This window comes from Elephas maximus, chromosome X (assembly GCF_024166365.1).
Source record: "Elephas maximus indicus isolate mEleMax1 chromosome X, mEleMax1 primary haplotype, whole genome shotgun sequence".
Taxonomy (NCBI): domain Eukaryota; kingdom Metazoa; phylum Chordata; class Mammalia; order Proboscidea; family Elephantidae; genus Elephas; species Elephas maximus.
Window position 1 is genome coordinate 147793768 of NC_064846.1, and position 144179 is coordinate 147937946.

Genomic DNA, 144179 nt, shown 5'->3' on the forward strand with positions numbered 1-144179 from the left:
AATTTAAAATATGAAGAAACCTTAAAAATCATGTGGGACTCTATCAAGAGAAATAAGCTACAAGTGATTGGAGTACCAGAACAGGGAGGGATAACAGAAAATACAGAGAGAATTGGTGAAGATTTGTTGGCAGAAAACTTCCCTGATATTGTGAAAGATGAGAAGATAGCTATCCAAGATGCTCATCGAACTCCACATAAGGTAGATTTGAAAAGAAAGTCACCAAGACATATTATAATCAAACTTTCTAAAACCAGAGATAAAGAGAGAATTATAAGAGCAGCAAGGGATAAATGAAAAGTCACCTACAAAGGAGAGCCAGTAAGAATAAGCTCGGACAACTCGGCAGAAACCATGTAGGCAAGAAGGCAATGGGATGACATATTTAAAAAATTGAAGGAAAAAAAGTGCCTACCAGGAATCATATATCCAGCAAAACTGTCTCTAAAATGTGAAGATGAAATTAAGACATTTCCAGATAAACACAAGTTTAGGCAATTCATAAAAACCAAAGCAAAACTACAAGAAATACTAAAGGGAGTTCTTTGGTTAGAAAATCAATAATATCAGATATTAACCCAAGACTAGAACACTGGGCAGAGCAACCAGAAGTCAACCCAGATAGGGAAATCCAAAAATAAAGCAAGATTATATATATATATATATATAAAAACTCAAAACAGGGTAACAGTGAAGTTATTATATAAAAGAAGACAACCTTAGAATAATAAAGAGGGACTAAGAAATGTAATCACACACCTTCCATATGGAGATGAACATACGGCAATACAAAGAAATGAAAGTTAGGTTTAAATTTAGAAAAAGAAAAATAGGGGTAAATAATAAGGTAACCACAAAGGAGACAAATTATCCTACTCATCAAAATAAAATACAAGAAAAAAATAGAGACTCAGCAGAAACAAAATCAACAACAACAAATATGAAGAAAGGACAATATATAATCTATTCAGCACATAAAATTAAGTGGGAAAAAGAAACTGTCAACAACACACCAAAAAAGACATCAAAATGATTGCACTAAATTCATACCCATCCATAATTACCCTGAATGTAAATAGACTAAATGCACCAATAAAGAGACAGAGAGTGGCAGAATGGATAAAAAAACAAGATCCATCTATATGCTGCCTACAAGAGACACACCTTAGACTTAGAGACAAAAACAAACTAAAACTCAAAGGATGGAAAAAATATATCAAGCAAACAACAATCAAAAGGAGCAGGAGTGGCAATATTAATTTCTGACAAAAAAAGACATCAAAATGAGAGCACTAAGTTCATACCTATCCAAAATTACCCTGAATGTAAATGGACTAAATGCACCAATAAAGAGACAGAGAGTGGCTGAATGGATTAAAAAACATGATCCGTCTATATGCTGACTACAAGAGACACACCTTAGACAAAAACTCAAGGGATGCAAAAAAAATATATCAAGCAAACAACAATCAAAAAAGAGCAGGAGTGGCAATGTTTAATTTCTGACAATATAGACTTTAAAGTTAAATCCACAACAAAGGATAAAGAAGGACACTATATAATGATTAAAGGGACAATAGACCAGGAGGATATAACCATATTAAATGTTTATGCACCCAATGACAGGGCTGCAGGATACATAAAACAAACTCTATGAGCATTTAAAAGTGAGATAGACAGCTCCACAATTATAGTAGGAGACTTCAACACACCACTTTTGGTGAAGGACAGAACGTCCAGAAAGGAGTTCAATAAAGACACACAAGATCTAACTAAATGCCACAATCAACCAACTTGACGTCATAGACATATACAGAACACTCCACCCAAGAGCAGCCAAGTATAGTTTTCTAACACATGTGGATCATAGAAAAACGGTGGCTAGACAGACCTTTAAAGATAAAAAAAGGAGATTTGCATTTGCTTTACTGCCTCAGTAAAGGTGATATCAAAATAGGGATGTTCTTGGAAATATTAAAGACATCCGCAACATTTAGTTGGGATCACAAGATAGAGGTGGGTAAACATAAATGTTGGTCAGTTCTTGGTTTCCTTTATTCCATTCGGTAAAAGTAAAACATGCATGTGCCTGGATTTGTTCAGATTATTCAAAGGTGTTGTAGAAAATAAATCGTGATGATTGCACTTCTTGTTCCCTGGCTCTTATTTTCCCCAAAGAGTAGTTAAAATTGAGCATCTTCCCTTTGGAAGTCTTCATGTTAGTTCTGGGGCCCTTTAAGCAAAGGTGTCGAAGCCCGTGTATAGATTTTAGAGTCTAATATGAAATAAGGAGGAGGTTGAGATACTCTCCAAGACCTCAGGACTAGTAGAAAAGGAGTGAGCACTTCAGGATTCCCTCTAGTGTAAATGTCTTGAGGGAGGGCATTTTGGGGCCTTGGGAAACTTTGATCTCTCAGTGTGCGCTGGGGGAATTTTAAGTTAGGAAACATAGGGTAGGGAAGGGTAGGTGGTGAGAAGAGCAGGTAGGGGTGAGGCTGGGGGTGGGGGTGAGTCCAGATGAGGCTAGAGGAGGGGTACGCAGAGTCAGATACTCCCATCGTGTGTCTCAGCGTGGAAGGGCTGCGCCTGGAATGGAAACCAGCTCTTTACACTGCCTCTGGGATTGGGGGTAAACCAGAGAGAAATATCCCCTGGGGCAAGACTGGAAGATGTCCTGTGTTCTTGTCCCAGTGCTCTGGACAACAAGTACTGACTGTGTGTGTTACGCACATTATTTCCAGGGTTTCTGAGAAATAGGGAGATATTCCATGTAAGGAAGCCAGTGTTAGTAGCTTTTTGTCTTTGTTTGGGGGATCCAGAGGCCATGCCATTGAAAGGACAGTAGAATGAGGTTGTCTTGAGTGTCATTTGGCAAACACCAAGTGAAGACTGGGCTTTTGGCTGTGGTGATGAAAACTGGGGTGACATAGACGGAAGGGCATTTGGGAGGGGAAATTGTTGGTTCTTGACAGTACTTCTAAGAGCTTTGTGTGGCATTCACCTGGGACAGTCTACCCACATGCACATTAAAAATATACTCCCTAATATGGATTGAATTTACCCGCCATGTCACCCCGAAACAGGTGCTGTTAATAATGACCCAATTCTAACCATGATTATAATGCCATTTGGTAATACGTGTTGTTACGTTAAAGAGAGGGGGTTGTAAGGAGTGTCTTGAGTCAACCCAACACCTTCTCCAGGGGAGAAAGATATGACAGTCAGCTTCTGTAAAGATTTACAGCCTTGGAAACTCTATGGGGCAGTTTCTGCTCTGTCCTGTTGCATCCCTGTGAGTCAGAATCTTCTGGACAACAGTGGTTTTGTTTGTTTGTTTTCTGGGGGGTGTCTTAAGTTCGATCACTTGAAATATAAAGGAGGTGACCGAGCAAGCAAGTAATCACAAGTGGGGAATGGTAGTTGCCATGCCACATGAGACCTCCAAGGAAACAAGAAACAGAAGTTGAAGAAGGACAAGGACCTTCCCCCATAGCAAACAAAGAGCTAAAGCTTTCCCCTAGAGCCAACACCTGAATTCAGATTTCTAGGCTCCTAAACTGTGAGAAAATTCTATTTTTTAAAGCCTTCCCCTTGTGGTATATCTGTTATAACAGCACTGTTATGACACTCCCTAATGAGTGATAAAATGCTTTGACCTTGACTACTAACATAAATGTTGGCAGTGCAGACCCATCCAGTGGCACTGCAGAAGAAAGACCTGGCAATGTGTTTCCTTAAAATTGATAGCCAAGGAAACCCTATAGGGCAGTTGTACATGAGGTTGCATTTGGTTGGAATTGACTTGACGGCAAGAAGTTATTGAAAAATATTACTTAGTTCTTCTTTCTAAGTAGTATTTCTTCTCATTTGGTTTTCTTTGTCTTAGAGCACTGCGTATTCTTACAAGCCCTGGAGAAAACAAAACAAAAAATTTTCAGGTGGGTGGTTGGTATTGTGTGGTGTCAAAATAATCATAGTAATAAGTGCCATTCTTTAAAGACCAGATATGCACAGTCAGTTTGCCAGGTGCTTCTCTCATGCCTTGCACACAATGCACCCGCCCTAGAAGACAGGGTCATCAATCCCACTTCACAGAAGAAGAACCTGGAGCTCAGAGTGTTTGGTAACGTGTTTGAGTTTGTAAGTCTAGTACATGCTAGATTAGACCCCTGGTTTGAATGTGTCTGGAGCCCACACTGTTCCACCACTCTTCCCAGCCAGAGGCTTACCTTATGTCTCTTAATTCACTATTCTTCTCTCCACTACAAAATGTTTCTCAGGTAAGAAAATGAATAATGCTGAGCCCAGAGCATTGAGTTGAACTGTATAGCCAGAGCTATGTGAATACTAAAATAAGTGAGATGTATGAATAAGGAAAAGAAAAATATTCAGTGACAATACAATTATTGACATATACAAGGCAGATAACCTGAAAAGATTTGAGGCTCATAAAATCATTTTGGAGAGCCTCTGCCTGTGGAAAGTATATCTACCAGAACCAATGTCACATGAGCTTCTGTGTGTGGCTGAAGGAGAGGAGGATGAGATCAGCCCCTTTTTCTGACAGCCCACCACCTGTGTTGGACTTCCTGTCTTTGGCTGTAGGTTTCCCATTCATGCCACTCCTCACTCTTGGGCAGGGAACCAATCTCTGCAAGATTTCCAATAGCAAATTTGCTCGAGTTTTCAAGGATGTGGCATTTCTCAGGGAGGCTTTAATCAAAGAGGAGCCAAGAAGAGGACTCCAGTGAACGAAAACAGACAAGAAAAACACACCAGAATTTAGGGATCACACAAAGAGCTGCATTGCTTGCTCTCAGACCTAGAGAGCCCCAGGTAGTGCCCTCATTTATTCTTCAGGTGTCTCAGAGACCTGAGACATTGGCCTAAGGACACCCTCCAAGTCAGTAAAGCAAGGACACTCAGCCTCTGATAGATATCTAAGAGATGACCCTGAATGAAGATGATGGGCATCCCTTCGAGAAGAGTCATGTCCCCTGTTGTCCTGGTGTTGCAGTTGACCCTGAGAGAGCTTGAAGAGTCCTGGCTGGATATGACTTATCCTGATTTCCAAATCAGAGGTCCCAGGTCAGTGAAGAACTTGATATGAGGGGAGCAGCCTGGGATTCAGTAGGGATTGGATTTCAGGACTGGTCAGGTTCAAGATGAAGACTGTGAATGAGGAAGGAGGGAACCAGCCAACGAAGATGGAGGAGTTCTCACAAAATGCTCCCTGCTGTTGGCCCTGGGAGGCCAAGGGCAGAGTTGTCAGGATGAGGAGTCCCCTCAATTCTGCCTGGAGGGTATCAGGTCTTGTGGGCATACCCCAGTTCCATGGATGGAGGAGACTCAGGCCCTCAAAGGAGGCAAGGTGAGGACCCTGAGTGTTATGAGTGGGAACCCCATCAACAAAAGGAGCAGAAGAGAGTATTGCCTCTGTTCTTAGTCCTAGGGAAGCCTCTGGGAGAGCTCTCTGACAGAGGTACTCATCCTTTCTTCCTGAGTAGTGTCAGGCAGGAAGGGTCCGGTCTAAAGGGGCGGCCCCAGTTCTGCAGAAGTAGGAGTCTTGTCCCTACCTGCAGTTAGGTGTGGACCCTGAGTGTTTATGGGGCGACCTGCGGCCTAAAAAGGATCTGCCAGGCGCAGTTAAACAGCCTGCAATCCTGTGAGGCCCGAGGAAAGGGCATTGTGCGGTACACCCTGATCTGCCCCTCTAGGGTCTCAGCATGGTGAGAATCTTCTTCTGAGGCTGTGAGTTAGGTCTCCCTATGCCGGACTCCCAGGCTCTGATAGGTATCAAGGTGAGGACCCTGCATGAGCCCTAAGGGAGCACTCACTCCAGAACCCTGGAGTCCCAAGGATCCTGCCCTTGCTGTCGGCCCTCGGAGGCCCCTCTGCCCCAGTAGGAGGGTCTTGATCCTTGGAGGCCCTGGGTACAGCCTTGTACAGATGCGACGTCTACTGGCTTCCATGTAGGAAGTCCTGGGAAGGTGCAGATTCTGATTTGGGAGGTTTTGAGCTCTCCTCAACAGAGGAGGATGGAGTCTCAGGGCTGATCAGGAGTCAAGGTGAGGACCCTGAATGTGGACTGTGCTGAACAATTAATCCCGGAAAAGCGGGGTCCTAAGAGCACCGCCCGTACTGTTGGCCCTCGGAGCCCCCCCTAACGACCTTGGCCCTCGGAGGCCCCGGTATATCCTTGGCCGGATGTGACAGGCGGGCATGCACTGACTTCCCTCTAGGAAGTGCCCGGAACGTGAGGCCTCTGGTCTGAGGGCGTTGAGATTTTAATCATCGGAGGAGGGTAGAGTCTCAGGACTGATCAGAAGTCAAGGTGAGGACCGAGAATGTGGACTGTGGTGACCAATTAACCCCGGAAAATCGCACCGCCCTACTGTTGGCCCTCGGAGCCCCCCCACTTACGGCCTTGGCCCTCGGAGGCCCTCCCCCATAGCCTTGGCCGGAAGTGACGGGTGGGCATGCGCCGACTTCCATCTAGGAAGTGCCGGGAAAGCGAGGCCTCTGGTCTGTCCGGGTAGATACTTCAATCATCGGAGGAGGGTGGAGTCTAGGGACTGGTCAGGAGTCCAGGTGAGGACCTTGAATGTGGACTAAGGGGACACCTAACGCAGAACAGAGGAGGTCCCACAAAGTCCCGCCCCCACCGCCAGCCTCAAGACCACCAGGCTGACTTCGGCCTGTAAAGTCTAAGGATGGGCGGGCCTTGGTCCAAGAAAGCACCCGAGTTCCGAAGAGGGAGGAGACCTAGACCCGAACTGCAGGCGAGGCGAGGACCCTTAGTGCTAATGAGGAGGCTTCTCCTTAAAAGAGGGGCCGGCCACAGCTCAACCTTGCTTTCAGCTCTTGGAGCCCCCGGGCAGGGGTAGCCAGATGTGCAGCACCCTGACTCCCCTCTAGGGAGGTGAGGGCCTTGGTCTGAGGCATAAATCCCACCCGTGTTTTCAGGTGGACTCAAGTTAGTAGAGGGAGAAATACCAGGTCTTACCTGAAAGCAATGTCAGAAGCCTGAGTGAGGAATGAAGGGGTCACCAAATTGAGAACTCTGGGGGTAGGTGACCCCGCTGCACTGGCGAGACCTAGGACTCCCAAAACAGCCTGTAAAGGGTATGGGTCACTCTGACTTCCAACTCTGGGATCTCAGGAAGGTGTGGTCTTTGATCTGAGAGGTGTGGCCTCAGGTCAGTAGAGGGTGGGATCTCAGGAAGGTGTGGTCTTTGATCTGAGAGGTGTGGCCTCAGGTCACAAGAATGGTGCAGAGTCAAGGGGAAGACATGACTGAAGTACTAGGGACCAATCGACCCAAAATGGCAAGGGCTGCACTGAACCCTGCTAATGCCATGAGCTCTGGGAGCCCAGGACAAATCCAACAAGCTCAGGTGACCCTTGACTCCCTCCTGGAGGGTCTCAGGGAAGTGAGGGCCTATGTTCAAGCCCCAATTCAGCAGAGAGAAGAATCCCAGAACCTGGTGGACGTCAAGGTAAAAATCCTTCAGGAGGAAAGATGGGATTAACCCCCCACCAGACAAGAAGACAGGAGGCTGTATAACATCCCCCCTCTCCTATTGGACCGGGGAAGCCAAGGTCAGAGATAATCACACTGCGGTGCCCCTCGTTTTTTCCTGAGGGTGGGTCATCTCAATGCCATGAAGTCCTTGGAGTAATGGGGAGGCCTACTCAGCAGAGGCAGGATACTGGGTCCCTGAGAGGAATCAAGGTGAGGACACCGAGTTATGAGATGACTCCCCCCAGAAATAAGGGGATCCATAAAGCCCCACCCCTTCTTTCAAACCTAGGGACCTGATATGCTGACTTAGTGAGTTGCAGTTACTTTTTTCAGGGCATCTCAGGGGGGTAAGGGATCTTGTCAAAGTGGGTAACCAGGGTGAGGAACCTGGTGGAGGACTGAGGCTTTTAAGGAACCCCAGACAAAACGGGCCCCACTGTGCTGTCATCACTGAGACACCCTGCCAGGAGTGGTGACAGAGCTACACCTTCAGTTCCTCCTTGTAGGTTCCAGAGGGATTTGAGGTTCAGGGTAGCAGAGGGGAGTGGCCCTGGCCATGCCAGCATTTGATATGATGGCCCTGAAGGCAAACTGAGAAGACCCCCAACTAACCCAGTACAAAGCCCCTGCTGTCACCCCTGTAAGCCCCATGCAGGGCCGGCAATCTACAACCTAATCCTTCCTCTAATTTTCGTTACAGGGTCCTGACCAGGACAGTAGGACCTTGTGGGGTCCTAGAGCAGTGCTCCCAAAGAAACCTGGAAGGCAGCCTTTGTTAAAGCCAAGGAGGCATCTCTCTGCTGCAGGGGTGCACACCCTCTCCGCCGCTTCTGAAAAATCAGCCATTGGAAACCCTGTGGAGCACAGTTGTTCTCTGCCACACAAGGGGTCTCCATGAGTTGGAATCAACGCAACAGTAACTGGTAAGGTTGTGAGCTGCCTTTGTTTCTGTTAAGGGCCTCATTCCCCTCTTATACCTATCACTGCATCTCTCCTTTTCGTTTCAGAGGAAGAGACATCCAGGAACCTTTCTGGCTCCTGAAATTTCTTCGTCTTATGAACTCATCTTTCCTTTCAGAAATCTATGTTGCGTTCTTCATCAGAAGCTTTCTCTTTTCACTAAATATGCTCAGATATCATGAGATGTATCTGGTGCATTTTTTACACCTGTGCATAAATGGCCACACTGATTACCCTCTCTGTTGTCCAAGCCTTGGGAAGTCCCTTCCCATAGTGACTCTGGGCTTGACCATAATGCTTGGTTTACTCAATGAGATAATAGCAAACATGATGCAAGTATAGCCTTAAGAATAGATGTGACATTGGGGTTTGCCTTCTCTTAGTTTTCTTGCGATACCTTGTGACCACCACCATGTGAACAAACACGAGCTAGCCTGTGGATGGTGAGAGCTAAATGGCCTAGATACCTCCTTTGCCCTTGCCAACAGAAAGACAGGCAGCCAAGCAAGAGACATGTGAGTGAGCCGTGGACCATCAGTTGACCGCAAACTCAGGAGTGAACCCAGACAACACTACATGGTGCAGAGATGTGCCGTCCCAACTGAAAACACAGACTCATGAACAAATTAATGGCTTTTTTTTTTTTATAATTTTTATTGTGCTTTAAGTGAAAGTTTACAAATCAAGTCAGTCTCTCACACAAAAACCCATATACACCTTGCTACACACTCCCAATTACTCTCCCCCTAATGAGGCAGCCTGCTCTCTCCTTCCGCTCTCTCTTTTTCTATCCATTTCACCAGCTTCTAACCCCCTCCAACCTCTCATCTCCCCTCCAGGCAGGAGATGCCAGCATAGGCTCAAGTGTCCACCTGATCCAAAAAGCTCACTTTTCACCAGCATCCCTCTCCAACCCATTGTCCAGTCCAATCCATGTCTGAAGAGTTGGCTTCAGGAATGGTTCCTGTCCTGGGCCAACAGAAGGTCTGGGGGCCATGACCACCAGTGTCCTTCTAGTCTCAGTCAGACCATTAAGTCTGGTCTTTTTATGAGAATCTGGGGTCTGCATCCCACTGCTCTCCTGCTCCCTCAGGGGTTCTCTGTTGTGTTCCCTGTCAGGGCAGTCATCGGTTGTAGCCGGACACCATTTAGTTCTTCTGGTCTCAGGATGATGTAGTCTCTGGTTCATGTAGCCCTTTCTGTCTCTTGGGCTCGTGATTACCTTGTGTCCTTGGTGTTCTTCATTCTCCTTTGATCCAGGTGGGTTGAGACCATTTGATGCATCTTAGATGGCTGCTTGCTAGCGTTTAAGACCTCAGACAAATGGCTGTTGTTTCGAGCCACTAAATTTTGGCATGGTTTCTCATATAATATAAATCTTAACTATATAACCTTGGTAGCTGCTGCTTAATCTTCTTCCATTCATTGCCAAATCTTTTATTTCCTAAGAAATACTAACTTACCTGACACATATTTTTATATTTAACTATCTGATAGGGACTGTGCTAACAAATAATGCATAGAATAATAACCAATACCAGACATGGGAACTACCCTTATGGAACAAAGAAAGTGATGATAGCTAAAGTTAATGAGTGTTTTCTAGCTGCCATTTACCATGTTAATCTTTTAGCATACATTAATTCATACACCAACCCTACTATTGACCCCATTTTACTGATGGATAAATGGAGGCTCAGAGAATGTTAAGATATTTGCTTTAAGTTACAGTAAGTGATGGACTTCAGATTTTTCTCCCGCGATTGTTCTCTGAACCATTACACTTTAGCTTCAGAACAGATATAAAGAAACCTAGGAATTGAGCCTTAGCTCTGACAGTAACTTCCACATCAATGAAGAGAATGCAGATCTCCTTTCGTTATCCTTAAGGGTCTGTCTAGCTACACTTTTACTATGATCCAAAATAAAAAATCTTTAACCTGAGTGCAGTTCCTTTCTATTTATACTTTGCTTACTATCTTCTTCATTAGTATCTGCCCTTTTCTATGGGGAAACTAAATTCTTTTTTTTTAGTAGTACTTTAGATGAAGGCTTACAGAGCAAACAAGTTTCTTATTAAATAATTAATACACATATTGTTTTGTGACATTAGTTGCCATCACCCACGATATGTTAACACTGTCCCATTCTCAACCTTCGTTTCCTTATTATCAGCTTTCCTGTCCTCTCCTGCCTTCTTGTCCTCACCTCTGGGTTGGTGTGTGCATTTAGACTCATTTTGCTTTAGGGGGCTTCTATTTTTTTTTTTTTTAATCTTTGGCTGAACCTCATGAGTGACTTTAGTAATGAGCTATACGGGTGTACGGGGACCATACTCTCAGGATTTCTCCAGTCTCTGTCATACACTAAGACTGGACTTTATTTTTTTTTCTGAGCTAGAATTTTGTTCTACATTTTCCTATATCTCTGTCCAGGAACCTCTATTGTGATCCCTGTCAGAGCAGTCGGTGGCGGTAGCCGGGCTCCACTTAGTTGTTCTGGACTCAGTCTGATAGAGGCTGTGGTAGTTGTGGTCCATTAGTCCTTTCCCTGGTGTCTTTGGTTTTCGTGATTCTCCCTTGCTCCAGATGGGGTCAGAACAATTGAGAGTCTTCAATGGATGCTCACAAACTTTTAAGATCCAAGACACTACTCACCAAAGTAGAATGTAGAACATTTTCTTTATAAATTATGTTATGCCACTTGAGCTAGATGTTCCCCACGACCAAGGTGCCTGTAGCCATCAGCCCAGTATTTGGTCTATTAGGGAGTTTGGATGTGTCTGTGGAGCTTCCATTATGTTGCCTTGGAAAAGTTGTGCTGCCTTTCCCAGTATTGTGTACTGTCTCAACCTTCACCAAAGTGACCACTAAAAAAAAAAAAAAAAAAAAAAACTAAAACCAAACCCATTGCTGTTGAGTTAATTCCGACTCACAGTAACCTTTTAGGACAGAGAAGAACTGCTCCATAGAGTCTCCAAGGAGCACTTGGTGGATTCCAAATGTAGACCTTTCGGTTTGTAGCCGTAGTAGCACTTAACCAAAGCACCACCAGGGTTTTCAAGTTACCAATAGGATAAAAAAACTGTTAAGAGTTGTTATCTTTGGGGAATAGGACATTCTTTACATATAAAAAAGTTTTAATTGTTTCAATTTTGTGTCATGTACATGTGTTAATTTTTCAACAACATTTTAGACCAAAGTTGAAAGTAATATCTTTTGAAATTAAACCGACTTTTAAGGCATAATATTGGAATCGATGATTCTGTTATGGTAACTGTCCTTTTGAAAATGAAAACTGAGAAAAGGTAATTGCATCTAAGGCTGTCTGTCTCTACGTGACGTCAACCCAACCAGGAGTGAATACTTGGGGAGGAAAGTTTTGGTGGTACCAGTCAATCCAGGGTAGCTAGAGAAGAAAGGCTTGGCGCTCTATTTCCCAAAAAATCACTCATTGAAAACTCTATGGAGCACAGTTCTACCCTGACACACATGGGATTGCCAAGAGTTGTAATCAACTTGACAGAAGGAGGTTTGGTTTGGTTTTGGATAGACCTCAGGGTCACACTGAGATGATCTAGAATTTGTGGAGAATCAGCAAGAAGGCTTACTCAAAAATGACCTCTTCTGGTGCCTGTTATGTTGAATGTATTTTAAAATGCTTTCCAGGCTTGGAGTCTTCTCAAATCACATAAACATGAAGGCAATGTTTGCACCTCTGGTGGAATGTGGCCTAGGGTAGATGTCTTAGGGAGCACCCAAAAGAATAGACAGAAGCTGAAAGGAAACTAGCAAGATGACCAGGACATGAGTCTTCAGTTAATAAGGGAGGTTGTTGTGAACTGGGAGTCCCTGGGTGGTACAAATGGTTAACACGATACATTGGGCTGCTAATCAGAAGTGTGGAAGTTCTAGTCCAACCAGAGGTACCTCGGAAGAAAGGCCTGGCAACCCACATCCGAAAAAGCAACCACTGTAAGCCCTATGGAGCAGAGTTGTTCTCTGGCACACATGGGGTCGCCATGGGTTGGAAGCAACTGAACAGGAACTGGTAAGGTTGTGAACTGCCTTCATTTCTCTTGGCAGCCACATCTCCCAGTTATGCCCATCACTTCATCTCTGCTTTTGGTTTCAGAGGAAGATACATCCAGCAACCCTTCTGGCTCCTGGAAATTCTTGGTCCTATTAACTCGTCTTCCCTTTAAGATGTTTATGTTGCTTTCCTCATCAGCACCCTTCCCTTTGCAGTAAATATGCAGGAATATGCTGAGATGTATCTGGCGCATTTTTTTCACCTTTGCGTAAATGGCCATGCTGATTACCCTCCTTATTGTCCAAGCCTTGGCACGTCCCTTCCTCTGCTGTCCCTGGGCTTGGCCATAGTGCTTGCTTTGCTCAGTGGGATAATAGCAAACGTGACACAAGTAGGACTTGGAGATACCCTGTGACCACCGCCATGAGGACAAACGCAGGATAGCCTGGTGGATGGTGACAGGTAAATGGCTTAGAATTTTGGCATGGTTTCTTATATAAGAGAAATCTTTGCTTACCTATTCACTCTTCTAGCTTCTGCTTTTATTATTTTCTTCTGTTTATTGCCAAATCTTTTTTTTTCCTGCCAAATATTAACTCATCTAACACGTAATTACATAAGCAATACTGTGTGATAGGGACTCTGCTAACTAATAATGCATACAGTAGTGAGAACAGACATGGAAACTATCTTTGTGGAACAAAGAAAATGATGATAGATGAAATTTACTGAGTGTTTTCTGTGTACCATCTCCCATGTTAGTCTTTTAGCGTATGTTAGTCCATACACCAACTCTATTATAGACCCCATTTTACAGATGCAAAAATGGGGGTTCAGTGAACGTGAAGATATTTGCTTTATGTCACAGTAGGTGATAGAATTCATACCTTTCTCTAGCACTTGGAATCCGGACCATTACACTTTAAGAACAAATATAAAGAGGCCTAGGAATTGAGTCTTAGTTGTGACGGTAACTTCCGCATCAGCGAAGAGAATGCAGATCTCCTCTCTTTATCTTTAAGGGTCTGTCTAGCTACCCTTTTACTAGGATCCGAACTAAAAAGTCTTTAACCCGAGTCCAGTTCCTCGCCACTTGTACTTTGCTTGGTATCTTGTCCATTAGTATCTGTCTTCCTCTATCAGGAAACTAAATTTTTTATTTTAATTTTTTTGTTGTACGTTAGCTAAAGGCGTACAGAGCGAACTAGTTTCTTGTTGAACAATACAGATATTGCTCTGTGACATTGGTTGCTAACCCCACGACATGTCAACACAGTCCCCTTCTCCACCTTGGGTTCCCCGTTACCGTCTTCCCTGTCTCCTCTTTTGTTCTCGTCCTCGCCCCTGGGGTGGTGTGCTCATTTAGACTTCTTTTGCTCTATGAGCCTGCCTAATCTTTGGCTGAAGGGTAAACCTCAGTAGTGAAGTCAGCACTGAGGTATAATAGTGTCCGGAGCCATACTCGCAGAGTTTCTTCACTCTCTGTTACATAGGAAGTTTGGTTTTATTTATTTTTTTTTTGGTGAGTTAGAATTTTGTGCTTTTTTTTTTTTTTAATTTTTACACCTCTGTCCAGGACTCTGTATTATTGCTCCCCGTCCGAGTAGTGAGTTTTGGTAGCTTGGCACCATCTGGTTGTACTGGACTGAGTCTGGTGGAGGCTGTGTAGTTATGGTCCATTAGTCCTTTGGACTAATCTGGGCCTTGTATCTTTGGTGTCTTCGTTCTCCCTTGCTCCAGATGGGGTGGAAGCAGTGCAGTATCTTAGAAGGCCGCTCACAAGCTTTTAAGATCCAAGACGCTACTCACCAAAGTAGAATGTAGAACATTTTCTTTATAAACTATGTTATGCCACTTGAGCTAGATGTTCCCCAAGATCAAGGTGCCTGTAGCCCTCAGCCCAGTCATTTGGTCTATTAGGGAGTTTGGATGTGTCTGTGGAGCTTCCATTATGTTGCCTTGGAAAAGTTGTGCTGCCTTTCCCAGTATTGTGTACTGTCTCAACCTTCACCAAAGTGACCACTAAAAAAAAAAAAAAAAAACAACTAAAACCAAACCCATTGCTGTTGAGTTAATTCCGACTCACAGTAACCGTATAGGACAGAGAAGAACTGCTCCATAGAGTCTCCAAGGAGCACTTGGTGGATTCCAAATGTAGACCTTTCGGTTCGTGGCCGTAGTAGCACTTAACCAAAGCACCACCAGGGTTTTCAAGTTACCAATAGGATAAAAAGACTGTTAAGAGTTGTTATCTTTGGGGAATAGGACATTCTTTCCATATAAAAAAGTTTTAATTATTTCAATTTTGTGTCATATACATGTGTTAGTTTTCCAACAAAATTTTAGACCAAAGTTGAAAGTAATATCTTTTGGAATTCAACAGACTTTTAAGACATAATATTGGAATCGATGATTCTGTTATGGTAACTGTCCTTTTGAAAATGAAAACTGAGAAAAGGTAATTGCATGTAAGGCTGTCTGTCTCTACGTGACGTCAACCCAACCAGGAGTGAATACGTGGGGAGGAAAGTTTTGGTGGTTCCAGTCAATCCAGGGTAGCTAGAGAAGAAAGGCCTGGCGTTCTATTTCCCAAAAACTCACTCATTGAAAACTCTATGGAGCACAGTTCTACCCTGACACGCGTGGGATTGCCAAGAGTTGTAATCAACTTGACAGAAAGAGGTTTGGTTTGGTTTTGGATAGACCTCAGGGTCACACTGAGATGATCTAGAATTTGTGGAGAATCAGCAAGAAGGCTTACTCAAAGATGACCTCTTCTGGTGCCTGTTATGTTGAATGTATTTTAAAATGCTTTCCAGGCTTGGAGTCTTCTCAAATCACATAAACATGAAGGCGATGTTTGCACCTCTGGTGGAATGTGGCCTAGGGTAGATGTCTTAGGGAGCACCCAAAAGAATAGACAGAAGCTGAAAGGAAACTAGCAAGATGACCAGGACATGAGTCCTCAGTTAATAAGGGAGGTTGTTGTGAACTGGGAGTCCCTGGGTGGTACAAATGGTTAACACGTTACATTGGGCTGCTAATCAGAAGTGTGGAAGTTCTAGTCCAACCAGAGGTACCTCGGAAGAAAGGCCTGGCAATCCACATCCGAAAAAGCAACCACTGTAAGCCCTATGGAGCAGAGTTGTTCTCTGGCACGCATGGGGTCGCCATGGGTTGGAAGCAACTGAACAGGAACTGGTAAGGTTGTGAACTGCCTTCACTTCTCTTGGCAGCCACATCTCCCAGTTATGCCCATCACTTCATCTCTGCTTTTGGTTTCAGAGGAAGATACATCCAGCAACCCTTCTGGCTCCTGGAAATTCTTGGTCCTATTAACTCGTCTTCCCTTTAAGATGTTTATGTTGCTTTCCTCATCAGCACCCTTCCCTTTGCAGTAAATATGCAGGAATATCCTGAGATGTATCTGGCGCATTTTTTTCACCTTTGCGTAAATGGCCATGCTGATTACCCTCCTTATTGTCCAAGCCTTGGCACGTCCCTTCCTCTGCTGTCCCTGGGCTTGGCCGTAGTGCTTGCTTTGCTCAGTGGGATAATAGCAAACGTGACACAAGTAGGACTTGGAGATACCCTGTGACCACCGCCATGAGGACAAACGCAGGATAGCCTGGTGGATGGTGACAGGTAAATGGCTTAGAATTTTGGCATGGTTTCTTATATAAGAGAAATCTTTGCTTACCTATTCACTCTTCTAGCTACTGCTTTTATTATTTTCTTCTGTTTATTGCCAAATCTTTTTTTTTCCTGCCAAATATTAACTCATCTAACACGTAATTACATAAGCAATACTGTGTGATAGGGACTGTGCTAGCTAATAATGCATACAGTAGTGAGAACAGACATGGAAACTATCTTTGTGGAACAAAGAAAATGATGATAGATGAAATTTACTGAGTGTTTTCTGTGTACCATCTCCCATGTTAGTCTTTTAGCGTATGTTAGTCCATACACCAACTCTATTATAGACCCCATTTTACAGATGCAAAAATGGAGGTTCAGTGAACGTGAAGATATTTGCTTTATGTCACAGTAGGTGATAGAATTCATACCTTTCTCTAGCACTTGGAATCCGGACCATTATACTTTAAGAACAAATATAAAGAGGCCTAGGAATTGAGTCTTAGTTGTGACGGTAACTTCCGCATCAGTGAAGAGAATGCAGATCTCCTCTCTTTATCTTTAAGGGTCTGTCTAGCTACCCTTTTACTAGGATCCGAACTAAAAAGTCTTTAACCCGAGTCCAGTTCCTCGCCACTTGTACTTTGCTTGGTATCTTGTCCATTAGTATCTGTCTTCCTCTATCAGGAAACTAAATATTTTATTTTAATTTTTTTGTTGTACATTAGCTAAAGGTGTACAGAGCAAACTAGTTTCTTGTTGAACAATACAGATACTGCTCTGTGACATTGGTTGCCAACCCCACGACATGTCAACACAGTCCCCTTCTCCACCTTGGGTTCTCCCTTACCGTCTTTCCTGTCTTCTCTTTTGTTCTCGTCCTCGCCCCTGGGGTGGTGTGCTCATTTAGACTTCTTTTGCTCTATGAGCCTGCCTAATCTTTGGCTGAAGGGTAAACCTCAGTAGTGAAGTCAGCACTGAGGTATAATAGTGTCCGGAGCCATACTCACAGAGTTTCTTCACTCTCTGTTACATAGGAAGTTTGGTTTTATTTATTTTTTTTTTGGTGAGTTAGAATTTTGTGCTTTTTTTTTTTTTTAATTTTTACACCTCTGTCCAGGACTCTGTATTATTGCTCCCCGTCCGAGTAGTGAGTTTTGGTAGCTTGGCACCATCTGGTTGTACTGGACTGAGTCTGGTGGAGGCTGTGTAGTTATGGTCCATTAGTCCTTTGGACTAATCTGGGCCTTGTATCTTTGGTGTCTTCGTTCTCCCTTGCTCCAGATGGGGTGGAAGCAGTGCCGTATCTTAGAAGGCCGCTCACAAGCTTTTAAGATCCAAGACGCTACTCACCAAAGTAGAATGTAGAACATTTTCTTTATAAACTGTGTTATGCCACTTGAGCTAGATGTTCCCCAAGATCAAGGTGCCTGTAGCCCTCAGCCCAGTCATTTGGTCTGTTAGGGAGTTTGGATGTGTCTGTGGAGCTTCCATTATGTTGCCTTGGAAAAGTTGTGCTGCCTTTCCCAGTATTGTGTACTGTCTCAACCTTCACCAAAGTGACCACTAAAAAAAAAAAAAAAAAACAACTAAAACCAAACCCATTGCTGTTGAGTTAATTCCGACTCACAGTAACCGTATAGGACAGAGAAGAACTGCTCCATAGAGTCTCCAAGGAGCACTTGGTGGATTCCAAATGTAGACCTTTCGGTTCGTGGCCGTAGTAGCACTTAACCAAAGCACCACCAGGGTTTTCAAGTTACCAATAGGATAAAAAGACTGTTAAGAGTTGTTATCTTTGGGGAATAGGACATTCTTTCCATATAAAAAAGTTTTAATTATTTCAATTTTGTGTCATATACATGTGTTAGTTTTCCAACAAAATTTTAGACCAAAGTTGAAAGTAATATCTTTTGGAATTCAACAGACTTTTAAGACATAATATTGGAATCGATGATTCTGTTATGGTAACTGTCCTTTTTAAAATGAAAACTGAGAAAAGGTAATTGCATGTAAGGCTGTCTGTCTCTACGTGACGTCAACCCAACCAGGAGTGAATACGTGGGGAGGAAAGTTTTGGTGGTTCCAGTCAATCCAGGGTAGCTAGAGAAGAAAGGCCTGGCGTTCTATTTCCCAAAAACTCACTCATTGAAAACTCTATGGAGCACAGTTCTACCCTGACACGCGTGGGATTGCCAAGAGTTGTAATCAACTTGACAGAAAGAGGTTTGGTTTGGTTTTGGATAGACCTCAGGGTCACACTGAGATGATCTAGAATTTGTGGAGAATCAGCAAGAAGGCTTACTCAAAGATGACCTCTTCTGGTGCCTGTTATGTTGAATGTATTTTAAAATGCTTTCCAGGCTTGGAGTCTTCTCAAATCACATAAACATGAAGGCGATGTTTGCACCTCTGGTGGAATGTGGCCTAGGGTAGATGTCTTAGGGAGCACCCAAAAGAATAGACAGAAGCTGAAAGGAAACTAGCAAGATGACCAGGACATGAGTCCTCAGTTAATAAGGGAGGTTGTTGTGAACTGGGAGTCCCTGGGTGGTACAAATGGTTAACACGTTACATTGGGCTGCTAATCAGAAGTGTGGAAGTTCTAGTCCAACCAGAGGTACCTCGGAAGAAAGGCCTGGCAATCCACATCCGAAAAAGCAACCACTGTAAGCCCTATGGAGCAGAGTTGTTCTCTGGCACGCATGGGGTCGCCATGGGTTGGAAGCAACTGAACAGGAACTGGTAAGGTTGTGAACTGCCTTCACTTCTCTTGGCAGCCACATCTCCCAGTTATGCCCATCACTTCATCTCTGCTTTTGGTTTCAGAGGAAGATACATCCAGCAACCCTTCTGGCTCCTGGAAATTCTTGGTCCTATTAACTCGTCTTCCCTTTAAGATGTTTATGTTGCTTTCCTCATCAGCACCCTTCCCTTTGCAGTAAATATGCAGGAATATCCTGAGATGTATCTGGCGCATTTTTTTCACCTTTGCGTAAATGGCCATGCTGATTACCCTCCTTATTGTCCAAGCCTTGGCACGTCCCTTCCTCTGCTGTCCCTGGGCTTGGCCGTAGTGCTTGCTTTGCTCAGTGGGATAATAGCAAACGTGACACAAGTAGGACTTGGAGATACCCTGTGACCACCGCCATGAGGACAAACGCAGGATAGCCTGGTGGATGGTGACAGGTAAATGGCTTAGAATTTTGGCATGGTTTCTTATATAAGAGAAATCTTTGCTTACCTATTCACTCTTCTAGCTACTGCTTTTATTATTTTCTTCTGTTTATTGCCAAATCTTTTTTTTTCCTGACAAATATTAACTCATCTAACACGTAATTACATAAGCAATACTGTGTGATAGGGACTGTGCTAGCTAATAATGCATACAGTAGTGAGAACAGACATGGAAACTATCTTTGTGGAACAAAGAAAATGATGATAGATGAAATTTACTGAGTGTTTTCTGTGTACCATCTCCCATGTTAGTCTTTTAGCGTATGTTAGTCCATACACCAACTCTATTATAGACCCCATTTTACAGATGCAAAAATGGAGGTTCAGTGAACGTGAAGATATTTGCTTTATGTCACAGTAGGTGATAGAATTCATACCTTTCTCTAGCACTTGGAATCCGGACCATTATACTTTAAGAACAAATATAAAGAGGCCTAGGAATTGAGTCTTAGTTGTGACGGTAACTTCCGCATCAGTGAAGAGAATGCAGATCTCCTCTCTTTATCTTTAAGGGTCTGTCTAGCTACCCTTTTACTAGGATCCGAACTAAAAAGTCTTTAACCCGAGTCCAGTTCCTCGCCACTTGTACTTTGCTTGGTATCTTGTCCATTAGTATCTGTCTTCCTCTATCAGGAAACTAAATTTTTTATTTTAATTTTTTTGTTGTACATTAGCTAAAGGTGTACAGAGCGAACTAGTTTCTTGTTGAACAATACAGATATTGCTCTGTGACATTGGTTGCCAACCCCACGACATGTCAACACAGTCCCCTTCTCCACCTTGGGTTCTCCCTTACCGTCTTTCCTGTCTTCTCTTTTGTTCTCGTCCTCGCCCCTGGGGTGGTGTGCTCATTTAGACTTCTTTTGCTCTATGAGCCTGCCTAATCTTTGGCTGAAGGGTAAACCTCAGTAGTGAAGTCAGCACTGAGGTATAATAGTGTCCGGAGCCATACTCGCAGAGTTTCTTCACTCTCTGTTACATAGGAAGTTTGGTTTTATTTATTTTTTTTTTGGTGAGTTAGAATTTTGTGCTTTTTTTTTTTTTTAATTTTTACACCTCTGTCCAGGACTCTGTATTATTGCTCCCCGTCCGAGTAGTGAGTTTTGGTAGCTTGGCACCATCTGGTTGTACTGGACTGAGTCTGGTGGAGGCTGTGTAGTTATGGTCCATTAGTCCTTTGGACTAATCTGGGCCTTGTATCTTTGGTGTCTTCGTTCTCCCTTGCTCCAGATGGGGTGGAAGCAGTGCAGTATCTTAGAAGGCCGCTCACAAGCTTTTAAGATCCAAGACGCTACTCACCAAAGTAGAATGTAGAACATTTTCTTTATAAACTATGTTATGCCACTTGAGCTAGATGTTCCCCAAGATCAAGGTGCCTGTAGCCCTCAGCCCAGTCATTTGGTCTATTAGGGAGTTTGGATGTGTCTGTGGAGCTTCCATTATGTTGCCTTGGAAAAGTTGTGCTGCCTTTCCCAGTATTGTGTACTGTCTCAACCTTCACCAAAGTGACCACTAAAAAAAAAAAAAAAAAACAACTAAAACCAAACCCATTGCTGTTGAGTTAATTCCGACTCACAGTAACCGTATAGGACAGAGAAGAACTGCTCCATAGAGTCTCCAAGGAGCACTTGGTGGATTCCAAATGTAGACCTTTCGGTTCGTGGCCGTAGTAGCACTTAACCAAAGCACCACCAGGGTTTTCAAGTTACCAATAGGACAAAAAGACTGTTAAGAGTTGTTATCTTTGGGGAATAGGACATTCTTTCCATATAAAAAAGTTTTAATTATTTCAATTTTGTGTCATATACATGTGTTAGTTTTCCAACAAAATTTTAGACCAAAGTTGAAAGTAATATCTTTTGGAATTCAACAGACTTTTAAGACATAATATTGGAATCGATGATTCTGTTATGGTAACTGTCCTTTTGAAAATGAAAACTGAGAAAAGGTAATTGCATGTAAGGCTGTCTGTCTCTACGTGACGTCAACCCAACCAGGAGTGAATACGTGGGGAGGAAAGTTTTGGTGGTTCCAGTCAATCCAGGGTAGCTAGAGAAGAAAGGCCTGGCGTTCTATTTCCCAAAAACTCACTCATTGAAAACTCTATGGAGCACAGTTCTACCCTGACACGCGTGGGATTGCCAAGAGTTGTAATCAACTTGACAGAAAGAGGTTTGGTTTGGTTTTGGATAGACCTCAGGGTCACACTGAGATGATCTAGAATTTGTGGAGAATCAGCAAGAAGGCTTACTCAAAGATGACCTCTTCTGGTGCCTGTTATGTTGAATGTATTTTAAAATGCTTTCCAGGCTTGGAGTCTTCTCAAATCACATAAACATGAAGGCGATGTTTGCACCTCTGGTGGAATGTGGCCTAGGGTAGATGTCTTAGGGAGCACCCAAAAGAATAGACAGAAGCTGAAAGGAAACTAGCAAGATGACCAGGACATGAGTCCTCAGTTAATAAGGGAGGTTGTTGTGAACTGGGAGTCCCTGGGTGGTACAAATGGTTAACACGTTACATTGGGCTGCTAATCAGAAGTGTGGAAGTTCTAGTCCAACCAGAGGTACCTCGGAAGAAAGGCCTGGCAATCCACATCCGAAAAAGCAACCACTGTAAGCCCTATGGAGCAGAGTTGTTCTCTGGCACGCATGGGGTCGCCATGGGTTGGAAGCAACTGAACAGGAACTGGTAAGGTTGTGAACTGCCTTCACTTCTCTTGGCAGCCACATCTCCCAGTTATGCCCATCACTTCATCTCTGCTTTTGGTTTCAGAGGAAGATACATCCAGCAACCCTTCTGGCTCCTGGAAATTCTTGGTCCTATTAACTCGTCTTCCCTTTAAGATGTTTATGTTGCTTTCCTCATCAGCACCCTTCCCTTTGCAGTAAATATGCAGGAATATCCTGAGATGTATCTGGCGCATTTTTTTCACCTTTGCGTAAATGGCCATGCTGATTACCCTCCTTATTGTCCAAGCCTTGGCACGTCCCTTCCTCTGCTGTCCCTGGGCTTGGCCGTAGTGCTTGCTTTGCTCAGTGGGATAATAGCAAACGTGACACAAGTAGGACTTGGAGATACCCTGTGACCACCGCCATGAGGACAAACGCAGGATAGCCTGGTGGATGGTGACAGGTAAATGGCTTAGAATTTTGGCATGGTTTCTTATATAAGAGAAATCTTTGCTTACCTATTCACTCTTCTAGCTACTGCTTTTATTATTTTCTTCTGTTTATTGCCAAATCTTTTTTTTTCCTGCCAAATATTAACTCATCTAACACGTAATTACATAAGCAATACTGTGTGATAGGGACTGTGCTAGCTAATAATGCATACAGTAGTGAGAACAGACATGGAAACTATCTTTGTGGAACAAAGAAAATGATGATAGATGAAATTTACTGAGTGTTTTCTGTGTACCATCTCCCATGTTAGTCTTTTAGCGTATGTTAGTCCATACACCAACTCTATTATAGACCCCATTTTACAGATGCAAAAATGGAGGTTCAGTGAACGTGAAGATATTTGCTTTATGTCACAGTAGGTGATAGAATTCATACCTTTCTCTAGCACTTGGAATCCGGACCATTATACTTTAAGAACAAATATAAAGAGGCCTAGGAATTGAGTCTTAGTTGTGACGGTAACTTCCGCATCAGTGAAGAGAATGCAGATCTCCTCTCTTTATCTTTAAGGGTCTGTCTAGCTACCCTTTTACTAGGATCCGAACTAAAAAGTCTTTAACCCGAGTCCAGTTCCTCGCCACTTGTACTTTGCTTGGTATCTTGTCCATTAGTATCTGTCTTCCTCTATCAGGAAACTAAATATTTTATTTTAATTTTTTTGTTGTACATTAGCTAAAGGTGTACAGAGCGAACTAGTTTCTTGTTGAACAATACAGATATTGCTCTGTGACATTGGTTGCCAACCCCACGACATGTCAACACAGTCCCCTTCTCCACCTTGGGTTCTCCCTTACCGTCTTTCCTGTCTTCTCTTTTGTTCTCGTCCTCGCCCCTGGGGTGGTGTGCTCATTTAGACTTCTTTTGCTCTATGAGCCTGCCTAATCTTTGGCTGAAGGGTAAACCTCAGTAGTGAAGTCAGCACTGAGGTATAATAGTGTCCGGAGCCATACTCGCAGAGTTTCTTCACTCTCTGTTACATAGGAAGTTTGGTTTTATTTATTTTTTTTTTGGTGAGTTAGAATTTTGTGCTTTTTTTTTTTTTTAATTTTTACACCTCTGTCCAGGACTCTGTATTATTGCTCCCCGTCCGAGTAGTGAGTTTTGGTAGCTTGGCACCATCTGGTTGTACTGGACTGAGTCTGGTGGAGGCTGTGTAGTTATGGTCCATTAGTCCTTTGGACTAATCTGGGCCTTGTATCTTTGGTGTCTTCGTTCTCCCTTGCTCCAGATGGGGTGGAAGCAGTGCCGTATCTTAGAAGGCCGCTCACAAGCTTTTAAGATCCAAGACGCTACTCACCAAAGTAGAATGTAGAACATTTTCTTTATAAACTATGTTATGCCACTTGAGCTAGATGTTCCCCAAGATCAAGGTGCCTGTAGCCCTCAGCCCAGTCATTTGGTCTATTAGGGAGTTTGGATGTGTCTGTGGAGCTTCCATTATGTTGCCTTGGAAAAGTTGTGCTGCCTTTCCCAGTATTGTGTACTGTCTCAACCTTCACCAAAGTGACCACTAAAAAAAAAAAAAAAAAACAACTAAAACCAAACCCATTGCTGTTGAGTTAATTCCGACTCACAGTAACCGTATAGGACAGAGAAGAACTGCTCCATAGAGTCTCCAAGGAGCACTTGGTGGATTCCAAATGTAGACCTTTCGGTTCGTGGCCGTAGTAGCACTTAACCAAAGCACCACCAGGGTTTTCAAGTTACCAATAGGACAAAAAGACTGTTAAGAGTTGTTATCTTTGGGGAATAGGACATTCTTTCCATATAAAAAAGTTTTAATTATTTCAATTTTGTGTCATATACATGTGTTAGTTTTCCAACAAAATTTTAGACCAAAGTTGAAAGTAATATCTTTTGGAATTCAACAGACTTTTAAGACATAATATTGGAATCGATGATTCTGTTATGGTAACTGTCCTTTTGAAAATGAAAACTGAGAAAAGGTAATTGCATGTAAGGCTGTCTGTCTCTACGTGACGTCAACCCAACCAGGAGTGAATACGTGGGGAGGAAAGTTTTGGTGGTTCCAGTCAATCCAGGGTAGCTAGAGAAGAAAGGCCTGGCGTTCTATTTCCCAAAAACTCACTCATTGAAAACTCTATGGAGCACAGTTCTACCCTGACACGCGTGGGATTGCCAAGAGTTGTAATCAACTTGACAGAAAGAGGTTTGGTTTGGTTTTGGATAGACCTCAGGGTCACACTGAGATGATCTAGAATTTGTGGAGAATCAGCAAGAAGGCTTACTCAAAGATGACCTCTTCTGGTGCCTGTTATGTTGAATGTATTTTAAAATGCTTTCCAGGCTTGGAGTCTTCTCAAATCACATAAACATGAAGGCGATGTTTGCACCTCTGGTGGAATGTGGCCTAGGGTAGATGTCTTAGGGAGCACCCAAAAGAATAGACAGAAGCTGAAAGGAAACTAGCAAGATGACCAGGACATGAGTCCTCAGTTAATAAGGGAGGTTGTTGTGAACTGGGAGTCCCTGGGTGGTACAAATGGTTAACACGTTACATTGGGCTGCTAATCAGAAGTGTGGAAGTTCTAGTCCAACCAGAGGTACCTCGGAAGAAAGGCCTGGCAATCCACATCCGAAAAAGCAACCACTGTAAGCCCTATGGAGCAGAGTTGTTCTCTGGCACGCATGGGGTCGCCATGGGTTGGAAGCAACTGAACAGGAACTGGTAAGGTTGTGAACTGCCTTCACTTCTCTTGGCAGCCACATCTCCCAGTTATGCCCATCACTTCATCTCTGCTTTTGGTTTCAGAGGAAGATACATCCAGCAACCCTTCTGGCTCCTGGAAATTCTTGGTCCTATTAACTCGTCTTCCCTTTAAGATGTTTATGTTGCTTTCCTCATCAGCACCCTTCCCTTTGCAGTAAATATGCAGGAATATCCTGAGATGTATCTGGCGCATTTTTTTCACCTTTGCGTAAATGGCCATGCTGATTACCCTCCTTATTGTCCAAGCCTTGGCACGTCCCTTCCTCTGCTGTCCCTGGGCTTGGCCGTAGTGCTTGCTTTGCTCAGTGGGATAATAGCAAACGTGACACAAGTAGGACTTGGAGATACCCTGTGACCACCGCCATGAGGACAAACGCAGGATAGCCTGGTGGATGGTGACAGGTAAATGGCTTAGAATTTTGGCATGGTTTCTTATATAAGAGAAATCTTTGCTTACCTATTCACTCTTCTAGCTACTGCTTTTATTATTTTCTTCTGTTTATTGCCAAATCTTTTTTTTTCCTGCCAAATATTAACTCATCTAACACGTAATTACATAAGCAATACTGTGTGATAGGGACTCTGCTAGCTAATAATGCATACAGTAGTGAGAACAGACATGGAAACTATCTTTGTGGAACAAAGAAAATGATGATAGATGAAATTTACTGAGTGTTTTCTGTGTACCATCTCCCATGTTAGTCTTTTAGCGTATGTTAGTCCATACACCAACTCTATTATAGACCCCATTTTACAGATGCAAAAATGGAGGTTCAGTGAACGTGAAGATATTTGCTTTATGTCACAGTAGGTGATAGAATTCATACCTTTCTCTAGCACTTGGAATCCGGACCATTATACTTTAAGAACAAATATAAAGAGGCCTAGGAATTGAGTCTTAGTTGTGACGGTAACTTCCGCATCAGTGAAGAGAATGCAGATCTCCTCTCTTTATCTTTAAGGGTCTGTCTAGCTACCCTTTTACTAGGATCCGAACTAAAAAGTCTTTAACCCGAGTCCAGTTCCTCGCCACTTGTACTTTGCTTGGTATCTTGTCCATTAGTATCTGTCTTCCTCTATCAGGAAACTAAATTTTTTATTTTAATTTTTTTGTTGTACATTAGCTAAAGGTGTACAGAGCAAACTAGTTTCTTGTTGAACAATACAGATACTGCTCTGTGACATTGGTTGCCAACCCCACGACATGTCAACACAGTCCCCTTCTCCACCTTGGGTTCTCCCTTACCGTCTTTCCTGTCTTCTCTTTTGTTCTCGTCCTCGCCCCTGGGGTGGTGTGCTCATTTAGACTTCTTTTGCTCTATGAGCCTGCCTAATCTTTGGCTGAAGGGTAAACCTCAGTAGTGAAGTCAGCACTGAGGTATAATAGTGTCCGGAGCCATACTCACAGAGTTTCTTCACTCTCTGTTACATAGGAAGTTTGGTTTTATTTATTTTTTTTTTGGTGAGTTAGAATTTTGTGCTTTTTTTTTTTTTAATTTTTACACCTCTGTCCAGGACTCTGTATTATTGCTCCCCGTCCGAGTAGTGAGTTTTGGTAGCTTGGCACCATCTGGTTGTACTGGACTGAGTCTGGTGGAGGCTGTGTAGTTATGGTCCATTAGTCCTTTGGACTAATCTGGGCCTTGTATCTTTGGTGTCTTCGTTCTCCCTTGCTCCAGATGGGGTGGAAGCAGTGCCGTATCTTAGAAGGCCGCTCACAAGCTTTTAAGATCCAAGACGCTACTCACCAAAGTAGAATGTAGAACATTTTCTTTATAAACTGTGTTATGCCACTTGAGCTAGATGTTCCCCAAGATCAAGGTGCCTGTAGCCCTCAGCCCAGTCATTTGGTCTGTTAGGGAGTTTGGATGTGTCTGTGGAGCTTCCATTATGTTGCCTTGGAAAAGTTGTGCTGCCTTTCCCAGTATTGTGTACTGTCTCAACCTTCACCAAAGTGACCACTAAAAAAAAAAAAAAAAAACAACTAAAACCAAACCCATTGCTGTTGAGTTAATTCCGACTCACAGTAACCGTATAGGACAGAGAAGAACTGCTCCATAGAGTCTCCAAGGAGCACTTGGTGGATTCCAAATGTAGACCTTTCGGTTCGTGGCCGTAGTAGCACTTAACCAAAGCACCACCAGGGTTTTCAAGTTACCAATAGGATAAAAAGACTGTTAAGAGTTGTTATCTTTGGGGAATAGGACATTCTTTCCATATAAAAAAGTTTTAATTATTTCAATTTTGTGTCATATACATGTGTTAGTTTTCCAACAAAATTTTAGACCAAAGTTGAAAGTAATATCTTTTGGAATTCAACAGACTTTTAAGACATAATATTGGAATCGATGATTCTGTTATGGTAACTGTCCTTTTGAAAATGAAAACTGAGAAAAGGTAATTGCATGTAAGGCTGTCTGTCTCTACGTGACGTCAACCCAACCAGGAGTGAATACGTGGGGAGGAAAGTTTTGGTGGTTCCAGTCAATCCAGGGTAGCTAGAGAAGAAAGGCCTGGCGTTCTATTTCCCAAAAACTCACTCATTGAAAACTCTATGGAGCACAGTTCTACCCTGACACGCGTGGGATTGCCAAGAGTTGTAATCAACTTGACAGAAAGAGGTTTGGTTTGGTTTTGGATAGACCTCAGGGTCACACTGAGATGATCTAGAATTTGTGGAGAATCAGCAAGAAGGCTTACTCAAAGATGACCTCTTCTGGTGCCTGTTATGTTGAATGTATTTTAAAATGCTTTCCAGGCTTGGAGTCTTCTCAAATCACATAAACATGAAGGCGATGTTTGCACCTCTGGTGGAATGTGGCCTAGGGTAGATGTCTTAGGGAGCACCCAAAAGAATAGACAGAAGCTGAAAGGAAACTAGCAAGATGACCAGGACATGAGTCCTCAGTTAATAAGGGAGGTTGTTGTGAACTGGGAGTCCCTGGGTGGTACAAATGGTTAACACGTTACATTGGGCTGCTAATCAGAAGTGTGGAAGTTCTAGTCCAACCAGAGGTACCTCGGAAGAAAGGCCTGGCAATCCACATCCGAAAAAGCAACCACTGTAAGCCCTATGGAGCAGAGTTGTTCTCTGGCACGCATGGGGTCGCCATGGGTTGGAAGCAACTGAACAGGAACTGGTAAGGTTGTGAACTGCCTTCACTTCTCTTGGCAGCCACATCTCCCAGTTATGCCCATCACTTCATCTCTGCTTTTGGTTTCAGAGGAAGATACATCCAGCAACCCTTCTGGCTCCTGGAAATTCTTGGTCCTATTAACTCGTCTTCCCTTTAAGATGTTTATGTTGCTTTCCTCATCAGCACCCTTCCCTTTGCAGTAAATATGCAGGAATATCCTGAGATGTATCTGGCGCATTTTTTTCACCTTTGCGTAAATGGCCATGCTGATTACCCTCCTTATTGTCCAAGCCTTGGCACGTCCCTTCCTCTGCTGTCCCTGGGCTTGGCCGTAGTGCTTGCTTTGCTCAGTGGGATAATAGCAAACGTGACACAAGTAGGACTTGGAGATACCCTGTGACCACCGCCATGAGGACAAACGCAGGATAGCCTGGTGGATGGTGACAGGTAAATGGCTTAGAATTTTGGCATGGTTTCTTATATAAGAGAAATCTTTGCTTACCTATTCACTCTTCTAGCTACTGCTTTTATTATTTTCTTCTGTTTATTGCCAAATCTTTTTTTTTCCTGCCAAATATTAACTCATCTAACACGTAATTACATAAGCAATACTGTGTGATAGGGACTCTGCTAGCTAATAATGCATACAGTAGTGAGAACAGACATGGAAACTATCTTTGTGGAACAAAGAAAATGATGATAGATGAAATTTACTGAGTGTTTTCTGTGTACCATCTCCCATGTTAGTCTTTTAGCGTATGTTAGTCCATACACCAACTCTATTATAGACCCCATTTTACAGATGCAAAAATGGAGGTTCAGTGAACGTGAAGATATTTGCTTTATGTCACAGTAGGTGATAGAATTCATACCTTTCTCTAGCACTTGGAATCCGGACCATTATACTTTAAGAACAAATATAAAGAGGCCTAGGAATTGAGTCTTAGTTGTGACGGTAACTTCCGCATCAGTGAAGAGAATGCAGATCTCCTCTCTTTATCTTTAAGGGTCTGTCTAGCTACCCTTTTACTAGGATCCGAACTAAAAAGTCTTTAACCCGAGTCCAGTTCCTCGCCACTTGTACTTTGCTTGGTATCTTGTCCATTAGTATCTGTCTTCCTCTATCAGGAAACTAAATTTTTTATTTTAATTTTTTTGTTGTACATTAGCTAAAGGTGTACAGAGCGAACTAGTTTCTTGTTGAACAATACAGATACTGCTCTGTGACATTGGTTGCCAACCCCACGACATGTCAACACAGTCCCCTTCTCCACCTTGGGTTCTCCCTTACCGTCTTTCCTGTCTTCTCTTTTGTTCTCGTCCTCGCCCCTGGGGTGGTGTGCTCATTTAGACTTCTTTTGCTCTATGAGCCTGCCTAATCTTTGGCTGAAGGGTAAACCTCAGTAGTGAAGTCAGCACTGAGGTATAATAGTGTCCGGAGCCATACTCGCAGAGTTTCTTCACTCTCTGTTACATAGGAAGTTTGGTTTTATTTATTTATTTTTTGGTGAGTTAGAATTTTGTGCTTTTTTTTTTTTTTAATTTTTACACCTCTGTCCAGGACTCTGTATTATTGCTCCCCGTCCGAGTAGTGAGTTTTGGTAGCTTGGCACCATCTGGTTGTACTGGACTGAGTCTGGTGGAGGCTGTGTAGTTATGGTCCATTAGTCCTTTGGACTAATCTGGGCCTTGTATCTTTGGTGTCTTCGTTCTCCCTTGCTCCAGATGGGGTGGAAGCAGTGCAGTATCTTAGAAGGCCGCTCACAAGCTTTTAAGATCCAAGACGCTACTCACCAAAGTAGAATGTAGAACATTTTCTTTATAAACTATGTTATGCCACTTGAGCTAGATGTTCCCCAAGATCAAGGTGCCTGTAGCCCTCAGCCCAGTCATTTGGTCTATTAGGGAGTTTGGATGTGTCTGTGGAGCTTCCATTATGTTGCCTTGGAAAAGTTGTGCTGCCTTTCCCAGTATTGTGTACTGTCTCAACCTTCACCAAAGTGACCACTAAAAAAAAAAAAAAAAACAACTAAAACCAAACCCATTGCTGTTGAGTTAATTCCGACTCACAGTAACCGTATAGGACAGAGAAGAACTGCTCCATAGAGTCTCCAAGGAGCACTTGGTGGATTCCAAATGTAGACCTTTCGGTTCGTGGCCGTAGTAGCACTTAACCAAAGCACCACCAGGGTTTTCAAGTTACCAATAGGACAAAAAGACTGTTAAGAGTTGTTATCTTTGGGGAATAGGACATTCTTTCCATATAAAAAAGTTTTAATTATTTCAATTTTGTGTCATATACATGTGTTAGTTTTCCAACAAAATTTTAGACCAAAGTTGAAAGTAATATCTTTTGGAATTCAACAGACTTTTAAGACATAATATTGGAATCGATGATTCTGTTATGGTAACTGTCCTTTTGAAAATGAAAACTGAGAAAAGGTAATTGCATGTAAGGCTGTCTGTCTCTACGTGACGTCAACCCAACCAGGAGTGAATACGTGGGGAGGAAAGTTTTGGTGGTTCCAGTCAATCCAGGGTAGCTAGAGAAGAAAGGCCTGGCGTTCTATTTCCCAAAAACTCACTCATTGAAAACTCTATGGAGCACAGTTCTACCCTGACACGCGTGGGATTGCCAAGAGTTGTAATCAACTTGACAGAAAGAGGTTTGGTTTGGTTTTGGATAGACCTCAGGGTCACACTGAGATGATCTAGAATTTGTGGAGAATCAGCAAGAAGGCTTACTCAAAGATGACCTCTTCTGGTGCCTGTTATGTTGAATGTATTTTAAAATGCTTTCCAGGCTTGGAGTCTTCTCAAATCACATAAACATGAAGGCGATGTTTGCACCTCTGGTGGAATGTGGCCTAGGGTAGATGTCTTAGGGAGCACCCAAAAGAATAGACAGAAGCTGAAAGGAAACTAGCAAGATGACCAGGACATGAGTCCTCAGTTAATAAGGGAGGTTGTTGTGAACTGGGAGTCCCTGGGTGGTACAAATGGTTAACACGTTACATTGGGCTGCTAATCAGAAGTGTGGAAGTTCTAGTCCAACCAGAGGTACCTCGGAAGAAAGGCCTGGCAATCCACATCCGAAAAAGCAACCACTGTAAGCCCTATGGAGCAGAGTTGTTCTCTGGCACGCATGGGGTCGCCATGGGTTGGAAGCAACTGAACAGGAACTGGTAAGGTTGTGAACTGCCTTCACTTCTCTTGGCAGCCACATCTCCCAGTTATGCCCATCACTTCATCTCTGCTTTTGGTTTCAGAGGAAGATACATCCAGCAACCCTTCTGGCTCCTGGAAATTCTTGGTCCTATTAACTCGTCTTCCCTTTAAGATGTTTATGTTGCTTTCCTCATCAGCACCCTTCCCTTTGCAGTAAATATGCAGGAATATCCTGAGATGTATCTGGCGCATTTTTTTCACCTTTGCGTAAATGGCCATGCTGATTACCCTCCTTATTGTCCAAGCCTTGGCACGTCCCTTCCTCTGCTGTCCCTGGGCTTGGCCGTAGTGCTTGCTTTGCTCAGTGGGATAATAGCAAACGTGACACAAGTAGGACTTGGAGATACCCTGTGACCACCGCCATGAGGACAAACGCAGGATAGCCTGGTGGATGGTGACAGGTAAATGGCTTAGAATTTTGGCATGGTTTCTTATATAAGAGAAATCTTTGCTTACCTATTCACTCTTCTAGCTACTGCTTTTATTATTTTCTTCTGTTTATTGCCAAATCTTTTTTTTTCCTGCCAAATATTAACTCATCTAACACGTAATTACATAAGCAATACTGTGTGATAGGGACTCTGCTAGCTAATAATGCATACAGTAGTGAGAACAGACATGGAAACTATCTTTGTGGAACAAAGAAAATGATGATAGATGAAATTTACTGAGTGTTTTCTGTGTACCATCTCCCATGTTAGTCTTTTAGCGTATGTTAGTCCATACACCAACTCTATTATAGACCCCATTTTACAGATGCAAAAATGGAGGTTCAGTGAACGTGAAGATATTTGCTTTATGTCACAGTAGGTGATAGAATTCATACCTTTCTCTAGCACTTGGAATCCGGACCATTATACTTTAAGAACAAATATAAAGAGGCCTAGGAATTGAGTCTTAGTTGTGACGGTAACTTCCGCATCAGTGAAGAGAATGCAGATCTCCTCTCTTTATCTTTAAGGGTCTGTCTAGCTACCCTTTTACTAGGATCCGAACTAAAAAGTCTTTAACCCGAGTCCAGTTCCTCGCCACTTGTACTTTGCTTGGTATCTTGTCCATTAGTATCTGTCTTCCTCTATCAGGAAACTAAATATTTTATTTTAATTTTTTTGTTGTACATTAGCTAAAGGTGTACAGAGCAAACTAGTTTCTTGTTGAACAATACAGATACTGCTCTGTGACATTGGTTGCCAACCCCACGACATGTCAACACAGTCCCCTTCTCCACCTTGGGTTCTCCCTTACCGTCTTTCCTGTCTTCTCTTTTGTTCTCGTCCTCGCCCCTGGGGTGGTGTGCTCATTTAGACTTCTTTTGCTCTATGAGCCTGCCTAATCTTTGGCTGAAGGGTAAACCTCAGTAGTGAAGTCAGCACTGAGGTATAATAGTGTCCGGAGCCATACTCACAGAGTTTCTTCACTCTCTGTTACATAGGAAGTTTGGTTTTATTTATTTTTTTTTTGGTGAGTTAGAATTTTGTGCTTTTTTTTTTTTTTAATTTTTACACCTCTGTCCAGGACTCTGTATTATTGCTCCCCGTCCGAGTAGTGAGTTTTGGTAGCTTGGCACCATCTGGTTGTACTGGACTGAGTCTGGTGGAGGCTGTGTAGTTATGGTCCATTAGTCCTTTGGACTAATCTGGGCCTTGTATCTTTGGTGTCTTCGTTCTCCCTTGCTCCAGATGGGGTGGAAGCAGTGCCGTATCTTAGAAGGCTGCTCACAAGCTTTTAAGATCCAAGACGCTACTCACCAAAGTAGAATGTAGAACATTTTCTTTATAAACTGTGTTATGCCACTTGAGCTAGATGTTCCCCAAGATCAAGGTGCCTGTAGCCCTCAGCCCAGTCATTTGGTCTGTTAGGGAGTTTGGATGTGTCTGTGGAGCTTCCATTATGTTGCCTTGGAAAAGTTGTGCTGCCTTTCCCAGTATTGTGTACTGTCTCAACCTTCACCAAAGTGACCACTAAAAAAAAAAAAAAAAAACAACTAAAACCAAACCCATTGCTGTTGAGTTAATTCCGACTCACAGTAACCGTATAGGACAGAGAAGAACTGCTCCATAGAGTCTCCAAGGAGCACTTGGTGGATTCCAAATGTAGACCTTTCGGTTCGTGGCCGTAGTAGCACTTAACCAAAGCACCACCAGGGTTTTCAAGTTACCAATAGGATAAAAAGACTGTTAAGAGTTGTTATCTTTGGGGAATAGGACATTCTTTCCATATAAAAAAGTTTTAATTATTTCAATTTTGTGTCATATACATGTGTTAGTTTTCCAACAAAATTTTAGACCAAAGTTGAAAGTAATATCTTTTGGAATTCAACAGACTTTTAAGACATAATATTGGAATCGATGATTCTGTTATGGTAACTGTCCTTTTGAAAATGAAAACTGAGAAAAGGTAATTGCATGTAAGGCTGTCTGTCTCTACGTGACGTCAACCCAACCAGGAGTGAATACGTGGGGAGGAAAGTTTTGGTGGTTCCAGTCAATCCAGGGTAGCTAGAGAAGAAAGGCCTGGCGTTCTATTTCCCAAAAACTCACTCATTGAAAACTCTATGGAGCACAGTTCTACCCTGACACGCGTGGGATTGCCAAGAGTTGTAATCAACTTGACAGAAAGAGGTTTGGTTTGGTTTTGGATAGACCTCAGGGTCACACTGAGATGATCTAGAATTTGTGGAGAATCAGCAAGAAGGCTTACTCAAAGATGACCTCTTCTGGTGCCTGTTATGTTGAATGTATTTTAAAATGCTTTCCAGGCTTGGAGTCTTCTCAAATCACATAAACATGAAGGCGATGTTTGCACCTCTGGTGGAATGTGGCCTAGGGTAGATGTCTTAGGGAGCACCCAAAAGAATAGACAGAAGCTGAAAGGAAACTAGCAAGATGACCAGGACATGAGTCCTCAGTTAATAAGGGAGGTTGTTGTGAACTGGGAGTCCCTGGGTGGTACAAATGGTTAACACGTTACATTGGGCTGCTAATCAGAAGTGTGGAAGTTCTAGTCCAACCAGAGGTACCTCGGAAGAAAGGCCTGGCAATCCACATCCGAAAAAGCAACCACTGTAAGCCCTATGGAGCAGAGTTGTTCTCTGGCACGCATGGGGTCGCCATGGGTTGGAAGCAACTGAACAGGAACTGGTAAGGTTGTGAACTGCCTTCACTTCTCTTGGCAGCCACATCTCCCAGTTATGCCCATCACTTCATCTCTGCTTTTGGTTTCAGAGGAAGATACATCCAGCAACCCTTCTGGCTCCTGGAAATTCTTGGTCCTATTAACTCGTCTTCCCTTTAAGATGTTTATGTTGCTTTCCTCATCAGCACCCTTCCCTTTGCAGTCAATATGCAGGAATATCCTGAGATGTATCTGGCGCATTTTTTTCACCTTTGCGTAAATGGCCATGCTGATTACCCTCCTTATTGTCCAAGCCTTGGCACGTCCCTTCCTCTGCTGTCCCTGGGCTTGGCCGTAGTGCTTGCTTTGCTCAGTGGGATAATAGCAAACGTGACACAAGTAGGACTTGGAGATACCCTGTGACCACCGCCATGAGGACAAACGCAGGATAGCCTGGTGGATGGTGACAGGTAAATGGCTTAGAATTTTGGCATGGTTTCTTATATAAGAGAAATCTTTGCTTACCTATTCACTCTTCTAGCTACTGCTTTTATTATTTTCTTCTGTTTATTGCCAAATCTTTTTTTTTCCTGCCAAATATTAACTCATCTAACACGTAATTACATAAGCAATACTGTGTGATAGGGACTGTGCTAGCTAATAATGCATACAGTAGTGAGAACAGACATGGAAACTATCTTTGTGGAACAAAGAAAATGATGATAGATGAAATTTACTGAGTGTTTTCTGTGTACCATCTCCCATGTTAGTCTTTTAGCGTATGTTAGTCCATACACCAACTCTATTATAGACCCCATTTTACAGATGCAAAAATGGAGGTTCAGTGAACGTGAAGATATTTGCTTTATGTCACAGTAGGTGATAGAATTCATACCTTTCTCTAGCACTTGGAATCCGGACCATTATACTTTAAGAACAAATATAAAGAGGCCTAGGAATTGAGTCTTAGTTGTGACGGTAACTTCCGCATCAGTGAAGAGAATGCAGATCTCCTCTCTTTATCTTTAAGGGTCTGTCTAGCTACCCTTTTACTAGGATCCGAACTAAAAAGTCTTTAACCCGAGTCCAGTTCCTCGCCACTTGTACTTTGCTTGGTATCTTGTCCATTAGTATCTGTCTTCCTCTATCAGGAAACTAAATTTTTTATTTTAATTTTTTTGTTGTACATTAGCTAAAGGTGTACAGAGCGAACTAGTTTCTTGTTGAACAATACAGATACTGCTCTGTGACATTGGTTGCCAACCCCACGACATGTCAACACAGTCCCCTTCTCCACCTTGGGTTCTCCCTTACCGTCTTTCCTGTCTTCTCTTTTGTTCTCGTCCTCGCCCCTGGGGTGGTGTGCTCATTTAGACTTCTTTTGCTCTATGAGCCTGCCTAATCTTTGGCTGAAGGGTAAACCTCAGTAGTGAAGTCAGCACTGAGGTATAATAGTGTCCGGAGCCATACTCACAGAGTTTCTTCACTCTCTGTTACATAGGAAGTTTGGTTTTATTTATTTTTTTTTTGGTGAGTTAGAATTTTGTGCTTTTTTTTTTTTTAATTTTTACACCTCTGTCCAGGACTCTGTATTATTGCTCCCCGTCCGAGTAGTGAGTTTTGGTAGCTTGGCACCATCTGGTTGTACTGGACTGAGTCTGGTGGAGGCTGTGTAGTTATGGTCCATTAGTCCTTTGGACTAATCTGGGCCTTGTATCTTTGGTGTCTTCGTTCTCCCTTGCTCCAGATGGGGTGGAAGCAGTGCCGTATCTTAGAAGGCCGCTCACAAGCTTTTAAGATCCAAGACGCTACTCACCAAAGTAGAATGTAGAACATTTTCTTTATAAACTGTGTTATGCCACTTGAGCTAGATGTTCCCCAAGATCAAGGTGCCTGTAGCCCTCAGCCCAGTCATTTGGTCTGTTAGGGAGTTTGGATGTGTCTGTGGAGCTTCCATTATGTTGCCTTGGAAAAGTTGTGCTGCCTTTCCCAGTATTGTGTACTGTCTCAACCTTCACCAAAGTGACCACTAAAAAAAAAAAAAAAAAACAACTAAAACCAAACCCATTGCTGTTGAGTTAATTCCGACTCACAGTAACCGTATAGGACAGAGAAGAACTGCTCCATAGAGTCTCCAAGGAGCACTTGGTGGATTCCAAATGTAGACCTTTCGGTTCGTGGCCGTAGTAGCACTTAACCAAAGCACCACCAGGGTTTTCAAGTTACCAATAGGATAAAAAGACTGTTAAGAGTTGTTATCTTTGGGGAATAGGACATTCTTTCCATATAAAAAAGTTTTAATTATTTCAATTTTGTGTCATATACATGTGTTAGTTTTCCAACAAAATTTTAGACCAAAGTTGAAAGTAATATCTTTTGGAATTCAACAGACTTTTAAGACATAATATTGGAATCGATGATTCTGTTATGGTAACTGTCCTTTTGAAAATGAAAACTGAGAAAAGGTAATTGCATGTAAGGCTGTCTGTCTCTACGTGACGTCAACCCAACCAGGAGTGAATACGTGGGGAGGAAAGTTTTGGTGGTTCCAGTCAATCCAGGGTAGCTAGAGAAGAAAGGCCTGGCGTTCTATTTCCCAAAAACTCACTCATTGAAAACTCTATGGAGCACAGTTCTACCCTGACACGCGTGGGATTGCCAAGAGTTGTAATCAACTTGACAGAAAGAGGTTTGGTTTGGTTTTGGATAGACCTCAGGGTCACACTGAGATGATCTAGAATTTGTGGAGAATCAGCAAGAAGGCTTACTCAAAGATGACCTCTTCTGGTGCCTGTTATGTTGAATGTATTTTAAAATGCTTTCCAGGCTTGGAGTCTTCTCAAATCACATAAACATGAAGGCGATGTTTGCACCTCTGGTGGAATGTGGCCTAGGGTAGATGTCTTAGGGAGCACCCAAAAGAATAGACAGAAGCTGAAAGGAAACTAGCAAGATGACCAGGACATGAGTCCTCAGTTAATAAGGGAGGTTGTTGTGAACTGGGAGTCCCTGGGTGGTACAAATGGTTAACACGTTACATTGGGCTGCTAATCAGAAGTGTGGAAGTTCTAGTCCAACCAGAGGTACCTCGGAAGAAAGGCCTGGCAATCCACATCCGAAAAAGCAACCACTGTAAGCCCTATGGAGCAGAGTTGTTCTCTGGCACGCATGGGGTCGCCATGGGTTGGAAGCAACTGAACAGGAACTGGTAAGGTTGTGAACTGCCTTCACTTCTCTTGGCAGCCACATCTCCCAGTTATGCCCATCACTTCATCTCTGCTTTTGGTTTCAGAGGAAGATACATCCAGCAACCCTTCTGGCTCCTGGAAATTCTTGGTCCTATTAACTCGTCTTCCCTTTAAGATGTTTATGTTGCTTTCCTCATCAGCACCCTTCCCTTTGCAGTAAATATGCAGGAATATCCTGAGATGTATCTGGCGCATTTTTTTCACCTTTGCGTAAATGGCCATGCTGATTACCCTCCTTATTGTCCAAGCCTTGGCACGTCCCTTCCTCTGCTGTCCCTGGGCTTGGCCGTAGTGCTTGCTTTGCTCAGTGGGATAATAGCAAACGTGACACAAGTAGGACTTGGAGATACCCTGTGACCACCGCCATGAGGACAAACGCAGGATAGCCTGGTGGATGGTGACAGGTAAATGGCTTAGAATTTTGGCATGGTTTCTTATATAAGAGAAATCTTTGCTTACCTATTCACTCTTCTAGCTACTGCTTTTATTATTTTCTTCTGTTTATTGCCAAATCTTTTTTTTTCCTGCCAAATATTAACTCATCTAACACGTAATTACATAAGCAATACTGTGTGATAGGGACTCTGCTAGCTAATAATGCATACAGTAGTGAGAACAGACATGGAAACTATCTTTGTGGAACAAAGAAAATGATGATAGATGAAATTTACTGAGTGTTTTCTGTGTACCATCTCCCATGTTAGTCTTTTAGCGTATGTTAGTCCATACACCAACTCTATTATAGACCCCATTTTACAGATGCAAAAATGGAGGTTCAGTGAACGTGAAGATATTTGCTTTATGTCACAGTAGGTGATAGAATTCATACCTTTCTCTAGCACTTGGAATCCGGACCATTATACTTTAAGAACAAATATAAAGAGGCCTAGGAATTGAGTCTTAGTTGTGACGGTAACTTCCGCATCAGTGAAGAGAATGCAGATCTCCTCTCTTTATCTTTAAGGGTCTGTCTAGCTACCCTTTTACTAGGATCCGAACTAAAAAGTCTTTAACCCGAGTCCAGTTCCTCGCCACTTGTACTTTGCTTGGTATCTTGTCCATTAGTATCTGTCTTCCTCTATCAGGAAACTAAATTTTTTATTTTAATTTTTTTGTTGTACATTAGCTAAAGGTGTACAGAGCGAACTAGTTTCTTGTTGAACAATACAGATACTGCTCTGTGACATTGGTTGCCAACCCCACGACATGTCAACACAGTCCCCTTCTCCACCTTGGGTTCTCCCTTACCGTCTTTCCTGTCTTCTCTTTTGTTCTCGTCCTCGCCCCTGGGGTGGTGTGCTCATTTAGACTTCTTTTGCTCTATGAGCCTGCCTAATCTTTGGCTGAAGGGTAAACCTCAGTAGTGAAGTCAGCACTGAGGTATAATAGTGTCCGGAGCCATACTCGCAGAGTTTCTTCACTCTCTGTTACATAGGAAGTTTGGTTTTATTTATTTATTTTTTGGTGAGTTAGAATTTTGTGCTTTTTTTTTTTTTTAATTTTTACACCTCTGTCCAGGACTCTGTATTATTGCTCCCCGTCCGAGTAGTGAGTTTTGGTAGCTTGGCACCATCTGGTTGTACTGGACTGAGTCTGGTGGAGGCTGTGTAGTTATGGTCCATTAGTCCTTTGGACTAATCTGGGCCTTGTATCTTTGGTGTCTTCGTTCTCCCTTGCTCCAGATGGGGTGGAAGCAGTGCAGTATCTTAGAAGGCCGCTCACAAGCTTTTAAGATCCAAGACGCTACTCACCAAAGTAGAATGTAGAACATTTTCTTTATAAACTATGTTATGCCACTTGAGCTAGATGTTCCCCAAGATCAAGGTGCCTGTAGCCCTCAGCCCAGTCATTTGGTCTATTAGGGAGTTTGGATGTGTCTGTGGAGCTTCCATTATGTTGCCTTGGAAAAGTTGTGCTGCCTTTCCCAGTATTGTGTACTGTCTCAACCTTCACCAAAGTGACCACTAAAAAAAAAAAAAAAAACAACTAAAACCAAACCCATTGCTGTTGAGTTAATTCCGACTCACAGTAACCGTATAGGACAGAGAAGAACTGCTCCATAGAGTCTCCAAGGAGCACTTGGTGGATTCCAAATGTAGACCTTTCGGTTCGTGGCCGTAGTAGCACTTAACCAAAGCACCACCAGGGTTTTCAAGTTACCAATAGGACAAAAAGACTGTTAAGAGTTGTTATCTTTGGGGAATAGGACATTCTTTCCATATAAAAAAGTTTTAATTATTTCAATTTTGTGTCATATACATGTGTTAGTTTTCCAACAAAATTTTAGACCAAAGTTGAAAGTAATATCTTTTGGAATTCAACAGACTTTTAAGACATAATATTGGAATCGATGATTCTGTTATGGTAACTGTCCTTTTGAAAATGAAAACTGAGAAAAGGTAATTGCATGTAAGGCTGTCTGTCTCTACGTGACGTCAACCCAACCAGGAGTGAATACGTGGGGAGGAAAGTTTTGGTGGTTCCAGTCAATCCAGGGTAGCTAGAGAAGAAAGGCCTGGCGTTCTATTTCCCAAAAACTCACTCATTGAAAACTCTATGGAGCACAGTTCTACCCTGACACGCGTGGGATTGCCAAGAGTTGTAATCAACTTGACAGAAAGAGGTTTGGTTTGGTTTTGGATAGACCTCAGGGTCACACTGAGATGATCTAGAATTTGTGGAGAATCAGCAAGAAGGCTTACTCAAAGATGACCTCTTCTGGTGCCTGTTATGTTGAATGTATTTTAAAATGCTTTCCAGGCTTGGAGTCTTCTCAAATCACATAAACATGAAGGCGATGTTTGCACCTCTGGTGGAATGTGGCCTAGGGTAGATGTCTTAGGGAGCACCCAAAAGAATAGACAGAAGCTGAAAGGAAACTAGCAAGATGACCAGGACATGAGTCCTCAGTTAATAAGGGAGGTTGTTGTGAACTGGGAGTCCCTGGGTGGTACAAATGGTTAACACGTTACATTGGGCTGCTAATCAGAAGTGTGGAAGTTCTAGTCCAACCAGAGGTACCTCGGAAGAAAGGCCTGGCAATCCACATCCGAAAAAGCAACCACTGTAAGCCCTATGGAGCAGAGTTGTTCTCTGGCACGCATGGGGTCGCCATGGGTTGGAAGCAACTGAACAGGAACTGGTAAGGTTGTGAACTGCCTTCACTTCTCTTGGCAGCCACATCTCCCAGTTATGCCCATCACTTCATCTCTGCTTTTGGTTTCAGAGGAAGATACATCCAGCAACCCTTCTGGCTCCTGGAAATTCTTGGTCCTATTAACTCGTCTTCCCTTTAAGATGTTTATGTTGCTTTCCTCATCAGCACCCTTCCCTTTGCAGTAAATATGCAGGAATATCCTGAGATGTATCTGGCGCATTTTTTTCACCTTTGCGTAAATGGCCATGCTGATTACCCTCCTTATTGTCCAAGCCTTGGCACGTCCCTTCCTCTGCTGTCCCTGGGCTTGGCCGTAGTGCTTGCTTTGCTCAGTGGGATAATAGCAAACGTGACACAAGTAGGACTTGGAGATACCCTGTGACCACCGCCATGAGGACAAACGCAGGATAGCCTGGTGGATGGTGACAGGTAAATGGCTTAGAATTTTGGCATGGTTTCTTATATAAGAGAAATCTTTGCTTACCTATTCACTCTTCTAGCTACTGCTTTTATTATTTTCTTCTGTTTATTGCCAAATCTTTTTTTTTCCTGCCAAATATTAACTCATCTAACACGTAATTACATAAGCAATACTGTGTGATAGGGACTCTGCTACCTAATAATGCATACAGTAGTGAGAACAGACATGGAAACTATCTTTGTGGAACAAAGAAAATGATGATAGATGAAATTTACTGAGTGTTTTCTGTGTACCATCTCCCATGTTAGTCTTTTAGCGTATGTTAGTCCATACACCAACTCTATTATAGACCCCATTTTACAGATGCAAAAATGGAGGTTCAGTGAACGTGAAGATATTTGCTTTATGTCACAGTAGGTGATAGAATTCATACCTTTCTCTAGCACTTGGAATCCGGACCATTATACTTTAAGAACAAATATAAAGAGGCCTAGGAATTGAGTCTTAGTTGTGACGGTAACTTCCGCATCAGTGAAGAGAATGCAGATCTCCTCTCTTTATCTTTAAGGGTCTGTCTAGCTACCCTTTTACTAGGATCCGAACTAAAAAGTCTTTAACCCGAGTCCAGTTCCTCGCCACTTGTACTTTGCTTGGTATCTTGTCCATTAGTATCTGTCTTCCTCTATCAGGAAACTAAATATTTTATTTTAATTTTTTTGTTGTACATTAGCTAAAGGTGTACAGAGCAAACTAGTTTCTTGTTGAACAATACAGATACTGCTCTGTGACATTGGTTGCCAACCCCACGACATGTCAACACAGTCCCCTTCTCCACCTTGGGTTCTCCCTTACCGTCTTTCCTGTCTTCTCTTTTGTTCTCGTCCTCGCCCCTGGGGTGGTGTGCTCATTTAGACTTCTTTTGCTCTATGAGCCTGCCTAATCTTTGGCTGAAGGGTAAACCTCAGTAGTGAAGTCAGCACTGAGGTATAATAGTGTCCGGAGCCATACTCACAGAGTTTCTTCACTCTCTGTTACATAGGAAGTTTGGTTTTATTTATTTTTTTTTTGGTGAGTTAGAATTTTGTGCTTTTTTTTTTTTTTAATTTTTACACCTCTGTCCAGGACTCTGTATTATTGCTCCCCGTCCGAGTAGTGAGTTTTGGTAGCTTGGCACCATCTGGTTGTACTGGACTGAGTCTGGTGGAGGCTGTGTAGTTATGGTCCATTAGTCCTTTGGACTAATCTGGGCCTTGTATCTTTGGTGTCTTCGTTCTCCCTTGCTCCAGATGGGGTGGAAGCAGTGCCGTATCTTAGAAGGCTGCTCACAAGCTTTTAAGATCCAAGACGCTACTCACCAAAGTAGAATGTAGAACATTTTCTTTATAAACTGTGTTATGCCACTTGAGCTAGATGTTCCCCAAGATCAAGGTGCCTGTAGCCCTCAGCCCAGTCATTTGGTCTGTTAGGGAGTTTGGATGTGTCTGTGGAGCTTCCATTATGTTGCCTTGGAAAAGTTGTGCTGCCTTTCCCAGTATTGTGTACTGTCTCAACCTTCACCAAAGTGACCACTAAAAAAAAAAAAAAAAAACAACTAAAACCAAACCCATTGCTGTTGAGTTAATTCCGACTCACAGTAACCGTATAGGACAGAGAAGAACTGCTCCATAGAGTCTCCAAGGAGCACTTGGTGGATTCCAAATGTAGACCTTTCGGTTCGTGGCCGTAGTAGCACTTAACCAAAGCACCACCAGGGTTTTCAAGTTACCAATAGGATAAAAAGACTGTTAAGAGTTGTTATCTTTGGGGAATAGGACATTCTTTCCATATAAAAAAGTTTTAATTATTTCAATTTTGTGTCATATACATGTGTTAGTTTTCCAACAAAATTTTAGACCAAAGTTGAAAGTAATATCTTTTGGAATTCAACAGACTTTTAAGACATAATATTGGAATCGATGATTCTGTTATGGTAACTGTCCTTTTGAAAATGAAAACTGAGAAAAGGTAATTGCATGTAAGGCTGTCTGTCTCTACGTGACGTCAACCCAACCAGGAGTGAATACGTGGGGAGGAAAGTTTTGGTGGTTCCAGTCAATCCAGGGTAGCTAGAGAAGAAAGGCCTGGCGTTCTATTTCCCAAAAACTCACTCATTGAAAACTCTATGGAGCACAGTTCTACCCTGACACGCGTGGGATTGCCAAGAGTTGTAATCAACTTGACAGAAAGAGGTTTGGTTTGGTTTTGGATAGACCTCAGGGTCACACTGAGATGATCTAGAATTTGTGGAGAATCAGCAAGAAGGCTTACTCAAAGATGACCTCTTCTGGTGCCTGTTATGTTGAATGTATTTTAAAATGCTTTCCAGGCTTGGAGTCTTCTCAAATCACATAAACATGAAGGCGATGTTTGCACCTCTGGTGGAATGTGGCCTAGGGTAGATGTCTTAGGGAGCACCCAAAAGAATAGACAGAAGCTGAAAGGAAACTAGCAAGATGACCAGGACATGAGTCCTCAGTTAATAAGGGAGGTTGTTGTGAACTGGGAGTCCCTGGGTGGTACAAATGGTTAACACGTTACATTGGGCTGCTAATCAGAAGTGTGGAAGTTCTAGTCCAACCAGAGGTACCTCGGAAGAAAGGCCTGGCAATCCACATCCGAAAAAGCAACCACTGTAAGCCCTATGGAGCAGAGTTGTTCTCTGGCACGCATGGGGTCGCCATGGGTTGGAAGCAACTGAACAGGAACTGGTAAGGTTGTGAACTGCCTTCACTTCTCTTGGCAGCCACATCTCCCAGTTATGCCCATCACTTCATCTCTGCTTTTGGTTTCAGAGGAAGATACATCCAGCAACCCTTCTGGCTCCTGGAAATTCTTGGTCCTATTAACTCGTCTTCCCTTTAAGATGTTTATGTTGCTTTCCTCATCAGCACCCTTCCCTTTGCAGTCAATATGCAGGAATATCCTGAGATGTATCTGGCGCATTTTTTTCACCTTTGCGTAAATGGCCATGCTGATTACCCTCCTTATTGTCCAAGCCTTGGCACGTCCCTTCCTCTGCTGTCCCTGGGCTTGGCCGTAGTGCTTGCTTTGCTCAGTGGGATAATAGCAAACGTGACACAAGTAGGACTTGGAGATACCCTGTGACCACCGCCATGAGGACAAACGCAGGATAGCCTGGTGGATGGTGACAGGTAAATGGCTTAGAATTTTGGCATGGTTTCTTATATAAGAGAAATCTTTGCTTACCTATTCACTCTTCTAGCTACTGCTTTTATTATTTTCTTCTGTTTATTGCCAAATCTTTTTTTTTCCTGCCAAATATTAACTCATCTAACACGTAATTACATAAGCAATACTGTGTGATAGGGACTGTGCTAGCTAATAATGCATACAGTAGTGAGAACAGACATGGAAACTATCTTTGTGGAACAAAGAAAATGATGATAGATGAAATTTACTGAGTGTTTTCTGTGTACCATCTCCCATGTTAGTCTTTTAGCGTATGTTAGTCCATACACCAACTCTATTATAGACCCCATTTTACAGATGCAAAAATGGAGGTTCAGTGAACGTGAAGATATTTGCTTTATGTCACAGTAGGTGATAGAATTCATACCTTTCTCTAGCACTTGGAATCCGGACCATTATACTTTAAGAACAAATATAAAGAGGCCTAGGAATTGAGTCTTAGTTGTGACGGTAACTTCCGCATCAGTGAAGAGAATGCAGATCTCCTCTCTTTATCTTTAAGGGTCTGTCTAGCTACCCTTTTACTAGGATCCGAACTAAAAAGTCTTTAACCCGAGTCCAGTTCCTCGCCACTTGTACTTTGCTTGGTATCTTGTCCATTAGTATCTGTCTTCCTCTATCAGGAAACTAAATTTTTTATTTTAATTTTTTTGTTGTACATTAGCTAAAGGTGTACAGAGCGAACTAGTTTCTTGTTGAACAATACAGATATTGCTCTGTGACATTGGTTGCCAACCCCACGACATGTCAACACAGTCCCCTTCTCCACCTTGGGTTCTCCCTTACCGTCTTTCCTGTCTTCTCTTTTGTTCTCGTCCTCGCCCCTGGGGTGGTGTGCTCATTTAGACTTCTTTTGCTCTATGAGCCTGCCTAATCTTTGGCTGAAGGGTAAACCTCAGTAGTGAAGTCAGCACTGAGGTATAATAGTGTCCGGAGCCATACTCGCAGAGTTTCTTCACTCTCTGTTACATAGGAAGTTTGGTTTTATTTATTTATTTTTTGGTGAGTTAGAATTTTGTGCTTTTTTTTTTTTTTAATTTTTACACCTCTGTCCAGGACTCTGTATTATTGCTCCCCGTCCGAGTAGTGAGTTTTGGTAGCTTGGCACCATCTGGTTGTACTGGACTGAGTCTGGTGGAGGCTGTGTAGTTATGGTCCATTAGTCCTTTGGACTAATCTGGGCCTTGTATCTTTGGTGTCTTCGTTCTCCCTTGCTCCAGATGGGGTGGAAGCAGTGCAGTATCTTAGAAGGCCGCTCACAAGCTTTTAAGATCCAAGACGCTACTCACCAAAGTAGAATGTAGAACATTTTCTTTATAAACTATGTTATGCCACTTGAGCTAGATGTTCCCCAAGATCAAGGTGCCTGTAGCCCTCAGCCCAGTCATTTGGTCTATTAGGGAGTTTGGATGTGTCTGTGGAGCTTCCATTATGTTGCCTTGGAAAAGTTGTGCTGCCTTTCCCAGTATTGTGTACTGTCTCAACCTTCACCAAAGTGACCACTAAAAAAAAAAAAAAAAAACAACTAAAACCAAACCCATTGCTGTTGAGTTAATTCCGACTCACAGTAACCGTATAGGACAGAGAAGAACTGCTCCATAGAGTCTCCAAGGAGCACTTGGTGGATTCCAAATGTAGACCTTTCGGTTCGTGGCCGTAGTAGCACTTAACCAAAGCACCACCAGGGTTTTCAAGTTACCAATAGGACAAAAAGACTGTTAAGAGTTGTTATCTTTGGGGAATAGGACATTCTTTCCATATAAAAAAGTTTTAATTATTTCAATTTTGTGTCATATACATGTGTTAGTTTTCCAACAAAATTTTAGACCAAAGTTGAAAGTAATATCTTTTGGAATTCAACAGACTTTTAAGACATAATATTGGAATCGATGATTCTGTTATGGTAACTGTCCTTTTGAAAATGAAAACTGAGAAAAGGTAATTGCATGTAAGGCTGTCTGTCTCTACGTGACGTCAACCCAACCAGGAGTGAATACGTGGGGAGGAAAGTTTTGGTGGTTCCAGTCAATCCAGGGTAGCTAGAGAAGAAAGGCCTGGCGTTCTATTTCCCAAAAACTCACTCATTGAAAACTCTATGGAGCACAGTTCTACCCTGACACGCGTGGGATTGCCAAGAGTTGTAATCAACTTGACAGAAAGAGGTTTGGTTTGGTTTTGGATAGACCTCAGGGTCACACTGAGATGATCTAGAATTTGTGGAGAATCAGCAAGAAGGCTTACTCAAAGATGACCTCTTCTGGTGCCTGTTATGTTGAATGTATTTTAAAATGCTTTCCAGGCTTGGAGTCTTCTCAAATCACATAAACATGAAGGCGATGTTTGCACCTCTGGTGGAATGTGGCCTAGGGTAGATGTCTTAGGGAGCACCCAAAAGAATAGACAGAAGCTGAAAGGAAACTAGCAAGATGACCAGGACATGAGTCCTCAGTTAATAAGGGAGGTTGTTGTGAACTGGGAGTCCCTGGGTGGTACAAATGGTTAACACGTTACATTGGGCTGCTAATCAGAAGTGTGGAAGTTCTAGTCCAACCAGAGGTACCTCGGAAGAAAGGCCTGGCAATCCACATCCGAAAAAGCAACCACTGTAAGCCCTATGGAGCAGAGTTGTTCTCTGGCACGCATGGGGTCGCCATGGGTTGGAAGCAACTGAACAGGAACTGGTAAGGTTGTGAACTGCCTTCACTTCTCTTGGCAGCCACATCTCCCAGTTATGCCCATCACTTCATCTCTGCTTTTGGTTTCAGAGGAAGATACATCCAGCAACCCTTCTGGCTCCTGGAAATTCTTGGTCCTATTAACTCGTCTTCCCTTTAAGATGTTTATGTTGCTTTCCTCATCAGCACCCTTCCCTTTGCAGTAAATATGCAGGAATATCCTGAGATGTATCTGGCGCATTTTTTTCACCTTTGCGTAAATGGCCATGCTGATTACCCTCCTTATTGTCCAAGCCTTGGCACGTCCCTTCCTCTGCTGTCCCTGGGCTTGGCCGTAGTGCTTGCTTTGCTCAGTGGGATAATAGCAAACGTGACACAAGTAGGACTTGGAGATACCCTGTGACCACCGCCATGAGGACAAACGCAGGATAGCCTGGTGGATGGTGACAGGTAAATGGCTTAGAATTTTGGCATGGTTTCTTATATAAGAGAAATCTTTGCTTACCTATTCACTCTTCTAGCTACTGCTTTTATTATTTTCTTCTGTTTATTGCCAAATCTTTTTTTTTCCTGCCAAATATTAACTCATCTAACACGTAATTACATAAGCAATACTGTGTGATAGGGACTGTGCTAGCTAATAATGCATACAGTAGTGAGAACAGACATGGAAACTATCTTTGTGGAACAAAGAAAATGATGATAGATGAAATTTACTGAGTGTTTTCTGTGTACCATCTCCCATGTTAGTCTTTTAGCGTATGTTAGTCCATACACCAACTCTATTATAGACCCCATTTTACAGATGCAAAAATGGAGGTTCAGTGAACGTGAAGATATTTGCTTTATGTCACAGTAGGTGATAGAATTCATACCTTTCTCTAGCACTTGGAATCCGGACCATTATACTTTAAGAACAAATATAAAGAGGCCTAGGAATTGAGTCTTAGTTGTGACGGTAACTTCCGCATCAGTGAAGAGAATGCAGATCTCCTCTCTTTATCTTTAAGGGTCTGTCTAGCTACCCTTTTACTAGGATCCGAACTAAAAAGTCTTTAACCCGAGTCCAGTTCCTCGCCACTTGTACTTTGCTTGGTATCTTGTCCATTAGTATCTGTCTTCCTCTATCAGGAAACTAAATATTTTATTTTAATTTTTTTGTTGTACATTAGCTAAAGGTGTACAGAGCAAACTAGTTTCTTGTTGAACAATACAGATACTGCTCTGTGACATTGGTTGCCAACCCCACGACATGTCAACACAGTCCCCTTCTCCACCTTGGGTTCTCCCTTACCGTCTTTCCTGTCTTCTCTTTTGTTCTCGTCCTCGCCCCTGGGGTGGTGTGCTCATTTAGACTTCTTTTGCTCTATGAGCCTGCCTAATCTTTGGCTGAAGGGTAAACCTCAGTAGTGAAGTCAGCACTGAGGTATAATAGTGTCCGGAGCCATACTCACAGAGTTTCTTCACTCTCTGTTACATAGGAAGTTTGGTTTTATTTATTTTTTTTTTGGTGAGTTAGAATTTTGTGCTTTTTTTTTTTTTTAATTTTTACACCTCTGTCCAGGACTCTGTATTATTGCTCCCCGTCCGAGTAGTGAGTTTTGGTAGCTTGGCACCATCTGGTTGTACTGGACTGAGTCTGGTGGAGGCTGTGTAGTTATGGTCCATTAGTCCTTTGGACTAATCTGGGCCTTGTATCTTTGGTGTCTTCGTTCTCCCTTGCTCCAGATGGGGTGGAAGCAGTGCCGTATCTTAGAAGGCTGCTCACAAGCTTTTAAGATCCAAGACGCTACTCACCAAAGTAGAATGTAGAACATTTTCTTTATAAACTGTGTTATGCCACTTGAGCTAGATGTTCCCCAAGATCAAGGTGCCTGTAGCCCTCAGCCCAGTCATTTGGTCTGTTAGGGAGTTTGGATGTGTCTGTGGAGCTTCCATTATGTTGCCTTGGAAAAGTTGTGCTGCCTTTCCCAGTATTGTGTACTGTCTCAACCTTCACCAAAGTGACCACTAAAAAAAAAAAAAAAAAACAACTAAAACCAAACCCATTGCTGTTGAGTTAATTCCGACTCACAGTAACCGTATAGGACAGAGAAGAACTGCTCCATAGAGTCTCCAAGGAGCACTTGGTGGATTCCAAATGTAGACCTTTCGGTTCGTGGCCGTAGTAGCACTTAACCAAAGCACCACCAGGGTTTTCAAGTTACCAATAGGATAAAAAGACTGTTAAGAGTTGTTATCTTTGGGGAATAGGACATTCTTTCCATATAAAAAAGTTTTAATTATTTCAATTTTGTGTCATATACATGTGTTAGTTTTCCAACAAAATTTTAGACCAAAGTTGAAAGTAATATCTTTTGGAATTCAACAGACTTTTAAGACATAATATTGGAATCGATGATTCTGTTATGGTAACTGTCCTTTTGAAAATGAAAACTGAGAAAAGGTAATTGCATGTAAGGCTGTCTGTCTCTACGTGACGTCAACCCAACCAGGAGTGAATACGTGGGGAGGAAAGTTTTGGTGGTTCCAGTCAATCCAGGGTAGCTAGAGAAGAAAGGCCTGGCGTTCTATTTCCCAAAAACTCACTCATTGAAAACTCTATGGAGCACAGTTCTACCCTGACACGCGTGGGATTGCCAAGAGTTGTAATCAACTTGACAGAAAGAGGTTTGGTTTGGTTTTGGATAGACCTCAGGGTCACACTGAGATGATCTAGAATTTGTGGAGAATCAGCAAGAAGGCTTACTCAAAGATGACCTCTTCTGGTGCCTGTTATGTTGAATGTATTTTAAAATGCTTTCCAGGCTTGGAGTCTTCTCAAATCACATAAACATGAAGGCGATGTTTGCACCTCTGGTGGAATGTGGCCTAGGGTAGATGTCTTAGGGAGCACCCAAAAGAATAGACAGAAGCTGAAAGGAAACTAGCAAGATGACCAGGACATGAGTCCTCAGTTAATAAGGGAGGTTGTTGTGAACTGGGAGTCCCTGGGTGGTACAAATGGTTAACACGTTACATTGGGCTGCTAATCAGAAGTGTGGAAGTTCTAGTCCAACCAGAGGTACCTCGGAAGAAAGGCCTGGCAATCCACATCCGAAAAAGCAACCACTGTAAGCCCTATGGAGCAGAGTTGTTCTCTGGCACGCATGGGGTCGCCATGGGTTGGAAGCAACTGAACAGGAACTGGTAAGGTTGTGAACTGCCTTCACTTCTCTTGGCAGCCACATCTCCCAGTTATGCCCATCACTTCATCTCTGCTTTTGGTTTCAGAGGAAGATACATCCAGCAACCCTTCTGGCTCCTGGAAATTCTTGGTCCTATTAACTCGTCTTCCCTTTAAGATGTTTATGTTGCTTTCCTCATCAGCACCCTTCCCTTTGCAGTAAATATGCAGGAATATCCTGAGATGTATCTGGCGCATTTTTTTCACCTTTGCGTAAATGGCCATGCTGATTACCCTCCTTATTGTCCAAGCCTTGGCACGTCCCTTCCTCTGCTGTCCCTGGGCTTGGCCGTAGTGCTTGCTTTGCTCAGTGGGATAATAGCAAACGTGACACAAGTAGGACTTGGAGATACCCTGTGACCACCGCCATGAGGACAAACGCAGGATAGCCTGGTGGATGGTGACAGGTAAATGGCTTAGAATTTTGGCATGGTTTCTTATATAAGAGAAATCTTTGCTTACCTATTCACTCTTCTAGCTACTGCTTTTATTATTTTCTTCTGTTTATTGCCAAATCTTTTTTTTTCCTGCCAAATATTAACTCATCTAACACGTAATTACATAAGCAATACTGTGTGATAGGGACTGTGCTAGCTAATAATGCATACAGTAGTGAGAACAGACATGGAAACTATCTTTGTGGAACAAAGAAAATGATGATAGATGAAATTTACTGAGTGTTTTCTGTGTACCATCTCCCATGTTAGTCTTTTAGCGTATGTTAGTCCATACACCAACTCTATTATAGACCCCATTTTACAGATGCAAAAATGGAGGTTCAGTGAACGTGAAGATATTTGCTTTATGTCACAGTAGGTGATAGAATTCATACCTTTCTCTAGCACTTGGAATCCGGACCATTATACTTTAAGAACAAATATAAAGAGGCCTAGGAATTGAGTCTTAGTTGTGACGGTAACTTCCGCATCAGTGAAGAGAATGCAGATCTCCTCTCTTTATCTTTAAGGGTCTGTCTAGCTACCCTTTTACTAGGATCCGAACTAAAAAGTCTTTAACCCGAGTCCAGTTCCTCGCCACTTGTACTTTGCTTGGTATCTTGTCCATTAGTATCTGTCTTCCTCTATCAGGAAACTAAATTTTTTATTTTAATTTTTTTGTTGTACATTAGCTAAAGGTGTACAGAGCGAACTAGTTTCTTGTTGAACAATACAGATACTGCTCTGTGACATTGGTTGCCAACCCCACGACATGTCAACACAGTCCCCTTCTCCACCTTGGGTTCTCCCTTACCGTCTTTCCTGTCTTCTCTTTTGTTCTCGTCCTCGCCCCTGGGGTGGTGTGCTCATTTAGACTTCTTTTGCTCTATGAGCCTGCCTAATCTTTGGCTGAAGGGTAAACCTCAGTAGTGAAGTCAGCACTGAGGTATAATAGTGTCCGGAGCCATACTCGCAGAGTTTCTTCACTCTCTGTTACATAGGAAGTTTGGTTTTATTTATTTATTTTTTGGTGAGTTAGAATTTTGTGCTTTTTTTTTTTTTTAATTTTTACACCTCTGTCCAGGACTCTGTATTATTGCTCCCCGTCCGAGTAGTGAGTTTTGGTAGCTTGGCACCATCTGGTTGTACTGGACTGAGTCTGGTGGAGGCTGTGTAGTTATGGTCCATTAGTCCTTTGGACTAATCTGGGCCTTGTATCTTTGGTGTCTTCGTTCTCCCTTGCTCCAGATGGGGTGGAAGCAGTGCAGTATCTTAGAAGGCCGCTCACAAGCTTTTAAGATCCAAGACGCTACTCACCAAAGTAGAATGTAGAACATTTTCTTTATAAACTATGTTATGCCACTTGAGCTAGATGTTCCCCAAGATCAAGGTGCCTGTAGCCCTCAGCCCAGTCATTTGGTCTATTAGGGAGTTTGGATGTGTCTGTGGAGCTTCCATTATGTTGCCTTGGAAAAGTTGTGCTGCCTTTCCCAGTATTGTGTACTGTCTCAACCTTCACCAAAGTGACCACTAAAAAAAAAAAAAAAAAACAACTAAAACCAAACCCATTGCTGTTGAGTTAATTCCGACTCACAGTAACCGTATAGGACAGAGAAGAACTGCTCCATAGAGTCTCCAAGGAGCACTTGGTGGATTCCAAATGTAGACCTTTCGGTTCGTGGCCGTAGTAGCACTTAACCAAAGCACCACCAGGGTTTTCAAGTTACCAATAGGACAAAAAGACTGTTAAGAGTTGTTATCTTTGGGGAATAGGACATTCTTTCCATATAAAAAAGTTTTAATTATTTCAATTTTGTGTCATATACATGTGTTAGTTTTCCAACAAAATTTTAGACCAAAGTTGAAAGTAATATCTTTTGGAATTCAACAGACTTTTAAGACATAATATTGGAATCGATGATTCTGTTATGGTAACTGTCCTTTTGAAAATGAAAACTGAGAAAAGGTAATTGCATGTAAGGCTGTCTGTCTCTACGTGACGTCAACCCAACCAGGAGTGAATACGTGGGGAGGAAAGTTTTGGTGGTTCCAGTCAATCCAGGGTAGCTAGAGAAGAAAGGCCTGGCGTTCTATTTCCCAAAAACTCACTCATTGAAAACTCTATGGAGCACAGTTCTACCCTGACACGCGTGGGATTGCCAAGAGTTGTAATCAACTTGACAGAAAGAGGTTTGGTTTGGTTTTGGATAGACCTCAGGGTCACACTGAGATGATCTAGAATTTGTGGAGAATCAGCAAGAAGGCTTACTCAAAGATGACCTCTTCTGGTGCCTGTTATGTTGAATGTATTTTAAAATGCTTTCCAGGCTTGGAGTCTTCTCAAATCACATAAACATGAAGGCGATGTTTGCACCTCTGGTGGAATGTGGCCTAGGGTAGATGTCTTAGGGAGCACCCAAAAGAATAGACAGAAGCTGAAAGGAAACTAGCAAGATGACCAGGACATGAGTCCTCAGTTAATAAGGGAGGTTGTTGTGAACTGGGAGTCCCTGGGTGGTACAAATGGTTAACACGTTACATTGGGCTGCTAATCAGAAGTGTGGAAGTTCTAGTCCAACCAGAGGTACCTCGGAAGAAAGGCCTGGCAATCCACATCCGAAAAAGCAACCACTGTAAGCCCTATGGAGCAGAGTTGTTCTCTGGCACGCATGGGGTCGCCATGGGTTGGAAGCAACTGAACAGGAACTGGTAAGGTTGTGAACTGCCTTCACTTCTCTTGGCAGCCACATCTCCCAGTTATGCCCATCACTTCATCTCTGCTTTTGGTTTCAGAGGAAGATACATCCAGCAACCCTTCTGGCTCCTGGAAATTCTTGGTCCTATTAACTCGTCTTCCCTTTAAGATGTTTATGTTGCTTTCCTCATCAGCACCCTTCCCTTTGCAGTAAATATGCAGGAATATCCTGAGATGTATCTGGCGCATTTTTTTCACCTTTGCGTAAATGGCCATGCTGATTACCCTCCTTATTGTCCAAGCCTTGGCACGTCCCTTCCTCTGCTGTCCCTGGGCTTGGCCGTAGTGCTTGCTTTGCTCAGTGGGATAATAGCAAACGTGACACAAGTAGGACTTGGAGATACCCTGTGACCACCGCCATGAGGACAAACGCAGGATAGCCTGGTGGATGGTGACAGGTAAATGGCTTAGAATTTTGGCATGGTTTCTTATATAAGAGAAATCTTTGCTTACCTATTCACTCTTCTAGCTACTGCTTTTATTATTTTCTTCTGTTTATTGCCAAATCTTTTTTTTTCCTGCCAAATATTAACTCATCTAACACGTAATTACATAAGCAATACTGTGTGATAGGGACTGTGCTAGCTAATAATGCATACAGTAGTGAGAACAGACATGGAAACTATCTTTGTGGAACAAAGAAAATGATGATAGATGAAATTTACTGAGTGTTTTCTGTGTACCATCTCCCATGTTAGTCTTTTAGCGTATGTTAGTCCATACACCAACTCTATTATAGACCCCATTTTACAGATGCAAAAATGGAGGTTCAGTGAACGTGAAGATATTTGCTTTATGTCACAGTAGGTGATAGAATTCATACCTTTCTCTAGCACTTGGAATCCGGACCATTATACTTTAAGAACAAATATAAAGAGGCCTAGGAATTGAGTCTTAGTTGTGACGGTAACTTCCGCATCAGTGAAGAGAATGCAGATCTCCTCTCTTTATCTTTAAGGGTCTGTCTAGCTACCCTTTTACTAGGATCCGAACTAAAAAGTCTTTAACCCGAGTCCAGTTCCTCGCCACTTGTACTTTGCTTGGTATCTTGTCCATTAGTATCTGTCTTCCTCTATCAGGAAACTAAATATTTTATTTTAATTTTTTTGTTGTACATTAGCTAAAGGTGTACAGAGCAAACTAGTTTCTTGTTGAACAATACAGATACTGCTCTGTGACATTGGTTGCCAACCCCACGACATGTCAACACAGTCCCCTTCTCCACCTTGGGTTCTCCCTTACCGTCTTTCCTGTCTTCTCTTTTGTTCTCGTCCTCGCCCCTGGGGTGGTGTGCTCATTTAGACTTCTTTTGCTCTATGAGCCTGCCTAATCTTTGGCTGAAGGGTAAACCTCAGTAGTGAAGTCAGCACTGAGGTATAATAGTGTCCGGAGCCATACTCACAGAGTTTCTTCACTCTCTGTTACATAGGAAGTTTGGTTTTATTTATTTTTTTTTTGGTGAGTTAGAATTTTGTGCTTTTTTTTTTTTTTAATTTTTACACCTCTGTCCAGGACTCTGTATTATTGCTCCCCGTCCGAGTAGTGAGTTTTGGTAGCTTGGCACCATCTGGTTGTACTGGACTGAGTCTGGTGGAGGCTGTGTAGTTATGGTCCATTAGTCCTTTGGACTAATCTGGGCCTTGTATCTTTGGTGTCTTCGTTCTCCCTTGCTCCAGATGGGGTGGAAGCAGTGCCGTATCTTAGAAGGCTGCTCACAAGCTTTTAAGATCCAAGACGCTACTCACCAAAGTAGAATGTAGAACATTTTCTTTATAAACTGTGTTATGCCACTTGAGCTAGATGTTCCCCAAGATCAAGGTGCCTGTAGCCCTCAGCCCAGTCATTTGGTCTGTTAGGGAGTTTGGATGTGTCTGTGGAGCTTCCATTATGTTGCCTTGGAAAAGTTGTGCTGCCTTTCCCAGTATTGTGTACTGTCTCAACCTTCACCAAAGTGACCACTAAAAAAAAAAAAAAAAAACAACTAAAACCAAACCCATTGCTGTTGAGTTAATTCCGACTCACAGTAACCGTATAGGACAGAGAAGAACTGCTCCATAGAGTCTCCAAGGAGCACTTGGTGGATTCCAAATGTAGACCTTTCGGTTCGTGGCCGTAGTAGCACTTAACCAAAGCACCACCAGGGTTTTCAAGTTACCAATAGGATAAAAAGACTGTTAAGAGTTGTTATCTTTGGGGAATAGGACATTCTTTCCATATAAAAAAGTTTTAATTATTTCAATTTTGTGTCATATACATGTGTTAGTTTTCCAACAAAATTTTAGACCAAAGTTGAAAGTAATATCTTTTGGAATTCAACAGACTTTTAAGACATAATATTGGAATCGATGATTCTGTTATGGTAACTGTCCTTTTGAAAATGAAAACTGAGAAAAGGTAATTGCATGTAAGGCTGTCTGTCTCTACGTGACGTCAACCCAACCAGGAGTGAATACGTGGGGAGGAAAGTTTTGGTGGTTCCAGTCAATCCAGGGTAGCTAGAGAAGAAAGGCCTGGCGTTCTATTTCCCAAAAACTCACTCATTGAAAACTCTATGGAGCACAGTTCTACCCTGACACGCGTGGGATTGCCAAGAGTTGTAATCAACTTGACAGAAAGAGGTTTGGTTTGGTTTTGGATAGACCTCAGGGTCACACTGAGATGATCTAGAATTTGTGGAGAATCAGCAAGAAGGCTTACTCAAAGATGACCTCTTCTGGTGCCTGTTATGTTGAATGTATTTTAAAATGCTTTCCAGGCTTGGAGTCTTCTCAAATCACATAAACATGAAGGCGATGTTTGCACCTCTGGTGGAATGTGGCCTAGGGTAGATGTCTTAGGGAGCACCCAAAAGAATAGACAGAAGCTGAAAGGAAACTAGCAAGATGACCAGGACATGAGTCCTCAGTTAATAAGGGAGGTTGTTGTGAACTGGGAGTCCCTGGGTGGTACAAATGGTTAACACGTTACATTGGGCTGCTAATCAGAAGTGTGGAAGTTCTAGTCCAACCAGAGGTACCTCGGAAGAAAGGCCTGGCAATCCACATCCGAAAAAGCAACCACTGTAAGCCCTATGGAGCAGAGTTGTTCTCTGGCACGCATGGGGTCGCCATGGGTTGGAAGCAACTGAACAGGAACTGGTAAGGTTGTGAACTGCCTTCACTTCTCTTGGCAGCCACATCTCCCAGTTATGCCCATCACTTCATCTCTGCTTTTGGTTTCAGAGGAAGATACATCCAGCAACCCTTCTGGCTCCTGGAAATTCTTGGTCCTATTAACTCGTCTTCCCTTTAAGATGTTTATGTTGCTTTCCTCATCAGCACCCTTCCCTTTGCAGTAAATATGCAGGAATATCCTGAGATGTATCTGGCGCATTTTTTTCACCTTTGCGTAAATGGCCATGCTGATTACCCTCCTTATTGTCCAAGCCTTGGCACGTCCCTTCCTCTGCTGTCCCTGGGCTTGGCCGTAGTGCTTGCTTTGCTCAGTGGGATAATAGCAAACGTGACACAAGTAGGACTTGGAGATACCCTGTGACCACCGCCATGAGGACAAACGCAGGATAGCCTGGTGGATGGTGACAGGTAAATGGCTTAGAATTTTGGCATGGTTTCTTATATAAGAGAAATCTTTGCTTACCTATTCACTCTTCTAGCTACTGCTTTTATTATTTTCTTCTGTTTATTGCCAAATCTTTTTTTTTCCTGCCAAATATTAACTCATCTAACACGTAATTACATAAGCAATACTGTGTGATAGGGACTGTGCTAGCTAATAATGCATACAGTAGTGAGAACAGACATGGAAACTATCTTTGTGGAACAAAGAAAATGATGATAGATGAAATTTACTGAGTGTTTTCTGTGTACCATCTCCCATGTTAGTCTTTTAGCGTATGTTAGTCCATACACCAACTCTATTATAGACCCCATTTTACAGATGCAAAAATGGAGGTTCAGTGAACGTGAAGATATTTGCTTTATGTCACAGTAGGTGATAGAATTCATACCTTTCTCTAGCACTTGGAATCCGGACCATTATACTTTAAGAACAAATATAAAGAGGCCTAGGAATTGAGTCTTAGTTGTGACGGTAACTTCCGCATCAGTGAAGAGAATGCAGATCTCCTCTCTTTATCTTTAAGGGTCTGTCTAGCTACCCTTTTACTAGGATCCGAACTAAAAAGTCTTTAACCCGAGTCCAGTTCCTCGCCACTTGTACTTTGCTTGGTATCTTGTCCATTAGTATCTGTCTTCCTCTATCAGGAAACTAAATTTTTTATTTTAATTTTTTTGTTGTACATTAGCTAAAGGTGTACAGAGCGAACTAGTTTCTTGTTGAACAATACAGATACTGCTCTGTGACATTGGTTGCCAACCCCACGACATGTCAACACAGTCCCCTTCTCCACCTTGGGTTCTCCCTTACCGTCTTTCCTGTCTTCTCTTTTGTTCTCGTCCTCGCCCCTGGGGTGGTGTGCTCATTTAGACTTCTTTTGCTCTATGAGCCTGCCTAATCTTTGGCTGAAGGGTAAACCTCAGTAGTGAAGTCAGCACTGAGGTATAATAGTGTCCGGAGCCATACTCGCAGAGTTTCTTCACTCTCTGTTACATAGGAAGTTTGGTTTTATTTATTTATTTTTTGGTGAGTTAGAATTTTGTGCTTTTTTTTTTTTTTAATTTTTACACCTCTGTCCAGGACTCTGTATTATTGCTCCCCGTCCGAGTAGTGAGTTTTGGTAGCTTGGCACCATCTGGTTGTACTGGACTGAGTCTGGTGGAGGCTGTGTAGTTATGGTCCATTAGTCCTTTGGACTAATCTGGGCCTTGTATCTTTGGTGTCTTCGTTCTCCCTTGCTCCAGATGGGGTGGAAGCAGTGCAGTATCTTAGAAGGCCGCTCACAAGCTTTTAAGATCCAAGACGCTACTCACCAAAGTAGAATGTAGAACATTTTCTTTATAAACTATGTTATGCCACTTGAGCTAGATGTTCCCCAAGATCAAGGTGCCTGTAGCCCTCAGCCCAGTCATTTGGTCTATTAGGGAGTTTGGATGTGTCTGTGGAGCTTCCATTATGTTGCCTTGGAAAAGTTGTGCTGCCTTTCCCAGTATTGTGTACTGTCTCAACCTTCACCAAAGTGACCACTAAAAAAAAAAAAAAAAAACAACTAAAACCAAACCCATTGCTGTTGAGTTAATTCCGACTCACAGTAACCGTATAGGACAGAGAAGAACTGCTCCATAGAGTCTCCAAGGAGCACTTGGTGGATTCCAAATGTAGACCTTTCGGTTCGTGGCCGTAGTAGCACTTAACCAAAGCACCACCAGGGTTTTCAAGTTACCAATAGGATAAAAAGACTGTTAAGAGTTGTTATCTTTGGGGAATAGGACATTCTTTCCATATAAAAAAGTTTTAATTATTTCAATTTTGTGTCATATACATGTGTTAGTTTTCCAACAAAATTTTAGACCAAAGTTGAAAGTAATATCTTTTGGAATTCAACAGACTTTTAAGACATAATATTGGAATCGATGATTCTGTTATGGTAACTGTCCTTTTGAAAATGAAAACTGAGAAAAGGTAATTGCATGTAAGGCTGTCTGTCTCTACGTGACGTCAACCCAACCAGGAGTGAATACGTGGGGAGGAAAGTTTTGGTGGTTCCAGTCAATCCAGGGTAGCTAGAGAAGAAAGGCCTGGCGTTCTATTTCCCAAAAACTCACTCATTGAAAACTCTATGGAGCACAGTTCTACCCTGACACGCGTGGGATTGCCAAGAGTTGTAATCAACTTGACAGAAAGAGGTTTGGTTTGGTTTTGGATAGACCTCAGGGTCACACTGAGATGATCTAGAATTTGTGGAGAATCAGCAAGAAGGCTTACTCAAAGATGACCTCTTCTGGTGCCTGTTATGTTGAATGTATTTTAAAATGCTTTCCAGGCTTGGAGTCTTCTCAAATCACATAAACATGAAGGCGATGTTTGCACCTCTGGTGGAATGTGGCCTAGGGTAGATGTCTTAGGGAGCACCCAAAAGAATAGACAGAAGCTGAAAGGAAACTAGCAAGATGACCAGGACATGAGTCCTCAGTTAATAAGGGAGGTTGTTGTGAACTGGGAGTCCCTGGGTGGTACAAATGGTTAACACGTTACATTGGGCTGCTAATCAGAAGTGTGGAAGTTCTAGTCCAACCAGAGGTACCTCGGAAGAAAGGCCTGGCAATCCACATCCGAAAAAGCAACCACTGTAAGCCCTATGGAGCAGAGTTGTTCTCTGGCACGCATGGGGTCGCCATGGGTTGGAAGCAACTGAACAGGAACTGGTAAGGTTGTGAACTGCCTTCACTTCTCTTGGCAGCCACATCTCCCAGTTATGCCCATCACTTCATCTCTGCTTTTGGTTTCAGAGGAAGATACATCCAGCAACCCTTCTGGCTCCTGGAAATTCTTGGTCCTATTAACTCGTCTTCCCTTTAAGATGTTTATGTTGCTTTCCTCATCAGCACCCTTCCCTTTGCAGTAAATATGCAGGAATATCCTGAGATGTATCTGGCGCATTTTTTTCACCTTTGCGTAAATGGCCATGCTGATTACCCTCCTTATTGTCCAAGCCTTGGCACGTCCCTTCCTCTGCTGTCCCTGGGCTTGGCCGTAGTGCTTGCTTTGCTCAGTGGGATAATAGCAAACGTGACACAAGTAGGACTTGGAGATACCCTGTGACCACCGCCATGAGGACAAACGCAGGATAGCCTGGTGGATGGTGACAGGTAAATGGCTTAGAATTTTGGCATGGTTTCTTATATAAGAGAAATCTTTGCTTACCTATTCACTCTTCTAGCTACTGCTTTTATTATTTTCTTCTGTTTATTGCCAAATCTTTTTTTTTCCTGCCAAATATTAACTCATCTAACACGTAATTACATAAGCAATACTGTGTGATAGGGACTCTGCTACCTAATAATGCATACAGTAGTGAGAACAGACATGGAAACTATCTTTGTGGAACAAAGAAAATGATGATAGATGAAATTTACTGAGTGTTTTCTGTGTACCATCTCCCATGTTAGTCTTTTAGCGTATGTTAGTCCATACACCAACTCTATTATAGACCCCATTTTACAGATGCAAAAATGGAGGTTCAGTGAACGTGAAGATATTTGCTTTATGTCACAGTAGGTGATAGAATTCATACCTTTCTCTAGCACTTGGAATCCGGACCATTATACTTTAAGAACAAATATAAAGAGGCCTAGGAATTGAGTCTTAGTTGTGACGGTAACTTCCGCATCAGTGAAGAGAATGCAGATCTCCTCTCTTTATCTTTAAGGGTCTGTCTAGCTACCCTTTTACTAGGATCCGAACTAAAAAGTCTTTAACCCGAGTCCAGTTCCTCGCCACTTGTACTTTGCTTGGTATCTTGTCCATTAGTATCTGTCTTCCTCTATCAGGAAACTAAATATTTTATTTTAATTTTTTTGTTGTACATTAGCTAAAGGTGTACAGAGCAAACTAGTTTCTTGTTGAACAATACAGATACTGCTCTGTGACATTGGTTGCCAACCCCACGACATGTCAACACAGTCCCCTTCTCCACCTTGGGTTCTCCCTTACCGTCTTTCCTGTCTTCTCTTTTGTTCTCGTCCTCGCCCCTGGGGTGGTGTGCTCATTTAGACTTCTTTTGCTCTATGAGCCTGCCTAATCTTTGGCTGAAGGGTAAACCTCAGTAGTGAAGTCAGCACTGAGGTATAATAGTGTCCGGAGCCATACTCACAGAGTTTCTTCACTCTCTGTTACATAGGAAGTTTGGTTTTATTTATTTTTTTTTTGGTGAGTTAGAATTTTGTGCTTTTTTTTTTTTTTAATTTTTACACCTCTGTCCAGGACTCTGTATTATTGCTCCCCGTCCGAGTAGTGAGTTTTGGTAGCTTGGCACCATCTGGTTGTACTGGACTGAGTCTGGTGGAGGCTGTGTAGTTATGGTCCATTAGTCCTTTGGACTAATCTGGGCCTTGTATCTTTGGTGTCTTCGTTCTCCCTTGCTCCAGATGGGGTGGAAGCAGTGCCGTATCTTAGAAGGCTGCTCACAAGCTTTTAAGATCCAAGACGCTACTCACCAAAGTAGAATGTAGAACATTTTCTTTATAAACTGTGTTATGCCACTTGAGCTAGATGTTCCCCAAGATCAAGGTGCCTGTAGCCCTCAGCCCAGTCATTTGGTCTGTTAGGGAGTTTGGATGTGTCTGTGGAGCTTCCATTATGTTGCCTTGGAAAAGTTGTGCTGCCTTTCCCAGTATTGTGTACTGTCTCAACCTTCACCAAAGTGACCACTAAAAAAAAAAAAAAAAAACAACTAAAACCAAACCCATTGCTGTTGAGTTAATTCCGACTCACAGTAACCGTATAGGACAGAGAAGAACTGCTCCATAGAGTCTCCAAGGAGCACTTGGTGGATTCCAAATGTAGACCTTTCGGTTCGTGGCCGTAGTAGCACTTAACCAAAGCACCACCAGGGTTTTCAAGTTACCAATAGGATAAAAAGACTGTTAAGAGTTGTTATCTTTGGGGAATAGGACATTCTTTCCATATAAAAAAGTTTTAATTATTTCAATTTTGTGTCATATACATGTGTTAGTTTTCCAACAAAATTTTAGACCAAAGTTGAAAGTAATATCTTTTGGAATTCAACAGACTTTTAAGACATAATATTGGAATCGATGATTCTGTTATGGTAACTGTCCTTTTGAAAATGAAAACTGAGAAAAGGTAATTGCATGTAAGGCTGTCTGTCTCTACGTGACGTCAACCCAACCAGGAGTGAATACGTGGGGAGGAAAGTTTTGGTGGTTCCAGTCAATCCAGGGTAGCTAGAGAAGAAAGGCCTGGCGTTCTATTTCCCAAAAACTCACTCATTGAAAACTCTATGGAGCACAGTTCTACCCTGACACGCGTGGGATTGCCAAGAGTTGTAATCAACTTGACAGAAAGAGGTTTGGTTTGGTTTTGGATAGACCTCAGGGTCACACTGAGATGATCTAGAATTTGTGGAGAATCAGCAAGAAGGCTTACTCAAAGATGACCTCTTCTGGTGCCTGTTATGTTGAATGTATTTTAAAATGCTTTCCAGGCTTGGAGTCTTCTCAAATCACATAAACATGAAGGCGATGTTTGCACCTCTGGTGGAATGTGGCCTAGGGTAGATGTCTTAGGGAGCACCCAAAAGAATAGACAGAAGCTGAAAGGAAACTAGCAAGATGACCAGGACATGAGTCCTCAGTTAATAAGGGAGGTTGTTGTGAACTGGGAGTCCCTGGGTGGTACAAATGGTTAACACGTTACATTGGGCTGCTAATCAGAAGTGTGGAAGTTCTAGTCCAACCAGAGGTACCTCGGAAGAAAGGCCTGGCAATCCACATCCGAAAAAGCAACCACTGTAAGCCCTATGGAGCAGAGTTGTTCTCTGGCACGCATGGGGTCGCCATGGGTTGGAAGCAACTGAACAGGAACTGGTAAGGTTGTGAACTGCCTTCACTTCTCTTGGCAGCCACATCTCCCAGTTATGCCCATCACTTCATCTCTGCTTTTGGTTTCAGAGGAAGATACATCCAGCAACCCTTCTGGCTCCTGGAAATTCTTGGTCCTATTAACTCGTCTTCCCTTTAAGATGTTTATGTTGCTTTCCTCATCAGCACCCTTCCCTTTGCAGTCAATATGCAGGAATATCCTGAGATGTATCTGGCGCATTTTTTTCACCTTTGCGTAAATGGCCATGCTGATTACCCTCCTTATTGTCCAAGCCTTGGCACGTCCCTTCCTCTGCTGTCCCTGGGCTTGGCCGTAGTGCTTGCTTTGCTCAGTGGGATAATAGCAAACGTGACACAAGTAGGACTTGGAGATACCCTGTGACCACCGCCATGAGGACAAACGCAGGATAGCCTGGTGGATGGTGACAGGTAAATGGCTTAGAATTTTGGCATGGTTTCTTATATAAGAGAAATCTTTGCTTACCTATTCACTCTTCTAGCTACTGCTTTTATTATTTTCTTCTGTTTATTGCCAAATCTTTTTTTTTCCTGCCAAATATTAACTCATCTAACACGTAATTACATAAGCAATACTGTGTGATAGGGACTGTGCTAGCTAATAATGCATACAGTAGTGAGAACAGACATGGAAACTATCTTTGTGGAACAAAGAAAATGATGATAGATGAAATTTACTGAGTGTTTTCTGTGTACCATCTCCCATGTTAGTCTTTTAGCGTATGTTAGTCCATACACCAACTCTATTATAGACCCCATTTTACAGATGCAAAAATGGAGGTTCAGTGAACGTGAAGATATTTGCTTTATGTCACAGTAGGTGATAGAATTCATACCTTTCTCTAGCACTTGGAATCCGGACCATTATACTTTAAGAACAAATATAAAGAGGCCTAGGAATTGAGTCTTAGTTGTGACGGTAACTTCCGCATCAGTGAAGAGAATGCAGATCTCCTCTCTTTATCTTTAAGGGTCTGTCTAGCTACCCTTTTACTAGGATCCGAACTAAAAAGTCTTTAACCCGAGTCCAGTTCCTCGCCACTTGTACTTTGCTTGGTATCTTGTCCATTAGTATCTGTCTTCCTCTATCAGGAAACTAAATTTTTTATTTTAATTTTTTTGTTGTACATTAGCTAAAGGTGTACAGAGCGAACTAGTTTCTTGTTGAACAATACAGATATTGCTCTGTGACATTGGTTGCCAACCCCACGACATGTCAACACAGTCCCCTTCTCCACCTTGGGTTCTCCCTTACCGTCTTTCCTGTCTTCTCTTTTGTTCTCGTCCTCGCCCCTGGGGTGGTGTGCTCATTTAGACTTCTTTTGCTCTATGAGCCTGCCTAATCTTTGGCTGAAGGGTAAACCTCAGTAGTGAAGTCAGCACTGAGGTATAATAGTGTCCGGAGCCATACTCGCAGAGTTTCTTCACTCTCTGTTACATAGGAAGTTTGGTTTTATTTATTTTTTTTTTGGTGAGTTAGAATTTTGTGCTTTTTTTTTTTTTTAATTTTTACACCTCTGTCCAGGACTCTGTATTATTGCTCCCCGTCCGAGTAGTGAGTTTTGGTAGCTTGGCACCATCTGGTTGTACTGGACTGAGTCTGGTGGAGGCTGTGTAGTTATGGTCCATTAGTCCTTTGGACTAATCTGGGCCTTGTATCTTTGGTGTCTTCGTTCTCCCTTGCTCCAGATGGGGTGGAAGCAGTGCAGTATCTTAGAAGGCCGCTCACAAGCTTTTAAGATCCAAGACGCTACTCACCAAAGTAGAATGTAGAACATTTTCTTTATAAACTATGTTATGCCACTTGAGCTAGATGTTCCCCAAGATCAAGGTGCCTGTAGCCCTCAGCCCAGTCATTTGGTCTATTAGGGAGTTTGGATGTGTCTGTGGAGCTTCCATTATGTTGCCTTGGAAAAGTTGTGCTGCCTTTCCCAGTATTGTGTACTGTCTCAACCTTCACCAAAGTGACCACTAAAAAAAAAAAAAAAAAACAACTAAAACCAAACCCATTGCTGTTGAGTTAATTCCGACTCACAGTAACCGTATAGGACAGAGAAGAACTGCTCCATAGAGTCTCCAAGGAGCACTTGGTGGATTCCAAATGTAGACCTTTCGGTTCGTGGCCGTAGTAGCACTTAACCAAAGCACCACCAGGGTTTTCAAGTTACCAATAGGACAAAAAGACTGTTAAGAGTTGTTATCTTTGGGGAATAGGACATTCTTTCCATATAAAAAAGTTTTAATTATTTCAATTTTGTGTCATATACATGTGTTAGTTTTCCAACAAAATTTTAGACCAAAGTTGAAAGTAATATCTTTTGGAATTCAACAGACTTTTAAGACATAATATTGGAATCGATGATTCTGTTATGGTAACTGTCCTTTTGAAAATGAAAACTGAGAAAAGGTAATTGCATGTAAGGCTGTCTGTCTCTACGTGACGTCAACCCAACCAGGAGTGAATACGTGGGGAGGAAAGTTTTGGTGGTTCCAGTCAATCCAGGGTAGCTAGAGAAGAAAGGCCTGGCGTTCTATTTCCCAAAAACTCACTCATTGAAAACTCTATGGAGCACAGTTCTACCCTGACACGCGTGGGATTGCCAAGAGTTGTAATCAACTTGACAGAAAGAGGTTTGGTTTGGTTTTGGATAGACCTCAGGGTCACACTGAGATGATCTAGAATTTGTGGAGAATCAGCAAGAAGGCTTACTCAAAGATGACCTCTTCTGGTGCCTGTTATGTTGAATGTATTTTAAAATGCTTTCCAGGCTTGGAGTCTTCTCAAATCACATAAACATGAAGGCGATGTTTGCACCTCTGGTGGAATGTGGCCTAGGGTAGATGTCTTAGGGAGCACCCAAAAGAATAGACAGAAGCTGAAAGGAAACTAGCAAGATGACCAGGACATGAGTCCTCAGTTAATAAGGGAGGTTGTTGTGAACTGGGAGTCCCTGGGTGGTACAAATGGTTAACACGTTACATTGGGCTGCTAATCAGAAGTGTGGAAGTTCTAGTCCAACCAGAGGTACCTCGGAAGAAAGGCCTGGCAATCCACATCCGAAAAAGCAACCACTGTAAGCCCTATGGAGCAGAGTTGTTCTCTGGCACGCATGGGGTCGCCATGGGTTGGAAGCAACTGAACAGGAACTGGTAAGGTTGTGAACTGCCTTCACTTCTCTTGGCAGCCACATCTCCCAGTTATGCCCATCACTTCATCTCTGCTTTTGGTTTCAGAGGAAGATACATCCAGCAACCCTTCTGGCTCCTGGAAATTCTTGGTCCTATTAACTCGTCTTCCCTTTAAGATGTTTATGTTGCTTTCCTCATCAGCACCCTTCCCTTTGCAGTAAATATGCAGGAATATCCTGAGATGTATCTGGCGCATTTTTTTCACCTTTGCGTAAATGGCCATGCTGATTACCCTCCTTATTGTCCAAGCCTTGGCACGTCCCTTCCTCTGCTGTCCCTGGGCTTGGCCGTAGTGCTTGCTTTGCTCAGTGGGATAATAGCAAACGTGACACAAGTAGGACTTGGAGATACCCTGTGACCACCGCCATGAGGACAAACGCAGGATAGCCTGGTGGATGGTGACAGGTAAATGGCTTAGAATTTTGGCATGGTTTCTTATATAAGAGAAATCTTTGCTTACCTATTCACTCTTCTAGCTACTGCTTTTATTATTTTCTTCTGTTTATTGCCAAATCTTTTTTTTTCCTGCCAAATATTAACTCATCTAACACGTAATTACATAAGCAATACTGTGTGATAGGGACTGTGCTAGCTAATAATGCATACAGTAGTGAGAACAGACATGGAAACTATCTTTGTGGAACAAAGAAAATGATGATAGATGAAATTTACTGAGTGTTTTCTGTGTACCATCTCCCATGTTAGTCTTTTAGCGTATGTTAGTCCATACACCAACTCTATTATAGACCCCATTTTACAGATGCAAAAATGGAGGTTCAGTGAACGTGAAGATATTTGCTTTATGTCACAGTAGGTGATAGAATTCATACCTTTCTCTAGCACTTGGAATCCGGACCATTATACTTTAAGAACAAATATAAAGAGGCCTAGGAATTGAGTCTTAGTTGTGACGGTAACTTCCGCATCAGTGAAGAGAATGCAGATCTCCTCTCTTTATCTTTAAGGGTCTGTCTAGCTACCCTTTTACTAGGATCCGAACTAAAAAGTCTTTAACCCGAGTCCAGTTCCTCGCCACTTGTACTTTGCTTGGTATCTTGTCCATTAGTATCTGTCTTCCTCTATCAGGAAACTAAATATTTTATTTTAATTTTTTTGTTGTACATTAGCTAAAGGTGTACAGAGCAAACTAGTTTCTTGTTGAACAATACAGATACTGCTCTGTGACATTGGTTGCCAACCCCACGACATGTCAACACAGTCCCCTTCTCCACCTTGGGTTCTCCCTTACCGTCTTTCCTGTCTTCTCTTTTGTTCTCGTCCTCGCCCCTGGGGTGGTGTGCTCATTTAGACTTCTTTTGCTCTATGAGCCTGCCTAATCTTTGGCTGAAGGGTAAACCTCAGTAGTGAAGTCAGCACTGAGGTATAATAGTGTCCGGAGCCATACTCACAGAGTTTCTTCACTCTCTGTTACATAGGAAGTTTGGTTTTATTTATTTTTTTTTTGGTGAGTTAGAATTTTGTGCTTTTTTTTTTTTTTAATTTTTACACCTCTGTCCAGGACTCTGTATTATTGCTCCCCGTCCGAGTAGTGAGTTTTGGTAGCTTGGCACCATCTGGTTGTACTGGACTGAGTCTGGTGGAGGCTGTGTAGTTATGGTCCATTAGTCCTTTGGACTAATCTGGGCCTTGTATCTTTGGTGTCTTCGTTCTCCCTTGCTCCAGATGGGGTGGAAGCAGTGCCGTATCTTAGAAGGCTGCTCACAAGCTTTTAAGATCCAAGACGCTACTCACCAAAGTAGAATGTAGAACATTTTCTTTATAAACTGTGTTATGCCACTTGAGCTAGATGTTCCCCAAGATCAAGGTGCCTGTAGCCCTCAGCCCAGTCATTTGGTCTGTTAGGGAGTTTGGATGTGTCTGTGGAGCTTCCATTATGTTGCCTTGGAAAAGTTGTGCTGCCTTTCCCAGTATTGTGTACTGTCTCAACCTTCACCAAAGTGACCACTAAAAAAAAAAAAAAAAAACAACTAAAACCAAACCCATTGCTGTTGAGTTAATTCCGACTCACAGTAACCGTATAGGACAGAGAAGAACTGCTCCATAGAGTCTCCAAGGAGCACTTGGTGGATTCCAAATGTAGACCTTTCGGTTCGTGGCCGTAGTAGCACTTAACCAAAGCACCACCAGGGTTTTCAAGTTACCAATAGGATAAAAAGACTGTTAAGAGTTGTTATCTTTGGGGAATAGGACATTCTTTCCATATAAAAAAGTTTTAATTATTTCAATTTTGTGTCATATACATGTGTTAGTTTTCCAACAAAATTTTAGACCAAAGTTGAAAGTAATATCTTTTGGAATTCAACAGACTTTTAAGACATAATATTGGAATCGATGATTCTGTTATGGTAACTGTCCTTTTGAAAATGAAAACTGAGAAAAGGTAATTGCATGTAAGGCTGTCTGTCTCTACGTGACGTCAACCCAACCAGGAGTGAATACGTGGGGAGGAAAGTTTTGGTGGTTCCAGTCAATCCAGGGTAGCTAGAGAAGAAAGGCCTGGCGTTCTATTTCCCAAAAACTCACTCATTGAAAACTCTATGGAGCACAGTTCTACCCTGACACGCGTGGGATTGCCAAGAGTTGTAATCAACTTGACAGAAAGAGGTTTGGTTTGGTTTTGGATAGACCTCAGGGTCACACTGAGATGATCTAGAATTTGTGGAGAATCAGCAAGAAGGCTTACTCAAAGATGACCTCTTCTGGTGCCTGTTATGTTGAATGTATTTTAAAATGCTTTCCAGGCTTGGAGTCTTCTCAAATCACATAAACATGAAGGCGATGTTTGCACCTCTGGTGGAATGTGGCCTAGGGTAGATGTCTTAGGGAGCACCCAAAAGAATAGACAGAAGCTGAAAGGAAACTAGCAAGATGACCAGGACATGAGTCCTCAGTTAATAAGGGAGGTTGTTGTGAACTGGGAGTCCCTGGGTGGTACAAATGGTTAACACGTTACATTGGGCTGCTAATCAGAAGTGTGGAAGTTCTAGTCCAACCAGAGGTACCTCGGAAGAAAGGCCTGGCAATCCACATCCGAAAAAGCAACCACTGTAAGCCCTATGGAGCAGAGTTGTTCTCTGGCACGCATGGGGTCGCCATGGGTTGGAAGCAACTGAACAGGAACTGGTAAGGTTGTGAACTGCCTTCACTTCTCTTGGCAGCCACATCTCCCAGTTATGCCCATCACTTCATCTCTGCTTTTGGTTTCAGAGGAAGATACATCCAGCAACCCTTCTGGCTCCTGGAAATTCTTGGTCCTATTAACTCGTCTTCCCTTTAAGATGTTTATGTTGCTTTCCTCATCAGCACCCTTCCCTTTGCAGTAAATATGCAGGAATATCCTGAGATGTATCTGGCGCATTTTTTTCACCTTTGCGTAAATGGCCATGCTGATTACCCTCCTTATTGTCCAAGCCTTGGCACGTCCCTTCCTCTGCTGTCCCTGGGCTTGGCCGTAGTGCTTGCTTTGCTCAGTGGGATAATAGCAAACGTGACACAAGTAGGACTTGGAGATACCCTGTGACCACCGCCATGAGGACAAACGCAGGATAGCCTGGTGGATGGTGACAGGTAAATGGCTTAGAATTTTGGCATGGTTTCTTATATAAGAGAAATCTTTGCTTACCTATTCACTCTTCTAGCTACTGCTTTTATTATTTTCTTCTGTTTATTGCCAAATCTTTTTTTTTCCTGCCAAATATTAACTCATCTAACACGTAATTACATAAGCAATACTGTGTGATAGGGACTCTGCTAGCTAATAATGCATACAGTAGTGAGAACAGACATGGAAACTATCTTTGTGGAACAAAGAAAATGATGATAGATGAAATTTACTGAGTGTTTTCTGTGTACCATCTCCCATGTTAGTCTTTTAGCGTATGTTAGTCCATACACCAACTCTATTATAGACCCCATTTTACAGATGCAAAAATGGAGGTTCAGTGAACGTGAAGATATTTGCTTTATGTCACAGTAGGTGATAGAATTCATACCTTTCTCTAGCACTTGGAATCCGGACCATTATACTTTAAGAACAAATATAAAGAGGCCTAGGAATTGAGTCTTAGTTGTGACGGTAACTTCCGCATCAGTGAAGAGAATGCAGATCTCCTCTCTTTATCTTTAAGGGTCTGTCTAGCTACCCTTTTACTAGGATCCGAACTAAAAAGTCTTTAACCCGAGTCCAGTTCCTCGCCACTTGTACTTTGCTTGGTATCTTGTCCATTAGTATCTGTCTTCCTCTATCAGGAAACTAAATTTTTTATTTTAATTTTTTTGTTGTACATTAGCTAAAGGTGTACAGAGCGAACTAGTTTCTTGTTGAACAATACAGATACTGCTCTGTGACATTGGTTGCCAACCCCACGACATGTCAACACAGTCCCCTTCTCCACCTTGGGTTCTCCCTTACCGTCTTTCCTGTCTTCTCTTTTGTTCTCGTCCTCGCCCCTGGGGTGGTGTGCTCATTTAGACTTCTTTTGCTCTATGAGCCTGCCTAATCTTTGGCTGAAGGGTAAACCTCAGTAGTGAAGTCAGCACTGAGGTATAATAGTGTCCGGAGCCATACTCGCAGAGTTTCTTCACTCTCTGTTACATAGGAAGTTTGGTTTTATTTATTTATTTTTTGGTGAGTTAGAATTTTGTGCTTTTTTTTTTTTTTAATTTTTACACCTCTGTCCAGGACTCTGTATTATTGCTCCCCGTCCGAGTAGTGAGTTTTGGTAGCTTGGCACCATCTGGTTGTACTGGACTGAGTCTGGTGGAGGCTGTGTAGTTATGGTCCATTAGTCCTTTGGACTAATCTGGGCCTTGTATCTTTGGTGTCTTCGTTCTCCCTTGCTCCAGATGGGGTGGAAGCAGTGCAGTATCTTAGAAGGCCGCTCACAAGCTTTTAAGATCCAAGACGCTACTCACCAAAGTAGAATGTAGAACATTTTCTTTATAAACTATGTTATGCCACTTGAGCTAGATGTTCCCCAAGATCAAGGTGCCTGTAGCCCTCAGCCCAGTCATTTGGTCTATTAGGGAGTTTGGATGTGTCTGTGGAGCTTCCATTATGTTGCCTTGGAAAAGTTGTGCTGCCTTTCCCAGTATTGTGTACTGTCTCAACCTTCACCAAAGTGACCACTAAAAAAAAAAAAAAAAAACAACTAAAACCAAACCCATTGCTGTTGAGTTAATTCCGACTCACAGTAACCGTATAGGACAGAGAAGAACTGCTCCATAGAGTCTCCAAGGAGCACTTGGTGGATTCCAAATGTAGACCTTTCGGTTCATGGCCGTAGTAGCACTTAACCAAAGCACCACCAGGGTTTTCAAGTTACCAATAGGATAAAAAGACTGTTAAGAGTTGTTATCTTTGGGGAATAGGACATTCTTTCCATATAAAAAAGTTTTAATTATTTCAATTTTGTGTCATATACATGTGTTAGTTTTCCAACAAAATTTTAGACCAAAGTTGAAAGTAATATCTTTTGGAATTCAACAGACTTTTAAGACATAATATTGGAATCGATGATTCTGTTATGGTAACTGTCCTTTTGAAAATGAAAACTGAGAAAAGGTAATTGCATGTAAGGCTGTCTGTCTCTACGTGACGTCAACCCAACCAGGAGTGAATACGTGGGGAGGAAAGTTTTGGTGGTTCCAGTCAATCCAGGGTAGCTAGAGAAGAAAGGCCTGGCGTTCTATTTCCCAAAAACTCACTCATTGAAAACTCTATGGAGCACAGTTCTACCCTGACACGCGTGGGATTGCCAAGAGTTGTAATCAACTTGACAGAAAGAGGTTTGGTTTGGTTTTGGATAGACCTCAGGGTCACACTGAGATGATCTAGAATTTGTGGAGAATCAGCAAGAAGGCTTACTCAAAGATGACCTCTTCTGGTGCCTGTTATGTTGAATGTATTTTAAAATGCTTTCCAGGCTTGGAGTCTTCTCAAATCACATAAACATGAAGGCGATGTTTGCACCTCTGGTGGAATGTGGCCTAGGGTAGATGTCTTAGGGAGCACCCAAAAGAATAGACAGAAGCTGAAAGGAAACTAGCAAGATGACCAGGACATGAGTCCTCAGTTAATAAGGGAGGTTGTTGTGAACTGGGAGTCCCTGGGTGGTACAAATGGTTAACACGTTACATTGGGCTGCTAATCAGAAGTGTGGAAGTTCTAGTCCAACCAGAGGTACCTCGGAAGAAAGGCCTGGCAATCCACATCCGAAAAAGCAACCACTGTAAGCCCTATGGAGCAGAGTTGTTCTCTGGCACGCATGGGGTCGCCATGGGTTGGAAGCAACTGAACAGGAACTGGTAAGGTTGTGAACTGCCTTCACTTCTCTTGGCAGCCACATCTCCCAGTTATGCCCATCACTTCATCTCTGCTTTTGGTTTCAGAGGAAGATACATCCAGCAACCCTTCTGGCTCCTGGAAATTCTTGGTCCTATTAACTCGTCTTCCCTTTAAGATGTTTATGTTGCTTTCCTCATCAGCACCCTTCCCTTTGCAGTAAATATGCAGGAATATCCTGAGATGTATCTGGCGCATTTTTTTCACCTTTGCGTAAATGGCCATGCTGATTACCCTCCTTATTGTCCAAGCCTTGGCACGTCCCTTCCTCTGCTGTCCCTGGGCTTGGCCGTAGTGCTTGCTTTGCTCAGTGGGATAATAGCAAACGTGACACAAGTAGGACTTGGAGATACCCTGTGACCACCGCCATGAGGACAAACGCAGGATAGCCTGGTGGATGGTGACAGGTAAATGGCTTAGAATTTTGGCATGGTTTCTTATATAAGAGAAATCTTTGCTTACCTATTCACTCTTCTAGCTACTGCTTTTATTATTTTCTTCTGTTTATTGCCAAATCTTTTTTTTTCCTGCCAAATATTAACTCATCTAACACGTAATTACATAAGCAATACTGTGTGATAGGGACTGTGCTAGCTAATAATGCATACAGTAGTGAGAACAGACATGGAAACTATCTTTGTGGAACAAAGAAAATGATGATAGATGAAATTTACTGAGTGTTTTCTGTGTACCATCTCCCATGTTAGTCTTTTAGCGTATGTTAGTCCATACACCAACTCTATTATAGACCCCATTTTACAGATGCAAAAATGGAGGTTCAGTGAACGTGAAGATATTTGCTTTATGTCACAGTAGGTGATAGAATTCATACCTTTCTCTAGCACTTGGAATCCGGACCATTATACTTTAAGAACAAATATAAAGAGGCCTAGGAATTGAGTCTTAGTTGTGACGGTAACTTCCGCATCAGTGAAGAGAATGCAGATCTCCTCTCTTTATCTTTAAGGGTCTGTCTAGCTACCCTTTTACTAGGATCCGAACTAAAAAGTCTTTAACCCGAGTCCAGTTCCTCGCCACTTGTACTTTGCTTGGTATCTTGTCCATTAGTATCTGTCTTCCTCTATCAGGAAACTAAATATTTTATTTTAATTTTTTTGTTGTACATTAGCTAAAGGTGTACAGAGCAAACTAGTTTCTTGTTGAACAATACAGATACTGCTCTGTGACATTGGTTGCCAACCCCACGACATGTCAACACAGTCCCCTTCTCCACCTTGGGTTCTCCCTTACCGTCTTTCCTGTCTTCTCTTTTGTTCTCGTCCTCGCCCCTGGGGTGGTGTGCTCATTTAGACTTCTTTTGCTCTATGAGCCTGCCTAATCTTTGGCTGAAGGGTAAACCTCAGTAGTGAAGTCAGCACTGAGGTATAATAGTGTCCGGAGCCATACTCACAGAGTTTCTTCACTCTCTGTTACATAGGAAGTTTGGTTTTATTTATTTTTTTTTTGGTGAGTTAGAATTTTGTGCTTTTTTTTTTTTTTAATTTTTACACCTCTGTCCAGGACTCTGTATTATTGCTCCCCGTCCGAGTAGTGAGTTTTGGTAGCTTGGCACCATCTGGTTGTACTGGACTGAGTCTGGTGGAGGCTGTGTAGTTATGGTCCATTAGTCCTTTGGACTAATCTGGGCCTTGTATCTTTGGTGTCTTCGTTCTCCCTTGCTCCAGATGGGGTGGAAGCAGTGCCGTATCTTAGAAGGCCGCTCACAAGCTTTTAAGATCCAAGACGCTACTCACCAAAGTAGAATGTAGAACATTTTCTTTATAAACTGTGTTATGCCACTTGAGCTAGATGTTCCCCAAGATCAAGGTGCCTGTAGCCCTCAGCCCAGTCATTTGGTCTGTTAGGGAGTTTGGATGTGTCTGTGGAGCTTCCATTATGTTGCCTTGGAAAAGTTGTGCTGCCTTTCCCAGTATTGTGTACTGTCTCAACCTTCACCAAAGTGACCACTAAAAAAAAAAAAAAAAAACAACTAAAACCAAACCCATTGCTGTTGAGTTAATTCCGACTCACAGTAACCGTATAGGACAGAGAAGAACTGCTCCATAGAGTCTCCAAGGAGCCCTTGGTGGATTCCAAATGTAGACCTTTCGGTTCGTGGCCGTAGTAGCACTTAACCAAAGCACCACCAGGGTTTTCAAGTTACCAATAGGATAAAAAGACTGTTAAGAGTTGTTATCTTTGGGGAATAGGACATTCTTTCCATATAAAAAAGTTTTAATTATTTCAATTTTGTGTCATATACATGTGTTAGTTTTCCAACAAAATTTTAGACCAAAGTTGAAAGTAATATCTTTTGGAATTCAACAGACTTTTAAGACATAATATTGGAATCGATGATTCTGTTATGGTAACTGTCCTTTTGAAAATGAAAACTGAGAAAAGGTAATTGCATGTAAGGCTGTCTGTCTCTACGTGACGTCAACCCAACCAGGAGTGAATACGTGGGGAGGAAAGTTTTGGTGGTTCCAGTCAATCCAGGGTAGCTAGAGAAGAAAGGCCTGGCGTTCTATTTCCCAAAAACTCACTCATTGAAAACTCTATGGAGCACAGTTCTACCCTGACACGCGTGGGATTGCCAAGAGTTGTAATCAACTTGACAGAAAGAGGTTTGGTTTGGTTTTGGATAGACCTCAGGGTCACACTGAGATGATCTAGAATTTGTGGAGAATCAGCAAGAAGGCTTACTCAAAGATGACCTCTTCTGGTGCCTGTTATGTTGAATGTATTTTAAAATGCTTTCCAGGCTTGGAGTCTTCTCAAATCACATAAACATGAAGGCGATGTTTGCACCTCTGGTGGAATGTGGCCTAGGGTAGATGTCTTAGGGAGCACCCAAAAGAATAGACAGAAGCTGAAAGGAAACTAGCAAGATGACCAGGACATGAGTCCTCAGTTAATAAGGGAGGTTGTTGTGAACTGGGAGTCCCTGGGTGGTACAAATGGTTAACACGTTACATTGGGCTGCTAATCAGAAGTGTGGAAGTTCTAGTCCAACCAGAGGTACCTCGGAAGAAAGGCCTGGCAATCCACATCCGAAAAAGCAACCACTGTAAGCCCTATGGAGCAGAGTTGTTCTCTGGCACGCATGGGGTCGCCATGGGTTGGAAGCAACTGAACAGGAACTGGTAAGGTTGTGAACTGCCTTCACTTCTCTTGGCAGCCACATCTCCCAGTTATGCCCATCACTTCATCTCTGCTTTTGGTTTCAGAGGAAGATACATCCAGCAACCCTTCTGGCTCCTGGAAATTCTTGGTCCTATTAACTCGTCTTCCCTTTAAGATGTTTATGTTGCTTTCCTCATCAGCACCCTTCCCTTTGCAGTCAATATGCAGGAATATCCTGAGATGTATCTGGCGCATTTTTTTCACCTTTGCGTAAATGGCCATGCTGATTACCCTCCTTATTGTCCAAGCCTTGGCACGTCCCTTCCTCTGCTGTCCCTGGGCTTGGCCGTAGTGCTTGCTTTGCTCAGTGGGATAATAGCAAACGTGACACAAGTAGGACTTGGAGATACCCTGTGACCACCGCCATGAGGACAAACGCAGGATAGCCTGGTGGATGGTGACAGGTAAATGGCTTAGAATTTTGGCATGGTTTCTTATATAAGAGAAATCTTTGCTTACCTATTCACTCTTCTAGCTACTGCTTTTATTATTTTCTTCTGTTTATTGCCAAATCTTTTTTTTTCCTGCCAAATATTAACTCATCTAACACGTAATTACATAAGCAATACTGTGTGATAGGGACTGTGCTAGCTAATAATGCATACAGTAGTGAGAACAGACATGGAAACTATCTTTGTGGAACAAAGAAAATGATGATAGATGAAATTTACTGAGTGTTTTCTGTGTACCATCTCCCATGTTAGTCTTTTAGCGTATGTTAGTCCATACACCAACTCTATTATAGACCCCATTTTACAGATGCAAAAATGGAGGTTCAGTGAACGTGAAGATATTTGCTTTATGTCACAGTAGGTGATAGAATTCATACCTTTCTCTAGCACTTGGAATCCGGACCATTATACTTTAAGAACAAATATAAAGAGGCCTAGGAATTGAGTCTTAGTTGTGACGGTAACTTCCGCATCAGTGAAGAGAATGCAGATCTCCTCTCTTTATCTTTAAGGGTCTGTCTAGCTACCCTTTTACTAGGATCCGAACTAAAAAGTCTTTAACCCGAGTCCAGTTCCTCGCCACTTGTACTTTGCTTGGTATCTTGTCCATTAGTATCTGTCTTCCTCTATCAGGAAACTAAATTTTTTATTTTAATTTTTTTGTTGTACATTAGCTAAAGGTGTACAGAGCGAACTAGTTTCTTGTTGAACAATACAGATACTGCTCTGTGACATTGGTTGCCAACCCCACGACATGTCAACACAGTCCCCTTCTCCACCTTGGGTTCTCCCTTACCGTCTTTCCTGTCTTCTCTTTTGTTCTCGTCCTCGCCCCTGGGGTGGTGTGCTCATTTAGACTTCTTTTGCTCTATGAGCCTGCCTAATCTTTGGCTGAAGGGTAAACCTCAGTAGTGAAGTCAGCACTGAGGTATAATAGTGTCCGGAGCCATACTCGCAGAGTTTCTTCACTCTCTGTTACATAGGAAGTTTGGTTTTATTTATTTATTTTTTGGTGAGTTAGAATTTTGTGCTTTTTTTTTTTTTTAATTTTTACACCTCTGTCCAGGACTCTGTATTATTGCTCCCCGTCCGAGTAGTGAGTTTTGGTAGCTTGGCACCATCTGGTTGTACTGGACTGAGTCTGGTGGAGGCTGTGTAGTTATGGTCCATTAGTCCTTTGGACTAATCTGGGCCTTGTATCTTTGGTGTCTTCGTTCTCCCTTGCTCCAGATGGGGTGGAAGCAGTGCAGTATCTTAGAAGGCCGCTCACAAGCTTTTAAGATCCAAGACGCTACTCACCAAAGTAGAATGTAGAACATTTTCTTTATAAACTATGTTATGCCACTTGAGCTAGATGTTCCCCAAGATCAAGGTGCCTGTAGCCCTCAGCCCAGTCATTTGGTCTATTAGGGAGTTTGGATGTGTCTGTGGAGCTTCCATTATGTTGCCTTGGAAAAGTTGTGCTGCCTTTCCCAGTATTGTGTACTGTCTCAACCTTCACCAAAGTGACCACTAAAAAAAAAAAAAAAAAACAACTAAAACCAAACCCATTGCTGTTGAGTTAATTCCGACTCACAGTAACCGTATAGGACAGAGAAGAACTGCTCCATAGAGTCTCCAAGGAGCACTTGGTGGATTCCAAATGTAGACCTTTCGGTTCGTGGCCGTAGTAGCACTTAACCAAAGCACCACCAGGGTTTTCAAGTTACCAATAGGACAAAAAGACTGTTAAGAGTTGTTATCTTTGGGGAATAGGACATTCTTTCCATATAAAAAAGTTTTAATTATTTCAATTTTGTGTCATATACATGTGTTAGTTTTCCAACAAAATTTTAGACCAAAGTTGAAAGTAATATCTTTTGGAATTCAACAGACTTTTAAGACATAATATTGGAATCGATGATTCTGTTATGGTAACTGTCCTTTTGAAAATGAAAACTGAGAAAAGGTAATTGCATGTAAGGCTGTCTGTCTCTACGTGACGTCAACCCAACCAGGAGTGAATACGTGGGGAGGAAAGTTTTGGTGGTTCCAGTCAATCCAGGGTAGCTAGAGAAGAAAGGCCTGGCGTTCTATTTCCCAAAAACTCACTCATTGAAAACTCTATGGAGCACAGTTCTACCCTGACACGCGTGGGATTGCCAAGAGTTGTAATCAACTTGACAGAAAGAGGTTTGGTTTGGTTTTGGATAGACCTCAGGGTCACACTGAGATGATCTAGAATTTGTGGAGAATCAGCAAGAAGGCTTACTCAAAGATGACCTCTTCTGGTGCCTGTTATGTTGAATGTATTTTAAAATGCTTTCCAGGCTTGGAGTCTTCTCAAATCACATAAACATGAAGGCGATGTTTGCACCTCTGGTGGAATGTGGCCTAGGGTAGATGTCTTAGGGAGCACCCAAAAGAATAGACAGAAGCTGAAAGGAAACTAGCAAGATGACCAGGACATGAGTCCTCAGTTAATAAGGGAGGTTGTTGTGAACTGGGAGTCCCTGGGTGGTACAAATGGTTAACACGTTACATTGGGCTGCTAATCAGAAGTGTGGAAGTTCTAGTCCAACCAGAGGTACCTCGGAAGAAAGGCCTGGCAATCCACATCCGAAAAAGCAACCACTGTAAGCCCTATGGAGCAGAGTTGTTCTCTGGCACGCATGGGGTCGCCATGGGTTGGAAGCAACTGAACAGGAACTGGTAAGGTTGTGAACTGCCTTCACTTCTCTTGGCAGCCACATCTCCCAGTTATGCCCATCACTTCATCTCTGCTTTTGGTTTCAGAGGAAGATACATCCAGCAACCCTTCTGGCTCCTGGAAATTCTTGGTCCTATTAACTCGTCTTCCCTTTAAGATGTTTATGTTGCTTTCCTCATCAGCACCCTTCCCTTTGCAGTAAATATGCAGGAATATCCTGAGATGTATCTGGCGCATTTTTTTCACCTTTGCGTAAATGGCCATGCTGATTACCCTCCTTATTGTCCAAGCCTTGGCACGTCCCTTCCTCTGCTGTCCCTGGGCTTGGCCGTAGTGCTTGCTTTGCTCAGTGGGATAATAGCAAACGTGACACAAGTAGGACTTGGAGATACCCTGTGACCACCGCCATGAGGACAAACGCAGGATAGCCTGGTGGATGGTGACAGGTAAATGGCTTAGAATTTTGGCATGGTTTCTTATATAAGAGAAATCTTTGCTTACCTATTCACTCTTCTAGCTACTGCTTTTATTATTTTCTTCTGTTTATTGCCAAATCTTTTTTTTTCCTGCCAAATATTAACTCATCTAACACGTAATTACATAAGCAATACTGTGTGATAGGGACTGTGCTAGCTAATAATGCATACAGTAGTGAGAACAGACATGGAAACTATCTTTGTGGAACAAAGAAAATGATGATAGATGAAATTTACTGAGTGTTTTCTGTGTACCATCTCCCATGTTAGTCTTTTAGCGTATGTTAGTCCATACACCAACTCTATTATAGACCCCATTTTACAGATGCAAAAATGGAGGTTCAGTGAACGTGAAGATATTTGCTTTATGTCACAGTAGGTGATAGAATTCATACCTTTCTCTAGCACTTGGAATCCGGACCATTATACTTTAAGAACAAATATAAAGAGGCCTAGGAATTGAGTCTTAGTTGTGACGGTAACTTCCGCATCAGTGAAGAGAATGCAGATCTCCTCTCTTTATCTTTAAGGGTCTGTCTAGCTACCCTTTTACTAGGATCCGAACTAAAAAGTCTTTAACCCGAGTCCAGTTCCTCGCCACTTGTACTTTGCTTGGTATCTTGTCCATTAGTATCTGTCTTCCTCTATCAGGAAACTAAATATTTTATTTTAATTTTTTTGTTGTACATTAGCTAAAGGTGTACAGAGCAAACTAGTTTCTTGTTGAACAATACAGATACTGCTCTGTGACATTGGTTGCCAACCCCACGACATGTCAACACAGTCCCCTTCTCCACCTTGGGTTCTCCCTTACCGTCTTTCCTGTCTTCTCTTTTGTTCTCGTCCTCGCCCCTGGGGTGGTGTGCTCATTTAGACTTCTTTTGCTCTATGAGCCTGCCTAATCTTTGGCTGACGGGTAAACCTCAGTAGTGAAGTCAGCACTGAGGTATAATAGTGTCCGGAGCCATACTCACAGAGTTTCTTCACTCTCTGTTACATAGGAAGTTTGGTTTTATTTATTTTTTTTTTTGGTGAGTTAGAATTTTGTGCTTTTTTTTTTTTTTAATTTTTACACCTCTGTCCAGGACTCTGTATTATTGCTCCCCGTCCGAGTAGTGAGTTTTGGTAGCTTGGCACCATCTGGTTGTACTGGACTGAGTCTGGTGGAGGCTGTGTAGTTATGGTCCATTAGTCCTTTGGACTAATCTGGGCCTTGTATCTTTGGTGTCTTCGTTCTCCCTTGCTCCAGATGGGGTGGAAGCAGTGCCGTATCTTAGAAGGCCGCTCACAAGCTTTTAAGATCCAAGACGCTACTCACCAAAGTAGAACGTAGAACATTTTCTTTATAACCTATGTTATGCCACTTGAGCTAGATGTTCCCCAAGATCAAGGTGCCTGTAGCCCTCAGCCCAGTCATTTGGTCTGTTAGGGAGTTTGGATGTGTCTGTGGAGCTTCCATTATGTTGCCTTGGAAAAGTTGTGCTGCCTTTCCCAGTATTGTGTACTGTCTCAACCTTCACCAAAGTGACCACTAAAAAAAAAAAAAAAAAACAACTAAAACCAAACCCATTGCTGTTGAGTTAATTCCGACTCACAGTAACCGTATAGGACAGAGAAGAACTGCTCCATAGAGTCTCCAAGGAGCACTTGGTGGATTCCAAATGTAGACCTTTCGGTTCGTGGCCGTAGTAGCACTTAACCAAAGCAGCACCAGGGTTTTCAAGTTACCAATAGGATAAAAAGACTGTTAAGAGTTGTTATCTTTGGGGAATAGGACATTCTTTCCATATAAAAAAGTTTTAATTATTTCAATTTTGTGTCATATACATGTGTTAGTTTTCCAACAAAATTTTAGACCAAAGTTGAAAGTAATATCTTTTGGAATTCAACAGACTTTTAAGACATAATATTGGAATCGATGATTCTGTTATGGTAACTGTCCTTTTGAAAATGAAAACTGAGAAAAGGTAATTGCATGTAAGGCTGTCTGTCTCTACGTGACGTCAACCCAACCAGGAGTGAATACGTGGGGAGGAAAGTTTTGGTGGTTCCAGTCAATCCAGGGTAGCTAGAGAAGAAAGGCCTGGCGTTCTATTTCCCAAAAACTCACTCATTGAAAACTCTATGGAGCACAGTTCTACCCTGACACGCGTGGGATTGCCAAGAGTTGTAATCAACTTGACAGAAAGAGGTTTGGTTTGGTTTTGGATAGACCTCAGGGTCACACTGAGATGATCTAGAATTTGTGGAGAATCAGCAAGAAGGCTTACTCAAAGATGACCTCTTCTGGTGCCTGTTATGTTGAATGTATTTTAAAATGCTTTCCAGGCTTGGAGTCTTCTCAAATCACATAAACATGAAGGCGATGTTTGCACCTCTGGTGGAATGTGGCCTAGGGTAGATGTCTTAGGGAGCACCCAAAAGAATAGACAGAAGCTGAAAGGAAACTAGCAAGATGACCAGGACATGAGTCCTCAGTTAATAAGGGAGGTTGTTGTGAACTGGGAGTCCCTGGGTGGTACAAATGGTTAACACGTTACATTGGGCTGCTAATCAGAAGTGTGGAAGTTCTAGTCCAACCAGAGGTACCTCGGAAGAAAGGCCTGGCAATCCACATCCGAAAAAGCAACCACTGTAAGCCCTATGGAGCAGAGTTGTTCTCTGGCACGCATGGGGTCGCCATGGGTTGGAAGCAACTGAACAGGAACTGGTAAGGTTGTGAACTGCCTTCACTTCTCTTGGCAGCCACATCTCCCAGTTATGCCCATCACTTCATCTCTGCTTTTGGTTTCAGAGGAAGATACATCCAGCAACCCTTCTGGCTCCTGGAAATTCTTGGTCCTATTAACTCGTCTTCCCTTTAAGATGTTTATGTTGCTTTCCTCATCAGCACCCTTCCCTTTGCAGTAAATATGCAGGAATATCCTGAGATGTATCTGGCGCATTTTTTTCACCTTTGCGTAAATGGCCATGCTGATTACCCTCCTTATTGTCCAAGCCTTGGCACGTCCCTTCCTCTGCTGTCCCTGGGCTTGGCCGTAGTGCTTGCTTTGCTCAGTGGGATAATAGCAAACGTGACACAAGTAGGACTTGGAGATACCCTGTGACCACCGCCATGAGGACAAACGCAGGATAGCCTGGTGGATGGTGACAGGTAAATGGCTTAGAATTTTGGCATGGTTTCTTATATAAGAGAAATCTTTGCTTACCTATTCACTCTTCTAGCTACTGCTTTTATTATTTTCTTCTGTTTATTGCCAAATCTTTTTTTTTCCTGCCAAATATTAACTCATCTAACACGTAATTACATAAGCAATACTGTGTGATAGGGACTCTGCTAGCTAATAATGCATACAGTAGTGAGAACAGACATGGAAACTATCTTTGTGGAACAAAGAAAATGATGATAGATGAAATTTACTGAGTGTTTTCTGTGTACCATCTCCCATGTTAGTCTTTTAGCGTATGTTAGTCCATACACCAACTCTATTATAGACCCCATTTTACAGATGCAAAAATGGAGGTTCAGTGAACGTGAAGATATTTGCTTTATGTCACAGTAGGTGATAGAATTCATACCTTTCTCTAGCACTTGGAATCCGGACCATTATACTTTAAGAACAAATATAAAGAGGCCTAGGAATTGAGTCTTAGTTGTGACGGTAACTTCCGCATCAGTGAAGAGAATGCAGATCTCCTCTCTTTATCTTTAAGGGTCTGTCTAGCTACCCTTTTACTAGGATCCGAACTAAAAAGTCTTTAACCCGAGTCCAGTTCCTCGCCACTTGTACTTTGCTTGGTATCTTGTCCATTAGTATCTGTCTTCCTCTATCAGGAAACTAAATTTTTTATTTTAATTTTTTTGTTGTACATTAGCTAAAGGTGTACAGAGCGAACTAGTTTCTTGTTGAACAATACAGATACTGCTCTGTGACATTGGTTGCCAACCCCACGACATGTCAACACAGTCCCCTTCTCCACCTTGGGTTCTCCCTTACCGTCTTTCCTGTCTTCTCTTTTGTTCTCGTCCTCGCCCCTGGGGTGGTGTGCTCATTTAGACTTCTTTTGCTCTATGAGCCTGCCTAATCTTTGGCTGAAGGGTAAACCTCAGTAGTGAAGTCAGCACTGAGGTATAATAGTGTCCGGAGCCATACTCGCAGAGTTTCTTCACTCTCTGTTACATAGGAAGTTTGGTTTTATTTATTTATTTTTTGGTGAGTTAGAATTTTGTGCTTTTTTTTTTTTTTAATTTTTACACCTCTGTCCAGGACTCTGTATTATTGCTCCCCGTCCGAGTAGTGAGTTTTGGTAGCTTGGCACCATCTGGTTGTACTGGACTGAGTCTGGTGGAGGCTGTGTAGTTATGGTCCATTAGTCCTTTGGACTAATCTGGGCCTTGTATCTTTGGTGTCTTCGTTCTCCCTTGCTCCAGATGGGGTGGAAGCAGTGCAGTATCTTAGAAGGCCGCTCACAAGCTTTTAAGATCCAAGACGCTACTCACCAAAGTAGAATGTAGAACATTTTCTTTATAAACTATGTTATGCCACTTGAGCTAGATGTTCCCCAAGATCAAGGTGCCTGTAGCCCTCAGCCCAGTCATTTGGTCTATTAGGGAGTTTGGATGTGTCTGTGGAGCTTCCATTATGTTGCCTTGGAAAAGTTGTGCTGCCTTTCCCAGTATTGTGTACTGTCTCAACCTTCACCAAAGTGACCACTAAAAAAAAAAAAAAAAAACAACTAAAACCAAACCCATTGCTGTTGAGTTAATTCCGACTCACAGTAACCGTATAGGACAGAGAAGAACTGCTCCATAGAGTCTCCAAGGAGCACTTGGTGGATTCCAAATGTAGACCTTTCGGTTCGTGGCCGTAGTAGCACTTAACCAAAGCACCACCAGGGTTTTCAAGTTACCAATAGGACAAAAAGACTGTTAAGAGTTGTTATCTTTGGGGAATAGGACATTCTTTCCATATAAAAAAGTTTTAATTATTTCAATTTTGTGTCATATACATGTGTTAGTTTTCCAACAAAATTTTAGACCAAAGTTGAAAGTAATATCTTTTGGAATTCAACAGACTTTTAAGACATAATATTGGAATCGATGATTCTGTTATGGTAACTGTCCTTTTGAAAATGAAAACTGAGAAAAGGTAATTGCATGTAAGGCTGTCTGTCTCTACGTGACGTCAACCCAACCAGGAGTGAATACGTGGGGAGGAAAGTTTTGGTGGTTCCAGTCAATCCAGGGTAGCTAGAGAAGAAAGGCCTGGCGTTCTATTTCCCAAAAACTCACTCATTGAAAACTCTATGGAGCACAGTTCTACCCTGACACGCGTGGGATTGCCAAGAGTTGTAATCAACTTGACAGAAAGAGGTTTGGTTTGGTTTTGGATAGACCTCAGGGTCACACTGAGATGATCTAGAATTTGTGGAGAATCAGCAAGAAGGCTTACTCAAAGATGACCTCTTCTGGTGCCTGTTATGTTGAATGTATTTTAAAATGCTTTCCAGGCTTGGAGTCTTCTCAAATCACATAAACATGAAGGCGATGTTTGCACCTCTGGTGGAATGTGGCCTAGGGTAGATGTCTTAGGGAGCACCCAAAAGAATAGACAGAAGCTGAAAGGAAACTAGCAAGATGACCAGGACATGAGTCCTCAGTTAATAAGGGAGGTTGTTGTGAACTGGGAGTCCCTGGGTGGTACAAATGGTTAACACGTTACATTGGGCTGCTAATCAGAAGTGTGGAAGTTCTAGTCCAACCAGAGGTACCTCGGAAGAAAGGCCTGGCAATCCACATCCGAAAAAGCAACCACTGTAAGCCCTATGGAGCAGAGTTGTTCTCTGGCACGCATGGGGTCGCCATGGGTTGGAAGCAACTGAACAGGAACTGGTAAGGTTGTGAACTGCCTTCACTTCTCTTGGCAGCCACATCTCCCAGTTATGCCCATCACTTCATCTCTGCTTTTGGTTTCAGAGGAAGATACATCCAGCAACCCTTCTGGCTCCTGGAAATTCTTGGTCCTATTAACTCGTCTTCCCTTTAAGATGTTTATGTTGCTTTCCTCATCAGCACCCTTCCCTTTGCAGTAAATATGCAGGAATATCCTGAGATGTATCTGGCGCATTTTTTTCACCTTTGCGTAAATGGCCATGCTGATTACCCTCCTTATTGTCCAAGCCTTGGCACGTCCCTTCCTCTGCTGTCCCTGGGCTTGGCCGTAGTGCTTGCTTTGCTCAGTGGGATAATAGCAAACGTGACACAAGTAGGACTTGGAGATACCCTGTGACCACCGCCATGAGGACAAACGCAGGATAGCCTGGTGGATGGTGACAGGTAAATGGCTTAGAATTTTGGCATGGTTTCTTATATAAGAGAAATCTTTGCTTACCTATTCACTCTTCTAGCTACTGCTTTTATTATTTTCTTCTGTTTATTGCCAAATCTTTTTTTTTCCTGCCAAATATTAACTCATCTAACACGTAATTACATAAGCAATACTGTGTGATAGGGACTGTGCTAGCTAATAATGCATACAGTAGTGAGAACAGACATGGAAACTATCTTTGTGGAACAAAGAAAATGATGATAGATGAAATTTACTGAGTGTTTTCTGTGTACCATCTCCCATGTTAGTCTTTTAGCGTATGTTAGTCCATACACCAACTCTATTATAGACCCCATTTTACAGATGCAAAAATGGAGGTTCAGTGAACGTGAAGATATTTGCTTTATGTCACAGTAGGTGATAGAATTCATACCTTTCTCTAGCACTTGGAATCCGGACCATTATACTTTAAGAACAAATATAAAGAGGCCTAGGAATTGAGTCTTAGTTGTGACGGTAACTTCCGCATCAGTGAAGAGAATGCAGATCTCCTCTCTTTATCTTTAAGGGTCTGTCTAGCTACCCTTTTACTAGGATCCGAACTAAAAAGTCTTTAACCCGAGTCCAGTTCCTCGCCACTTGTACTTTGCTTGGTATCTTGTCCATTAGTATCTGTCTTCCTCTATCAGGAAACTAAATATTTTATTTTAATTTTTTTGTTGTACATTAGCTAAAGGTGTACAGAGCGAACTAGTTTCTTGTTGAACAATACAGATACTGCTCTGTGACATTGGTTGCCAACCCCACGACATGTCAACACAGTCCCCTTCTCCACCTTGGGTTCTCCCTTACCGTCTTTCCTGTCTTCTCTTTTGTTCTCGTCCTCGCCCCTGGGGTGGTGTGCTCATTTAGACTTCTTTTGCTCTATGAGCCTGCCTAATCTTTGGCTGACGGGTAAACCTCAGTAGTGAAGTCAGCACTGAGGTATAATAGTGTCCGGAGCCATACTCACAGAGTTTCTTCACTCTCTGTTACATAGGAAGTTTGGTTTTATTTATTTTTTTTTTTGGTGAGTTAGAATTTTGTGCTTTTTTTTTTTTTTAATTTTTACACCTCTGTCCAGGACTCTGTATTATTGCTCCCCGTCCGAGTAGTGAGTTTTGGTAGCTTGGCACCATCTGGTTGTACTGGACTGAGTCTGGTGGAGGCTGTGTAGTTATGGTCCATTAGTCCTTTGGACTAATCTGGGCCTTGTATCTTTGGTGTCTTCGTTCTCCCTTGCTCCAGATGGGGTGGAAGCAGTGCCGTATCTTAGAAGGCCGCTCACAAGCTTTTAAGATCCAAGACGCTACTCACCAAAGTAGAACGTAGAACATTTTCTTTATAACCTATGTTATGCCACTTGAGCTAGATGTTCCCCAAGATCAAGGTGCCTGTAGCTCTCAGCCCAGTCATTTGGTCTGTTAGGGAGTTTGGATGTGTCTGTGGAGCTTCCATTATGTTGCCTTGGAAAAGTTGTGCTGCCTTTCCCAGTATTGTGTACTGTCTCAACCTTCACCAAAGTGACCACTAAAAAAAAAAAAAAAAAACAACTAAAACCAAACCCATTGCTGTTGAGTTAATTCCGACTCACAGTAACCGTATAGGACAGAGAAGAACTGCTCCATAGAGTCTCCAAGGAGCACTTGGTGGATTCCAAATGTAGACCTTTCGGTTCGTGGCCGTAGTAGCACTTAACCAAAGCAGCACCAGGGTTTTCAAGTTACCAATAGGATAAAAAGACTGTTAAGAGTTGTTATCTTTGGGGAATAGGACATTCTTTCCATATAAAAAAGTTTTAATTATTTCAATTTTGTGTCATATACATGTGTTAGTTTTCCAACAAAATTTTAGACCAAAGTTGAAAGTAATATCTTTTGGAATTCAACAGACTTTTAAGACATAATATTGGAATCGATGATTCTGTTATGGTAACTGTCCTTTTGAAAATGAAAACTGAGAAAAGGTAATTGCATGTAAGGCTGTCTGTCTCTACGTGACGTCAACCCAACCAGGAGTGAATACGTGGGGAGGAAAGTTTTGGTGGTTCCAGTCAATCCAGGGTAGCTAGAGAAGAAAGGCCTGGCGTTCTATTTCCCAAAAACTCACTCATTGAAAACTCTATGGAGCACAGTTCTACCCTGACACGCGTGGGATTGCCAAGAGTTGTAATCAACTTGACAGAAAGAGGTTTGGTTTGGTTTTGGATAGACCTCAGGGTCACACTGAGATGATCTAGAATTTGTGGAGAATCAGCAAGAAGGCTTACTCAAAGATGACCTCTTCTGGTGCCTGTTATGTTGAATGTATTTTAAAATGCTTTCCAGGCTTGGAGTCTTCTCAAATCACATAAACATGAAGGCGATGTTTGCACCTCTGGTGGAATGTGGCCTAGGGTAGATGTCTTAGGGAGCACCCAAAAGAATAGACAGAAGCTGAAAGGAAACTAGCAAGATGACCAGGACATGAGTCCTCAGTTAATAAGGGAGGTTGTTGTGAACTGGGAGTCCCTGGGTGGTACAAATGGTTAACACGTTACATTGGGCTGCTAATCAGAAGTGTGGAAGTTCTAGTCCAACCAGAGGTACCTCGGAAGAAAGGCCTGGCAATCCACATCCGAAAAAGCAACCACTGTAAGCCCTATGGAGCAGAGTTGTTCTCTGGCACGCATGGGGTCGCCATGGGTTGGAAGCAACTGAACAGGAACTGGTAAGGTTGTGAACTGCCTTCACTTCTCTTGGCAGCCACATCTCCCAGTTATGCCCATCACTTCATCTCTGCTTTTGGTTTCAGAGGAAGATACATCCAGCAACCCTTCTGGCTCCTGGAAATTCTTGGTCCTATTAACTCGTCTTCCCTTTAAGATGTTTATGTTGCTTTCCTCATCAGCACCCTTCCCTTTGCAGTAAATATGCAGGAATATCCTGAGATGTATCTGGCGCATTTTTTTCACCTTTGCGTAAATGGCCATGCTGATTACCCTCCTTATTGTCCAAGCCTTGGCACGTCCCTTCCTCTGCTGTCCCTGGGCTTGGCCGTAGTGCTTGCTTTGCTCAGTGGGATAATAGCAAACGTGACACAAGTAGGACTTGGAGATACCCTGTGACCACCGCCATGAGGACAAACGCAGGATAGCCTGGTGGATGGTGACAGGTAAATGGCTTAGAATTTTGGCATGGTTTCTTATATAAGAGAAATCTTTGCTTACCTATTCACTCTTCTAGCTACTGCTTTTATTATTTTCTTCTGTTTATTGCCAAATCTTTTTTTTTCCTGCCAAATATTAACTCATCTAACACGTAATTACATAAGCAATACTGTGTGATAGGGACTCTGCTAGCTAATAATGCATACAGTAGTGAGAACAGACATGGAAACTATCTTTGTGGAACAAAGAAAATGATGATAGATGAAATTTACTGAGTGTTTTCTGTGTACCATCTCCCATGTTAGTCTTTTAGCGTATGTTAGTCCATACACCAACTCTATTATAGACCCCATTTTACAGATGCAAAAATGGAGGTTCAGTGAACGTGAAGATATTTGCTTTATGTCACAGTAGGTGATAGAATTCATACCTTTCTCTAGCACTTGGAATCCGGACCATTATACTTTAAGAACAAATATAAAGAGGCCTAGGAATTGAGTCTTAGTTGTGACGGTAACTTCCGCATCAGTGAAGAGAATGCAGATCTCCTCTCTTTATCTTTAAGGGTCTGTCTAGCTACCCTTTTACTAGGATCCGAACTAAAAAGTCTTTAACCCGAGTCCAGTTCCTCGCCACTTGTACTTTGCTTGGTATCTTGTCCATTAGTATCTGTCTTCCTCTATCAGGAAACTAAATTTTTTATTTTAATTTTTTTGTTGTACATTAGCTAAAGGTGTACAGAGCGAACTAGTTTCTTGTTGAACAATACAGATACTGCTCTGTGACATTGGTTGCCAACCCCACGACATGTCAACACAGTCCCCTTCTCCACCTTGGGTTCTCCCTTACCGTCTTTCCTGTCTTCTCTTTTGTTCTCGTCCTCGCCCCTGGGGTGGTGTGCTCATTTAGACTTCTTTTGCTCTATGAGCCTGCCTAATCTTTGGCTGAAGGGTAAACCTCAGTAGTGAAGTCAGCACTGAGGTATAATAGTGTCCGGAGCCATACTCGCAGAGTTTCTTCACTCTCTGTTACATAGGAAGTTTGGTTTTATTTATTTATTTTTTGGTGAGTTAGAATTTTGTGCTTTTTTTTTTTTTTAATTTTTACACCTCTGTCCAGGACTCTGTATTATTGCTCCCCGTCCGAGTAGTGAGTTTTGGTAGCTTGGCACCATCTGGTTGTACTGGACTGAGTCTGGTGGAGGCTGTGTAGTTATGGTCCATTAGTCCTTTGGACTAATCTGGGCCTTGTATCTTTGGTGTCTTCGTTCTCCCTTGCTCCAGATGGGGTGGAAGCAGTGCAGTATCTTAGAAGGCCGCTCACAAGCTTTTAAGATCCAAGACGCTACTCACCAAAGTAGAATGTAGAACATTTTCTTTATAAACTATGTTATGCCACTTGAGCTAGATGTTCCCCAAGATCAAGGTGCCTGTAGCCCTCAGCCCAGTCATTTGGTCTATTAGGGAGTTTGGATGTGTCTGTGGAGCTTCCATTATGTTGCCTTGGAAAAGTTGTGCTGCCTTTCCCAGTATTGTGTACTGTCTCAACCTTCACCAAAGTGACCACTAAAAAAAAAAAAAAAAACAACTAAAACCAAACCCATTGCTGTTGAGTTAATTCCGACTCACAGTAACCGTATAGGACAGAGAAGAACTGCTCCATAGAGTCTCCAAGGAGCACTTGGTGGATTCCAAATGTAGACCTTTCGGTTCGTGGCCGTAGTAGCACTTAACCAAAGCACCACCAGGGTTTTCAAGTTACCAATAGGATAAAAAGACTGTTAAGAGTTGTTATCTTTGGGGAATAGGACATTCTTTCCATATAAAAAAGTTTTAATTATTTCAATTTTGTGTCATATACATGTGTTAGTTTTCCAACAAAATTTTAGACCAAAGTTGAAAGTAATATCTTTTGGAATTCAACAGACTTTTAAGACATAATATTGGAATCGATGATTCTGTTATGGTAACTGTCCTTTTGAAAATGAAAACTGAGAAAAGGTAATTGCATGTAAGGCTGTCTGTCTCTACGTGACGTCAACCCAACCAGGAGTGAATACGTGGGGAGGAAAGTTTTGGTGGTTCCAGTCAATCCAGGGTAGCTAGAGAAGAAAGGCCTGGCGTTCTATTTCCCAAAAACTCACTCATTGAAAACTCTATGGAGCACAGTTCTACCCTGACACGCGTGGGATTGCCAAGAGTTGTAATCAACTTGACAGAAAGAGGTTTGGTTTGGTTTTGGATAGACCTCAGGGTCACACTGAGATGATCTAGAATTTGTGGAGAATCAGCAAGAAGGCTTACTCAAAGATGACCTCTTCTGGTGCCTGTTATGTTGAATGTATTTTAAAATGCTTTCCAGGCTTGGAGTCTTCTCAAATCACATAAACATGAAGGCGATGTTTGCACCTCTGGTGGAATGTGGCCTAGGGTAGATGTCTTAGGGAGCACCCAAAAGAATAGACAGAAGCTGAAAGGAAACTAGCAAGATGACCAGGACGTGAGTCCTCAGTTAATAAGGGAGGTTGTTGTGAACTGGGAGTCCCTGGGTGGTACAAATGGTTAACACGTTACATTGGGCTGCTAATCAGAAGTGTGGAAGTTCTAGTCCAACCAGAGGTACCTCGGAAGAAAGGCCTGGCAATCCACATCCGAAAAAGCAACCACTGTAAGCCCTATGGAGCAGAGTTGTTCTCTGGCACGCATGGGGTCGCCATGGGTTGGAAGCAACTGAACAGGAACTGGTAAGGTTGTGAACTGCCTTCACTTCTCTTGGCAGCCACATCTCCCAGTTATGCCCATCACTTCATCTCTGCTTTTGGTTTCAGAGGAAGATACATCCAGCAACCCTTCTGGCTCCTGGAAATTCTTGGTCCTATTAACTCGTCTTCCCTTTAAGATGTTTATGTTGCTTTCCTCATCAGCACCCTTCCCTTTGCAGTAAATATGCAGGAATATCCTGAGATGTATCTGGCGCATTTTTTTCACCTTTGCGTAAATGGCCATGCTGATTACCCTCCTTATTGTCCAAGCCTTGGCACGTCCCTTCCTCTGCTGTCCCTGGGCTTGGCCGTAGTGCTTGCTTTGCTCAGTGGGATAATAGCAAACGTGACACAAGTAGGACTTGGAGATACCCTGTGACCACCGCCATGAGGACAAACGCAGGATAGCCTGGTGGATGGTGACAGGTAAATGGCTTAGAATTTTGGCATGGTTTCTTATATAAGAGAAATCTTTGCTTACCTATTCACTCTTCTAGCTACTGCTTTTATTATTTTCTTCTGTTTATTGCCAAATCTTTTTTTTTCCTGCCAAATATTAACTCATCTAACACGTAATTACATAAGCAATACTGTGTGATAGGGACTGTGCTAGCTAATAATGCATACAGTAGTGAGAACAGACATGGAAACTATCTTTGTGGAACAAAGAAAATGATGATAGATGAAATTTACTGAGTGTTTTCTGTGTACCATCTCCCATGTTAGTCTTTTAGCGTATGTTAGTCCATACACCAACTCTATTATAGACCCCATTTTACAGATGCAAAAATGGAGGTTCAGTGAACGTGAAGATATTTGCTTTATGTCACAGTAGGTGATAGAATTCATACCTTTCTCTAGCACTTGGAATCCGGACCATTATACTTTAAGAACAAATATAAAGAGGCCTAGGAATTGAGTCTTAGTTGTGACGGTAACTTCCGCATCAGTGAAGAGAATGCAGATCTCCTCTCTTTATCTTTAAGGGTCTGTCTAGCTACCCTTTTACTAGGATCCGAACTAAAAAGTCTTTAACCCGAGTCCAGTTCCTCGCCACTTGTACTTTGCTTGGTATCTTGTCCATTAGTATCTGTCTTCCTCTATCAGGAAACTAAATTTTTTATTTTAATTTTTTTGTTGTACATTAGCTAAAGGTGTACAGAGCGAACTAGTTTCTTGTTGAACAATACAGATACTGCTCTGTGACATTGGTTGCCAACCCCACGACATGTCAACACAGTCCCCTTCTCCACCTTGGGTTCTCCCTTACCGTCTTTCCTGTCTTCTCTTTTGTTCTCGTCCTCGCCCCTGGGGTGGTGTGCTCATTTAGACTTCTTTTGCTCTATGAGCCTGCCTAATCTTTGGCTGAAGGGTAAACCTCAGTAGTGAAGTCAGCACTGAGGTATAATAGTGTCCGGAGCCATACTCGCAGAGTTTCTTCACTCTCTGTTACATAGGAAGTTTGGTTTTATTTATTTATTTTTTGGTGAGTTAGAATTTTGTGCTTTTTTTTTTTTTTAATTTTTACACCTCTGTCCAGGACTCTGTATTATTGCTCCCCGTCCGAGTAGTGAGTTTTGGTAGCTTGGCACCATCTGGTTGTACTGGACTGAGTCTGGTGGAGGCTGTGTAGTTATGGTCCATTAGTCCTTTGGACTAATCTGGGCCTTGTATCTTTGGTGTCTTCGTTCTCCCTTGCTCCAGATGGGGTGGAAGCAGTGCAGTATCTTAGAAGGCCGCTCACAAGCTTTTAAGATCCAAGACGCTACTCACCAAAGTAGAATGTAGAACATTTTCTTTATAAACTATGTTATGCCACTTGAGCTAGATGTTCCCCAAGATCAAGGTGCCTGTAGCCCTCAGCCCAGTCATTTGGTCTATTAGGGAGTTTGGATGTGTCTGTGGAGCTTCCATTATGTTGCCTTGGAAAAGTTGTGCTGCCTTTCCCAGTATTGTGTACTGTCTCAACCTTCACCAAAGTGACCACTAAAAAAAAAAAAAAAAAACAACTAAAACCAAACCCATTGCTGTTGAGTTAATTCCGACTCACAGTAACCGTATAGGACAGAGAAGAACTGCTCCATAGAGTCTCCAAGGAGCACTTGGTGGATTCCAAATGTAGACCTTTCGGTTCGTGGCCGTAGTAGCACTTAACCAAAGCACCACCAGGGTTTTCAAGTTACCAATAGGACAAAAAGACTGTTAAGAGTTGTTATCTTTGGGGAATAGGACATTCTTTCCATATAAAAAAGTTTTAATTATTTCAATTTTGTGTCATATACATGTGTTAGTTTTCCAACAAAATTTTAGACCAAAGTTGAAAGTAATATCTTTTGGAATTCAACAGACTTTTAAGACATAATATTGGAATCGATGATTCTGTTATGGTAACTGTCCTTTTGAAAATGAAAACTGAGAAAAGGTAATTGCATGTAAGGCTGTCTGTCTCTACGTGACGTCAACCCAACCAGGAGTGAATACGTGGGGAGGAAAGTTTTGGTGGTTCCAGTCAATCCAGGGTAGCTAGAGAAGAAAGGCCTGGCGTTCTATTTCCCAAAAACTCACTCATTGAAAACTCTATGGAGCACAGTTCTACCCTGACACGCGTGGGATTGCCAAGAGTTGTAATCAACTTGACAGAAAGAGGTTTGGTTTGGTTTTGGATAGACCTCAGGGTCACACTGAGATGATCTAGAATTTGTGGAGAATCAGCAAGAAGGCTTACTCAAAGATGACCTCTTCTGGTGCCTGTTATGTTGAATGTATTTTAAAATGCTTTCCAGGCTTGGAGTCTTCTCAAATCACATAAACATGAAGGCGATGTTTGCACCTCTGGTGGAATGTGGCCTAGGGTAGATGTCTTAGGGAGCACCCAAAAGAATAGACAGAAGCTGAAAGGAAACTAGCAAGATGACCAGGACATGAGTCCTCAGTTAATAAGGGAGGTTGTTGTGAACTGGGAGTCCCTGGGTGGTACAAATGGTTAACACGTTACATTGGGCTGCTAATCAGAAGTGTGGAAGTTCTAGTCCAACCAGAGGTACCTCGGAAGAAAGGCCTGGCAATCCACATCCGAAAAAGCAACCACTGTAAGCCCTATGGAGCAGAGTTGTTCTCTGGCACGCATGGGGTCGCCATGGGTTGGAAGCAACTGAACAGGAACTGGTAAGGTTGTGAACTGCCTTCACTTCTCTTGGCAGCCACATCTCCCAGTTATGCCCATCACTTCATCTCTGCTTTTGGTTTCAGAGGAAGATACATCCAGCAACCCTTCTGGCTCCTGGAAATTCTTGGTCCTATTAACTCGTCTTCCCTTTAAGATGTTTATGTTGCTTTCCTCATCAGCACCCTTCCCTTTGCAGTAAATATGCAGGAATATCCTGAGATGTATCTGGCGCATTTTTTTCACCTTTGCGTAAATGGCCATGCTGATTACCCTCCTTATTGTCCAAGCCTTGGCACGTCCCTTCCTCTGCTGTCCCTGGGCTTGGCCGTAGTGCTTGCTTTGCTCAGTGGGATAATAGCAAACGTGACACAAGTAGGACTTGGAGATACCCTGTGACCACCGCCATGAGGACAAACGCAGGATAGCCTGGTGGATGGTGACAGGTAAATGGCTTAGAATTTTGGCATGGTTTCTTATATAAGAGAAATCTTTGCTTACCTATTCACTCTTCTAGCTACTGCTTTTATTATTTTCTTCTGTTTATTGCCAAATCTTTTTTTTTCCTGCCAAATATTAACTCATCTAACACGTAATTACATAAGCAATACTGTGTGATAGGGACTGTGCTAGCTAATAATGCATACAGTAGTGAGAACAGACATGGAAACTATCTTTGTGGAACAAAGAAAATGATGATAGATGAAATTTACTGAGTGTTTTCTGTGTACCATCTCCCATGTTAGTCTTTTAGCGTATGTTAGTCCATACACCAACTCTATTATAGACCCCATTTTACAGATGCAAAAATGGAGGTTCAGTGAACGTGAAGATATTTGCTTTATGTCACAGTAGGTGATAGAATTCATACCTTTCTCTAGCACTTGGAATCCGGACCATTATACTTTAAGAACAAATATAAAGAGGCCTAGGAATTGAGTCTTAGTTGTGACGGTAACTTCCGCATCAGTGAAGAGAATGCAGATCTCCTCTCTTTATCTTTAAGGGTCTGTCTAGCTACCCTTTTACTAGGATCCGAACTAAAAAGTCTTTAACCCGAGTCCAGTTCCTCGCCACTTGTACTTTGCTTGGTATCTTGTCCATTAGTATCTGTCTTCCTCTATCAGGAAACTAAATATTTTATTTTAATTTTTTTGTTGTACATTAGCTAAAGGTGTACAGAGCGAACTAGTTTCTTGTTGAACAATACAGATACTGCTCTGTGACATTGGTTGCCAACCCCACGACATGTCAACACAGTCCCCTTCTCCACCTTGGGTTCTCCCTTACCGTCTTTCCTGTCTTCTCTTTTGTTCTCGTCCTCGCCCCTGGGGTGGTGTGCTCATTTAGACTTCTTTTGCTCTATGAGCCTGCCTAATCTTTGGCTGACGGGTAAACCTCAGTAGTGAAGTCAGCACTGAGGTATAATAGTGTCCGGAGCCATACTCACAGAGTTTCTTCACTCTCTGTTACATAGGAAGTTTGGTTTTATTTATTTTTTTTTTTGGTGAGTTAGAATTTTGTGCTTTTTTTTTTTTTTAATTTTTACACCTCTGTCCAGGACTCTGTATTATTGCTCCCCGTCCGAGTAGTGAGTTTTGGTAGCTTGGCACCATCTGGTTGTACTGGACTGAGTCTGGTGGAGGCTGTGTAGTTATGGTCCATTAGTCCTTTGGACTAATCTGGGCCTTGTATCTTTGGTGTCTTCGTTCTCCCTTGCTCCAGATGGGGTGGAAGCAGTGCCGTATCTTAGAAGGCCGCTCACAAGCTTTTAAGATCCAAGACGCTACTCACCAAAGTAGAACGTAGAACATTTTCTTTATAACCTATGTTATGCCACTTGAGCTAGATGTTCCCCAAGATCAAGGTGCCTGTAGCTCTCAGCCCAGTCATTTGGTCTGTTAGGGAGTTTGGATGTGTCTGTGGAGCTTCCATTATGTTGCCTTGGAAAAGTTGTGCTGCCTTTCCCAGTATTGTGTACTGTCTCAACCTTCACCAAAGTGACCACTAAAAAAAAAAAAAAAAAACAACTAAAACCAAACCCATTGCTGTTGAGTTAATTCCGACTCACAGTAACCGTATAGGACAGAGAAGAACTGCTCCATAGAGTCTCCAAGGAGCACTTGGTGGATTCCAAATGTAGACCTTTCGGTTCGTGGCCGTAGTAGCACTTAACCAAAGCAGCACCAGGGTTTTCAAGTTACCAATAGGATAAAAAGACTGTTAAGAGTTGTTATCTTTGGGGAATAGGACATTCTTTCCATATAAAAAAGTTTTAATTATTTCAATTTTGTGTCATATACATGTGTTAGTTTTCCAACAAAATTTTAGACCAAAGTTGAAAGTAATATCTTTTGGAATTCAACAGACTTTTAAGACATAATATTGGAATCGATGATTCTGTTATGGTAACTGTCCTTTTGAAAATGAAAACTGAGAAAAGGTAATTGCATGTAAGGCTGTCTGTCTCTACGTGACGTCAACCCAACCAGGAGTGAATACGTGGGGAGGAAAGTTTTGGTGGTTCCAGTCAATCCAGGGTAGCTAGAGAAGAAAGGCCTGGCGTTCTATTTCCCAAAAACTCACTCATTGAAAACTCTATGGAGCACAGTTCTACCCTGACACGCGTGGGATTGCCAAGAGTTGTAATCAACTTGACAGAAAGAGGTTTGGTTTGGTTTTGGATAGACCTCAGGGTCACACTGAGATGATCTAGAATTTGTGGAGAATCAGCAAGAAGGCTTACTCAAAGATGACCTCTTCTGGTGCCTGTTATGTTGAATGTATTTTAAAATGCTTTCCAGGCTTGGAGTCTTCTCAAATCACATAAACATGAAGGCGATGTTTGCACCTCTGGTGGAATGTGGCCTAGGGTAGATGTCTTAGGGAGCACCCAAAAGAATAGACAGAAGCTGAAAGGAAACTAGCAAGATGACCAGGACATGAGTCCTCAGTTAATAAGGGAGGTTGTTGTGAACTGGGAGTCCCTGGGTGGTACAAATGGTTAACACGTTACATTGGGCTGCTAATCAGAAGTGTGGAAGTTCTAGTCCAACCAGAGGTACCTCGGAAGAAAGGCCTGGCAATCCACATCCGAAAAAGCAACCACTGTAAGCCCTATGGAGCAGAGTTGTTCTCTGGCACGCATGGGGTCGCCATGGGTTGGAAGCAACTGAACAGGAACTGGTAAGGTTGTGAACTGCCTTCACTTCTCTTGGCAGCCACATCTCCCAGTTATGCCCATCACTTCATCTCTGCTTTTGGTTTCAGAGGAAGATACATCCAGCAACCCTTCTGGCTCCTGGAAATTCTTGGTCCTATTAACTCGTCTTCCCTTTAAGATGTTTATGTTGCTTTCCTCATCAGCACCCTTCCCTTTGCAGTAAATATGCAGGAATATCCTGAGATGTATCTGGCGCATTTTTTTCACCTTTGCGTAAATGGCCATGCTGATTACCCTCCTTATTGTCCAAGCCTTGGCACGTCCCTTCCTCTGCTGTCCCTGGGCTTGGCCGTAGTGCTTGCTTTGCTCAGTGGGATAATAGCAAACGTGACACAAGTAGGACTTGGAGATACCCTGTGACCACCGCCATGAGGACAAACGCAGGATAGCCTGGTGGATGGTGACAGGTAAATGGCTTAGAATTTTGGCATGGTTTCTTATATAAGAGAAATCTTTGCTTACCTATTCACTCTTCTAGCTACTGCTTTTATTATTTTCTTCTGTTTATTGCCAAATCTTTTTTTTTCCTGCCAAATATTAACTCATCTAACACGTAATTACATAAGCAATACTGTGTGATAGGGACTCTGCTAGCTAATAATGCATACAGTAGTGAGAACAGACATGGAAACTATCTTTGTGGAACAAAGAAAATGATGATAGATGAAATTTACTGAGTGTTTTCTGTGTACCATCTCCCATGTTAGTCTTTTAGCGTATGTTAGTCCATACACCAACTCTATTATAGACCCCATTTTACAGATGCAAAAATGGAGGTTCAGTGAACGTGAAGATATTTGCTTTATGTCACAGTAGGTGATAGAATTCATACCTTTCTCTAGCACTTGGAATCCGGACCATTATACTTTAAGAACAAATATAAAGAGGCCTAGGAATTGAGTCTTAGTTGTGACGGTAACTTCCGCATCAGTGAAGAGAATGCAGATCTCCTCTCTTTATCTTTAAGGGTCTGTCTAGCTACCCTTTTACTAGGATCCGAACTAAAAAGTCTTTAACCCGAGTCCAGTTCCTCGCCACTTGTACTTTGCTTGGTATCTTGTCCATTAGTATCTGTCTTCCTCTATCAGGAAACTAAATTTTTTATTTTAATTTTTTTGTTGTACATTAGCTAAAGGTGTACAGAGCGAACTAGTTTCTTGTTGAACAATACAGATACTGCTCTGTGACATTGGTTGCCAACCCCACGACATGTCAACACAGTCCCCTTCTCCACCTTGGGTTCTCCCTTACCGTCTTTCCTGTCTTCTCTTTTGTTCTCGTCCTCGCCCCTGGGGTGGTGTGCTCATTTAGACTTCTTTTGCTCTATGAGCCTGCCTAATCTTTGGCTGAAGGGTAAACCTCAGTAGTGAAGTCAGCACTGAGGTATAATAGTGTCCGGAGCCATACTCGCAGAGTTTCTTCACTCTCTGTTACATAGGAAGTTTGGTTTTATTTATTTATTTTTTGGTGAGTTAGAATTTTGTGCTTTTTTTTTTTTTTAATTTTTACACCTCTGTCCAGGACTCTGTATTATTGCTCCCCGTCCGAGTAGTGAGTTTTGGTAGCTTGGCACCATCTGGTTGTACTGGACTGAGTCTGGTGGAGGCTGTGTAGTTATGGTCCATTAGTCCTTTGGACTAATCTGGGCCTTGTATCTTTGGTGTCTTCGTTCTCCCTTGCTCCAGATGGGGTGGAAGCAGTGCAGTATCTTAGAAGGCCGCTCACAAGCTTTTAAGATCCAAGACGCTACTCACCAAAGTAGAATGTAGAACATTTTCTTTATAAACTATGTTATGCCACTTGAGCTAGATGTTCCCCAAGATCAAGGTGCCTGTAGCCCTCAGCCCAGTCATTTGGTCTATTAGGGAGTTTGGATGTGTCTGTGGAGCTTCCATTATGTTGCCTTGGAAAAGTTGTGCTGCCTTTCCCAGTATTGTGTACTGTCTCAACCTTCACCAAAGTGACCACTAAAAAAAAAAAAAAAAACAACTAAAACCAAACCCATTGCTGTTGAGTTAATTCCGACTCACAGTAACCGTATAGGACAGAGAAGAACTGCTCCATAGAGTCTCCAAGGAGCACTTGGTGGATTCCAAATGTAGACCTTTCGGTTCGTGGCCGTAGTAGCACTTAACCAAAGCACCACCAGGGTTTTCAAGTTACCAATAGGATAAAAAGACTGTTAAGAGTTGTTATCTTTGGGGAATAGGACATTCTTTCCATATAAAAAAGTTTTAATTATTTCAATTTTGTGTCATATACATGTGTTAGTTTTCCAACAAAATTTTAGACCAAAGTTGAAAGTAATATCTTTTGGAATTCAACAGACTTTTAAGACATAATATTGGAATCGATGATTCTGTTATGGTAACTGTCCTTTTGAAAATGAAAACTGAGAAAAGGTAATTGCATGTAAGGCTGTCTGTCTCTACGTGACGTCAACCCAACCAGGAGTGAATACGTGGGGAGGAAAGTTTTGGTGGTTCCAGTCAATCCAGGGTAGCTAGAGAAGAAAGGCCTGGCGTTCTATTTCCCAAAAACTCACTCATTGAAAACTCTATGGAGCACAGTTCTACCCTGACACGCGTGGGATTGCCAAGAGTTGTAATCAACTTGACAGAAAGAGGTTTGGTTTGGTTTTGGATAGACCTCAGGGTCACACTGAGATGATCTAGAATTTGTGGAGAATCAGCAAGAAGGCTTACTCAAAGATGACCTCTTCTGGTGCCTGTTATGTTGAATGTATTTTAAAATGCTTTCCAGGCTTGGAGTCTTCTCAAATCACATAAACATGAAGGCGATGTTTGCACCTCTGGTGGAATGTGGCCTAGGGTAGATGTCTTAGGGAGCACCCAAAAGAATAGACAGAAGCTGAAAGGAAACTAGCAAGATGACCAGGACGTGAGTCCTCAGTTAATAAGGGAGGTTGTTGTGAACTGGGAGTCCCTGGGTGGTACAAATGGTTAACACGTTACATTGGGCTGCTAATCAGAAGTGTGGAAGTTCTAGTCCAACCAGAGGTACCTCGGAAGAAAGGCCTGGCAATCCACATCCGAAAAAGCAACCACTGTAAGCCCTATGGAGCAGAGTTGTTCTCTGGCACGCATGGGGTCGCCATGGGTTGGAAGCAACTGAACAGGAACTGGTAAGGTTGTGAACTGCCTTCACTTCTCTTGGCAGCCACATCTCCCAGTTATGCCCATCACTTCATCTCTGCTTTTGGTTTCAGAGGAAGATACATCCAGCAACCCTTCTGGCTCCTGGAAATTCTTGGTCCTATTAACTCGTCTTCCCTTTAAGATGTTTATGTTGCTTTCCTCATCAGCACCCTTCCCTTTGCAGTAAATATGCAGGAATATCCTGAGATGTATCTGGCGCATTTTTTTCACCTTTGCGTAAATGGCCATGCTGATTACCCTCCTTATTGTCCAAGCCTTGGCACGTCCCTTCCTCTGCTGTCCCTGGGCTTGGCCGTAGTGCTTGCTTTGCTCAGTGGGATAATAGCAAACGTGACACAAGTAGGACTTGGAGATACCCTGTGACCACCGCCATGAGGACAAACGCAGGATAGCCTGGTGGATGGTGACAGGTAAATGGCTTAGAATTTTGGCATGGTTTCTTATATAAGAGAAATCTTTGCTTACCTATTCACTCTTCTAGCTACTGCTTTTATTATTTTCTTCTGTTTATTGCCAAATCTTTTTTTTTCCTGCCAAATATTAACTCATCTAACACGTAATTACATAAGCAATACTGTGTGATAGGGACTCTGCTAGCTAATAATGCATACAGTAGTGAGAACAGACATGGAAACTATCTTTGTGGAACAAAGAAAATGATGATAGATGAAATTTACTGAGTGTTTTCTGTGTACCATCTCCCATGTTAGTCTTTTAGCGTATGTTAGTCCATACACCAACTCTATTATAGACCCCATTTTACAGATGCAAAAATGGAGGTTCAGTGAACGTGAAGATATTTGCTTTATGTCACAGTAGGTGATAGAATTCATACCTTTCTCTAGCACTTGGAATCCGGACCATTATACTTTAAGAACAAATATAAAGAGGCCTAGGAATTGAGTCTTAGTTGTGACGGTAACTTCCGCATCAGTGAAGAGAATGCAGATCTCCTCTCTTTATCTTTAAGGGTCTGTCTAGCTACCCTTTTACTAGGATCCGAACTAAAAAGTCTTTAACCCGAGTCCAGTTCCTCGCCACTTGTACTTTGCTTGGTATCTTGTCCATTAGTATCTGTCTTCCTCTATCAGGAAACTAAATATTTTATTTTAATTTTTTTGTTGTACATTAGCTAAAGGTGTACAGAGCAAACTAGTTTCTTGTTGAACAATACAGATACTGCTCTGTGACATTGGTTGCCAACCCCACGACATGTCAACACAGTCCCCTTCTCCACCTTGGGTTCTCCCTTACCGTCTTTCCTGTCTTCTCTTTTGTTCTCGTCCTCGCCCCTGGGGTGGTGTGCTCATTTAGACTTCTTTTGCTCTATGAGCCTGCCTAATCTTTGGCTGAAGGGTAAACCTCAGTAGTGAAGTCAGCACTGAGGTATAATAGTGTCCGGAGCCATACTCGCAGAGTTTCTTCACTCTCTGTTACATAGGAAGTTTGGTTTTATTTATTTTTTTTTTGGTGAGTTAGAATTTTGTGCTTTTTTTTTTTTTTAATTTTTACACCTCTGTCCAGGACTCTGTATTATTGCTCCCCGTCCGAGTAGTGAGTTTTGGTAGCTTGGCACCATCTGGTTGTACTGGACTGAGTCTGGTGGAGGCTGTGTAGTTATGGTCCATTAGTCCTTTGGACTAATCTGGGCCTTGTATCTTTGGTGTCTTCGTTCTCCCTTGCTCCAGATGGGGTGGAAGCAGTGCCGTATCTTAGAAGGCCGCTCACAAGCTTTTAAGATCCAAGACGCTACTCACCAAAGTAGAATGTAGAACATTTTCTTTATAAACTGTGTTATGCCACTTGAGCTAGATGTTCCCCAAGATCAAGGTGCCTGTAGCCCTCAGCCCAGTCATTTGGTCTGTTAGGGAGTTTGGATGTGTCTGTGGAGCTTCCATTATGTTGCCTTGGAAAAGTTGTGCTGCCTTTCCCAGTATTGTGTACTGTCTCAACCTTCACCAAAGTGACCACTAAAAAAAAAAAAAAAAAACAACTAAAACCAAACCCATTGCTGTTGAGTTAATTCCGACTCACAGTAACCGTATAGGACAGAGAAGAACTGCTCCATAGAGTCTCCAAGGAGCCCTTGGTGGATTCCAAATGTAGACCTTTCGGTTCGTGGCCGTAGTAGCACTTAACCAAAGCACCACCAGGGTTTTCAAGTTACCAATAGGATAAAAAGACTGTTAAGAGTTGTTATCTTTGGGGAATAGGACATTCTTTCCATATAAAAAAGTTTTAATTATTTCAATTTTGTGTCATATACATGTGTTAGTTTTCCAACAAAATTTTAGACCAAAGTTGAAAGTAATATCTTTTGGAATTCAACAGACTTTTAAGACATAATATTGGAATCGATGATTCTGTTATGGTAACTGTCCTTTTGAAAATGAAAACTGAGAAAAGGTAATTGCATGTAAGGCTGTCTGTCTCTACGTGACGTCAACCCAACCAGGAGTGAATACGTGGGGAGGAAAGTTTTGGTGGTTCCAGTCAATCCAGGGTAGCTAGAGAAGAAAGGCCTGGCGTTCTATTTCCCAAAAACTCACTCATTGAAAACTCTATGGAGCACAGTTCTACCCTGACACGCGTGGGATTGCCAAGAGTTGTAATCAACTTGACAGAAAGAGGTTTGGTTTGGTTTTGGATAGACCTCAGGGTCACACTGAGATGATCTAGAATTTGTGGAGAATCAGCAAGAAGGCTTACTCAAAGATGACCTCTTCTGGTGCCTGTTATGTTGAATGTATTTTAAAATGCTTTCCAGGCTTGGAGTCTTCTCAAATCACATAAACATGAAGGCGATGTTTGCACCTCTGGTGGAATGTGGCCTAGGGTAGATGTCTTAGGGAGCACCCAAAAGAATAGACAGAAGCTGAAAGGAAACTAGCAAGATGACCAGGACATGAGTCCTCAGTTAATAAGGGAGGTTGTTGTGAACTGGGAGTCCCTGGGTGGTACAAATGGTTAACACGTTACATTGGGCTGCTAATCAGAAGTGTGGAAGTTCTAGTCCAACCAGAGGTACCTCGGAAGAAAGGCCTGGCAATCCACATCCGAAAAAGCAACCACTGTAAGCCCTATGGAGCAGAGTTGTTCTCTGGCACGCATGGGGTCGCCATGGGTTGGAAGCAACTGAACAGGAACTGGTAAGGTTGTGAACTGCCTTCACTTCTCTTGGCAGCCACATCTCCCAGTTATGCCCATCACTTCATCTCTGCTTTTGGTTTCAGAGGAAGATACATCCAGCAACCCTTCTGGCTCCTGGAAATTCTTGGTCCTATTAACTCGTCTTCCCTTTAAGATGTTTATGTTGCTTTCCTCATCAGCACCCTTCCCTTTGCAGTAAATATGCAGGAATATCCTGAGATGTATCTGGCGCATTTTTTTCACCTTTGCGTAAATGGCCATGCTGATTACCCTCCTTATTGTCCAAGCCTTGGCACGTCCCTTCCTCTGCTGTCCCTGGGCTTGGCCGTAGTGCTTGCTTTGCTCAGTGGGATAATAGCAAACGTGACACAAGTAGGACTTGGAGATACCCTGTGACCACCGCCATGAGGACAAACGCAGGATAGCCTGGTGGATGGTGACAGGTAAATGGCTTAGAATTTTGGCATGGTTTCTTATATAAGAGAAATCTTTGCTTACCTATTCACTCTTCTAGCTACTGCTTTTATTATTTTCTTCTGTTTATTGCCAAATCTTTTTTTTTCCTGCCAAATATTAACTCATCTAACACGTAATTACATAAGCAATACTGTGTGATAGGGACTGTGCTAGCTAATAATGCATACAGTAGTGAGAACAGACATGGAAACTATCTTTGTGGAACAAAGAAAATGATGATAGATGAAATTTACTGAGTGTTTTCTGTGTACCATCTCCCATGTTAGTCTTTTAGCGTATGTTAGTCCATACACCAACTCTATTATAGACCCCATTTTACAGATGCAAAAATGGAGGTTCAGTGAACGTGAAGATATTTGCTTTATGTCACAGTAGGTGATAGAATTCATACCTTTCTCTAGCACTTGGAATCCGGACCATTATACTTTAAGAACAAATATAAAGAGGCCTAGGAATTGAGTCTTAGTTGTGACGGTAACTTCCGCATCAGTGAAGAGAATGCAGATCTCCTCTCTTTATCTTTAAGGGTCTGTCTAGCTACCCTTTTACTAGGATCCGAACTAAAAAGTCTTTAACCCGAGTCCAGTTCCTCGCCACTTGTACTTTGCTTGGTATCTTGTCCATTAGTATCTGTCTTCCTCTATCAGGAAACTAAATTTTTTATTTTAATTTTTTTGTTGTACATTAGCTAAAGGTGTACAGAGCGAACTAGTTTCTTGTTGAACAATACAGATACTGCTCTGTGACATTGGTTGCCAACCCCACGACATGTCAACACAGTCCCCTTCTCCACCTTGGGTTCTCCCTTACCGTCTTTCCTGTCTTCTCTTTTGTTCTCGTCCTCGCCCCTGGGGTGGTGTGCTCATTTAGACTTCTTTTGCTCTATGAGCCTGCCTAATCTTTGGCTGAAGGGTAAACCTCAGTAGTGAAGTCAGCACTGAGGTATAATAGTGTCCGGAGCCATACTCGCAGAGTTTCTCCACTCTCTGTTACATAGGAAGTTTGGTTTTATTTATTTTTTTTTTTGGTGAGTTAGAATTTTGTGCTTTTTTTTTTTTTTAATTTTTACACCTCTGTCCAGGACTCTGTATTATTGCTCCCCGTCCGAGTAGTGAGTTTTGGTAGATTGGCACCATCTGGTTGTACTGGACTGAGTCTGGTGGAGGCTGTGTAGTTATGGTCCATTAGTCCTTTGGACTAATCTGGGCCTTGTATCTTTGGTGTCTTCGTTCTCCCTTGCTCCAGATGGGGTGGAAGCAGTGCCGTATCTTAGAAGGCCGCTCACAAGCTTTTAAGATCCAAGACGCTACTCACCAAAGTAGAACGTAGAACATTTTCTTTATAACCTATGTTATGCCACTTGAGCTAGATGTTCCCCAAGATCAAGGTGCCTGTAGCCCTCAGCCCAGTCATTTGGTCTATTAGGGAGTTTGGATGTGTCTGTGGAGCTTCCATTATGTTGCCTTGGAAAAGTTGTGCTGCCTTTCCCAGTATTGTGTACTGTCTCAACCTTCACCAAAGTGACCACTAAAAAAAAAAAAAAAAAACAACTAAAACCAAACCCATTGCTGTTGAGTTAATTCCGACTCACAGTAACCGTATAGGACAGAGAAGAACTGCTCCATAGAGTCTCCAAGGAGCACTTGGTGGATTCCAAATGTAGACCTTTCGGTTCGTAGCCGTGGTAGCACTTAACCAAAGCACCACCAGGGTTTTCAAGTTACCAATAGGATAAAAAGACTGTTAAGAGTTGTTATCTTTGGGGAATAGGACATTCTTTCCATATAAAAAAGTTTTAATTATTTCAATTTTGTGTCATATACACGTGTTAGTTTTCCAACAAAATTTTAGACCAAAGTTGAAAGTAATATCTTTTGGAATTCAACAGACTTTTAAGACATAATATTGGAATCGATGATTCTGTTATGGTAACTGTCCTTTTGAAAATGAAAACTGAGAAAAGGTAATTGCATGTAAGGCTGTCTGTCTCTACGTGACGTCAACCCAACCAGGAGTGAATACGTGGGGAGGAAAGTTTTGGTGGTTCCAGTCAATCCAGGGTAGCTAGAGAAGAAAGGCCTGGCGTTCTATTTCCCAAAAACTCACTCATTGAAAACTCTATGGAGCACAGTTCTACCCTGACACGCGTGGGATTGCCAAGAGTTGTAATCAACTTGACAGAAAGAGGTTTGGTTTGGTTTTGGATAGACCTCAGGGTCACACTGAGATGATCTAGAATTTGTGGAGAATCAGCAAGAAGGCTTACTCAAAGATGACCTCTTCTGGTGCCTGTTATGTTGAATGTATTTTAAAATGCTTTCCAGGCTTGGAGTCTTCTCAAATCACATAAACATGAAGGCGATGTTTGCACCTCTGGTGGAATGTGGCCTAGGGTAGATGTCTTAGGGAGCACCCAAAAGAATAGACAGAAGCTGAAAGGAAACTAGCAAGATGACCAGGACATGAGTCCTCAGTTAATAAGGGAGGTTGTTGTGAACTGGGAGTCCCTGGGTGGTACAAATGGTTAACACGTTACATTGGGCTGCTAATCAGAAGTGTGGAAGTTCTAGTCCAACCAGAGGTACCTCGGAAGAAAGGCCTGGCAATCCACATCCGAAAAAGCAACCACTGTAAGCCCTATGGAGCAGAGTTGTTCTCTGGCACGCATGGGGTCGCCATGGGTTGGAAGCAACTGAACAGGAACTGGTAAGGTTGTGAACTGCCTTCACTTCTCTTGGCAGCCACATCTCCCAGTTATGCCCATCACTTCATCTCTGCTTTTGGTTTCAGAGGAAGATACATCCAGCAACCCTTCTGGCTCCTGGAAATTCTTGGTCCTATTAACTCGTCTTCCCTTTAAGATGTTTATGTTGCTTTCCTCATCAGCACCCTTCCCTTTGCAGTCAATATGCAGGAATATCCTGAGATGTATCTGGCGCATTTTTTTCACCTTTGCGTAAATGGCCATGCTGATTACCCTCCTTATTGTCCAAGCCTTGGCACGTCCCTTCCTCTGCTGTCCCTGGGCTTGGCCATAGTGCTTGCTTTGCTCAGTGGGATAATAGCAAACGTGACACAAGTAGGACTTGGAGATACCCTGTGACCACCGCCATGAGGACAAACGCAGGATAGCCTGGTGGATGGTGACAGGTAAATGGCTTAGAATTTTGGCATGGTTTCTTATATAAGAGAAATCTTTGCTTACCTATTCACTCTTCTAGCTACTGCTTTTATTATTTTCTTCTGTTTATTGCCAAATCTTTTTTTTTCCTGCCAAATATTAACTCATCTAACACGTAATTACATAAGCAATACTGTGTGATAGGGACTCTGCTAACTAATAATGCATACAGTAGTGAGAACAGACATGGAAACTATCTTTGTGGAACAAAGAAAATGATGATAGATGAAATTTACTGAGTGTTTTCTGCGTACCATCTCCCATGTTAGTCTTTTAGCGTATGTTAGTCCATACACCAACTCTATTATAGACCCCATTTTACAGATGCAAAAATGGAGGTTCAGTGAACGTGAAGATATTTGCTTTATGTCACAGTAGGTGATAGAATTCATACCTTTCTCTAGCACTTGGAATCCGGACCATTATACTTTAAGAACAAATATAAAGAGGCCTAGGAATTGAGTCTTAGTTGTGACGGTAACTTCCGCATCAGTGAAGAGAATGCAGATCTCCTCTCTTTATCTTTAAGGGTCTGTCTAGCTACCCTTTTACTAGGATCCGAACTAAAAAGTCTTTAACCCGAGTCCAGTTCCTCGCCACTTGTACTTTGCTTGGTATCTTGTCCATTAGTATCTGTCTTCCTCTATCAGGAAACTAAATTTTTTATTTTAATTTTTTTGTTGTACATTAGCTAAAGGTGTACAGAGCGAACTAGTTTCCTGTTGAACAATACAGATATTGCTCTGTGACATTGGTTGCCAACCCCACGACATGTCAACACAGTCCCCTTCTCCACCTTGGGTTCTCCCTTACCGTCTTTCCTGTCTTCTCTTTTGTTCTCGTCCTCGCCCCTGGGGTGGTGTGCTCATTTAGACTTCTTTTGCTCTATGAGCCTGCCTAATCTTTGGCTGAAGGGTAAACCTCAGTAGTGAAGTCAGCACTGAGGTATAATAGTGTCCGGAGCCATACTCGCAGAGTTTCTCCACTCTCTGTTACATAGGAAGTTTGGTTTTATTTATTTTTTTTTTTGGTGAGTTAGAATTTTGTGCTTTTTTTTTTTTTAATTTTTACACCTCTGTCCAGGACTCTGTATTATTGCTCCCCGTCCGAGTAGTGAGTTTTGGTAGCTTGGCACCATCTGGTTGTACTGGACTGAGTCTGGTGGAGGCTGTGTAGTTATGGTCCATTAGTCCTTTGGACTAATCTGGGCCTTGTATCTTTGGTGTCTTCGTTCTCCCTTGCTCCAGATGGGGTGGAAGCAGTGCCGTATCTTAGAAGGCCGCTCACAAGCTTTTAAGATCCAAGACGCTACTCACCAAAGTAGAACGTAGAACATTTTCTTTATAACCTATGTTATGCCACTTGAGCTAGATGTTCCCCAAGATCAAGGTGCCTGTAGCCCTCAGCCCAGTCATTTGGTCTATTAGGGAGTTTGGATGTGTCTGTGGAGCTTTCATTATGTTGCCTTGGAAAAGTTGTGCTGCCTTTCCCAGTATTGTGTACTGTCTCAACCTTCACCAAAGTGACCACTAAAAAAAAAAAAAAAAAAACAACTAAAACCAAACCCATTGCTGTTGAGTTAATTCCGACTCACAGTAACCGTATAGGACAGAGAAGAACTGCTCCATAGAGTCTCCAAGGAGCACTTGGTGGATTCCAAATGTAGACCTTTCGGTTCGTAGCCGTAGTAGCACTTAACCAAAGCACCACCAGGGTTTTCAAGTTACCAATAGGATAAAAAGACTGTTAAGAGTTGTTATCTTTGGGGAATAGGACATTCTTTCCATATAAAAAAGTTTTAATTATTTCAATTTTGTGTCATATACACGTGTTAGTTTTCCAACAAAATTTTAGACCAAAGTTGAAAGTAATATCTTTTGGAATTCAACAGACTTTTAAGACATAATATTGGAATCGATGATTCTGTTATGGTAACTGTCCTTTTGAAAATGAAAACTGAGAAAAGGTAATTGCATGTAAGGCTGTCTGTCTCTACGTGACGTCAACCCAACCAGGAGTGAATACGTGGGGAGGAAAGTTTTGGTGGTTCCAGTCAATCCAGGGTAGCTAGAGAAGAAAGGCCTGGCGTTCTATTTCCCAAAAACTCACTCATTGAAAACTCTATGGAGCACAGTTCTACCCTGACACGCGTGGGATTGCCAAGAGTTGTAATCAACTTGACAGAAAGAGGTTTGGTTTGGTTTTGGATAGACCTCAGGGTCACACTGAGATGATCTAGAATTTGTGGAGAATCAGCAAGAAGGCTTACTCAAAGATGACCTCTTCTGGTGCCTGTTATGTTGAATGTATTTTAAAATGCTTTCCAGGCTTGGAGTCTTCTCAAATCACATAAACATGAAGACGATGTTTGCACCTCTGGTGGAATGTGGCCTAGGGTAGATGTCTTAGGGAGCACCCAAAAGAATAGACAGAAGCTGAAAGGAAACTAGCAAGATGACCAGGACATGAGTCCTCAGTTAATAAGGGAGGTTGTTGTGAACTGGGAGTCCCTGGGTGGTACAAATGGTTAACACGTTACATTGGGCTGCTAATCAGAAGTGTGGAAGTTCTAGTCCAACCAGAGGTACCTCGGAAGAAAGGCCTGGCAATCCACATCCGAAAAAGCAACCACTGTAAGCCCTATGGAGCAGAGTTGTTCTCTGGCACGCATGGGGTCGCCATGGGTTGGAAGCAACTGAACAGGAACGGGTAAGGTTGTGAACTGCCTTCACTTCTCTTGGCAGCCACATCTCCCAGTTATGCCCATCACTTCATCTCTGCTTTTGGTTTCAGAGGAAGATACATCCAGCAACCCTTCTGGCTCCTGGAAATTCTTGGTCCTATTAACTCGTCTTCCCTTTAAGATGTTTATGTTGCTTTCCTCATCAGCACCCTTCCCTTTGCAGTCAATATGCAGGAATATCCTGAGATGTATCTGGCGCATTTTTTTCACCTTTGCGTAAATGGCCATGCTGATTACCCTCCTTATTGTCCAAGCCTTGGCACGTCCCTTCCTCTGCTGTCCCTGGGCTTGGCCGTAGTGCTTGCTTTGCTCAGTGGGATAATAGCAAACGTGACACAAGTAGGACTTGGAGATACCCTGTGACCACCGCCATGAGGACAAACGCAGGATAGCCTGGTGGATGGTGACAGGTAAATGGCTTAGAATTTTGGCATGGTTTCTTATATAAGAGAAATCTTTGCTTACCTATTCACTCTTCTAGCTACTGCTTTTATTATTTTCTTCTGTTTATTGCCAAATCTTTTTTTTTCCTGCCAAATATTAACTCATCTAACACGTAATTACATAAGCAATACTGTGTGATAGGGACTGTGCTAACTAATAATGCATACAGTAGTGAGAACAGACATGGAAACTATCTTTGTGGAACAAAGAAAATGATGATAGATGAAATTTACTGAGTGTTTTCTGTGTACCATCTCCCATGTTAGTCTTTTAGCGTATGTTAGTCCATACACCAACTCTATTATAGACCCCATTTTACAGATGCAAAAATGGAGGTTCAGTGAACGTGAAGATATTTGCTTTATGTCACAGTAGGTGATAGAATTCATACCTTTCTCTAGCACTTGGAATCCGGACCATTATACTTTAAGAACAAATATAAAGAGGCCTAGGAATTGAGTCTTAGTTGTGACGGTAACTTCCGCATCAGTGAAGAGAATGCAGATCTCCTCTCTTTATCTTTAAGGGTCTGTCTAGCTACCCTTTTACTAGGATCCGAACTAAAAAGTCTTTAACCCGAGTCCAGTTCCTCGCCACTTGTACTTTGCTTGGTATCTTGTCCATTAGTATCTGTCTTCCTCTATCAGGAAACTAAATTTTTTATTTTAATTTTTTTGTTGTACATTAGCTAAAGGTGTACAGAGCGAACTAGTTTCTTGTTGAACAATACAGATATTGCTCTGTGACATTGGTTGCCAACCCCACGACATGTCAACACAGTCCCCTTCTCCACCTTGGGTTCTCCCTTACCGTCTTTCCTGTCTTCTCTTTTGTTCTCGTCCTCGCCCCTGGGGTGGTGTGCTCATTTAGACTTCTTTTGCTCTATGAGCCTGCCTAATCTTTGGCTGAAGGGTAAACCTCAGTAGTGAAGTCAGCACTGAGGTATAATAGTGTCCGGAGCCATACTCGCAGAGTTTCTCCACTCTCTGTTACATAGGAAGTTTGGTTTTATTTATTTTTTTTTTTGGTGAGTTAGAATTTTGTGCTTTTTTTTTTTTTTAATTTTTACACCTCTGTCCAGGACTCTGTATTATTGCTCCCCATCCGAGTAGTGAGTTTTGGTAGCTTGGCACCATCTGGTTGTACTGGACTGAGTCTGGTGGAGGCTGTGTAGTTATGGTCCATTAGTCCTTTGGACTAATCTGGGCCTTGTATCTTTGGTGTCTTCGTTCTCCCTTGCTCCAGATGGGGTGGAAGCAGTGCCGTATCTTAGAAGGCCGCTCACAAGCTTTTAAGATCCAAGACGCTACTCACCAAAGTAGAACGTAGAACATTTTCTTTATAACCTATGTTATGCCACTTGAGCTAGATGTTCCCCAAGATCAAGGTGCCTGTAGCCCTCAGCCCAGTCATTTGGTCTATTAGGGAGTTTGGATGTGTCTGTGGAGCTTCCATTATGTTGCCTTGGAAAAGTTGTGCTGCCTTTCCCAGTATTGTGTACTGTCTCAACCTTCACCAAAGTGACCACTAAAAAAAAAAAAAAAAAACAACTAAAACCAAACCCATTGCTGTTGAGTTAATTCCGACTCACAGTAACCGTATAGGACAGAGAAGAACTGCTCCATAGAGTCTCCAAGGAGCACTTGGTGGATTCCAAATGTAGACCTTTCGGTTCGTAGCCGTGGTAGCACTTAACCAAAGCACCACCAGGGTTTTCAAGTTACCAATAGGATAAAAAGACTGTTAAGAGTTGTTATCTTTGGGGAATAGGACATTCTTTCCATATAAAAAAGTTTTAATTATTTCAATTTTGTGTCATATACATGTGTTAGTTTTCCAACAAAATTTTAGACCAAAGTTGAAAGTAATATTTTTTGGAATTCAACAGACTTTTAAGACATAATATTGGAATCGATGATTCTGTTATGGTAACTGTCCTTTTGAAAATGAAAACTGAGAAAAGGTAATTGCATGTAAGGCTGTCTGTCTCTACGTGACGTCAACCCAACCAGGAGTGAATACGTGGGGAGGAAAGTTTTGGTGGTTCCAGTCAATCCAGGGTAGCTAGAGAAGAAAGGCCTGGCGTTCTATTTCCCAAAAACTCACTCATTGAAAACTCTATGGAGCACAGTTCTACCCTGACACGCGTGGGATTGCCAAGAGTTGTAATCAACTTGACAGAAAGAGGTTTGGTTTGGTTTTGGATAGACCTCAGGGTCACACTGAGATGATCTAGAATTTGTGGAGAATCAGCAAGAAGGCTTACTCAAAGATGACCTCTTCTGGTGCCTGTTATGTTGAATGTATTTTAAAATGCTTTCCAGGCTTGGAGTCTTCTCAAATCACATAAACATGAAGGCGATGTTTGCACCTCTGGTGGAATGTGGCCTAGGGTAGATGTCTTAGGGAGCACCCAAAAGAATAGACAGAAGCTGAAAGGAAACTAGCAAGATGACCAGGACATGAGTCCTCAGTTAATAAGGGAGGTTGTTGTGAACTGGGAGTCCCTGGGTGGTACAAATGGTTAACACGTTACATTGGGCTGCTAATCAGAAGTGTGGAAGTTCTAGTCCAACCAGAGGTACCTCGGAAGAAAGGCCTGGCAATCCACATCCGAAAAAGCAACCACTGTAAGCCCTATGGAGCAGAGTTGTTCTCTGGCACGCATGGGGTCGCCATGGGTTGGAAGCAACTGAACAGGAACTGGTAAGGTTGTGAACTGCCTTCATTTCTCTTGGCAGCCACATCTCCCAGTTATGCCCATCACTTCATCTCTGCTTTTGGTTTCAGAGGAAGATACATCCAGCAACCCTTCTGGCTCCTGGAAATTCTTGGTCCTATTAACTCGTCTTCCCTTTAAGATGTTTATGTTGCTTTCCTCATCAGCACCCTTCCCTTTGCAGTAAATATGCAGGAATATCCTGAGATGTATCTGGCGCATTTTTTTCACCTTTGCGTAAATGGCCATGCTGATTACCCTCCTTATTGTCCAAGCCTTGGCACGTCCCTTCCTCTGCTGTCCCTGGGCTTGGCCGTAGTGCTTGCTTTGCTCAGTGGGATAATAGCAAACGTGACACAAGTAGGACTTGGAGATACCCTGTGACCACCACCATGAGGACAAATGCAGGATAGCCTGGTGGATGGTGACAGGTAAATGGCTTAGAATTTTGGCATGGTTTCTTATATAAGAGAAATCTTTGCTTACCTATTCACTCTTCTAGCTACTGCTTTTATTATTTTCTTCTGTTTATTGCCAAATCTTTTTTTTTCCTGCCAAATATTAACTCATCTAACACGTAATTACATAAGCAATACTGTGTGATAGGGACTCTGCTAACTAATAATGCATACAGTAGTGAGAACAGACATGGAAACTATCTTTGTGGAACAAAGAAAATGATGATAGATGAAATTTACTGAGTGTTTTCTGCGTACCATCTCCCATGTTAGTCTTTTAGCGTATGTTAGTCCGTACACCAACTCTATTATAGACCCCATTTTACAGATGCAAAAATGGAGGTTCAGTGAACGTGAAGATATTTGCTTTATGTCACAGTAGGTGATAGAATTCATACCTTTCTCTAGCACTTGGAATCCGGACCATTATACTTTAAGAACAAATATAAAGAGGCCTAGGAATTGAGTCTTAGTTGTGACGGTAACTTCCGCATCAGTGAAGAGAATGCAGATCTCCTCTCTTTATCTTTAAGGGTCTGTCTAGCTACCCTTTTACTAGGATCCGAACTAAAAAGTCTTTAACCCGAGTCCAGTTCCTCGCCACTTGTACTTTGCTTGGTATCTTGTCCATTAGTATCTGTCTTCCTCTATCAGGAAACTAAATTTTTTATTTTAATTTTTTTGTTGTACATTAGCTAAAGGTGTACAGAGCGAACTAGTTTCTTGTTGAACAATACAGATATTGCTCTGTGACATTGGTTGCCAACCCCACGACATGTCAACACAGTCCCCTTCTCCACCTTGGGTTCTCCCTTACCGTCTTTCCTGTCTTCTCTTTTGTTCTCGTCCTCGCCCCTGGGGTGGTGTGCTCATTTAGACTTCTTTTGCTCTATGAGCCTGCCTAATCTTTGGCTGAAGGGTAAACCTCAGTAGTGAAGTCAGCACTGAGGTATAATAGTGTCCGGAGCCATACTCGCAGAGTTTCTCCACTCTCTGTTACATAGGAAGTTTGGTTTTATTTATTTATTTTTTTGGTGAGTTAGAATTTTGTGCTTTTTTTTTTTTTTAATTTTTACACCTCTGTCCAGGACTCTGTATTATTGCTCCCCGTCCGAGTAGTGAGTTTTGGTAGCTTGGCACCATCTGGTTGTACTGGACTGAGTCTGGTGGAGGCTGTGTAGTTATGGTCCATTAGTCCTTTGGACTAATCTGGGCCTTGTATCTTTGGTGTCTTCGTTCTCCCTTGCTCCAGATGGGGTGGAAGCAGTGCAGTATCTTAGAAGGCCGCTCACAAGCTTTTAAGATCCAAGACGCTACTCACCAAAGTAGAACGTAGAACATTTTCTTTATAAACTATGTTGTGCCACTTGAGCTAGATGTTCCCCAAGATCAAGGTGCCTGTAGCCCTCAGCCCAGTCATTTGGTCTATTAGGGAGTTTGGATGTGTCTGTGGAGCTTCCATTATGTTGCCTTGGAAAAGTTGTGCTGCCTTTCCCAGTATTGTGTACTGTCTCAACCTTCACCAAAGTGACCACTAAAAAAAAAAAAAAAAACAACTAAAACCAAACCCATTGCTGTTGAGTTAATTCCGACTCACAGTAACCGTATAGGACAGAGAAGAACTGCTCCATAGAGTCTCCAAGGAGCACTTGGTGGATTCCAAATGTAGACCTTTCGGTTCGTAGCCGTAGTAGCACTTAACCAAAGCACCACCAGGGTTTTCAAGTTACCAATAGGATAAAAAGACTGTTAAGAGTTGTTATCTTTGGGGAATAGGACATTCTTTCCATATAAAAAAGTTTTAATTATTTCAATTTTGTGTCATATACACGTGTTAGTTTTCCAACAAAATTTTAGACCAAAGTTGAAAGTAATATCTTTTGGAATTCAACAGACTTTTAAGACATAATATTGGAATCGATGATTCTGTTATGGTAACTGTCCTTTTGAAAATGAAAACTGAGAAAAGGTAATTGCATGTAAGGCTGTCTGTCTCTACGTGACGTCAACCCAACCAGGAGTGAATACGTGGGGAGGAAAGTTTTGGTGGTTCCAGTCAATCCAGGGTAGCTAGAGAAGAAAGGCCTGGCGTTCTATTTCCCAAAAACTCACTCATTGAAAACTCTATGGAGCACAGTTCTACCCTGACACGCGTGGGATTGCCAAGAGTTGTAATCAACTTGACAGAAAGAGGTTTGGTTTGGTTTTGGATAGACCTCAGGGTCACACTGAGATGATCTAGAATTTGTGGAGAATCAGCAAGAAGGCTTACTCAAAGATGACCTCTTCTGGTGCCTGTTATGTTGAATGTATTTTAAAATGCTTTCCAGGCTTGGAGTCTTCTCAAATCACATAAACATGAAGGCGATGTTTGCACCTCTGGTGGAATGTGGCCTAGGGTAGATGTCTTAGGGAGCACCCAAAAGAATAGACAGAAGCTGAAAGGAAACTAGCAAGATGACCAGGACATGAGTCCTCAGTTAATAAGGGAGGTTGTTGTGAACTGGGAGTCCCTGGGTGGTACAAATGGTTAACACGTTACATTGGGCTGCTAATCAGAAGTGTGGAAGTTCTAGTCCAACCAGAGGTACCTCGGAAGAAAGGCCTGGCAATCCACATCCGAAAAAGCAACCACTGTAAGCCCTATGGAGCAGAGTTGTTCTCTGGCACGCATGGGGTCGCCATGGGTTGGAAGCAACTGAACAGGAACTGGTAAGGTTGTGAACTGCCTTCACTTCTCTTGGCAGCCACATCTCCCAGTTATGCCCATCACTTCATCTCTGCTTTTGGTTTCAGAGGAAGATACATCCAGCAACCCTTCTGGCTCCTGGAAATTCTTGGTCCTATTAACTCGTCTTCCCTTTAAGATGTTTATGTTGCTTTCCTCATCAGCACCCTTCCCTTTGCAGTAAATATGCAGGAATATCCTGAGATGTATCTGGCGCATTTTTTTCACCTTTGCGTAAATGGCCATGCTGATTACCCTCCTTATTGTCCAAGCCTTGGCACGTCCCTTCCTCTGCTGTCCCTGGGCTTGGCCGTAGTGCTTGCTTTGCTCAGTGGGATAATAGCAAACGTGACACAAGTAGGACTTGGAGATACCCTGTGACCACCGCCATGAGGACAAATGCAGGATAGCCTGGTGGATGGTGACAGGTAAATGGCTTAGAATTTTGGCATGGTTTCTTATATAAGAGAAATCTTTGCTTACCTATTCACTCTTCTAGCTACTGCTTTTATTATTTTCTTCTGTTTATTGCCAAATCTTTTTTTTTCCTGCCAAATATTAACTCATCTAACACGTAATTACATAAGCAATACTGTGTGATAGGGACTCTGCTAACTAATAATGCATACAGTAGTGAGAACAGACATGGAAACTATCTTTGTGGAACAAAGAAAATGATGATAGATGAAATTTACTGAGTGTTTTCTGTGTACCATCTCCCATGTTAGTCTTTTAGCGTATGTTAGTCCGTACACCAACTCTATTATAGACCCCATTTTACAGATGCAAAAATGGAGGTTCAGTGAACGTGAAGATATTTGCTTTATGTCACAGTAGGTGATAGAATTCATACCTTTCTCTAGCACTTGGAATCCGGACCATTATACTTTAAGAACAAATATAAAGAGGCCTAGGAATTGAGTCTTAGTTGTGACGGTAACTTCCGCATCAGTGAAGAGAATGCAGATCTCCTCTCTTTATCTTTAAGGGTCTGTCTAGCTACCCTTTTACTAGGATCCGAACTAAAAAGTCTTTAACCCGAGTCCAGTTCCTCGCCACTTGTACTTTGCTTGGTATCTTGTCCATTAGTATCTGTCTTCCTCTATCAGGAAACTAAATTTTTTATTTTAATTTTTTTGTTGTACATTAGCTAAAGGTGTACAGAGCGAACTAGTTTCTTGTTGAACAATACAGATATTGCTCTGTGACATTGGTTGCCAACCCCACGACATGTCAACACAGTCCCCTTCTCCACCTTGGGTTCTCCGTTACCGTCCTTCCTGTCTTCTCTTTTGTTCTCGTCCTCGCCCCTGGGGTGGTGTGCTCATTTAGACTTCTTTTGCTCTATGAGCCTGCCTAATCTTTGGCTGAAGGGTAAACCTCAGTAGTGAAGTCAGCACTGAGGTATAATAGTGTCCGGAGCCATACTCGCAGAGTTTCTCCACTCTCTGTTACATAGGAAGTTTGGTTTTATTTATTTATTTTTTTGGTGAGTTAGAATTTTGTGCTTTTTTTTTTTTTTAATTTTTACACCTCTGTCCAGGACTCTGTATTATTGCTCCCCGTCCGAGTAGTGAGTTTTGGTAGCTTGGCACCATCTGGTTGTACTGGACTGAGTCTGGTGGAGGGTGTGTAGTTATGGTCCATTAGTCCTTTGGACTAATCTGGGCCTTGTATCTTTGGTGTCTTCGTTCTCCCTTGCTCCAGATGGGGTGGAAGCAGTGCAGTATCTTAGAAGGCCGCTCACAAGCTTTTAAGATCCAAGACGCTACTCACCAAAGTAGAATGTAGAACATTTTCTTTATAAACTATGTTGTGCCACTTGAGCTAGATGTTCCCCAAGATCAAGGTGCCTGTAGCCCTCAGCCCAGTCATTTGGTCTATTAGGGAGTTTGGATGTGTCTGTGGAGCTTCCATTATGTTGCCTTGGAAAAGTTGTGCTGCCTTTCCCAGTATTGTGTACTGTCTCAACCTTCACCAAAGTGACCACTAAAAAAAAAAAAAAAAAAAACAACTAAAACCAAACCCATTGCTGTTGAGTTAATTCCGACTCACAGTAACCGTATAGGACAGAGAAGAACTGCTCCATAGAGTCTCCAAGGAGCACTTGGTGGATTCCAAATGTAGACCTTTCGGTTCGTAGCCGTAGTAGCACTTAACCAAAGCACCACCAGGGTTTTCAAGTTACCAATAGGATAAAAAGACTGTTAAGAGTTGTTATCTTTGGGGAATAGGACATTCTTTCCATATAAAAAAGTTTTAATTATTTCAATTTTGTGTCATATACACGTGTTAGTTTTCCAACAAAATTTTAGACCAAAGTTGAAAGTAATATCTTTTGGAATTCAACAGACTTTTAAGACGTAATATTGGAATCGATGATTCTGTTATGGTAACTGTCCTTTTGAAAATGAAAACTGAGAAAAGGTAATTGCATGTAAGGCTGTCTGTCTCTACGTGACGTCAACCCAACCAGGAGTGAATACGTGGGGAGGAAAGTTTTGGTGGTTCCAGTCAATCCAGGGTAGCTAGAGAAGAAAGGCCTGGCGTTCTATTTCCCAAAAACTCACTCATTGAAAACTCTATGGAGCACAGTTCTACCCTGACACGCGTGGGATTGCCAAGAGTTGTAATCAACTTGACAGAAAGAGGTTTGGTTTGGTTTTGGATAGACCTCAGGGTCACACTGAGATGATCTAGAATTTGTGGAGAATCAGCAAGAAGGCTTACTCAAAGATGACCTCTTCTGGTGCCTGTTATGTTGAATGTATTTTAAAATGCTTTCCAGGCTTGGAGTCTTCTCAAATCACATAAACATGAAGGCGATGTTTGCACCTCTGGTGGAATGTGGCCTAGGGTAGATGTCTTAGGGAGCACCCAAAAGAATAGACAGAAGCTGAAAGGAAACTAGCAAGATGACCAGGACATGAGTCCTCAGTTAATAAGGGAGGTTGTTGTGAACTGGGAGTCCCTGGGTGGTACAAATGGTTAACACGTTACATTGGGCTGCTAATCAGAAGTGTGGAAGTTCTAGTCCAACCAGAGGTACGTCGGAAGAAAGGCCTGGCAATCCACATCCGAAAAAGCAACCACTGTAAGCCCTATGGAGCAGAGTTGTTCTCTGGCACGCATGGGGTCGCCATGGGTTGGAAGCAACTGAACAGGAACTGGTAAGGTTGTGAACTGCCTTCATTTCTCTTGGCAGCCACATCTCCCAGTTATGCCCATCACTTCATCTCTGCTTTTGGTTTCAGAGGAAGATACATCCAGCAACCCTTCTGGCTCCTGGAAATTCTTGGTCCTATTAACTCGTCTTCCCTTTAAGATGTTTATGTTGCTTTCCTCATCAGCACCCTTCCCTTTGCAGTAAATATGCAGGAATATCCTGAGATGTATCTGGCGCATTTTTTTCACCTTTGCGTAAATGGCCATGCTGATTACCCTCCTTATTGTCCAAGCCTTGGCACGTCCCTTCCTCTGCTGTCCCTGGGCTTGGCCGTAGTGCTTGCTTTGCTCAGTGGGATAATAGCAAACGTGACACAAGTAGGACTTGGAGATACCCTGTGACCACCGCCATGAGGACAAATGCAGGATAGCCTGGTGGATGGTGACAGGTAAATGGCTTAGAATTTTGGCATGGTTTCTTATATAAGAGAAATCTTTGCTTACCTATTCACTCTTCTAGCTACTGCTTTTATTATTTTCTTCTGTTTATTGCCAAATCTTTTTTTTTCCTGCCAAATATTAACTCATCTAACACGTAATTACATAAGCAATACTGTGTGATAGGGACTCTGCTAACTAATAATGCATACAGTAGTGAGAACAGACATGGAAACTATCTTTGTGGAACAAAGAAAATGATGATAGATGAAATTTACTGAGTGTTTTCTGCGTACCATCTCCCATGTTAGTCTTTTAGCGTATGTTAGTCCGTACACCAACTCTATTATAGACCCCATTTTACAGATGCAAAAATGGAGGTTCAGTGAACGTGAAGATATTTGCTTTATGTCACAGTAGGTGATAGAATTCATACCTTTCTCTAGCACTTGGAATCCGGACCATTATACTTTAAGAACAAATATAAAGAGGCCTAGGAATTGAGTCTTAGTTGTGACGGTAACTTCCGCATCAGTGAAGAGAATGCAGATCTCCTCTCTTTATCTTTAAGGGTCTGTCTAGCTACCCTTTTACTAGGATCCGAACTAAAAAGTCTTTAACCCGAGTCCAGTTCCTCGCCACTTGTACTTTGCTTGGTATCTTGTCCATTAGTATCTGTCTTCCTCTATCAGGAAACTAAATTTTTTATTTTAATTTTTTTGTTGTACATTAGCTAAAGGTGTACAGAGCGAACTAGTTTCTTGTTGAACAATACAGATATTGCTCTGTGACATTGGTTGCCAACCCCACGACATGTCAACACAGTCCCCTTCTCCACCTTGGGTTCTCCCTTACCGTCTTTCCTGTCTTCTCTTTTGTTCTCGTCCTCGCCCCTGGGGTGGTGTGCTCATTTAGACTTCTTTTGCTCTATGAGCCTGCCTAATCTTTGGCTGAAGGGTAAACCTCAGTAGTGAAGTCAGCACTGAGGTATAATAGTGTCCGGAGCCATACTCGCAGAGTTTCTCCACTCTCTGTTACATAGGAAGTTTGGTTTTATTTATTTTTTTTTTTGGTGAGTTAGAATTTTGTGCTTTTTTTTTTTTTTAATTTTTACACCTCTGTCCAGGACTCTGTATTATTGCTCCCCGTCCGAGTAGTGAGTTTTGGTAGCTTGGCACCATCTGGTTGTACTGGACTGAGTCTGGTGGAGGCTGTGTAGTTATGGTCCATTAGTCCTTTGGACTAATCTGGGCCTTGTATCTTTGGTGTCTTCGTTCTCCCTTGCTCCAGATGGGGTGGAAGCAGTGCAGTATCTTAGAAGGCCGCTCACAAGCTTTTAAGATCCAAGACGCTACTCACCAAAGTAGAACGTAGAACATTTTCTTTATAAACTATGTTGTGCCACTTGAGCTAGATGTTCCCCAAGATCAAGGTGCCTGTAGCCCTCAGCCCAGTCATTTGGTCTATTAGGGAGTTTGGATGTGTCTGTGGAGCTTCCATTATGTTGCCTTGGAAAAGTTGTGCTGCCTTTCCCAGTATTGTGTACTGTCTCAACCTTCACCAAAGTGACCACTAAAAAAAAAAAAAAAAACAACTAAAACCAAACCCATTGCTGTTGAGTTAATTCCGACTCACAGTAACCGTATAGGACAGAGAAGAACTGCTCCATAGAGTCTCCAAGGAGCACTTGGTGGATTCCAAATGTAGACCTTTCGGTTCGTAGCCGTAGTAGCACTTAACCAAAGCACCACCAGGGTTTTCAAGTTACCAATAGGATAAAAAGACTGTTAAGAGTTGTTATCTTTGGGGAATAGGACATTCTTTCCATATAAAAAAGTTTTAATTATTTCAATTTTGTGTCATATACACGTGTTAGTTTTCCAACAAAATTTTAGACCAAAGTTGAAAGTAATATCTTTTGGAATTCAACAGACTTTTAAGACATAATATTGGAATCGATGATTCTGTTATGGTAACTGTCCTTTTGAAAATGAAAACTGAGAAAAGGTAATTGCATGTAAGGCTGTCTGTCTCTACGTGACGTCAACCCAACCAGGAGTGAATACGTGGGGAGGAAAGTTTTGGTGGTTCCAGTCAATCCAGGGTAGCTAGAGAAGAAAGGCCTGGCGTTCTATTTCCCAAAAACTCACTCATTGAAAACTCTATGGAGCACAGTTCTACCCTGACACGCGTGGGATTGCCAAGAGTTGTAATCAACTTGACAGAAAGAGGTTTGGTTTGGTTTTGGATAGACCTCAGGGTCACACTGAGATGATCTAGAATTTGTGGAGAATCAGCAAGAAGGCTTACTCAAAGATGACCTCTTCTGGTGCCTGTTATGTTGAATGTATTTTAAAATGCTTTCCAGGCTTGGAGTCTTCTCAAATCACATAAACATGAAGGCGATGTTTGCACCTCTGGTGGAATGTGGCCTAGGGTAGATGTCTTAGGGAGCACCCAAAAGAATAGACAGAAGCTGAAAGGAAACTAGCAAGATGACCAGGACGTGAGTCCTCAGTTAATAAGGGAGGTTGTTGTGAACTGGGAGTCCCTGGGTGGTACAAATGGTTAACACGTTACATTGGGCTGCTAATCAGAAGTGTGGAAGTTCTAGTCCAACCAGAGGTACCTCGGAAGAAAGGCCTGGCAATCCACATCCGAAAAAGCAACCACTGTAAGCCCTATGGAGCAGAGTTGTTCTCTGGCACGCATGGGGTCGCCATGGGTTGGAAGCAACTGAACAGGAACTGGTAAGGTTGTGAACTGCCTTCACTTCTCTTGGCAGCCACATCTCCCAGTTATGCCCATCACTTCATCTCTGCTTTTGGTTTCAGAGGAAGATACATCCAGCAACCCTTCTGGCTCCTGGAAATTCTTGGTCCTATTAACTCGTCTTCCCTTTAAGATGTTTATGTTGCTTTCCTCATCAGCACCCTTCCCTTTGCAGTAAATATGCAGGAATATCCTGAGATGTATCTGGCGCATTTTTTTCACCTTTGCGTAAATGGCCATGCTGATTACCCTCCTTATTGTCCAAGCCTTGGCACGTCCCTTCCTCTGCTGTCCCTGGGCTTGGCCGTAGTGCTTGCTTTGCTCAGTGGGATAATAGCAAACGTGACACAAGTAGGACTTGGAGATACCCTGTGACCACCGCCATGAGGACAAATGCAGGATAGCCTGGTGGATGGTGACAGGTAAATGGCTTAGAATTTTGGCATGGTTTCTTATATAAGAGAAATCTTTGCTTACCTATTCACTCTTCTAGCTACTGCTTTTATTATTTTCTTCTGTTTATTGCCAAATCTTTTTTTTTCCTGCCAAATATTAACTCATCTAACACGTAATTACATAAGCAATACTGTGTGATAGGGACTCTGCTAACTAATAATGCATACAGTAGTGAGAACAGACATGGAAACTATCTTTGTGGAACAAAGAAAATGATGATAGATGAAATTTACTGAGTGTTTTCTGTGTACCATCTCCCATGTTAGTCTTTTAGCGTATGTTAGTCCGTACACCAACTCTATTATAGACCCCATTTTACAGATGCAAAAATGGAGGTTCAGTGAACGTGAAGATATTTGCTTTATGTCACAGTAGGTGATAGAATTCATACCTTTCTCTAGCACTTGGAATCCGGACCATTATACTTTAAGAACAAATATAAAGAGGCCTAGGAATTGAGTCTTAGTTGTGACGGTAACTTCCGCATCAGTGAAGAGAATGCAGATCTCCTCTCTTTATCTTTAAGGGTCTGTCTAGCTACCCTTTTACTAGGATCCGAACTAAAAAGTCTTTAACCCGAGTCCAGTTCCTCGCCACTTGTACTTTGCTTGGTATCTTGTCCATTAGTATCTGTCTTCCTCTATCAGGAAACTAAATTTTTTATTTTAATTTTTTTGTTGTACATTAGCTAAAGGTGTACAGAGCGAACTAGTTTCTTGTTGAACAATACAGATATTGCTCTGTGACATTGGTTGCCAACCCCACGACATGTCAACACAGTCCCCTTCTCCACCTTGGGTTCTCCGTTACCGTCCTTCCTGTCTTCTCTTTTGTTCTCGTCCTCGCCCCTGGGGTGGTGTGCTCATTTAGACTTCTTTTGCTCTATGAGCCTGCCTAATCTTTGGCTGAAGGGTAAACCTCAGTAGTGAAGTCAGCACTGAGGTATAATAGTGTCCGGAGCCATACTCGCAGAGTTTCTCCACTCTCTGTTACATAGGAAGTTTGGTTTTATTTATTTATTTTTTTGGTGAGTTAGAATTTTGTGCTTTTTTTTTTTTTTAATTTTTACACCTCTGTCCAGGACTCTGTATTATTGCTCCCCGTCCGAGTAGTGAGTTTTGGTAGCTTGGCACCATCTGGTTGTACTGGACTGAGTCTGGTGGAGGCTGTGTAGTTATGGTCCATTAGTCCTTTGGACTAATCTGGGCCTTGTATCTTTGGTGTCTTCGTTCTCCCTTGCTCCAGATGGGGTGGAAGCAGTGCAGTATCTTAGAAGGCCGCTCACAAGCTTTTAAGATCCAAGACGCTACTCACCAAAGTAGAATGTAGAACATTTTCTTTATAAACTATGTTGTGCCACTTGAGCTAGATGTTCCCCAAGATCAAGGTGCCTGTAGCCCTCAGCCCAGTCATTTGGTCTATTAGGGAGTTTGGATGTGTCTGTGGAGCTTCCATTATGTTGCCTTGGAAAAGTTGTGCTGCCTTTCCCAGTATTGTGTACTGTCTCAACCTTCACCAAAGTGACCACTAAAAAAAAAAAAAAAAAAACAACTAAAACCAAACCCATTGCTGTTGAGTTAATTCCGACTCACAGTAACCGTATAGGACAGAGAAGAACTGCTCCATAGAGTCTCCAAGGAGCACTTGGTGGATTCCAAATGTAGACCTTTCGGTTCGTAGCCGTAGTAGCACTTAACCAAAGCACCACCAGGGTTTTCAAGTTACCAATAGGATAAAAAGACTGTTAAGAGTTGTTATCTTTGGGGAATAGGACATTCTTTCCATATAAAAAAGTTTTAATTATTTCAATTTTGTGTCATATACACGTGTTAGTTTTCCAACAAAATTTTAGACCAAAGTTGAAAGTAATATCTTTTGGAATTCAACAGACTTTTAAGACGTAATATTGGAATCGATGATTCTGTTATGGTAACTGTCCTTTTGAAAATGAAAACTGAGAAAAGGTAATTGCATGTAAGGCTGTCTGTCTCTACGTGACGTCAACCCAACCAGGAGTGAATACGTGGGGAGGAAAGTTTTGGTGGTTCCAGTCAATCCAGGGTAGCTAGAGAAGAAAGGCCTGGCGTTCTATTTCCCAAAAACTCACTCATTGAAAACTCTATGGAGCACAGTTCTACCCTGACACGCGTGGGATTGCCAAGAGTTGTAATCAACTTGACAGAAAGAGGTTTGGTTTGGTTTTGGATAGACCTCAGGGTCACACTGAGATGATCTAGAATTTGTGGAGAATCAGCAAGAAGGCTTACTCAAAGATGACCTCTTCTGGTGCCTGTTATGTTGAATGTATTTTAAAATGCTTTCCAGGCTTGGAGTCTTCTCAAATCACATAAACATGAAGGCGATGTTTGCACCTCTGGTGGAATGTGGCCTAGGGTAGATGTCTTAGGGAGCACCCAAAAGAATAGACAGAAGCTGAAAGGAAACTAGCAAGATGACCAGGACATGAGTCCTCAGTTAATAAGGGAGGTTGTTGTGAACTGGGAGTCCCTGGGTGGTACAAATGGTTAACACGTTACATTGGGCTGCTAATCAGAAGTGTGGAAGTTCTAGTCCAACCAGAGGTACGTCGGAAGAAAGGCCTGGCAATCCACATCCGAAAAAGCAACCACTGTAAGCCCTATGGAGCAGAGTTGTTCTCTGGCACGCATGGGGTCGCCATGGGTTGGAAGCAACTGAACAGGAACTGGTAAGGTTGTGAACTGCCTTCATTTCTCTTGGCAGCCACATCTCCCAGTTATGCCCATCACTTCATCTCTGCTTTTGGTTTCAGAGGAAGATACATCCAGCAACCCTTCTGGCTCCTGGAAATTCTTGGTCCTATTAACTCGTCTTCCCTTTAAGATGTTTATGTTGCTTTCCTCATCAGCACCCTTCCCTTTGCAGTAAATATGCAGGAATATCCTGAGATGTATCTGGCGCATTTTTTTCACCTTTGCGTAAATGGCCATGCTGATTACCCTCCTTATTGTCCAAGCCTTGGCACGTCCCTTCCTCTGCTGTCCCTGGGCTTGGCCGTAGTGCTTGCTTTGCTCAGTGGGATAATAGCAAACGTGACACAAGTAGGACTTGGAGATACCCTGTGACCACCGCCATGAGGACAAATGCAGGATAGCCTGGTGGATGGTGACAGGTAAATGGCTTAGAATTTTGGCATGGTTTCTTATATAAGAGAAATCTTTGCTTACCTATTCACTCTTCTAGCTACTGCTTTTATTATTTTCTTCTGTTTATTGCCAAATCTTTTTTTTTCCTGCCAAATATTAACTCATCTAACACGTAATTACATAAGCAATACTGTGTGATAGGGACTCTGCTAACTAATAATGCATACAGTAGTGAGAACAGACATGGAAACTATCTTTGTGGAACAAAGAAAATGATGATAGATGAAATTTACTGAGTGTTTTCTGTGTACTATCTCCCATGTTAGTCTTTTAGCGTATGTTAGTCCGTACACCAACTCTATTATAGACCCCATTTTACAGATGCAAAAATGGAGGTTCAGTGAACGTGAAGATATTTGCTTTATGTCACAGTAGGTGATAGAATTCATACCTTTCTCTAGCACTTGGAATCCGGACCATTATACTTTAAGAACAAATATAAAGAGGCCTAGGAATTGAGTCTTAGTTGTGACGGTAACTTCCGCATCAGTGAAGAGAATGCAGATCTCCTCTCTTTATCTTTAAGGGTCTGTCTAGCTACCCTTTTACTACGATCCGAACTAAAAAGTCTTTAACCCGAGTCCAGTTCCTCGCCACTTGTACTTTGCTTGGTATCTTGTCCATTAGTATCTGTCTTCCTCTATCAGGAAACTAAATTTTTTATTTTAATTTTTTTGTTGTACATTAGCTAAAAGTGTACAGAGCGAACTAGTTTCTTGTTGAACAATACAGATATTGCTCTGTGACATTGGTTGCCAACCCCACGACATGTCAACACAGTCCCCTTCTCCACCTTGGGTTCTCCGTTACCGTCTTTCCTGTCTTCTCTTTTGTTCTCGTCCTCGCCCCTGGGGTGGTGTGCTCATTTAGACTTCTTTTGCTCTATGAGCCTGCCTAATCTTTGGCTGAAGGGTAAACCTCAGTAGTGAAGTCAGCACTGAGGTATAATAGTGTCCGGAGCCATACTCGCAGAGTTTCTCCACTCTCTGTTACATAGGAAGTTTGGTTTTATTTATTTATTTTTTTGGTGAGTTAGAATTTTGTGCTTTTTTTTTTTTTTTAATTTTTACACCTCTGTCCAGGACTCTCTATTATTGCTCCCCGTCCGAGTAGTGAGTTTTGGTAGCTTGGCACCATCTGGTTGTACTGGACTGAGTCTGGTGGAGGCTGTGTAGTTATGGTCCATTAGTCCTTTGGACTAATCTGGGCCTTGTATCTTTGGTGTCTTCGTTCTCCCTTGCTCCAGATGGGGTGGAAGCAGTGCAGTATCTTAGAAGGCCGCTCACAAGCTTTTAAGATCCAAGACGCTACTCACCAAAGTAGAATGTAGAACATTTTCTTTATAAACTATGTTGTGCCACTTGAGCTAGATGTTCCCCAAGATCAAGGTGCCTGTAGCCCTCAGCCCAGTCATTTGGTCTATTAGGGAGTTTGGATGTGTCTGTGGAGCTTCCATTATGTTGCCTTGGAAAAGTTGTGCTGCCTTTCCCAGTATTGTGTACTGTCTCAACCTTCACCAAAGTGACCACTAAAAAAAAAAAAAAAAAACAACTAAAACCAAACCCATTGCTGTTGAGTTAATTCCGACTCACAGTAACCGTATAGGACAGAGAAGAACTGCTCCATAGAGTCTCCAAGGAGCACTTGGTGGATTCCAAATGTAGACCTTTCGGTTCGTAGCCGTAGTAGCACTTAACCAAAGCACCACCAGGGTTTTCAAGTTACCAATAGGATAAAAAGACTGTTAAGAGTTGTTATCTTTGGGGAATAGGACATTCTTTCCATATAAAAAAGTTTTAATTATTTCAATTTTGTGTCATATACACGTGTTAGTTTTCCAACAAAATTTTAGACCAAAGTTGAAAGTAATATCTTTTGGAATTCAACAGACTTTTAAGACATAATATTGGAATCGATGATTCTGTTATGGTAACTGTCCTTTTGAAAATGAAAACTGAGAAAAGGTAATTGCATGTAAGGCTGTCTGTCTCTACGTGACGTCAACCCAACCAGGAGTGAATACGTGGGGAGGAAAGTTTTGGTGGTTCCAGTCAATCCAGGGTAGCTAGAGAAGAAAGGCCTGGCGTTCTATTTCCCAAAAACTCACTCATTGAAAACTCTATGGAGCACAGTTCTACCCTGACACGCGTGGGATTGCCAAGAGTTGTAATCAACTTGACAGAAAGAGGTTTGGTTTGGTTTTGGATAGACCTCAGGGTCACACTGAGATGATCTAGAATTTGTGGAGAATCAGCAAGAAGGCTTACTCAAAGATGACCTCTTCTGGTGCCTGTTATGTTGAATGTATTTTAAAATGCTTTCCAGGCTTGGAGTCTTCTCAAATCACATAAACATGAAGGCGATGTTTGCACCTCTGGTGGAATGTGGCCTAGGGTAGATGTCTTAGGGAGCACCCAAAAGAATAGACAGAAGCTGAAAGGAAACTAGCAAGATGACCAGGACATGAGTCCTCAGTTAATAAGGGAGGTTGTTGTGAACTGGGAGTCCCTGGGTGGTACAAATGGTTAACACGTTACATTGGGCTGCTAATCAGAAGTGTGGAAGTTCTAGTCCAACCAGAGGTACGTCGGAAGAAAGGCCTGGCAATCCACATCCGAAAAAGCAACCACTGTAAGCCCTATGGAGCAGAGTTGTTCTCTGGCACGCATGGGGTCGCCATGGGTTGGAAGCAACTGAACAGGAACTGGTAAGGTTGTGAACTGCCTTCATTTCTCTTGGCAGCCACATCTCCCAGTTATGCCCATCACTTCATCTCTGCTTTTGGTTTCAGAGGAAGATACATCCAGCAACCCTTCTGGCTCCTGGAAATTCTTGGTCCTATTAACTCGTCTTCCCTTTAAGATGTTTATGTTGCTTTCCTCATCAGCACCCTTCCCTTTGCAGTAAATATGCAGGAATATCCTGAGATGTATCTGGCGCATTTTTTTCACCTTTGCGTAAATGGCCATGCTGATTACCCTCCTTATTGTCCAAGCCTTGGCACGTCCCTTCCTCTGCTGTCCCTGGGCTTGGCCGTAGTGCTTGCTTTGCTCAGTGGGATAATAGCAAACGTGACACAAGTAGGACTTGGAGATACCCTGTGACCACCGCCATGAGGACAAATGCAGGATAGCCTGGTGGATGGTGACAGGTAAATGGCTTAGAATTTTGGCATGGTTTCTTATATAAGAGAAATCTTTGCTTACCTATTCACTCTTCTAGCTACTGCTTTTATTATTTTCTTCTGTTTATTGCCAAATCTTTTTTTTTCCTGCCAAATATTAACTCATCTAACACGTAATTACATAAGCAATACTGTGTGATAGGGACTCTGCTAACTAATAATGCATACAGTAGTGAGAACAGACATGGAAACTATCTTTGTGGAACAAAGAAAATGATGATAGATGAAATTTACTGAGTGTTTTCTGCGTACCATCTCCCATGTTAGTCTTTTAGCGTATGTTAGTCCGTACACCAACTCTATTATAGACCCCATTTTACAGATGCAAAAATGGAGGTTCAGTGAACGTGAAGATATTTGCTTTATGTCACAGTAGGTGATAGAATTCATACCTTTCTCTAGCACTTGGAATCCGGACCATTATACTTTAAGAACAAATATAAAGAGGCCTAGGAATTGAGTCTTAGTTGTGACGGTAACTTCCGCATCAGTGAAGAGAATGCAGATCTCCTCTCTTTATCTTTAAGGGTCTGTCTAGCTACCCTTTTACTACGATCCGAACTAAAAAGTCTTTAACCCGAGTCCAGTTCCTCGCCACTTGTACTTTGCTTGGTATCTTGTCCATTAGTATCTGTCTTCCTCTATCAGGAAACTAAATTTTTTATTTTAATTTTTTTGTTGTACATTAGCTAAAAGTGTACAGAGCGAACTAGTTTCTTGTTGAACAATACAGATATTGCTCTGTGACATTGGTTGCCAACCCCACGACATGTCAACACAGTCCCCTTCTCCACCTTGGGTTCTCCGTTACCGTCTTTCCTGTCTTCTCTTTTGTTCTCGTCCTCGCCCCTGGGGTGGTGTGCTCATTTAGACTTCTTTTGCTCTATGAGCCTGCCTAATCTTTGGCTGAAGGGTAAACCTCAGTAGTGAAGTCAGCACCGAGGTATAATAGTGTCCGGAGCCATACTCTCAGTGTTTCTCCACTCTCTGTTACATAGGAAGTTTGGTTTTATTTTATTTTATTTTTTTGGTGAGTTAGAATTTTGTGCTTTTTTTTTTTTTTTTAATTTTTACAGCTCTGCCCAGGACTCTCTATTATTGCTCCGCATCCGAGCAGTGAGTTTTGGTAGCTTGGCACCATCTGGTTGTACTGGACTGAGTCTGGTGGAGGCTGTGTAGTTATGGTCCATTAGTCCTTTGGACTAATCTGGGCCTTGTATCTTTGGTGTCTTCGTTCTCCCTTGCTCCAGATGGGGTGGAAGCAGTGCCGTATCTTAGAAGGCCGCTCACAAGCTTTTAAGATCCAAGACGCTACTCACCAAAGTAGAACGTAGAACATTTTCTTTATAACCTATGTTATGCCACTTGAGCTAGATGTTCCCCAAGATCAAGGTGCCTGTAGCCCTCAGCCCAGTCATTTGGTCTATTAGGGAGTTTGGATGTGTCTGTGGAGCTTCCATTATGTTGCCTTGGAAAAGTTGTGCTGCCTTTCCCAGTACTGTGTACTGTCTCAACCTTCACCAAAGTGACCACTAAAAAAAAAAAAAAAAAACTAAAACCAAACCCATTGCTGTTGAGTTAATTCCGACTCACAGTAACCGTATAGGACAGAGAAGAACTGCTCCATAGAGTCTCCAAGGAGCACTTGGTGGATTCCAAATGTAGACCTTTCGGTTCGTAGCCGTAGTAGCACTTAACCAAAGCACCACCAGGGTTTTCAAGTTACCAATAGGATAAAAAGACTGTTAAGAGTTGTTATCTTTGGGGAATAGGACATTCTTTCCATATAAAAAAGTTTTAATTATTTCAATTTTGTGTCATATACGTGTGTTAGTTTTCCAACAAAATTTTAGACCAAAGTTGAAAGTAATATCTTTTGGAATTCAACAGACTTTTAAGACATAATATTGGAATCGATGATTCTGTTATGGTAACTGTCCTTTTGAAAATGAAAACTGAGAAAAGGTAATTGCATGTAAGGCTGTCTGTCTCTACGTGACGTCAACCCAACCAGGAGTGAATACGTGGGGAGGAAAGTTTTGGTGGTTCCAGTCAATCCAGGGTAGCTAGAGAAGAAAGGCCTGGCGTTCTATTTCCCAAAAACTCACTCATTGAAAACTCTATGGAGCACAGTTCTACCCTGACACGCGTGGGATTGCCAAGAGTTGTAATCAACTTGACAGAAAGAGGTTTGGTTTGGTTTTGGATAGACCTCAGGGTCACACTGAGATGATCTAGAATTTGTGGAGAATCAGCAAGAAGGCTTACTCAAAGATGACCTCTTCTGGTGCCTGTTATGTTGAATGTATTTTAAAATGCTTTCCAGGCTTGGAGTCTTCTCAAATCACATAAACATGAAGGCGATGTTTGCACCTCTGGTGGAATGTGGCCTAGGGTAGATGTCTTAGGGAGCACCCAAAAGAATAGACAGAAGCTGAAAGGAAACTAGCAAGATGACCAGGACGTGAGTCCTCAGTTAATAAGGGAGGTTGTTGTGAACTGGGAGTCCCTGGGTGGTACAAATGGTTAACACGTTACATTGGGCTGCTAATCAGAAGTGTGGAAGTTCTAGTCCAACCAGAGGTACCTCGGAAGAAAGGCCTGGCAATCCACATCCGAAAAAGCAACCACTGTAAGCCCTATGGGGCAGAGTTGTTCTCTGGCACGCATGGGGTCGCCATGGGTTGGAAGCAACTGAACAGGAACTGGTAAGGTTGTGAACTGCCTTCATTTCTCTTGGCAGCCACATCTCCCAGTTATGCCCATCACTTCATCTCTGCTTTTGGTTTCAGAGGAAGATACATCCAGCAACCCTTCTGGCTCCTGGAAATTCTTGGTCCTATTAACTCGTCTTCCCTTTAAGATGTTTATGTTGCTTTCCTCATCAGCACCCTTCCCTTTGCAGTAAATATGCAGGAATATCCTGAGATGTATCTGGCGCATTTTTTTCACCTTTGCGTAAATGGCCATGCTGATTACCCTCCTTATTGTCCAAGCCTTGGCACGTCCCTTCCTCTGCTGTCCCTGGGCTTGGCCATAGTGCTTGCTTTGCTCAGTGGGATAATAGCAAACGTGACACAAGTAGGACTTGGAGATACCCTGTGACCACCGCCATGAGGACAAATGCAGGATAGCGTGGTGGATGGTGACAGGTAAATGGCTTAGAATTTTGGCATGGTTTCTTATATAAGAGAAATCTTTGCTTGCTTACCTATTCACTCTTCTAGCTACTGCTTTTATTATTTTCTTCTGTTTATTGCCAAATCTTTTTTTTTCCTACCAAATATTAACTCATCTAACACGTAATTACATAAGCAATACTGTGTGATAGGGACTCTGCTAACTAATAATGCATACAGTAGTGAGAACAGACATGGAAACTATCTTTGTGGAACAAAGAAAATGATGATAGATGAAATTTACTGAGTGTTTTCTGTGTACCATCTCCCATGTTAGTCTTTTAGCGTATGTTAGTCCGTACACCAACTCTATTATAGACCCCATTTTACAGATGCAAAAATGGAGGTTCAGTGAACGTGAAGATATTTCCTTTATGTCACAGTAGGTGATAGAATTCATACCTTTCTCTAGCACTTGGAATCCGGACCATTATACTTTAAGAACAAATATAAAGAGGCCTAGGAATTGAGTCTTAGTTGTGACGGTAACTTCCGCATCAGTGAAGAGAATGCAGATCTCCTCTCTTTATCTTTAAGGGTCTGTCTAGCTACCCTTTTACTACGATCCGAACTAAAAAGTCTTTAACCCGAGTCCAGTTCCTCGCCACTTGTACTTTGCTTGGTATCTTGTCCATTAGTATCTGTCTTCCTCTATCAGGAAACTAAATTTTTTATTTTAATTTTTTTGTTGTACATTAGCTAAAAGTGTACAGAGCGAACTAGTTTCTTGTTGAACAATACAGATATTGCTCTGTGACATTGGTTGCCAACCCCACGACATGTCAACACAGTCCCCTTCTCCACCTTGGGTTCTCCGTTACCGTCTTTCCTGTCTTCTCTTTTGTTCTCGTCCTCGCCCCTGGGGTGGTGTGCTCATTTAGACTTCTTTTGCTCCATGAGCCTGCCTAATCTTTGGCTGAAGGGTAAACCTCAGTAGTGAAGTCAGCACTGAGGTATAATAGTGTCCGGAGCCATACTCTCAGAGTTTCTCCACTGTCTGTTACATAGGAAGTTTGGTTTTATTTATTTATTTATTTTTGGTGAGTTAGAATTTTGTGCTTTTTTTTTTTTTTAATTTTCACAGCTCTGCCCAGGACTCTCTATTATTGCTCCCCGTCCGAGTAGTGAGTTTTGGTAGCTTGGCACCATCTGGTTGTACTGGACTGAGTCTGGTGGAGGCTGTGTAGTTATGGTCCATTAGTCCTTTGGACTAATCTGGGCCTTGTATCTTTGGTGTCTTCGTTCTCCCTTGCTCCAGATGGGGTGGAAGCAGTGCAGTATCTTAGAAGGCCGCTCACAAGCTTTTAAGATCCAAGACGCTACTCACCAAAGTAGAACGTAGAACATTTTCTTTATAAACTATGTTATGCCACTTGAGCTAGATGTTCCCCAAGATCAAGGTGCCTGTAGCCCTCAGCCCAGTCATTTGGTCTATTAGGGAGTTTGGATGTGTCTGTGGAGCTTCCATTATGTTGCCTTGGAAAAGTTGTGCTGCCTTTCCCAGTATTGTGTACTGTCTCAACCTTCACCAAAGTGACCACTAAAAAAAAAAAAAAAAAAACAACTAAAACCAAACCCATTGCTGTTGAGTTAATTCCGACTCACAGTAACCGTATAGGACAGAGAAGAACTGCTCCATAGAGTCTCCAAGGAGCACTTGGTGGATTCCAAATGTAGACCTTTCGGTTCGTAGCCGTAGTAGCACTTAACCAAAGCACCACCAGGGTTTTCAAGTTACCAATAGGATAAAAAGACTGTTAAGAGTTGTTATCTTTGGGGAATAGGACATTCTTTCCATATAAAAAAGTTTTAATTATTTCAATTTTGTGTCATATACATGTGTTAGTTTTCCAACAAAATTTTAGACCAAAGTTGAAAGTAATATCTTTTGGAATTCAACAGACTTTTAAGACATAATATTGGAATCGATGATTCTGTTATGGTAACTGTCCTTTTGAAAATGAAAACTGAGAAAAGGTAATTGCATCTAAGGCTGTCTGTCTCTACGTGACGTCAACCCAGCCAGGAGTGAATACGTGGGGAGGAAAGTTTTGGTGGTTCCAGTCAATCCAGGGTAGCTAGAGAAGAAAGGCCTGGCGTTCTATTTCCCAAAAACTCACTCATTGAAAACTCTATGGAGCACAGTTCTACCCTGACACGCGTGGGATTGCCAAGAGTTGTAATCAACTTGACAGAAAGAGGTTTGGTTTGGTTTTGGATAGACCTCAGGGTCACACTGAGATGATCTAGAATTTGTGGAGAATCAGCAAGAAGGCTTACTCAAAGATGACCTCTTCTGGTGCCTGTTATGTTGAATGTATTTTAAAATGCTTTCCAGGCTTGGAGTCTTCTCAAATCACATAAACATGAAGGCGATGTTTGCACCTCTGGTGGAATGTGGCCTAGGGTAGATGTCTTAGGGAGCACCCAAAAGAATAGACAGAAGCTGAAAGGAAACTAGCAAGATGACCAGGACGTGAGTCCTCAGTTAATAAGGGAGGTTGTTGTGAACTGGGAGTCCCTGGGTGGTACAAATGGTTAACACGTTACATTGGGCTGCTAATCAGAAGTGTGGAAGTTCTAGTCCAACCAGAGGTACGTCAGAAGAAAGGCCTGGCAACCCACATCCGAAAAAGCAACCACTGTAAGCCCTATGGAGCAGAGTTGTTCTCTGGCACGCATGGGGTCGCCATGGGTTGGAAGCAACTGAACAGGAACTGGTAGGTTGTGAACTGCCTTCATTTCTCTTGGCAGCCACATCTCCCAGTTATGCCCATCACTTCATCTCTGCTTTTGGTTTCAGAGGAAGATACATCCAGCAACCCTTCTGGCTCCTGGAAATTCTTGGTCCTATTAACTCGTCTTCCCTTTAAGATGTTTATTTTGCTTTCTTTATCAGCAGGTTTCCCTTTGCAGTAAGTATGCTCAAATATCATGAGATCTATCTGGTGCATTTTTTTGACCTGTGCATAAATGGCCACTCTGATTACCCTCCCCGGTTTTCAAGCCTTGTTTCTTCCCATACTGACTCGGGGCTTGGCCATAGTGCTTGCTTTGCTCAATGGGTTAATGTCAAACATGACAGAAGTAGAGTCTGAACTTTATTTCTGAGTTAGAATTTTTTCTACATTTTTCTCTAGGTCTGTCTGGGACCCTCTAATGTTTTCTCTGTTAGAGCAGCCAGTGGTGGGAGCCAGGCACCATCTATTTGTGCTGGACTCAGTCTGGTGGAGGCCATGCTAGTTGTGATCCATTAGTCCTTTGGACTAATCTTTCCCTTGTATCGTTAGTTTTCTTCATTCTCCCTTGCTCCTGAAGGGGTGATACCAGTGGGCTATCTTCGATGGCCACTCACAGGCTTTTAAGACCCGAGATGCTACTCACCAAAGTAGATTGTAGAATATTTGCTTTATAAATTATGTTGTCCCAGTTGAGCTAGATGTTCCTAAAAGCGTGGTTCCCACAGCCCGCAGCCCAGTAATTTGGTCCCTCAAGGATTTTGGATGTGTCTATGGAGCTTCCACGACCTTGCTTGGACAAATTGTGCTGGCTTCCCCAGTATTGTATACTGTCTTACACTTCACCAAATTTACCATTTTATCTATTTAGTGATTTTCCATCCCCACCCCTCCCCTCCCTCGTAACCATCAAAGATTGTTTCTTTTTGTGCGTAAACCTTTTCAGTACAGGAGTGAACTCATACAATATTTGTCCTTTTGTGACTGACTCATTTCACTTAGCATAATGGCCTCCAGATTCATCCATGTTATAAGATGCTTCACAGATTCATTGCTGTTCTTTATCGTTCTGTCATACTCCATTGTGTGTATGTAGCACCGTTTGTTTATCCATTCATCTGTTGATGGGCATCTAGGTTCCTTCCACCTTTTTGCTATTATAAACTGTGCTGCAGTGAACATAGGTGTGCATATTTCTGTTCATGTAAAGGCTCTTATTTCTCCAGGATATATTTCAAGGAGTGGGATTGCTGGATCATATGGTAGTTCTATTTCTAGCTTTTTAAGGAAGCACCAAATTGATTTCCAAAGTGGTTGTACCATTTGACATTCCCACCAGCAGTGTATAAGTGTTCCAGTCTTTCCACAACCTCTCCAACCTATATTATTTTGTTTGTTTTCTTGGTTAATGCCAGTCTTGTTGGGGTGAGATGATATCTCATTGTAGTTTTGATTTGCATTTCTATAATGGCTAATGATCACGAGCATTTCCTCATGTATCTCTTAACCCCTTGAATGTTCTCTTTGATGGAGTGTGTCTGTTCATATCCTTTGCCCATCTTTCAATTGTATTGTCTTTTGTGGTAGAGGTGTTGGATTTTCCTGTAGATTTTAGACATTAGACCTTTGTTGGATTTGTCATAGTCAAAATTTTTTCCCAGTCTGTAGGTTCTTTCTTTATTCTTTTGGTGAAGTCTTTCGATGAGCATAAGTGTGTAATTTTTAGAATCGCCCAGTTATCTAGTTTGTCTTCTGGTGTTTGTGTATTGCTAGTTATGGTTTGCATCCTGTTAATGCCATGTATTCAGGAAACTAAATACTTGAAGATTACCGTTGTCTTCTCTTTTGCCAAATCAAATAGCATTTGAAGCCATTTGAGTTCATTCTGAATTGTCATGCAGCTCTCCATGGGGAACTGATATTTGAAGAGAAGCCTGAAAGAAATGAGAAAGAAAGCTATACGGATATCCAGGGAATGAGCATTTCTGGAAGGTTTGTGGAAGGTAACTACCCTGCCATAGGACCATGCTCTGTGCCTCCAAGGAACACACAGGAGCCATTATCATTGACTGAAGTGAACAAGAGGAGAGGTTTGGGAGATGAGTTTACAGAAGTACCTAGAGGCCAGTTTAGGCAGGCCTTGGAGACTGATTAGACGTTCAGAGAGCACCAAGAGAATTTCCTTTTCCTTCTCTAAAATTCAGTACTAGAACTGTGTCGGCCTGTTTAGGGAATAAACCATACCAAAGAAGATGCAGGCAAATTGACATTATGAATATGAAACACGAGCTCTGTCATTCACAGTTTCTTTTCTAAGCCTAAAAAATGTCCCTATACTGGAGTTGCTTTCTTGGTCATTCAGGTAAATAGAGCCAGTGACTAAAGTTTTATAAGATTAAACAAAAATGAAACATACCTTTCAAAATTACAGGAGGGTTTGAACAAGTTTTATGCATCTGAACAGAAAACAGCATTCCTTTTATAATAATTATACTTTGAGATACATGATGAAATGGTTGAAATAAACAATACGCACTTTTAAAGGTGTCAAAAGTTGTATAGTGGCAGATACATATTCATAGGCCCAAAAGGGTGGAAAAAAACAAAAAAGAGAAGAAGGAAAGACGAAGAAGCAGGGACTTATTTTTTTCCTACCTTCTCTGCATCTTCTCTTTACCCCAGTGCTGGATGGATAAGACAAGGATTTAAGGGTCATCTTCGACGGGAAGGAGTTTGTGCAGATTTGCCAAAACAGAACTTAACAGTCTCTGGAAGGATGGCCTGAGGCTAAAAGAAACAGCTCTTCTTGAGGTCCTTTCCCCAAACACAAAATTGCATTCTTTTCAGACCCCTTCAAGAAACCAGTGTGTAAAGGGTTTCAATGCTGTATATGTTGCAATGAGTTTTTACTGAATTAGTAGCAACAGGCTTCTGGCCTTAAGGAAGTTACTGGTAACAGACTTGCCCTCCTGCTATAAACAAGTAGAAAAGTGGACAAGCTCTATTAAAAAGCAGCTTTTGCATGTTGGACAACAGAATAGTGCATTTTGGAGACTGCCCAAGAGGAGAAGCCCTGGTAGTGGTTGAGCTTGGCTGCTAACCAAAAGGTTGGTGGTTCGAATCCACTAGGCACTCTTTGAAAAATCCTATGGGGCAGTTCTGCTCTGTCCTATAGGGTCGCTATGATTTGAAATCAACTCCATGGCAGTGGGGTTGGTTTTTACCGAGAGCACTGTTCTGGGCCCCTTGACTTGTGCTATTGCGTCCCCATCCCACATCACTCTCGGACAGGGACCCATTCTCTGCAGTGTTTTCAGGAGGCAGATGACTCAAGACGTGGAGGGATGTGACATTTCCTGGGAAGCCTTTAGTCCAAGACACAGGAACCAAGATCAGGACATCCATGAGTGAGGACTGGGAAGATTAACACCCCAAAATATAGTGATCACCCAGAGGCCGACTGGCACCTGCTCTCAAACCTCAAAAGCCCCAGGCAGGGCTGTCAGGCTGACCATCCCCTCACTTATCCTTTAGAGTTCTAAGGGACTTGAGAGCCTTTGCCTAAGAAGGGCACCTCAAGTCAGTAGATGCAGGAGTCTCAGTCTCTGATAGATATCAAGCTGATGACCCTGAATGAGGATGATGGAAGGACCCAGACAGAATAGTGGTATCCCATAGAGACTCATCTCTGCTGTCACTCCTTCAAAGTCCTGAAGAGCTGTGGACAGATATGCATCACCCGGATTCCAAATCATGGTGTCATGAAGCTGTGGACCTTGATCATAGAGGATCTTCAGGAAGTAGAGGGTAGATTCTCAGAACTGATGGGGTGTCAACGTGACGACCCTGACTGAGGAATGAGGGAACCATCCACCCCAGAACAGAGAAGTCCCCAAAAAGTCCCTTGCCCTGCTGCTGTATTAGTTGGGATGCAAAGCTCAGAGCTATCAGAGGAAGCACTACCCTCATTTCCTTCCCAGAAATGGCTATGCAGAGATTGTCCCAGGTCCTTGGTACATTTCAGAAGGGCCTAGTTCTGCAGAGGGAGGACACCTAGGCCGTAGGAGGTAGGATAAGGATCCTTCCTCTTATGAAGGGATCTACAAAACAAAGGGCTCCTCACAGAGTCCACCCCTGTTCACAGTTCTGTGAGATCCTGGCAAAACTGTCAGTCTGAGGCACCCCTTTATTTCCTCCTGTAGGGTTTCTATGTGGCAAGGGCTTTTGTCTAATTGGGGGTGGAAGGGAGAGCAGTTATAGTTCTCGAGCAGGAATAGCCTTAGGACCTAACAGGAGTCAAAGTGAAGACCCTGTGTGTTTTGAGGACACCCCCATCAAGAGAAAGACCCCGATACAGGGCTCAGGCCATGTTTTGATCCTAGAAAGCACCAGGCAGAGTTATCAGCCTGAGGTGCCTCCTCATTTCAGCACTAAGGGTGTCAGGGAGGGAAGGCCTTGGTCCAAATGGGCGCCGCCCATTATGCACAGAGTGGAGTGTTGTCCCTAACTGTAGTAAGGTGTGGACCCTGAGTGCTAAAGGGGCGACCTACCCCCAAAACAGGGTCTTCTCAGAGCGCTGACCCAGAGGGCACTCCTTTGAGGCCCCAGGCAGGGGTAGCTTGAGGCACGCAATGACTGCCCCTTCTAGGGTCTCTGTGAGGTGTCTTGTTCTCAACCTGTAACTCAGGTCTGTATAGGCCGAATCCCCAGACTCTGATAGGTATCAAGATGAGGACCCTGAGTTGACTACAAAGAGATCACTCAAGTCTGCACAGTGGGCTCTCAGGCATCGCGCCCTTGCTGTCGGCCCTTGGAGGAACCCCCCCAACAGCTTTGGCCTTTAGAGGGCCCCCTCCAGCCCTGGCTGGATGTGATGTATCCTGACGTCCTGTCTTCTGCACAGGAAGTGCCGGAAAGTTGCCACCCCTGATCTGAGGGGCACGGCTCATCATCGGAGGAGGGTGGAGTCTCAGGACTGGTCAGAAATCCAGGTGAGGACCCTGAATGTGAGCTAAGGGAAGCACCTAACTTAGAACAGAGGATGTACCACGAAGTCTCAACCCCCAACCGCCAGCCACAAGGCCACCAGGCCGATGTTAGCCTGGAGAGTCTCAGGAACGGGTAGGCCTTTGTCCAAGGAAGCATCCAAGTTCTCAGGAGAGAGGAAAGCTAGACCCTAACTGGAGGTGAGGCGAGGACCCTTAGTGCTAATGAGGAGGCCACCCCGCAAATGAGGGACTGCTGACCACCCACCCCTGCTGTCACCTCTGGGAGCCCCCGGGCAGGGGTAGCAAGATGTAGAGCACCCCGACTTCCCTCTAGGGAGGTGAGGGCCTTGCACTGAGCCAGAAGTCCCACCCCTGGTTTCAAATGGACTCACGTTAGTAGACGGAGGAATCCCTGGTCCTACCCAGAAGCAAGGTCAAAAGCCTGAGTGAGGAATGAAGGGGCCACCAGTTGAGAACTCTAGGAGCAGGTAACCCACACTGCCCTTGCCAGGCCTAGGATTCCCAAAACAGCCTGCAAAGGATATGGGTCACTCTGACTTCCAACTCTGAGGTCTCAGGAAGGTGTAGTTTTTGGTCTGAGGGGTGTGGCCTCATGACAGCAGAGGGTGGGGTCCCAGGAATGGTGCAGAGTGAAGGGAAGACATGACTGAGGTACTGGGACCACTCAACCCAAAGTGGGGAGGATTGCAGTGGGATTTGCTAATGCCATTAGCCCTGGAATCCCAGGAAATATCTGGCAAGTTTAGGTGACTCTGGACTTCTGTCTGAAGCGTCTGAGGGAGATGAGCGCCTTTGTTTAAGCCCAATTCAGGAGATAGAAGGATCCCAGAACCTGGTGGGAGTCAAGGTAAAAATCATTTAGAAGGCAACAGGGAATTGACTGCTCTACTTCCCTCTCCCAAGAAGAGAGGAGGATGCAGCAAAGCCTCCCACTGCTCTTGCCCCAGGGGAGCCACGGTCAGAGGTGTCAGGCTGAGGTGCCCCCTGGTTTGTTCCTAGGGACACATGGTCTCAGGGACATGAGGTCCTTGGACTAAAGGAGAGTCTTTTTCATCAGAGGCAGGAGACTTGGTCCCTAGTAGGAATCAAGGTCAGGATACATAGTTATGATGAGGTGACTTCTCCCAGAAATGAGGGGGAAATATAGAGCCCAGCACTGCTTTCAGACCTGGAGGACCTGGGTATGGTGACGTAGTGAGTTGCACTCACTAACTCCCAGGGCATCTCAGGGAGGTAAGGGACATGGTGAAAGGGGGCAGCCATGGTGAGAACCTGGTGGAGGACTGAGGCCTCCAAGGAACCCCAGACAGAACAGACCCCACTGTGCTGTCATCACTGAGACAACCTGCCAGGAGTGGTGGCTGAGCTGCTCCTTTAGTTCCTGCTTGTGAGTCCCAGAGGGATTTGAGGTGTCAAGTTAGAGTAGCATAGGGGATGTGCCCTGGCCCTGCCAGCAGGTGAAATGATGGCCCTAAGAGTGAACTTAGAAGAACCCCGTATAACCCAGTACAGAGTCCATAGTGCCAGGCCCTGCTGTCACCCCGGTAAGCCCCAAGCATGGCTGGCAATCTACAAACTAAACCTTCCTCTAATTTCCTCTCTAGGGTCCTGAGCAGGACACTAGGAGCCTTGTGGGGTCCTAGAGCAGTGCCCTCCAAGAATCCTGCAAAGGCAGCATTTGTTAAAGCCAAGGAGGCATCTCTCTGCTGCAGGGGTGCACAACCTCTCAGCCTCCCTCCTCCAGTGGGCCCACATCACCTGCCCTCCATACACTCCTGCCTGCTGTCCTTGACCAGAGTCATCATGCCTCGTGGTCACAAGAGTAAGCTCCGTGGCAGTGAGAAACGTCGCCAGGCCAAAGGTGACACCCACAGTGTCGATGGTGCTCAGGCCACTGTAGCACAGGAGGAACGGTCCCCTTCTTCCTCTCCTTTTGGGGGGTTTCCCCCGAGCTCCCCTGCTACTGCCGTTCCCCAGGGGCCTCAGAGCATCCCGCCCATCACCACTGCTGCTGCAGGTGCTTCATGCACAAGAGCTGCTGGAGGGGCCGAGGGCCAAGATGAGGGAGGTCCAAGTTCCTCTGCGGCCCCAGCCCCCACTGAGAGGTCTCAAAGAGACCCCGTAACCCGGAGGGTGAGCATGTTGTTGCAGTTCCTGCTGTACAAGTATAAAATGAAAGAGCCCATTACGAAGGCAGAAATGATGAAGATCATCAACAAAAGGTACAAGGAGCACTTCCCTGACATCCTGAGGAGAGCCTCTGTGCACCTGGAGGTGGTCTTTGGGCTTGACCTGAAGGAAATCGACTCCAAAGGTCAATCCTATGCCGTTGTCAGCAAATTTGAGATCAGCAAGGAAGAGAATTTTATTGGTAGCAGGGGGTTTCCCAAGAATGGGCTCCTGATGCCTCTCCTGGGCATGATCTACAGGAATGGTGACCGGGCCACCGAGGAGGAGATGTGG

At 42.6% G+C, this 144179-nt stretch overlaps 1 pseudogene; it reads left to right on the forward strand.

Annotated features, from left to right (window-relative positions):
• The first annotated feature begins 143519 nt into the window (after positions 1-143519).
• The window catches only part of LOC126068848 (melanoma-associated antigen B2-like), a 1028-nt pseudogene continuing 368 nt past the window's right edge, over positions 143520-144179 (forward strand).